We start from the raw sequence: 144,179 nt of genomic DNA on the forward strand, positions 1-144,179 counted from the left end.
AAACTATGCGATTGAGAGCGGCCTTACGTGTGCACCTGAGAAGTCAGAACTGCTCGTTATACGCGTGCGCACGACAACTCGAGTAGTAGACCCCGATATCGATCTACACTGGCTCAATTCTGATACTACGGCCTCCGTGTGGGGCATGAACTTGAGCACGTCTGAAGAGACCGCCATAGCGGTAGCACTCGCTTCTATACACCACATGGCTGCATATGACAAACACCACTCCAGTCCGACATGCACAATAATACAGAATCTCAGGTTGCGTGCCACGCCTACGCGCAGAGTACTTTACCTTTACAGGCTGCACGCGCACTTTCACCAATCAATCCCAATGTATTCCCCACTAAGCGCATCATCTGGACTCCTGGTCACGCCTCCCTTCCCGGCACCGAGAGCACGCACATGCTCGCCCAAGCAGCAACCTTCCGGGCGCTGTCGACAGAAGCGGAAGAGGAAGCAGACACAGAGGGCGCCAGCACGGCTCTGCACACTTACCCCGCATCACAGAATATTACCGTACACAAAGAAGAACAATGCCACCGCTGCACCGAACACTAACCAAGGACGAAGCCATGGCATGGCGTCAACTTCAGACTCAAAAACACTTGTTCTTCCCCACCCACTACTACCCAGACAAACGTTCGAGCTGCCAAAAACACCGACCTAGTATGCTCTTCCGCTCCGTTTGAGCCTGCACACCACCACCAGACGGCGTTCCATCTACAACACTCCCCAACCGTTCATCTTGGGAAGATGCTCTGTCAAGCATGGAGTCGAACGACCAGAACTGGCTCATCACTCGAGTAGATAGCAGTGGTCAATGAGGTTATGGTCAGAGAGCCCTTCTTCTTGAGACTGCTTTGACCAGCACAAATCTGCAAGACCAGAGACAGCTGCTCTGGCAGGCCTGCAGGATCGCGGCAGCACGTGGAGCCCTGCTCAGGAAGACAAGTGTACTATATTTAATAAAACTTTTTCCTCCTTCTGCTCCTCCCTGTGACTAACCAGTAAGTGCACTGCTGTACTTGACTGACCTCTCCTGCAAATTTATTGGGTGTGTCAACCAGCGCAGTCAAAAGCTATGAGTGTTGGTCAGTCATCCGAAAAAAGTGAACTATGGTACAACCATAGCATACTCCTCCCACAAAAGTGGCCACACGCAAACTCACGCAAGTCACACTACTGCTACAACACTCTCTAGAGCGCCTTACAGCCCGAGCCAACTTAAATAGTATTCTTATGAACCAGCAAGTGAGCAGAGAAGTTTGCACTTAAGCCATTCCTGCATCGCTGTACATACAAACCATAAAGAAATTAGCTGCAGTTCAACTACTGCTGAATATGGTTAGAGAGCGAAAGCTGTGGTGTATCGGGTAAGTAGACGTGGCTTGACCTCTAATGTTGAGTGCGTTCCGTACAATGGATGGGCAACGTGCCCACCCTATTATGTGGGGGTTAAATTAATGGTTGATCACGATAGGTTGGTCACCCTATGAATGCTGCGGATTGCTGCTACTGTGTCTGCCACAAAGTTGTCAGCGCTAATGCATGCAGCCCACATCTCTCTCCACACTACCACCTACCTCAAAGCACGATTGATGAGTCCACTGCCCCAAGGAGCCAGTTATACGCCTTCCTTTCCTCAAAATCATCGGAGTCTAGAGCATTGTCAATGCTGGCCCCAATGAACACAAAGAATGCCAACAGTCTATACCTCCAATGCCACATCTCTGCTACAACATTGTGAATGCCAAGTCACTACCCCCACATAGATTAAAGCGCTACTGAGGTCTCCACTGTCCCAGGAGGCCAGCTATGTACCTTTCCTTTAAGAAAATTGAAGATTGTTTTTTAAAATTGGTTTTGAAGAAAGGAAATGGTGCAGTAACTGTCTCCCATATATTGGTGGACACCCGAACTGGTTTTGAGGAAAGGAAATGGTGTAGTTACTGTCTTACATATATCAGTGGGCACACCACATTAAGGGGCTTGACTTCTGGCTCACTCCAAGGTCAAAACTGCAAGCACTGTGAAATCATTGCGAGGTAGCGTAGTGAAGCTTTCCCTTCAAAAATAAATATGCCCCACGACTCCCTCAAAACCTCCCCTACAATCCAACTAAGCTTCCTCCGACTTCTCCGTATTCCAAAAGCAAAGGCCTCACTGGAAATAGAAGAGATTTCAGGCCACTGAAAAATTATGAGAGTGCAATGCCATCCCAAAACAGTGTTCTAACATGTGACAGGAATATTAGCATGCAAGAGCTTCCAAGAACTCTGCTTGGGATCGGAGTCAAGTGTCATACACTTCAATGTTGGCAACACTACAAATTAATGCAACGTGAAAAAGGGACATTCAAAAAATTTTGGTGAAAAAACGACCTTCCATAGTCAAGATGACCCGACATGAGCTACAGCAGCGTTTTGTGTGTACATGGTGCATCTGTTTGTGTATGAAAACAAAAATATAAATGTCCGCTTGTTAAAAACGTCAATGTGCTTTAACTGCGTTTCATGAGTGTGATGTTATGTGATTTCAAGCATCATTTTATTTCACCATGATGCAATCAGCATGGCAGCCATGTCACCGTCTCAACCTTTCCACCGGAACATCACACCATAAACCCTCGGATTCCTGCACATAGAACAGCACATAATGCATGAGAAGAAACAAAATGAGACATAATTTGCACCTAGAGAAATTGATATGGAACCAATTTTTGATATGGAACCAATATGGAAGCCTGAGTCGCTTTGGGACGTTAAGCCCCCATAAACCAAACCAAACCAACCAAACCAATTTTTAGGTCGCTGCTGTAGGAGGACCTTCCCTAGATAAAGTATTTTGCCATGGCCTCACTTGGTTTTGAAAAAATGGCAGAGCAGTGAAAATACAACTTAAAAATCATGAAAAACTAGAAGGACGCAGAGTACATTTAAGACTGCCTTACATTAGATAACAACGGAGTTCACCAAGGCTGCTTCGATGTATGCGAAAAATTGAGTGGCCGGGACCACTGCACATTTACCTGAAAGCACACAGGCTACGATGCCAGCAGAGTCGCGAATGTCAGGTATCCTGTGTGGCCTGGTATCTGCAGCGACGGTATGGCTGTCTGGAAGCAGAAGCCCCGCGTGGAATACAATGGATCGCCACCATCCAACTGGCCACGCCGCTTCTTAGCACCTTGTTCCCTCCCTGTTGGCTTGGATTCCTTTTCGGCATCTCCAGCGGCTCTGGCCACAACCGGAGCTTCTGACGGCTCCTCCTGGTCGTCAGCCATTGGCTCAATTTCTGGAGTCCCCTCAGTCTTCTGTGTGGCTTGCTGTGGTCACAAAATAAAACAAAAACATGAACAGGTTTCTAATGAATGATTCAACAATTCCCTTGCAAAACTAATAAACACGGACAGAAAAAAAAGAACAGCCTGCAGTGCAAATTTAAAAAGTAAGGAACAAGGTTTATTAAAGGGCGGTTGGCAGAAGGCCGCAAGACTTTAAGAGGAGAGAGAGGTTTGTATTGCTAGGCACCGAACGCTAATGCTTCTTTAGTCCTTAAATAAGTAAGCCAAGGTAGGGCACTGTTGGGCGGAACGCCCAGGCACGACCACATTAGGCATCTGGCGTGACATTCTGCCGGCAAGCACAACAGTGCACCGAAGGCGATGCAACACGCAGAGACGCTGCGGTATCGAAAGTAATCCAGCCGGAGTGGGAGTGCCCACCGCCGGCGTGAGGCCTTCGACATGCAGGGAAGCGTAGGCCCATTGGCTATGTCCACGTGTTGCCAACGTTGCCAGCATGCCATGACGTCAGCTATGATGGCGAAGCTGGAACATGCCCAGTTCAAATACACCTGTGCCATTGGGAAGAGGTCTGAAGGCAGGGGGCTCAAGGGTGCCGTCATTTAGAGCTCGAGATGGCGGCAATGTCGGCGGCACTGGTGCTCTTTGAGAAGAATGGGCACTTCCTTGTCGTTGCCAGTGTGGCTCTTGTGTGCACGCCGGCAGATCACAGAGAGATTGTGCGCAATGATGACACAGAAAGCTGCGCACTCTGTAAACACTTTGCAAAATAAAATCGATAAATAACTCATTATACGCAAGCTCTGTTTATGGGCAAACATACTGGAGGCTGGTTGATGCAGACACAACTTTTGTCCATAGAGTTTCGAGACTGATTTATTTTATTTTCTAGAAATGATTCCCCAAAACAAATGTTGGTGCATATGTGTAGCGCCATCTTTTCGGGCTCCTTCGTGACGCTTACGGCAACGAGACATTATCGCGGGCGCGAGTTATCGAGTGAAACAAGAGTTCGTTTCGGGGGAGAACGTCGGTGGAAGACGACACAAGGCACGGGCGCCCTTCAACCTGACGGAATGAAAACAACGTGGCTCGGATCAGGGAAATCGGACAGCAAGACAGCACCATTACAGTCCGCATGCTATCAGATGCACTCAACTTTAGCAAGATAACCAAATTTTGCATGAGAACTTGGAGAAACGAAAGCTGAATGCCAGACTTGTGCCGCACTCCCTCACAAAGAACTAGAAGGAGACGCGGGCATCAGTGAGCACTGATTTGCTCTTTGAGGCAGAGAAGGATGCTGCATTCATCGGCAGCATCATTGCTGAAGACTAAACATGGTGTTTTCAATACGATTCTCAAACAGAGGCAGAGCGCTGAATGGCGGTCCACAAGCTCTCTGGCATCGAGAAAGGTGCGGCAACCGAAGACCAAAACAAAGACGATGCTGATAGTTTTTTTCGATGCCAGAGGTGTCATGTATCACGAGTTGGTCCTGCAAGGGCAGACGATGAATCAGGAGTTTTATATCCGCGTGCTCCAACACATGCGTGATGCACTGCGACGCCGTCGCCCTGACTTATGGGCATCTGGACAATGGAGCCTTCTCCACGATAATGCAAGGGCGTACACTGCTCTCGGCGTGACAGAATTTCTCGCCAAGCACAGCATTACTGTACTTCCCCATCCGCCATACTCGCCTGACCTCTCCCCAAGCGATTTTTTCCTGTTTCCTCGTGTGAAGAGAGCTCTAAAAGGTCACTGGATGGGGAGCATGGAGGCCATTCAAGACACCACGACAAAGGAGCTGACAGCCCTGCCAAAAGAAGCATTTTGCAACTGTTTCCAAGACCTCAAGAAGCGTTGGAAGCTGTGTAGAGACTGCAAGGGAGACTATTCCGAAGGGGTGCTGCACAAATGATTTCAATGTTAAACCCATTTTTTTTTTTAATGGACTCAGTCTCGAAACTTTATGGACAAAAGTTGTACTAACGCTGCCTGCTATAGACTGACACCGTGCTTACAAACATTGGGGGTTCCAGCGGACACTGGAGCCAATGGTGGGTGTAAAGTAGGGTTAGCACCCTCCAAAGGTTTCAGATCACACAAAATACTGCGCGCTCAAGATGAGTGCAGCAAAAACGCTGCTCTCAGCATAACTTTCCTTATGTTATCAAAAGCCATCTGCTAATCATGTAACCATGTCTCTCTTGTTAGATTATCAACACCCGCCATGTTTATCATGTACAGTCTAACACAATTTGAAGGTGACCACTTCAAGACTAGCCTACTTGGATTAAGCTGCTCCAACATGGTTTATTTTTGCGAGGACTGCAGAGAATAGATGAGCTTAGCTAATCGAAGGATTCCTATATCCTGGAGCGTCATGTCTGTTGCGAATTATGTGACCGTTTTGCGAGGAAAATTTGGTGGTCCTTCTTAGCCGCAACTTAAGTGGTAACATTCAAATCACACTAGACAATATAGTAGGTCTCAATACAATCGCGGACAACCGGGCATCCTGGCGCATGTATATTTTGTCGCGAATTTTATCACAATGAAACAAACTTGAACACTGTCTATTAGTTTGTTTGTTAGTCTATTTTCCAACATGAGCATACCTCTACTTTCGCCTCGGAATGTCCTCCTGTCGGTGCCTTGACTGTGTCCTGGATGTCGGCCATGGTGACCTGTTTGACCTCGTAAGGCCGTTCAAGGCACTCCCAAGTGACCACGTCCACGAAGCCACGGGCCCGCAGAGCCAGGCAGGTGCGTTGCACTTGCTCCACGCACGGAGAGAAGGAACAAATGCGACCTCCTGCGGGGGAAGGACGCACAAAAACAAAAACTTTCAACATTGAAATGTGGCATCTCGATTACAAAGGATTTCCCAGATTTTATATTACAGGGAAAAGAGAGCCAAGTAAAAAAATGCCGAAACTCTATAAAGAAAAATTACTAATACGCAGTTATTCCAGGAATAAATATATTAAAACATTTAATATTACGATTCCGACGATCTTCTTGGGTGTTCAGGCATCACAATGTCCCATATACTATACAAAGAATAAATACCACATTCTTGATCAACATTGCATGGCCCGTTTAAAACTCTTTGATCAGAAAGGCATAATATGATAATGGTAGGAGATTTCAATCTTCGAAATGCTGATGAGAATCAATGACTGTTGGCACATACAAGTATAGAATACAGACACCCTGTTTGACATATTAGTGCCTTAAGCTGTAATCAAAGCAGGCAGTTGTCCTCCCCACTTGTATAACTGTAACAACACCTTCAGTCTTGGAGATCTTATCCCCTGCTTGAATGGTAAAGCAAATTTTACTGCTGAAGTACTGTACATATATCTGGCCGCAAGTTAGTTTCCGTTTGTACCCTCTCGTGCAGCTCCCAGCAAATCGTTTCTAGGTATGTAACAGTGAAAAATTTTGCTTTGGCTCATCATTTGTATATTTCTTCCCATTTGGAAGATTCACTACATATTTGATATTCTGGGTAACGTTTAGGTCCTTCTGTCATTTCTGCTAGCTCAACTTTGTTCCGGATAGAAAATGAAGGCAGACAAAACAAATCTATGGATAGCTATGAGAATAATCCATCTTTAGCAGGAACTAAAATGTTGTCACAGACAAAAACACAGACAGACAAAAAGCGCTACTCCACTGTCACAAAGGAGCTCACGACTACCCCTAGATAAAATTTGCATGAATCAAGAGAATCAAAGTAAATTTTAGCAGTGTCTGTCAAATAAGGGCGCTCAACAACTTGACAAAGCGGTTACAGGTGGCTCTACCAGTACAGAAAAAAGCCACTGATAATTTAAATGCTTATTTCCAAAGCATACCCACTAAACCTAACGTGGCATTCAGCTATCAGCATGCGACCAGTCTTGACAGGAACATTACTATTAGCAGAGAAGGGTTCGTACAGCTGCTCCTGCAGTTAGATACCAAGAAATCACCAGGACCAGATAACATTCTCACCGCCTTTGTTCAGATGTACACTGAAATATGGCCAAGTTCTTGGTAACACTAATTAATAAATTCCTTGAATCAAGCATTGTACCAGATGAACGGAACATTTTTCGTGTGATTCCGGTGTTTGAAAACGGCAGTCGAGTAGGGGTTGGTAATTACTGCTCGATCTTCTACTTGCTGCAAGCTATTTTAAAACTTAAATACTTTACTTTTGCAGCATAATACTTTCGCTCTTTATTTTACTTTAATACTTTGTGGTAATACTTCACTTTCACACTTTAGTTGCACACTTTAACAACTTCTTGGAGCACTCAGGAATAGTGACTAACGTTCAATATGGTTTCCGGCAGAGATTTTCAACTGCTAGGCAGTTGGTGGTCAAAATAAATAAGCTTTATAAAGGGCTAGACAGCAGTGGTTCTGCCGACATCATTTCTTTAAACAACTCAAAAGCTCTGAAAGAAGACATCAGGGCACTGGCCCACAACTAAGAACGAGGCACCTCTTTCACCATTCAAGTGAAATAAGATTATTTAACATTAGTAGAGTGCAGCTTGCATTCTGTGTCATGCAAACGAGGAGCAATTTTTGTGCACAGGTATGTAAACTGCCGCAGTCATGCTCATCTGGCCACAGTCACCTAAGAATATCGACGGCGAGGCAACGAGAGAGCCAACAGCAACATCGTTTGTTTGCAAACATTGTGGCACATCCAGCACACGAACATAATGTAGCTTTCAGAACATTGTGATTTTTCTGTTTAAAATTACCTTTAGCAGCGTGATGTTAAGGTGCATCTGGTTATGGCACCTTTCTTTGCCCTTTTCCACTCTTCACTCCTGTCCTGAAGATAGATAAGCAGAGAGTGCAGAAGGCTTTGAAGGCTGATATCATTTAGCTTTCCTTCGAGTGCACCTATGAAAGCCAGTGGCTGTTCATATACTCTCATCTTGAAGCGAGAGCAACTCATTCCACTCAGAATAAGTTGCCGCTGTTTGTTCTCACTGCTGAATTCAAATTTTTCTGTGACTGCTAGCTCCATTAATAAGTAAAAAAATCTTCTCTGCATGGCTTCTCTATTGAAATCCGGCCCGACTCAGAATAAGTTGCCGCTGCTTGTTCTCACTGCTGAATTCAAATTTTTCTGATTGCTAGCTCCATTAATAAGTCAAAAATCTTCTTTGCATGGCTTCTTTATCAAAATCCGGCCCTCGCGGCCATGATTCAATCCCATGACCTTGGGATTAGCAGCCAAGTCCATTTTCAGTAATTTCGTGCCATGTCAGAGAAAAAAAAAAGCCTGATGACAGAAACGTCATCCTCACTGTGAGGCTGACGTTTCCGACGTCGGGCATATACACCATCGCCTGTGATACTTGTGCATGCCTCAACAACCAGTGTTTTAAAACTGCCGCGATGTCCTGGGACAAGAGAACTGTGCCAGGATCCAAAGAGCACGTCAGGAAATACACAAAAATAAAAACAGCCCGATGTCACAAGCATCAGCACCGCCTTGCCACCCCGATGTGGCGCCAGTGTGCTACTCCTTGCACATCGCTGTGCTCCGTCGGCTCAAATAACATGTGAGATCAGTACCACTAAGAAAAACTTGGCGGTGGTTTAGCTCTGGTTAAACTTGGAGTGACGCGATAGCTACAGCTGGCCGAGTGGAACTTGCTCAATTGAATTGCAAAGTCAGTCTTTCGTTCCTTCTTCATCTTCGTCCCACTTGACACGGCGCATGCGCACAGCTGTGGCAGTTCGGTTTCGCCAGCACGCCGCGCCGCCGGCAGCAGCAGCTGCTCCGCACCATGTGGCTGGTCACGTGACCAACCACGTGACAGCGTGGCAGCGTTGCAACGCTGAAGGCTCGAAATGCTACCGTAACGTAGCTATCGCTACAAAACACCGTGTAGCAGCACAAGACTGGCAGTTGAACCGAATGACTCTGGGTTACCGCACCTTCACCGTAATGCGCGGCGTATATACTTGATACCTCAATGGCAAAGTTTGCATAGCGTTTGATATGCACACCTCCTGCTGGTACGAATGTTCTTAGAATATGGTACCGACGTTGAATGATGATGCTCTCATTTTGCGCAACCCGCATAATGAGCAAACCACCATTTATACCTTTGGCAAACACTAATGGGAATCTCACGCGAGTTGCGGGCCAACAAAAGTGGCTATGGTGCAACTCAGCTGAGCCAGGATATAGAGAGCGAAAGCTCTGTTATGCATGGTTAGACACGGTTTAGCTTTTGTTCATCTTTATTGTTTCAAGACTTCAGCGAGAGCGAATTGTTTAAGCGAGAGCGAATCACATGATGCATCACCTGCCACAAGTGCAAGAGCGGGCGCCCAGAGTGGCGGTCAGCGCAGAGGCAGACGTGACTGCCAAGCGCAAATCACGTGACACATAGCATGCCAAAACTGGTGAGTAGGAGCAGCCAAGCAGCAGCCAGTACAGCGGCGGACGTGACTGCCAAGTGCGCAGCTGTGGCGAGGAAGGTAAAGATGATGATCGAGGCACCTGCCACGCGCGATTTTGATCATACGGCGCGCCTCCAGTTAGAGGTCAAACCTAAGAGCCAGATGACCTTCAGGCTCAGCATGGGAGGAGTTGAGTTCACTATGGCATCTCTGCCTTTCCTGTCAATAAACTCTCTTTCAATCTCACCTTCCTCCCTTTCCTCCTGGTTGGGTTGAGGTGTCCACCGAGAAATAAGGCAGTTGCTGGGTTATAGCGCCCTCCATTTCCTCAAAAACCCAATTTCTATTCCTAGAGTATAGCTAGGTGTGTTCTAATGCGCTCGCTCCGCCGCCGCTCCATGGAGAGGGCGCGCATCCTGGCACCCACCTGCCACGTTGCTCAGCGCAGCGCCTTATTTTGTCCTAGCGGCATTCACAGCGTAAGGGGACCGCTCCTTTCGACGGGGAGTGCGCCGCGCTTTCCACACCAACTACTGTCACAATGTGGGAACCACCGTGGCTGCCGTGGCAGGAACACGGCACCGAAAATAAACTTGCTCGACTACCTCTCGTCGACAGGTTCATAAAGCCGAACAAGTTATGCATAAACCTGTTTGTTGCCAAACAGCCTGTTTCCAAATGCAAAAAACGCCACCGAACACTGGCAACAACGTCGACAGCTATGTCGAGACAGCGTTTGGGAACAAAAACAAGCGATCAACTGTGTTGGCCAACGCGTCTTTCCGTGTTCGGCGGCTGAGCGAATTTTATACCATCAACAGATAAAGTTGATGCTTCAAAAAATACATCGCGGTGAAAAATACTTCGCTTCGAAAGTATACCGAAAGTGCAAGTCCTGAAATGATCGCAAAACTGGCATGTTCCGGAAAATCAGCAATCAGCATTTTCGATGTTTAGGCGGCAGGCATGTACTACGTTGTGAGCGACAACTAGCCCTGTATTTTTTTTTTCCAGTCAAGATGCCAGGCTTTTCAATCAGCAAGGAAAAGGATCTTATAGCTATGGTTGCGAAGCGCCGCTACTTGCGGGACACAAAAGATCCCAGGTACAACCGCCGTGACCTGAAAGAGAGGGCGTACGACGAGATCGCGACAGCGCTAGGACCCGATTTTGCAGGTGAGGATATATATATATGCAGTGTGTGCTTCCTTTACATCCATCAGCTCTTTTTTCGCTCTTGCAGCGCGAATGTATAAAATGAAGTGCCTGCTGATAACCGACACTATCGCGCACAAAAGTACCGATACGCGCGGACAGGGAGGCAGGCGCAAAAGAGAGGCTGCTTGCTGTGTGTGACGTGGCAACCTCGAAAATCACTAAATGGTCATCTAAGGCCGGATCCCGTGTGTGCCCTTCACATATCGCGGAAAAGCATTGGATTCAGCGCACTGTCTCAAACGCTGTCTTATTTGGCTTTTGTGCAGCGGCGAACGTCAAGGCCCGATTTTCCAACCTCCGTTCGCAATTCCAACGGGAAGACAGGAAATTGAAGGTCATGCAACAGTCTGGCTTCGGGCTGGACGCCAAATATGTGCCACGTTGGGCATATTACACAGACCTGCTTTTTTTTGCACAGTGGCAGCCCGCAGAATAATAGTCGTTCAAATTTGGTGCCTCCAAATGTAAGTACCCTGATATGAATTACTGCTGAAAGCATAAGGCATGTGGCACTTTAAAATTAACATAAAATGTAGATTTAAAGAAGCAACAGCTTAAGATATTAATAAACTGCTGCAGTTTTCACAATGTGCATCATACAGGAGAGTGGAAAACTCAAGTTTTATGGTTTCGTTTCCTGCAGTTAAAGAATGTCTGAATATGCACGAAGCATTGTACATTTGCAGGTTCAGTCACCAAGCCAAACCAACAACTATGAAAGCACTGGTTACTCGGATGGCACAGGCACTTCACAAGACATGGGAAATGATACCAGCATGCCAACACCAAGCATCGGCCTCCCGGAACTCAATGACCCACAACCTTCTGGCAGTGGTGTCCTAACTACTGCCAGCAACAATACCCAGAGAAGCCTGCCAATGAAGAGAAAGCAGGCAGATACCTGTTTCAGCCCGAAAAAGTTGCTGCTGGAATCAACTGTTCATGTTGTGAACAGGCCATGTAGCAGGCCACACAAGGACCGGGATGAATGTGATGATTTTGGTGTCACTATAGCGAACGCCCTCCGGCAAGTGCCACAAGGCCAACACAGGCAGGTGGCCAGCTTGCTGGTGTACGAGGCTGTTGTAAAATACCATACGGGCCTCAGGATTACAGAAGTGGAAATAGTTCCAGAAGCACGCAACCAATAAGGGTTGCACAGGCCTGCCAAGTGGCACCAATGGGGCCACTATCATTGCTGCATGTAGACAGAAGGACGTTAAAAAAATCAGAAGGTGAGAGAAAGAATAGATGCATGCTGCAGCCACATGTGACAATGACAGCTGTGTCCCTGCTTTACAAGTGAAGACAAATGAGACACTACAGCACAACACATTAGAGTGCATTTAATTTAATATTTTGCTGAAGAGCAAGATACAGTGATAAGACATGGTTGATTTTCCTATGCATACGCAGTTTCACCAACCTTACAGAGACTGCCATCCTTCTGACCAGGAAGCACAGCAAGGGCCTAGGCATTTTGCTAATCCACTTACAACCAACCGGTTCCTGCACACACTATGGCAGCTAGCCACAGTGCCCAAAGATGGCACCTGTGATGTCATGTAAAAATTATTTATGGTATGAAGAATGTGCTGGCACAATAATATCTGCTCCCTGTCTGTCTCATCAGCAATTATGATCACTAGCAGTAGTTTTGCAAAAGCAGTATGTTCTCATGGTTAAAACTTATACAAAAGGCTTCTCAGTTACATGTTTAGGCAACGATGCACCACCGCTAGCTCACTTGTCATTCCCCGAGAAAATACCCTGTTGCACAGGCTGTAAACTGCTTTGGCATGGTCACTGTTAAGTCCCTCTTGTTTTGTTGTGTATAAAAATTTTTTCTCATGTCAAAATAAATTTACTTGAATTAAAATCTCTATACTGCAACGATCGAAGTTTGTGTGTTTTATGAGCAATCTCATGTATTTTTATCTGGAGGGCCTTGATTCTTAATTTAGGTCAATCTCAAGAAGTCAATTTTTTTTTAACTTTGCAAGCAATTATCCTAAAAAGTGCTCTGTTTAACAATTTTAATTTATATTTAGCATAAGCTATAACAATATTATTGCGGCTGAAATGTTAACAACGTTGATTAAAAAATTTGTTAAAATGCCCCATTTCTTACTTTTTTACTGAACCAAGAATACGCCGAAAATTCTTGCACGGCTTCATTAACGAAATCAGATTAAAGAACAATACAAGTGACATATTCTAAAAGAATATTTGTTATTGTATCCTGTTTTACAATTGATTTCAAAATTTTTAACTCCAACCAGCCTTTGCTTCTTTGCTTCTTTTTTCAGAAAAAAATACTTCATTCAAAATGTATTCATCTAATTGTCAACTAGCCCAATTTTTTTCAAGGGAATCGGTGGTGGTCGCTTTTGTAGTCTGGTACATTTCGTGTGCAATGACCCATTAATGATTGATCGCGAGAGGTTGCAACATGGGCCGAACAATCCCTATTGGTAGCCATGATAGAAACAGCCCCCTGCCAGTGCAGAGGCACATCGCTTAACCGCAGAGCCACTACGCTGGTAGTAGTATAAGGACTCTCGGGGATCTATGAATGTTAAGTAGAGAACGACTAATTCTACATATACGGGCATTAACCCAATAAAGCTATAGCGTCATACCCTTAAGGCGGAGCTCAAGTGGCCCCTCCAATCAATGAATGAACACCTGCTTTCACATGTCTACTCGTTTTAACAGCGATAAACTTAAACCATTTTTTCTTGGCAATGAAGGGAAGGCTACAAGAGGCAGAGCATCCATAACTGTGTCACTTTGCCAAATAGTTTCGCCACACAACAGTGCGCCTGGCCGCCTGGTGCACCGCAATCTGCACAATAACTTCACTCTGCTGCTGTAGCTGGCGCCACCTATGGAATGTTATTTTAACAAGAGGTGCCTAGGAATGTTGTTGTAATCAAGAAAACTTTTAACGTGGTAGTGTTAACGGACCCGTTCACCAGAAAACCTGGTGCCGGTGTTTTCAGTGCCAGTATTATGAGCCAATGCATCACATAACCGGTGCACCACTGCACCAGGAAGGGTATGAGGACTCCCAGGGATCTATGAATTAAGGTAGACTGACCTTCTGCATGTATGGAAATTAAACCATTACGTAATAGCGTTACGCCCTTAAAATGTAGCTTAAGTGTACCCTCCAATTTTTTTCCTTGACTTTCCAACATCTAAATGCGTGCTAATGACTGAGTGGTTAGGGCACTCGGCTACTGAGCCAGAGGACCTGGGTTCAATTTTGGCCGTGGCAGTCACATTTCTGTGGAGACAAAACACAAAATGTGCCCATGTGCTGTGCGATGGCAGCGAATGTTAAAGGGCACCTGGTTGTCTACATTAATCCGGAGCTCTCCACTATGTCGTTCCTCATAGCCCATGCATCACTTCAGGACATTAAACCCCTCAGCTTATATTTTTTTCCCTAGAGTTTAAAGTTGCCAGTTGTGTTGGAAATATGCCTTAAATAACAATACTGACAATATACTATGTTTCAAGCAGAAAATAAAAACTGCAAGTGGGGGCTATATCCCACTGCGCAGGAGGAAAGGGCAGGCTTCAGCTCCGTAGCTTCTGCTCCATCACCGGAAAAACTGTTGTGAAGTAGAGTGGACTATAAGGCCCCATGCTAAGCCGTTTACACTGTTTTCTTTTCCGCATGTGTACCATCAGGCGCAATTTATGAAAGGTGGGCTGGGGATGCTGCTGACCTTACAAAATCGTCACTGGGTTAACTGGCCTTTCTATAGGTACCACAGTCCGTAATGCATTTCCAAGATGGTTTATTTGTAGATTATGGAAACAAGAGCTCTCTCTTAGCCTCTTTACATCTAGACCTTTACAGTGCCGCCGGGTACCAACAGGTGATACAATGGGTACAAGCTTTCCCCTGGTCTGGTGCTCCGCTCATTTAGGGTGAAATGCTTGGGAAATGGGTCTTTGACCCCACCTTGAGAAGTCGAAAATACCTTGTGCCATGGTGCTCTTTGGCCACAATGCCCTTGCGCTATAAAAATCCATTATCATATCATCATCAATATCCATCAGATCAAGACAGCACAAATGACGAGGACATTGACCTTGTGTTTCATTCTTCAGACGAAGAAAACAGTGACAACACTCTTGATGACAGCGAGTCCAACGACAAAGAAAGTACCGGTGCGACGGTCATCAGCTCCTATGAATGGTGGCACATAGACCGCGCCATACACAACAAACCAATGCATAACTGCTATTAAAAAAAACTTTCTCTTTTACAGGCTTCCAAGAGTGAACTGGGCAATCTATATTGATACGATTGTAAGTCGACCTATTTTTCAAAATTTGAAAATCTGAAGTGGGGGTGTCGACTTAAAATCAAAACCAAAGCATCATACTATACAGGCGAGACAAACGAAATATCAGGCATGATACAGCGTGGTTGCATTTTTGCTGCGTGGCTCCTTCGCATCGCTCTTGGTGCTGGTCTTGAGTAGCTCCTATGTCAATGCTCAGAACCGGCATCCCCACCTCCCATGAGGCGGCTGATGGTGGCAGTTGATAAGCAACAAACCAGCACCAGCTCACACCCCACACTTGGCCGCAGATTGCGTCTGTTGATAAGCAGCGGCGGCCCGATAACGTATTCGGCTTCTACTTTTAATAGGCGTCGTCCAAGTTTTTTTTTATTACTTTTAACCGCACACTCTGCGCTCAAGGGAGCGTCAGACAGTTGATAGAAGGGCAGCTGTTCCAATCGCGGCGGCACCGCCACTCAGAACCACAGCGGCGCCGGGGAGTGTCGGTAGCCGACGGAAGAGCCGATGCCGCTCACGCGTAGTCTCTCTTTGGCTCTTACCCTTTGACTACTGTCGGCTGCGTTTCACAAGTCTTTAATGTAGTGCTTCGTCATTTGTGCTCCGGGTCTGGTAAGCGACCACCACTTGTTCACGGCTATATTCAAGAAGGCTGTCATTCTTTACGCCGAAGAAGCTCACTGCGCGCCGGGCCGCAAGTTCGACGTTCGCAACGGGTGATACAGGTGTGGCAGCTGCAGCGAGGCAAAATTATCGGCTGTTCCACGCGATGTCGTGATTTGGCTGTTTGCGAAGTGCGGGATTTCGCTGCACGACGATGTTAAAACAACGAGCTGTGAGACCGCAGCAGCGATCATGACGGCAGCGCTAGTGAGGACGAGTAGTCCAGTGACTAATACATTCGTTATGGAATGTGCCCACGGGCGCTCTCGCGCGCATGGTTAAAGAATGCAGCGCGAAAAGTCAAGGACAAATGAAGAAGTGTATAGGACTGGCACTGGCTACCAACACATTTATTCAGAGAAATGAGCAGCTTTTAAAATGCCATCCAAGACCCACGTCACCAGTAGAAACAGCTGCCGTGGGAAAACTAACATAGATACACATCGTTGCACACAACATCAAAGAAATAGCGCATTGAGGCGACGCAACACCACCCTCGAACCCCCCAAAAAAACTAAAGGACCAGGGAGAGCCATAAGAAACCAGGATACAAAAGGATGAGTTATCAATGCTATCAGCTGGCGATAAGCGGAGGCCGCAGGACAGTGTTATCACGTTTTGTTATTAAACGCCAAGCGTAAATGGCCTCCAAGTTTTTCTTTTTTCAGAAATGTGATGCGGGGGGTCGACTTACATTCAAGTCGAGATACATTAAACACACCAGTAGCTAATAAACCAGCATTTTTTACAGCACAAGGTTTCCAGAGATTATTGTGTGTTTTAAACATGTTATTGAAGCATTTATGTCATTAAAAAAATTGGCCATTTCGGTACTATTATCCTTTTTTTTTTTTAAATGAGCCCTTAAGGGGGTTAACATTACCATTGAGCGAAGTGGGAAGGGTGGATGAAACGGGGATAGAAAAAGGAATATAAAATAGAGAGCAGAAGGAAGGGTCAGACTTGTGTCCGTAGCTGCGTTTATATGAGTGTGACAGCAGCACATGAATAATGCGCCAGGAGAGTGCGTCAAGGTGACCCACCATGCAGGGGCAAATAAGGAAGGGCAAGTAGACTTTTACAGTGCATTAAACAGATGGTGCATTGCCAACAAAATTATAGGGAGGAGCACCTCCCTGCCACTTGTGCTGGCCGCAGCAGCCTGGCTGCCAGACAGCAGAAGCAGACAGCAAACTAGATGCAAACGGCCGTCTGTTTCGTTACACTCGTGGTGTCGACTCTGTGTGGTGCCATTTCCCATGAGATCTGATGCAGCACATGAAACGGTGAGGCACTGGCCAATGAGATGCACTAGGAAATGCAATGCGCTACTGTTGCATTTGTACAAACGCAGCTCATGTGTTTAAAGCTCATTGCTAATATCTCTCAGACTAAGAAAAGGGGGCAAAGAAGGGCTGTCACACCCTCGACAACAAGTTGGATCTCCCATTGTACTCCAGGAGGGACTGCAGCACTTTGAAAGGTTTTTAGACAATGATACGCTCTGTTGAAGGGTTCTCACCGAGTCAGGAGACTGAGGCAAGCTCATTGCTAATATCTCTCAGAGCAGGAAACGGATGGAAAGAAGGCGGTCACACCCTGGACACAAGGCTGGATCTCCCAATGTACTCCAGGAGGCACTGCAGCACTTTGAAAGGTTTTTAGACGATGATACGCTCTCTTGAGGAGTTCTCACTGAGCCAGGAGACTGAGGCAAGTGTTCCTAGAGGCCGTAGTGAGGCACTCGAGGATTAGATGCTGAAGTGTCTCATCTCAGGGACAGTCTGAAAATGTCAGGACCTGCACTTTGCCATCATGAAGCACCCAATGTGGACCTCCATCACTAGAGGTGGTCACTAAGCTCTACCTCACTACCTATCCAGGACACGTATAAAAGCCTAGCCAGCCATCACTTGAAAGTATTGAAGTTCTTGAGCAAATTCATGCCAGTTGAGGGCATGCCTCTCAGAAGAACATATTGCAAAGTGCCCAAGGGCTTGTTTATCATGATATTAAATGACATATTTAGGATCAGCACACAAAAATGCACTCTCCCTGAAGACTTCATAGCTGTGACTTCATTATTAAAAATATTTTTTAAAAGGCCAAGGTCCCCTCTTAACAATATTTGTTATTACGTCAGTGGATCGGCCACCTAGGCAAGACAATCCATCTTTAAGGGCAGACTTCAAGGAAAGAATTGGAATGGCCACATTTTCCCAACCAAAAAAGTTCTAAAAATGCACAAAGCAAATTGCATCAAGGTGCTTGTCCATGCCAAAGGCAGAACCAGCTCCTCTCATCTGCAGTGGCTCTTACATTATGTCTCAAGACAAACATTGAAGCCAATACTCATCACCACAAGCGTAAGATGACTGCAATGACTTTGTAGGCAAGAATAAAACCACACAAATAAAGATTGTCATACGATCAAAGAGCTTAATACTTTCATGTTCAGATTTCCTAACCTTACTCTTGCCATGTAGTCCAATTAGGTTAAGTCATAGTCTTCAACATGCACTTCTGAAGCATGCATCATGTGCGAAAAAGGCAGAATGACAAGAAGTCTACAAACGGTCTCATTCTTTTCCATGATTGCACAAAGTCTCTTTACAAGAGATCTTTTCACATCAAAGCAGTGCATGCCCCATTGGTTGAAACCACCTTGAGAGGTGCATTGTCTGCGTTTATCGGGAATGCAAGATACAGAAAGTTAGAGCACTCGTGCCAAACATGCACTTTTTTCAGAAGAAACATTGATATTTCTTTGCACTATTGAGCATTACAAAAGTCTGGGTAGCAGTTTACGTTCAGGAATTCTATGTACTCTGCCACAGAACACCTTGTGATGCCTTTGACGAGCTGCAGGATTAGGCCCCAACTGCCTTCTCCTCACCTCTCAGAACCTTCCAGATGCTGCCCAAGTCCCTGTAGGCACCTATGAATCATTTATATAACATTCTAATCAGTATTCAACTGACCTTCTGTTAAGTTTTTCTTCCAATTAAACCCAAACTTCGGTTCAGTGAGACTCAAGTTTATTGGCCTCACTAAGGGAAGCAAACCTTTTCTGTTCATTCTCACATGTCACCTGAAGCCTACCACAGGTTATGTCACCTGTAGGCTACCACACTACATCCATGCAAGTGTGCTACGCACATGCTCTTTTCCTTTGGCTCCAATATGGATGGCATTTTGAAAATGTTATGACCTGGAATTTCTGAACAGGTGCCCTAAGACATGACCCGTCGCACTAGCTCAATGGTTAGGCCGCTCAGCTACTGAGCCGGAGTTCCTGGGTTCGAACTCGGCCACGGTGATCGCATTTCGATGGAGGTGAAACACAAAAGGTGCCCGTATGCTGTCAGTGCACAATCCAGATCATCAGGCGGTCAAAATTATTCTGGAGCCCCCTCCCCACTACGACAGCTATTTCTCGATTCTTTCACTCTCGCCTTCCTCCCTTCTCTTACGGCATGGTCTGAGTGTCCACTAAGATGTGAGACAATTACTGCGCCATTTCTTTTTCTCGAAAACCAATTTCATAATTTTGTAAGACAGCTGAAGCTACAGTTATTGCTGCATTCTAAGCCAACAGCGTTTTAAAATGTTTCTTTAATTATACTGTGGTCAGCGACATTTTCTTCCTTTCTTTGCACACTTGACGGATTTCCATTGAACCTGACCACACTGAGCACCTATGTTGAGGTGTCACACCTTCAAGTGAACCTTGTGGCATCAGGAGTATGAAAATTCCACAGCAGTGCAAAAAAAGACGAGAACTCTTCTACTCACCAGAACCTGGCTTCAAAGCTGCTGCTGCAGCTTCTACTGCTTTCCAAGGATGCGGCAAGTCCAGAAAAACAGCATCCGCGAGTCCCTCGATACCGAAACCTTCTTGGCAGACGTCACGGTGTGATGCGGTCACAACAGAGCTCAGACCGTGCTCTTGGAACTCTTTTTGAGCCACTTGAGCCCGGTGCTCGTGGAAGTCAAATGTGTACACATGGCCGTTTGGAGCCACAGTCCGGGCAAGGGCATGCGTCATCGAGCCACTGCCAGTACCTGTGAGAAAAATGGTGTGAAATAAGAACTGATGAGAACCTGTAATCCATCCACATTACCCACCATGCATCTCAGTCCCCATAAGTGTCACTTGTGAGCACCTGGATGCATGGAATGTGTCTACAGAATTTTCTCCACAGAGGATAGAAGCAGCCTGATTAAGCTCACATCAACTCATTTATTTACTGTTGTGTTGACTCGTTAAAAGATCTAGAGAGAGAGAGCAGTGCATTTAAATAGAGCAGGCATATGTACAAGACAACAGACCTCTCCCAGCCTAAGTCACGGATGACATTTCAAGGGAGGGACAAAGGGCCTGACTTGGCAAAACATTCCACTGCTGGTGGCATAGTGCAGTGGATCCGATTTCATGTGGTGCAATCAGCTGTGTTTTTCTCAATGCCGTCAAGTTGTTGCACAGTGGAGTGCACTAACGGATCGATGAAGACCAGCAGCATATATTTCTTCCACTTTCGGAATTCAGAAGAGCAGTGAAAAATGGGTTTGGAGCCATGGCAAACAGACATCACGCACTGTGTAACAGACGTCAAGCACTGTCAGGATCTATGACTTGCACTTGATTGCAAGCAGATAATCAGGGTATAGTACTTAATTGTGTGCCCATGTATATTTTGGTCAACAAGCAACCACTTAATTTGCTTTATTGTCCTCCAAACAAATCGCACTGGAATGATGACTGATGTGGATGGCATGTGATCACTGGATGTACTCTAACAACTTCTTGTAAGGTATTTAGTTTATTCCAGTGCAGAAAATCATGTTCAAAATGCTGGCTTCCGTCACAACACAGCTCGCAAGGGCATGTCAGCACACTGAAGTACATCCGCATTCCAACCCGGAATCGTAACATAGTACGTTCAAGCACTGTCGTGTCCACGTTGAAAAGCTGCTTTGCTTGTGCCATGTACGGGAACTTTGGGATATTATTGCGTCTGCATGAATATTATGCAATATTGTACAACACGCGCGTAAATGTCCCGCTCTTTTGCATGTGCGCGCTCCAGCTACGGCCAAATTCCTCCTATATCAGAGCCAAGTATCATTTTCAACACACCAGCGCCGCTTCTCGCCTTACATGCAACGGTTTATAAAGGCACAGACGCGTCATATACAAAATTAGAAGAGTCACATCGTGTGCACCGTCAGCATACAAGCACAACTGTAAACTTCGCACAGGTGATTTTGTCGTGTAGCTTGACCACATCTTTGCACAGATGACGCGACTAAACGGAAAGTAACATGCGCGCTAGCGCCGATCGCTTTCTCCATGTCCGTGCTCAGCATCTTCTACCATGTAGTTCGTCAGCTAGCTCGGGCAAGCATTCAGCACTTCCGACGACCGCCGAATCGGAGCTTGCGGCTTGCTCGGAAGACTTACCAGCTTCGCAAACGACAGACCCGGACTTCAGGTCGAGCTGAAGCGTCACCATACTAATGTCCCGTGTGTACAGGATCTGCGTCCTGTGAGGCAGCGTGATCGTCCACAGCTCCGGCGTGGCGCGAAGTACATACACGTACCCGCGCGAGCACTGAACCTTGGTGCCGTACGTGCGCCCGATCACTTCGTCGTGCTTCAACGCGCCGTACTTGGTCTGGAACACCTCGCCGCGCGCGAGCTTGATCGAGTAGATGCTCGCGAAAGTGCAGTACACCACGCAGGTATCGCCTTCCTGAGCGACATTGTCGTGCGAGAGAAAGTTTGTCATAACTCGGGGGGCGATGCCGAGGGTCACGGCGGCGAAAGTAAAACGTGATAGGCACGGTTTAACTGCCTGGCACTCGCGTGCTTGGCAGTGCTTGCTTGTCTCTAAAGGCCACCTCAACACAAGCAGCACTCAGTGCAAAACCAGCGAAACCGCGACTGGCAAGACGGGCAACACACGTGCAGCGGCAACATGCCCGTCAAAACATCAGAACCCGTGACCGGAACTACAGACCACACCAGAGCTCTCTCTCCTGTCCCCTCACCTCTTTCATTCTCCATTCTGCCTGCTATCCTTTATTTCCGCTGCCTCAGCTCAGGTGCTTCAGTATCGATGGCAGATGCTGGGGCTAACAAAAATCTTTTTCTTCCTTTTTTATTATTATTTTAATAAAACTACTACTACTACTACTACTTCGAGCAGTTTGAGTGACAGATGCTAAAGCAGCATCAAACGAGTTTCGGTTTCATCGTGTCTGTTAATTAAGTAGTCCTCTTGTAAAACCTTAAACCAATAAATTAGCACTGATTGTTAGTGCCAATGGGCACTTCGAAGCTATGAATGTTACATCAATCTTTTAAAAGAAGCTCTGCAGCGTGAGGAAATCTTCCGCACGAAACCGAACACTGAGCCTACTCATACGGCGCCCAGTTCTGCGCTATTCATGGATAATTGATAATTGGTTTTTTGGGGAAATGAAATGGCGCAGTATCTGTCTCATATATCGTTGGACACCCGAACCGCGCCGTAAGGTAAGGGATAAATGAGGGAATGAAAGAAGAAAGGAAGAATGAGGTGCCGTAGTGGAGGGCTCCGGAATAATTTCGACCACCTGGGGATCTTTAACGTGCACTGACATCGCACAGCACACGGGCGCCTTAGCTTTTTTCCTCCATAAAAACGCAGCCGCCGCGGTCGGGTTCGAACCCGGGAACTCCGGATCAGTAGTCGAGCGTCCTAACCGCTATTCATGGAGAAAGGAAAAAAAAAGAGTATAAATGGTTACGTCACATTTTTTGAAGCCGGCTCCCTCTTGTGTCCCCGGTACTTGGCCGCCGTCTCAGCGCGCTGGCGCATGCGCAGCAGGCATTGCAACAGACGATGCCGCTGCGCCCAGCGTTGCCATTGGCTACGTTGGCGGCCAAATACTCCCAGTAGTCCTTGCGAAAGCGCGTGACTTCCGGCACACTTTCTGGCATGCAGCTCGGATGGCGAGGGCCTCTCCTGAGTTTTCCTTCCTCCATGGCGCTATTGTACCACGCCATTCGTATTATTTTGAAGCGAAAAGCTTTACTACGCTAGTCAACACCGCGCTTCGCGCGAGCCGGCGTATGTCGGCGCACAAGTGACGTCACGCGCGGCGCAGGTGGTCGCCGCCGACTCCGTCGCCTTTTCTCTCTCTCTCGCTCCCTAGTCACACCGAGCCACAGGTGTTCCGCCACTGCGCAGCGCCGCGCCTTTCCTCAAAATGCAACTTTCAGTTTTCTCTTTCTTCTTTCCCTCCCTACTTTATCCCTTCCTTTACGGCATAGTTCGGGTGTCCACCGAGATATGTGAGACGGTTCTGTGCCATTTCCCTTCCTCAAAAACCAAACAAAACAAGTGAGCCGCCGGCGTTCATAGAATTTATTTGCGTTGACAACTTTGCAAAGGCTGTTCATTTTCACGAAAGGAAAGGCGCAGAGCCGGCTCCGTGGGTCAGTGCAGACCTCAATCTCGCTTTCATGAACATGGCGTTGGTGTCAAAAGCCTGCTTTGATTGCGTTCCGCACTCTGCATAGGCAGCCCGCCCTCCCTGCCAACCTGGGAGGTCGCATGCAGTTAATGGTTGATCGCGAGAGATTGATAACCAAATGAAAGCTGCGGCCTAGGTAGTGCTGCAGTGCCTCATGTCAGCCACAACTCTGTCAGCGCTAATTCATTCATTCCACATCTCTCTCTCACCACGAATCAAAGCACGAATGAGGCGTCCACATATCCAGGGAGCCAGTTATGCGCCCTTCCTTTGCTCAAAGCCATCGTTGTCTAGAACATTGTCAATGCCAACGCCAATGAACACAGTGAACGCCGATATCTTTCGCTTTGCATATCCTGGATTAGCTGAACTAATCCACATCAATTTTTTCTTCACTGTTTGCTGCTTGAAAAAGTATATGGTCATTGTGAACTGTGCGGTGCCAGATCTGATAGCGACAAAGTAAAAGTGTATATATGCCATGAATGAATTAACTTTATTCTCATTCTCGTCATCATAGGGCCTCACGGTCTGGGCACAGCAATTAGGAGGGGGTGCCTCCCAGCCGGCTCTCAGCCCCAGAGACTGCGGAGAGAGTCCTGTAGTAAGCTGTCTCCGCCTGGCAGATGATGAGTCTTTGTTGATCCGGGTCGTGGCTCCGGACCAGCTTCCCAGGTGGCGAGGTCAGCAGAATATCCTGACACTCCCCAAATTGAGTGATTTTGCGAAGTCATTCTGTGGCAGCTACTGCAGAGCTCAGGCAGGCTCCGCCGTGTCTTCATCGTGTAGTACACAGTTCGGAAAGAATCTGTTGACCTGCAGCCTCCTTCAGGCCCTGTGGTTAGTGACCTATCCGGAAGTGACAGTCCTCTTCCTCTCCTATCCATTCTAGGCGTTTCAGTTATTTTTTTATGTTATGAGAGGGTCTTTATTCCTATTCGGGGCACTTCAACAGCTGGTCGAATGTATAATTCTCGAGCGAGGCTGCGAGCAGCCTCATTACCCGGAATGTCATGAGCAGGAACCCATATGAGGGAGACCGCTCTGCTTGAGGGGTATCTTAGTAATTTGGCGGCTTGACTGGAGGCCACCCGCTTACAAAAGGTGTTAACTTATTGTCAGACAGGATGATCTTGGCTTTGGTATACTGGCGCATGCTAGGCCAATAGCCAGCTCATCTGCCACTAACGCATTCCTATTATTAATCGATGCTACAGTCACTTTCTCCCCATTCCCATCAACAGCGGCAATGACGGAGGCGCCATCAGAACCACAGGCTGCGTCGCAGAAGACCATGTTCTCCAGTGGGTCCCGGGCAAGATTGTTGATTATTATTGTTGTTGTTTGCCTGTTCGAGCTCTATGTCTTCTCCTTTCTTTATCATACTCCGGGTGCATGTTCTTAGGTATACTGGCAATTTTGAGATGCTTCTGTATGTCTAAGGGGATTAGCTCTACAGTATACGGGGGTTTCCTCTCGCTCTCCCTTAGGTCATTTAGGATCTGCCTAAGCCTCCTAAGCTAAGCCTTCAAATTTGCGCCTCTCTTACTGCCCTGGTATACATGTCGCGGTACAACGAAGCAAAGTTTGAATTCGGCGCTGTAGTCATTACATCCGCGGTTGTCACATTTGACCTACGCTTAGTTCCGGTTCCATACAGGGAAAAGCGTCGGATTTTCTCCTTCTTTCAGAAACTTAAACGGCATGGTCTGGTCTACCGAACCACCACCACCACCTCTTTTTTTTTCAGGAGGCCGTATGATTGAACTTGGTAGTGTTCATGTCAGAGTTAGCTGAGTGATATTTAGATTAACTGACGTCCGTCATTTTTTCTGAAAGGAGTTTCTATTTTTAGCTCCCTATTTCTAATAATTTTTTCAATTGGCAAGGTACCTTCTTTTGGGTGTGGCATATGCTGCCCCAACCAGTTTCGCGCGCCAGTAGCGGAGTCGGGTACTTGGGCACGAGCCGTCAAACAGTACACTCACAATTCATGGCGGCACTCTCACAAACCTTTAAATGCTTGCCCGCATTGTCTACTTTTTCTTCTTTCTGTTGATGCAATTTACTCCATTTGCCCGAGTTACTGAGCTGCTATCTTCAGGTCCTTTCCCATCTTGCACGTTATTAAGCTCCTTTCATCTATAATATGCATTCTTTAGTCTAAGGGTATCATCACATAATGAATATATTCTAGCAATGAAAGGAAGCAATGCAGGAGGGGGCATCAATTCTGAAGGGTAGATAATGTTATTTCCTCCCACTTCTAAACCGCAATTGTGCAAAGAAGCTGCGGGCATTTTGCTAGCTCAGTACAAACATGCTTTCCACTGCTTCTCATTGACCCATGGCACTAAAGATCACAGTATACTAAGAGAAATTTGTTGAAGGCTGCCCTTGTCAGGCAGCCAACCACACATGCTAGTACGAATGACAGTGTTGTTGAAAATGATCTTTATTTTCCTATGGTACATAGAAATACCAGTGGTGGTAAGGTATCATATCTATACAGCTTCGGATGCACACTCGTACACACATTCGATAAATAGGTCCTCGCCAACGCGACGACAGACCGCAGAGGGGACGAGTGGCAAAGGCATAACATTATCATACACACAAGTGGGTTTAGTGGGTGTGTGTGTGTCTGTGTGAAAAAACCTTCTGTACACTGCCAAGAAAAGGTTAAAAATAAACAGCGTGCATTCTCTCTCCTCACTACGGTGCACCCAACATCCATCATCATAGACACGCAGCAGCGCAAGGCGCAAAACAAACAAAAGCAAATGCCGTCCTCCTACTTCACCTAAATGCATTGCAGCCGAAATACATTGCTGATAAATAAATGTTCACTTGAAGGAAGGCAGAGCAGTACACATGTCACATTGACAAGATTTAAAAAAAAAAAAAACCTGTATGGGTTCCAAAACTTCTATCCTTCAAGAAATGGGGGGTCCAATAACATGTTCAAGCATTATCTTTTTCTGATATGTTCCTTCCTTATTCTTGACCATGGCCAAGAAAAAGTAGAAAGATCAGATATCCGTGCACAGATTGACTAACACGGTGTTGGTGCAAAAATTTGGCAATTCTGTAGCCAGGAGATGAAATAAATGTAGCACTAGCGCACATGCAAGCATTGCCATCAGGTGCTCAACTCCTGAGGTGATTTCAGGTCTCGCTGTGTCAGGACAATACCCCATGCCCCAAAAAATGACGACGAAGCCACTGTGCAACCCTAATCAAAAGTTTATGAAAGGCAATATTGGCAAATCATTGCAATTTCGCCACCATCTTTTGCATGCAGCTTGGAACAAATACATGCAGCCTAGTTCTGTGAGTGCAAATTAGACAGTGAACCATTAAATCTGAAGCAATGTTCTCTGGATGCAAAGAAATTTCTTCGACAAAGTTGGGTCCCGTACACTTGATGACAGCAGCTGCAGATATTGCAGCCTTCAATAGAAAACGTTACAGAAACTAATGCTTGTCTTCTTGCTTTCAACCATTACAGCCAAAGGCACAACTTCGTCGCTTTCATTAAATCCACAGCATCTTCATTCATGGCACAGTGCGCCACAATGCAGTTCCGAGGTACAGTGTTCTGTAGGCAATTAAAAACACCGGCGAAAGAATAACCTGGTGGTTGGTAATTCAGAAACACAGCTAGGACACTGCCCAATTTCCTTTGTGCCTGTAACAGATCATCAGCGCAGAGGTCACTTCATCGCAGCACAACCCTGGATGTCTTGTGCCATTTTCTTGAAGCCCAAGTCTAAAAAAAGAATCTGCTAAGCTTGATGCATGCTAAAACAATGATCGACATTCCTCACATAATGCGCATAAATGTGAACAGAAACAACAAATTCTATTAGAAACAAACGAGGGATACCATCGAACTGTTACCAAGAACAACTTGCATCTACTGTAAGAAGCCAAGCCCCATCTTTTAAAAACTGCTAAAGTTCTTTGGCAAAACCAAATCGCTTCACAAAGCTTATGGCTGTCCCTACATGAAAAAAGTGCAATCCCAATAAAATGTACATGCAACAAGCGATATAACAACCAGCACACATCTGTCGTCCTTCTTTTTCTGTGTCTTATTTCTCGAGCTGGTTTCAGCCAGTATCCAATCCTATTCCTATACAAGACTTAACAGTGCCCCAAAATTCTTCCCTCGCATGTTACAGACTGCTAATATGACCGATTACTGTCAGTTAGTAACTAATCGGACTGAAGACATCCTCTAGACTTCACTCCACAATGTAGTAACCAAACTGATGCCTAGTGCAAAAGCTCAGCTGATGGCACACAGAAATTGAGGAACTTGTCAAGCACAGCACTAAGAAGTTTCTTGTCGGTAATACGAAGTGTGGCACCTGTGACATCAGAAAAGCACCCAAAAAGAAAATTGCCCCCGAGACAAGCAAGCTAGCTTGTGCTCTTACTAAGGAAAGAAAAACCTAACAAACAAAAAGAACCAGAAATGGTTAAGTACGAAGATATGGCAGGACCATGCATGAACATTCACACCTGGAGTACCACAAGCTGCACTCCCCTTTTACTCAAAAACATGTTCCACGGAGTTATTATGGCCAGATGCTGCACTTAAATATCCCAAAATTGAATAGTCAAGAATAATGATACAGTGTGAACACAAATATGCCTATATTGGAGTAAAAAGGTAGTAAGACATCCTCTAGTGGGAGTGCACTAGAGAACAGCTTACTATTTTTTTTCACTTCTTTCTGTTTGGAGTGTAGCAGTCACCTTCTTAGAGTGGTGCATTTAAATACAGATAGGCTGCATTTTATAAACTGCAGCGCTGAACAAGCCCCGATATCACATGCCTTCTTGAAAACCACGCACAAGTTTCATGCGACAACGAGTAACTACTGGTCACTGTAGTCTCAGCCACTTCAAGCTGTCTCACGTAGTTAAATGCGTTTTGTGCCGTTACTGTTATCTGACTATGCATCACAATGAATCAGAGAAAACTGAACATTTCGTGTGAACTGGCTCACTGCTTCTCTCTGGGCAAGCATGGCATTAGGAAAAGCCCGATTCAGAGACAACTTAGTTGCACACCAGGTGCAAATCAAAACACTGATATATATGTGCGCTCATCCAGGTTGCTGGTGAACAATGGAGCTAACGGCCTTTTATAGCGCCGTAGCATCAAAAAGTAATGAGAGCTTTGGATGGAAAACGCAAGCTGAAATCATGCCTGTCACATTTCATCGCAGTAGTTATCCCAATTTTTGCATACAGCACAAAAAAATATGCCATTCTAACATGGTACTGAAGTGATGAAAATAGCACACAGAAATCTTCCGTAGCCACATGCCAGACACATGTATGCTATTTATAAAAAAAAGACCACAGAGCAACTTCAAATGAACAATGGTTGCAAAAGAAATGCAAATTTCATTGAAACTCGTGCACTGGCTTCCACAAACAAACTGTTCACAATAAAACAAACAGACCTATACAAAACTGGCAGCAGACAAAGGTGAAAGAAAACAGGAGAAGAAACCAGAAAACGCCCACTATAACAAAACTCAATCATGGAATGACTTTTTTCTTTTTTGGAAGGGTTGGGATGATGACACGATTTCGTAGTTCAAGCCCAAGACAACCACCAAAGAGAGGGAGCGCTGTTTCAGAAGCAGGCAGGTTTTGCATTATTAGTAAGGTAAGCAATATAAAAAAAAATGTGTGCACTATCAAATGGCACGCAATGAAGTGAACTTCTCACAACAACGCTGTGCAATGACAATATAAGAAAAAGTAGGCAGAGACCTAAATACACAAAGCAGGCTCGAAACTAAGCATTTTGGTTTCACATACAACTCAAACGGAGCCAGAATTAAATGGCAGAACTGTATATCCATTAAGCAAAAAGATTTATTTTTCCATGCCAGGTAGGAATTTGTAAATGTCATAAGTGTGCGTGACACTATGCGTAAACTATACGCAACACTATCTTTGGCGTGAGAAGCTCCTGGAGGCTGCACCAGAAGAGAGCATAAACAGAAAGTGAGAACAGTCGACAACAAACAAATGTGAACCGAAAAAACCACAAAACACCTCACATACATTGTTGCTTGGTGTGTAGCCCTACTCGTATACAAGTACAAAAAAATTAAAGGAACACCATTGTTTCAGCCTCCTCGATGTCAAATAAAGGTGTTCCCAGTTGAAATGACGGTATTCTAAAAGAACCATCCCGAAAAGAATATAAGAAGGTTGACAGAGCAAAAGCCATAAATAAAGTGCTTTGTGGAAGAAGGCTGTAGACATGGAAATTGCTGAAACAAACCCCCCAAAAAAACAATCCATGCATTCCATAAGACTTTTCATTCCATCTATGAAAACCACCTACCTTACCTGAAGCGTTAAAAGGAAGAATTCTCCCGCAGGCAATGGAAGCTATTCAAGCAGGATGCCCTTCAGAAGCATGTTCATGCAGGTGTACCATACTAAACACTAGAGTTCTGCACTGACTGTATCAAACATCAAAAGATGTATCGAACTACAAGAAAAAAACTCACGCAATAACCCTAATGTTAGAAAGATGCCTGCAGCAAAGTTGACGCAGCGACACTCTGGCAATGCAACATAATTAAATTCCATTGTACAGAGAAATTCACCATGCAAATTAAAATGTTACGAATGAAAAGCAGGCACAGCATCAGAATAAAGGAACGACAGCTAAGGCAGACAGACTGGCAACACCAAAAACCTTCCACACACCTGACAGCTCCAGAAGGCAATGGCCCCAAGCATTCTACGCAAAGCGTTCACAGCGGACATCAAACCGCGCAATGACCTGCAACCGCACAAACTACGTACATGTGCCAACCACTGCATCTTAAAAGCCTAGCTCCTTTGCCAAAAGCAAAAGCACTCATACAAGCGTTCCTGCAGTAGAGAGCACTGCTGCTTGTGTACAAAGCAAATAATTAGATGAAAGAAAAAGCACCAGGTAGCCTGAAGGTTATCATCATCATCAGCCTGACTATGCCCACTGCAGAACAAAGGCCTCTCCCATGTCTTTCCAATTGACTGTCCTCAAGTGCTGACATTTTTTTTTTGTTCAAAATCCAGCAATGCGCTTCCCTCCAGGCTGAACTCATCAGCAAATTTAACCGTGAAGGACTGCTGCCTCCACAGCCTTCATCGAAAGTATGTAGGCCACTTAGCATTTCCTTGTCACGCAAGCAAGGCAAGCTAAGGCTGCCCAAGCTTTGAAAATTCTAGGCAGCTCAGTGGACTCTCTTACATGCCGCTTATGCCTACAGTGCACTAGGAATGTACAAAACGTTCCACTACTTAATCCAGCAAACAACCAAACAAAAAAACACAGTTTGCATTAAACGGCCTGCCTACTTCTGATGAACCCTGTATGCCTCGTAAAGTTTCAGCACATACACTTGCAAGCCACTTGGCCACTTGAAGGCAAACTTGAATATGCGGGAGCCAGACTTTGCAATTTGTCCGTACTCATTTCGCCAGCTACTGTAAGAGATTGGTGTGATATGGTTCACTTGTCAGGCATTACGCAGAGCCACTGAGGGTTGTCCATTGTACTTCGATCACCATTCACTTCGAGCCTGGTGACAGAGGAGACACATCCCCAGCAGGCATCACGATTAATACCTGTCAACCTTTCCTAACATGCGCATATCCCTGAATTAGCATCAAAGGATAAGCAGCTGTGTACGAATTACAGAAATTGAATGAAAATGTGTTCCACAAACGCCCCGAAGCACAAGGGGAGAGCAGAGCTTCTTACTATATGTTGTGCCAGACTGTTTCAAGCAATGGACCAAAGGCACCCTAGCGAGACTTCCAACACACACCCTCAACAGAGATCGTGGCTTCCTTAAAACCCCACCAATGATTGACAGCAAATGAGAAATGCTCTGTGGATGAACAGGTGGATGATGGTTTCTTAAAACACCAAAGAAGCGCCAAGATACAAAGCCTTATGATGTGGAAACGAAGTTAGGAGGCACAGAAAAGCATCGACGCAATATGAAAGGGTAGATCGGAATGTCTTATCACAAATACCTCACAAACGGAAACGCCACGGACGCAAAAAGTAATCTGACACAAGAAAATTGGCACAGCTATGAAACAAATGAAGAAAAAGAAAACATTACAAACGCTCAAACACCAAACTAAAGCGAAGAAAAAGAATTGCCCCTATCTAAAGGTTCCATTCAACGTCATACAAAATGGACGATACATCCATTCTGCAGGTCTCTTAGCTACAGTAGTGTGCACAAGTGGCTAGAAACAGCTGAAACAACCAATAGTTATGAATTCACGACCACACTTTGACAAAGGACCTTGTGTTCAGTGCAATGAACTAAACGCTTTTGGCTGAAAACCCAAGTTGAAAGGTCTTTGCTCTCGGCTTGAAACTTAGAACCAAGCTTTGCCTGCAAACTAAGAGCACAAGGGTCCCTGAACCAGCTTGTCGGCCATGGCTTGGAGACTACCGGGCACTTAAATGATCGTGAAACAAATTTACTCTGAACAAGAAAGAGGACTGGACAAATTAAGCATAAACAATTTGGTGTGTAATAGTGCTATATGGGGCTCAATGTCGGAGGGCTCCAGATTATTTTTGACCGCTTTGGGGTCTTTTAATGTGCCCCGACATAGCATAGAGCACACCAGCCCATCTTTTACACTTTTCTTTTTGTTTTAGCAATTCACCCCTCCCCTAACCTCAGGACTTGCCCAGCACAGTGGAGAATCGGTCCCACAACCTTGGTAATCAGCAGAATAAATGCTTAGCCACATGGCAATTGCACATACTGAATTAATGCACAGTCTTCGATGCACTTGTCCACAGTGAGTCAGCTTTATTTTACAGCTTGAAGCAATATCTTCTCAACCATGTCCTTCTCTGTGTTTCATCTTTCAGTTTTCGTTTAAAAGGCATGCAGAGTCTAGACGTGAAAAGGCACTCGGGTGACAACAGCTGGTAGTATATACCTGTGTGTCTTCTTTTGCGTGTTGTCAGCTAAGCTCCCTTACAAGACAAAAACACGCACCAACTCATTCATCTGTGTTACTATGAAGAATGCGGAGTGGAGGATAAATGGTAACAGCATTGCCCTTTGTATCGGGCAACAGCTTGCACCACCTAGCCTACACTTCCCCCCCTTATCGGTTAATATTTTTTTTCCTTTTCCTTCTATTTCGCTTTTAAAATGTCTGGTTTGACTATCTTTTTCCTCTCCAAATTCACCCCTCCCTTGATTTCCTGCACCAATCTTCTAACCTCCCCCTTTGTCAATGTCAAGCCTTTTCATCCACTCACCCGTCCTCCCCAGCAAATCCCAGCGCTCTATGTCTGTTGCTGTTCACTCGGGAAGGGCTGGGCGAAGTTCTGCGCACCTCAAAACCAAGTGTTTTATGGTCTCAGTTTCCGTTCTACAGGTAGAGCACAAAATATCCACTTCTTAAAATTTGGACGTATACATTTTTGTTCTCATAGCCAATGTCCTAGCTTCAAAGAGCAATGAACTGCCCCGCGAGTGATCTAGTAACCACTCTTTCTTGATGTCCTGTTTTCGTGTCCTATAAATAACTAACACTTCTTTTTTCTGCAGTCTTTTTTTCCACATATTTCTTTGCCTCCTTTACCTCCACTTTCACACCAGTATTTTGCTGAGCCCTATCCCTCACCTGTAGGTACTTTGGTCTTAGCTTTCAGGTTCTCTTCGTCCATTTTGTGTTAATAATTTTCATGTCTAGATACTTGTGCACATTTTTGCCCACTTTGTTTCCTCCATTTGGGTTAGTCTCTGATCATATTTCAGTTTGCCGATTGCCTCTCAAACCTCGAACAACGCCCAGCCCATATCTCCCTGTCCAAGGGTCATGGGCTTCAAGGGTTAGCAGCAAATGTTGCCAACATACCCTGGAGCACGACATTCCAGCACTCTAGACAAGTGTACGGAGCACTGTACAATGTTCTGCTTTTGCCACTTCTCTTGTCCACGCCTGCCAACTAGTGCCTCCAAGAGCGCCACCCTGCCCACTAAGGCAGTAGGCGGCGCTGTTGCATATGGCAAAACTGCTCTTGCCACTACCGTGAGTGGCAGCATGGATAAGTGCCGGAACTGACCTCCCCATAGCCGACTGCTGTATCATGTCATGATGGTGTGATAAAAGAAACGGCAAGAAAGGAGATTTTACTTTCTCACTCCACTTTTGAGCATTACCTGCTGAATACAACTGCACAACTTGGCCCAGATGTTCATGATGGTAACTCGCCAAGATCAAGGAGGGGTTAGGGCCCTTTCAAAGCCTGGTACTAGAAAATTCAAAGCCATGAATAATTTATTTAAGGATCGAACTCTGATGCATCATTAGTAAGGCAATGGGTCCAATTATTTTCAGCTTAAAGAGATTCTCACTTAATCAAATCAAGTGCATCAGAGATGAAGTCAAAAGTTTAAAAACTCAAATGTGCAATGTTCCCTCACAGCTTTCATCCACACCAGCCATCACATGGAACGAGACATGCTAAATGAACATGGAAAGGCAGAAAGCAACAAAATTGTGTTAAACACAAAAAAAGAATACAAGCCACACCATGAAAAATCGACCGCTGACTCCAAAAGTAACACTGAAGTTGGCACAGCTAGAGATTCTGCGTTCCAAAGGCTGCAAGAAACTCCGTGAAGCACACAAACCAAATTCCCTCTCGTTTCAGAAAAGAAAAACTGTACCTATGTCATTCCTGGTAGTGTCAAAGTGTTATTTTTTCGTTTTTATTCATTTTTCTAAAAAAGCAGCAATTTCATAACAACACTGCACTTGCTTGGTCCTTTAGCAAGACGTTTCTAGCAGAGGCCGTCATGGACAAAGAAATGTACAGAGTGGTGCCAGTAATCATCGACCCACTTCACGGCTAGAGCCGGCTTACAGCAAACTGTACGCCGTGTTATTCAGAGGCCAAAGTGAAGCCACAAAAACAAGGACACATATGTCTCAAGTGACATCTTTTTCCACTGCCACAAGTACACTCACTTTATTGAATGTAATGCGAGACATTGCAATGTAATCCTGTCTGCCCCTCAACATTTCATGTAGTGAACAGGGGCAAAACCTCCACAAATGATCACATGTCCTACTCCTAAGTCCAGCCTCAGTTTGGGCCTTTGTGGCATCAGTCAAATCTGATGGAAAAAGGTGACAACATTACCGGTGCAAGCCGGCTGGAGTCCATTTTCAAAACACCGCACTGTCACCTGGAATTATGGCATGAAATATGATGCGACAACATTACAACTAACTTCGTGCCAGCTCTTAATATGGGTTCGAACTGCCACATCTTTAGCGCAAATCACGGCATGATAGAACAAGATAGTCACGCGACAAAAACAGCTCGCCTCCTCTTCATGCATGCAACATTTTGCCAAGTGCAAAACTAGTAGTAGAACCAGGAATGAACATCTGTGGCATACAATTCCAGTCAGAGGAAAATAGAAAGAAAACCCACAGGAACTGGGAGAAGGCGCCACTGATCCCATTTGTGCACCAAATGGAACCATTTGCAATAGGCTGCTTTTACTCCCGATATTACCATTCGAAATCAGCTTTTTTAACCATTCCAGAGGTTTTTCACTTCTTCCATGAACTGGAAGGCTTGGCCCGATGGCAGACCTATTGCCCACCGCGAGTGCTTCCATCGCGTCGTCGTCTTCACTCGGCTGCCACCGGTCACCGAACGGTGGCACACGGTGCCCCCCATTGTGTGCCACAGGTGTCCAGACCCTGGAGAGAGGGGGGAAGGAGCAGACTGGGTGCTTCGGTGGACAGATGCATGCAAGCACACTTTAGCCAAAGTGCAGGGGCATGGTTGAACTGCGTAGTTGACGGCACAGCTTCCGACAAAGCAGCAGCCCTCTTATGGTCACAGCACTCTTGACGACCACAGGCCGTTGAGCCCCTCGAGCTGAGACTGCTCAGCAGGCAGAGAGGAGGTGCATCCTGCAGTTCTTGCAGAACCACGGCCACCACCGACCTCTGCCTGCCGGTCTCCCGTTGGCACTCCAGCTGCCATCTCTCGTGGAACCGAAAGGCGGTCGCAGAGGAGGAGGCGGTCGAAGTGGGAAGCGATCACACCTCCCTTATCCCCCACCGAGCGCCCTGACCTTCACTTCCCCTCTCTCCCGACGCTCAGTGACTGCCGTCGGTAGCAACTGTCTTCCCCACCACCAGTGGCGCCCTTCAGAGGCCGCACAACCCGGCAGAGCCATGGGGGTGTGCGGTCAGTCGATGTGGTCCTGGAAGATGAGGCGCACGTATCCTGGATACCCCTCCAGCTGGGTGGCACAGAAGGGGCACGCAGCCTGCAGGCCGTTGGTGCCGTGCGGGATGGACACTGACGCCCAGTACCTGCAAAGAGGAGGACGAAATGGACCAAATTGTACATCACAATCAAAACACTGAGTAAAAATAAACATTCTGAAAGGGAGTTCATGTCATGTGACATTGAGCTTCAGCATCAGCTGTATGCGCAAGAGACGAGAAAGAAAAGATTAATGTGACCGAGAGGCCACATTAATTGTCTATATGATGTCACATTAATTGCCCATATTATCTATTAACAAGTGAGTCACATAATTAGTAGACAACTAACAGGTTACCTGACCGTGTAAAAGTGGCCAAAGGGTCACATGATCAACCATGTGACAAACTTAAACGAGTCATGCGACTTTACAATGTGATGACACCATGTCGTGTAGACATGGCCTTGACATTGAGGTAAGGAGTATGCTGATAACAATTGACACTGTAAAAGAAAGAAAAACCTTGTCTTTTATCCTTACCTAGGGAAACAAGTGAAGGCGGTAGCTGTATTAACCACTAGAATTTCCCCCCAAATTGCTACTGAATAGAGTCACCGACCTACTTACGGGAATCGGCGGCACCAGAAAAATTGCCTGAACAACCAAACAGTCCAAGAGATCCACAAAATTTTGATGAAATCACTTTGCCGAGAAAAACTGGCTTGAAAAATCACAAATTACGCTATTTCCCATGCTGAGCTTGTAAGCGCCAAATATTAGTGAGAGGCGTGGGTTGAATCCATTTCTCGAACGATGGTCCTGAAGACTAGATAGACAAAACCCGTGGAATGACGTAGAAGCCTCCAACTTCCCCCCTTCCCCAACAACTACCCCCCCCCCCCCACCTCTTGCGCTGGCATCGTCTGAGCACGACTGCTACCTCATTATCAATGCAATCACACCCAATGATTGCACACCTTCTTTTAAACTGCCTTGACAGGAATGAAGTTCATGCAATTAATTCAGCTGGCAACAATGAAGTACAGAAATTGCCATGTTTACCCAAGCCAATCAGTCTAATCAATTACATTCGGATCTTAAATGGTGCCTCCGTTGTCTATGGCAGTGATGTTCGCTCACACCTATGTTAGGTCAAAAAATAGCACTTTCAGATTTTGTATACAAAGTCTTGCTGACATCTATTTTTGTCCGCAATATCTAACGCCACCCACAAAGTTCACAATATTGGTTGTAAATATGTACAACTTCCTATGAGATGCTTGATGGTTCCTCCATAAAATTTGAACTATCGAACAGATCTGAATTATCGCAGTCCGATAACTGGTCGGGTAGTGTATAGCCCGTGGGTGGGACAATGGCCTCTAGGAGAGGTCCTGAACCACCTACTGCTGGACACATTGTTTCTTAGGCCTGACAAACTTTTCCTTTCATCACAACACTGTAGGCACACTGGACCAAGGTAAGAGAGCCAAATCTTGGCAATGTTACCATAGCTTGGATAATAAAGCAGTGCTATTCTGCATCCTACATGGAACTTTTTAAGCAGCTGCGTCTCGAGGAAAGAGGCTAAGTGGGCTTTTACATTTAGTGAACCACAAAAAGCATCATTAAGGAAGAGGTGAGAGAAATGCAAAATAGTGTCAACAAGAGTACCGTAGATACTCAAGTAAGGGCTGCCCTTGTGTAAAGACGGCAATTTGAAAAAAAATAAAAATTCAGCCAAAACAATTGTTTCATGAGTGCATAATTCTGTCCACGCAATATGTTACACTGGGAGCGCCACCCCGCACCAACCGTCGAAAAAGAGCACGCATCACCACGTTACTGTTGCTGGCTCATTCCCCCTCTCGCGGTAACTAAAATAATTGGAAGCCATGAAGAGGCTGGGGGAACTCCAAGGACTTCAAGCCGTGATGAAAACAGAAGGAAACGCTGAATGAACTTGACCAACCCATATGAAGCCAACTTTCACGACAAACCATGTGGGGCCAGCACCAGCTCGGCGTACCGTCGCCGGGTGTTGTCTTCGCCATCAGGCGGCCGTGATTTCAGTGCTGCTAGCAACGAGGTGAGTCTAAATACTCAGCGAAAGTGCTGAAAAGACCAGCTTTGCATTCGCAATCAAGCCATTATACTTATTCAATGGCGAATTATTCTTTGTGACCCGACCAAAATCGTTATCCTGCCACGCTTTCTGGCGTCAGACGCCGCATACTCGCTAAGCCTAGCAGCTCTGAAAATCCAGAAGCAATCTGAAAATATCGCGCGTTTCATCGTTAAATTTTTGTGGTGCGGGCATCTTTAGACAAAGCAAAAGCTTCGTGCGCATTTCATTTGCCGTGAACTCGAGATGCAGTGCAGTGGCAACAACGAATCGGTGACAAAGCGAAAGGTCCCGCTTCGATGGATGCTGCCATATTGCCCGAACGTAGAGCGGCAAGTAGCGGCGGGCGGAAGACGGTCTCCTCGATTTGGCTGCACTTTCTGCACCAGTTCAGGAAGTGCGGCACTCTCGCACTCGATTTGACAGACCTGCACTAAAGCACTTGATTTGGCCTCGTGCTGCACGAGTTTTTCTGCACTACTGCACTAGCCTCCAGGCGAGTTCTCTTCTCGTGCAAGTAGTGCAAGGTGCTTGGCGCGCTTCGTAGCAGACAGCTCCGCGGCCATGCTTGTTTTAGTGAGCGGCATTGAGAGCATGGTTGAGACGGCCGCGTACCCGTGAAAGACGCGGCATCTGCGCCGGGCCCTCACCAAACAGCTGAAATGACAGTGCGCGTACGTGTGTGTACGCGTGCGTGTGTGCGCTTGTCTGTGTACGCGCGTAAGAGGCTGGCTGTCATGGCGCATGTACGTACTGCGTATGGGTTCTCGTCTTTCTGTCCAGCCTCGCACGTTGCTTACACCATTTCTCTTTTGTGTGCAATTATTATTATAGACGCAGCACGATGGAGCACTTCCATAAGAGGCAGATTGTGAGATGTTTTATAATATATGGGTGATCGCAACGCTTGTGACTTGCTGCGACATCAGTACCTCCGCTTACGACAGCGACTGGGCTTGAGGTTCCAGTTAGACTAGGACAGTCACGTCGGCGTCACCGTCCGCCGAAAGTGAACGGAAAGAACGGTCCCACATTCTTTACCACTTTTGGAATTAACAAATTTCATAGCCGCTCAACGAGGTGTGCCACTTTGAGCAAATGCACAGCGTTCAATGCAGCTAGCACAATTTCGCACATATGTGAAAACACGCGACAAACACCAACACATAACCGCAGCAGACGAAAGTTTCTGCCCTTTTGCACTCGATTTGGCCGCAGCACCGACAGCACTAGTGTCGGGCTACACTCGCGCCGCAAGAGCTGGCACTACAATGACACGGCACTTTTGTGAACTAGTGCAGAAAGTGCAGCCAAATCGAGGGGACCTTGAGAGTGAAAGAGAATGTCGAAATTTAGAGCGCGTGGGCCTGGTGTAATTGACTTTTTAACTAGTACAGTTAGGCACCCAGTAGCAATTAGAGATTTGTAGCTGGTCATTAATAAAGGCATATGAGTTCTTAGAATTTAGAAAACTAAGAACACTAGGCATGAACAGTCTTTGGCCTGTACTCTACATAATGCGAGCATTTCAAAAACAGCCCTTTCAGGCACACTTTAATGGCATTAAATTTGCCGATGTCAAATTAAGGTGGCGACACTGCGAGAGCCGAGAGGGGCACTGTTACGTTACTTTCAAGACTCGTCTATGCTGGGCATTCAAGCAGGCCCAAGTCATACCCCTGTCATGTGCACAAGATAAAGTGCACTTACGAAGCATGCCACTTGCTAAAAGTGCACATAACGTAAGTGCATTTGCTAATGTGTACACTCAGGTCAGAGCGCGTTCTCAATAGCAGTGATACTTTGGGCACAAAATGCTATAACAGAATGTGCATACAAGCTTTTGCCTGTTACATATATTTTTATTTGTACAATGGTTTTACGATATCAACAAAGAAAACAGCATATCACTCAAATGCGCTGTAGTCTGCCATATTGTTTGTCGTGATTCTGGATTACCATAGTGCATTTAATGCGGCAGTGATGAAAAATTAAGTTATGTTCATTTCTATGTGCTCTACTGCTCTGAACGAACTAACTCTGCAGGTTACGCTTACAAACTGCCATTTCTAAAAATTTTGTTTTTAGCCAGCAGTCATTTTTGCATCACGGACACACACTGTTAAGGAGGAAAGCGCCAGCTGTTTCCATCCCGGCTGATTTGACGACCCTTCCCACATTTGGTGTGTGGGTAGAGAACGAGAAGATTATGAAAGAACCCTCCCTGGTCTCTCTCCCTCTATCCATTCCAAATTTTAAAGCCACAGAGCCGTTGAACGCTGCGCTGTAACAAGCTGCGCACTACCCTGGACTCTTTCCCGTCCCGCACCGCATAGCATAAAGTGCACTTGGGGGGCTAAGTGCGCTTTATTTTGTGCACTTCACAGGGATATTACACTGAGCTGCGCCACTTCACTGCATGGCCTGGCATCTGCCCCAAGGCATATGACCACCCAACCTCATGCAGCCAATTAACAGCGAGACTCCCTGGCAATTCACAGTGTGTGACGTCATGAGACTGTATCCCATGACTCTAAACAGGAACAAGTTTTTGCCGGTGGTCACGAAGAAAGCTGATGGCACGAGTGATCATAAAGAAGTTGATGGAGGTATTCGCCAGGTTTGGATTCCCAGAGCAGCTGATAACGGAAGTGACTTATTTCACTGCAAAGATGTTCTTGGATTCCTGTGCTGCACTTGGAATTAATAAGAAAAAGAAAGCGACCACTTATCATGCTCAGTCGAACCCCATGGAACGAGTTAACCGCCACATCAAGCACATGCTTGTCATGCTCTCCGATAGTCCCAAAGATTGGGCCACCTATCTGCTGGAGATCACATCTGCTTTGTGTTCGACTGCTAACTGCTAGACTGGGTATGCGCTGTCTTCTCTCAATCTGGGTAGCGAGCTGCGAAGTTCAATGGACGGGGTTCTAATGAACAGCAGGACGGCGCCAGCACGAGCTGAATACTCAATGCAGCTGCACGCTAAGATATGACTGCCTGCATTGTGAACTTCACTATGAAGTGCCAACTAGCAATGCTAGCAAGCAGTATGCGGTGTTGTTGGCGCAGAAAAGGGCCGGGCTGTTTTTGTGTGTAAGAAAAGCTTTCCTCGTTCATTTATAGACAAGCGTCAGGCCGTGATGTCAAAGAGATGCGGCGGCGCTGGCGTCAGCAGTAACTTTCGTTGTGCAGGCAAAAAGCGGGACCTTCCGCATTGGGTGTGCCATGCTTGCGTGTTTTTGGGCACTATTCACTGCGTGCCGACAAATTGTGGTGCGGTTCGTTGAGCCGCAATGCAGAAGAAAGGAAGCGGCATAAGTTTCCACAAGTTTACTGCAGTCATACAGGCGCGAATGCGACGGCGACGGATCGGATTCGCGGCTAATTATTACTGGCGAGTTCGTGGGTTATTACGCCGAGCTCGTTTTGCTTCTTGGGTTATTACATTGTGTTTCTGCATTCAAATCTAATAAGTTGGTTCGTGTCTCTGACTTTGCATCGTTGCTGTTTGGTCGCGTGGTGAACAGTGCAAAAATCAAGCAATGCCTTCAACTCGTTCTCATTCTGTCGTACTCTCAGCATAAGTTTAGGCTCAATATTCCGTGTGCTTGGGATCGCAAGTTGAATGCAGGGGGCCATTTTCAGATGCTTATCACCCAAAAAACGTCCCGAGCATCACTTCGCATGTGAAAAAAAAAAAAAGACAAAAAGCTGCCACCAGTCGCTTCAGTGTTCACACCGTGCCGCGTTCGAAGAAGCACCGTACTCGGGTAGTACAACGCAACACGGTTTTCTTCTTTGCTTTCATTTTCGCAAATTTCAACAAGTGTGTCGTTTCAACACTGGTCCAATGAGTACATAGGATCTGGACAAAGTCGCGCAATGTTATTTCCCAAATTATTTGAATTATCGCATTGTAGGTCGATCAAAACCTGGTGAACACAGCAAATTCCACGCCAAAAATTTTATAGCTTAAGCAGAGTGAGCGTAAATTTCTTCTCAAGCTCTAGGAAAACATCTATGCATGCACTAATGGAGCTTTCGGATCACATTTGCCTTATTCAAAGCAGCTATAGTGTTCATTAATTTGCAAAGTCTCCGGAGTGAAGCAGCTCAGTGAAAATAGGAAGCACATTACAAAGTTCGCCATGTGAGAAAGCTGATTCGCGCCGTGCATCATGTCGTCCTGTCTTGCACTAGCAATCGGATATGCTTTATCGGCCCATAAGTTGAGAACTGTGGACAATTAGTTTCTCCCCATACCTCGCGTTTTCACCTGCCGTAGCGGTGCGCAGTTACTTGTTGCGAACTAGGAGCAAAGAACCACCGATGCAGCGCTCCGCCTTCCAATTCCTTCTGGCGAACAGGCGAACTACTCTCCGGGCATCAACAAAACTGTTTCTAACCACAAGTGACGCGCACACATTGAAATAGTCGCGTACACCAGTTGGTTACGAAGGCAGTGTCGCTTGGCCCAGTGTAAGCGTGCTGCGTTTTCATTTTTCAAGTCAACTCCTCAGGTTTTAAAATGCAAAAAAAAAAGATGGTTTTATAGAAGTAAAACTAGATGGCACAGCTTGTCCATGAGCGTAGTATTATTTTAACGCAGAGTTAATTCACCGGGATTGCGCTTCATCATATGAATGCAATCGCAGCATAAAAAGGGATGTATAACATATAAAAACAAGCATGGGCCGCACCCCGTTTTCCCAAAGGAAATATCTTTAAAAATACTCTGTAAGAGCCACACTCATACTATTCACGACCAACGCGGGGATAGCCTGTGAAATGCATGCGCTGTGGTCTCCACAATCAACTCCGGCGGCGAGCAGTGATGCGCTTGATCGCGGGGGCGGTGCATACGCACAGGAGCTTCCAGGTGCCACCCATGGATGGCACCCATGGCCGTGGGTCATCATCATCTACAACTTTTTCCCCTGCTGCGAGCTCCTGCCATCCGTGTCGGCATCAGTATCACCAGCACCAGCCTTTTGTGGCTGTCAAAGGCACGGAAGCTGTGGTAGCGCGTTAGTTCACCGTAGTTGTGGCTTTCGCGTGCTGCCACCAAGCATTGCAGTTTTAGACAATGAGCAAGCACCTTAATAGCTACATGGCTGGGCGTTTGGTGTCGAACATGGCAAGCGTGCGGCGGGCAGGAAATTCGATGTGGCTGAGAACTGCCTCCGACGATGGTGCAACCAAAAGGATGCATTGAGGAGCATAAGCTGCAAAAAGCGCACTTTCCGAGGCAAGCCGTGCCAGTTTCCCAAACTGGAAGAAGAGCTGCTCTGCTAAGTGATGGAAGCTTGGAACAACAGTTACGCGTTGGCAGCGGACATGCTGCACGACTTCTTGCGGGACGAGCGCGCGCCAGAGCACAGCACCACCTTGGAGACGGAATACTCCGCGAGTGACGGATTGAACATAGAATAAAAGCCGCTCATTCCCTGATTGGTGTGTTCTTACTTTAAAATTTTTTTTTTCTACACATTGCGTATAAGGGTCGCACCCCAAAAATTGGCCTTCAAATCTGAAAAAAAAGTGTGGCCCTTACACGCGTTTATACGGTAATCGAGGCTCAGCTGTAGGCTGAAAAATTTTACGACAAAACACTGTCCCTGTGTCAAAACTGCAAAAAAACAAAGTGAGGGCCTTGCACTAGTATATATTGTATATTAGATATTAGATTTCCTGCAGGCTAAAAATTACTGCCTCTACCAAATGCATGGGACACAGAAAACCCAGCAATGAAATAGAGACATTTAAACTACCTGTGCATAATATGTAGAGTCCAGCTGGATCAGCGTCCACGCAAAAAAATGGGGGTGTCAGTAATGGCTGCAGATGTTTGCGGCACTTCAGCGCTGACTCAATGGACATATCCTAGGCGTATGGGCGGAGCACCTACACCCGTACGCAATGATACGCTGGAACCTGTTCATCATCATCATCATCATCATCTGCCTTACTACACCCACTGCAGGGCAAAGGCCTCTCCCATGTCTCTCCAATTAACCCTATCCTTTGCCAGCTGCATCCACCCTTTGCCTGCAAACTTCTTAATCTCATCCGCCCATCTAACCTTCTGCCGCCCCCTGCTACGCTTACTTTCTCTTGAAACCCACTCCGTTACACTTAAAGACCAGCGGTTATCTTGCCTTCGCATTACATGCCCTGCCCAAGCCCATTTCTTTCTCTTGATTTCAACTAGGATGTCATTAACCCATGTTTGTTCCCTCACCCACTCTGCCCGCTTCCGATCTCTTAACGTTACACCTATCATTTTTCTTTCCATGGCTCGCTGCGTTGTCCTTAACTTAAGCTGAACTCTTTTCGTTAGCCTCCACGTTTCTGCCCCGTAGGTGAGTACCGGTAAGATTATGCCGTTGTACACTTTCCTCTTGAGGGAAATTGGTAAACTGCCACTCATGATCTGCGAGAATTTGCCATATGCGCTCCACCCCATTCTTATCCTTCTAGTTATCTCCCTCTCATGATCCGGATCAGTTGTCACTACCTGCCCTAAGTAGACGTATTCCGGCACAATTTCTAGGCTCTCGCTGCCAATTGTGAACTGTTGCCTTGCTAGACTGTTGAACATTACTTCGGTTTTCTGCATGTTAATTTTTAGACCCATCGTTCTGCTCTTCTTGTCTAACTCATTGATCATGATTTGCAGTTCACCTCCTGAGTGGCTCAGCAAGGCAATGTCATCAGCAAATCTCAAGATTATTTAGGTATTCTCCATTTATTCTTATTCCCAACTGTTCCCAATTCAGGCCTCGAAAAACCTCCTGCAAACATGCGGTGAACAGCATTGGCGAGATCGTGTCTCCTTGCCTGACGCCCTTCCTTATTGGAATTTTATTGCTGACTTTATGGAGGACTATAGTAGCTGTGCAGTTGCTATATATATCTTCCAGTATTTTGACATAAGGCTCTTCTACCCCCTGATTACGCAATGCCTGTATGACTGCTGAGGTTTCCACTGAGTCGAATGCTTTCTCGTAATCAATGAAAGCTATATAAAGAGGTTGGTTATATTCTGCGCATTTCTCTATCACCTGATTGATAGTGTGAATATGATCTATTGTGGAATATCCTTTACGAAAGCCTGCCTGATCATTTGGTTGATTAAAGTCTAACGTTGCCCTGACTCTATTAGCGATTACCTTAGTAAATACTTTGTAGGCAACGGTTAGTAAGCTGATCGGCCTGTAATTTTTCAAGTCCTTGGCTTCTCCCTTCTTATGAATTAAGATAATGTTTGCATTCTTCCAAGCTTCTGGTACAGTCGAGGTCATAAGGCATTGCGTATACAGGGTGGCTAGTTTTTCTAGCACGATGTCCCCTCCATCCTTCAACAGATCTGCTGTTACCTGATCCTCCCCAGCTGCTTTTCCCCTTTTCATTGCTTCTAAGGCTTTCTTTACTTCATCTTTCGTTACTGGCGGGATGACGCATTGCTGTGCACTGCTGTCTTTCTCATTAGCGCTCTGATTACATTGGCTACTGCACAGGTCTGTGTAGAACTCTTCGGCTACGTTAACTATCTTATCCATATTGCTAATGACATTGCCCTGCTTGTCTCTTAATGCATACATCTGGTTTTTACCTATGCCTAGTTTCCTCTTCACTGTTTTTAGGCTACCTCCGTTCTTTATAGCATGCTCGATTCTCTCCATATTAAACTTCCTTATGTCGGCTACCTTGCGCTTATTTATTAACTATGATAGCTCTGTTAGTTCTATTCTATCGGTAGTGTTAGATGCCTTCATGTTTTGGCGCTTCTTAATCAGATCTTTCGTCACCTGAGATAGCTTCCCGGTATCTTTTCGAACTGTCCTACCGCCTACTTCTACTGCGCACTCCGTAATTATTGATGTCAGGTTATCGTGCATTGAACCTGTTCAGGTTACAACAAATTGAGGAGGTTCCCCAAAGTTTTCTTGGAATCATTCCAGCTCCCCGACCATCTTTTGTTCACGGCTTGGCATTCTTTCCATGCTCCAGGAGCATGGAGATGCATGCCCCTTTTCGCCCCCACTGCCTCTGCAAGCAACCGAGTGAGAAGGGGGCTCACTTGACAGTCTTCTCGGAGGCCATGTGCCCGCAGGGGTTGAAGGCGTGGTTCGGTGGGTCGTTGTCCACATAGAAGGCTGGCTCAATGCCCATGCACAGCTTCACCACGGGGCCTTTCTGCAACGCGGCAGAGAAGAGGCGGAGGGAAAAAGAGCGTTCACTCATGGACTCTACTCTCGACTACACAAAAATTCAACAGCAAGCCAATCAAAACCACAAGAAACTATTCACTATCATCCTGGATTTTAAAGCATGGCATTGTCACCTGGCGTTTGCTCTTTGAGCCATGCCGACAGCTTCACACCTTAACGCTACAGCTACAGACCACAGTAGCGTTCGTCTTAAGGTGCTGTTTCCGAGCAATGAAATGCTAACCAACTACAGACCTGCAGAAACTAAGACTCCTGTCAAGCGTGCAAAATGAAGAGTACTTGCAAAGAGTGTCAGAAACTTTAAAAAGTGCACTTTAGCACAGCGAAACTGCGTAACATAAGTGCACTCACTGAAGTGCCAACTCAGGTCAGAGTGTGTTCACAGAACACACCTTGAGGGCAGAGTATGTAGCCTCCACGGCAGACATCTTTTTTTGGACATAAAATGCGCATGCAAGTTGATTTTAACTGTTACATATATTTTTTATCAGTGCGGTGGTTTCAAGATAGCAACCAGCAATACAACACATCACAAAAATGAACTGCAGTCCGCAATGTTGTTTGTTGTCCGGATTCTGGATGTGTTGGGAACTTGTCTTGACTTGCTAGTTATGTTTTTTTTATGCGCTCTGCTGCTCTAAATGAGCATAATTCTGCATGTCACATTTGCAGGTCACCATTTTGAAAAATTTTCTTTTCAGCCAGCCACCATTTCCTTATCTACGAGTGCACTCCTCTCCCATTTAGCACCGCATAGCACAAATTGCACTCAACGGGCTGAAAGTGCAGTTTATTTTGCACGCTTGACAGGTGTATAAGGCATCTGAAGCAGCTGTGCTGTGAAACACAGTGTGCCGAAAAGTCAGCAGGGTACTGATCATGTACAGACATTTCTTTTTAAGCATGAAAATGCAAGCACCTTCAAACATGCTAAATTAAGGCTGACGACATACCTTGAGGCACATGGGGCAGGTGCGCACGTTGGAGGCCCCCTCGGGGAGCCCCCAGTGATGGAGGCCCTGGACGTGTCCGCAGTGCAGGTACACGTAGGGCTGCTTGTCCCCCTGGCTCAGTGTGGCCCGGCTGGCAATGACCAGCGTGTTCAGCCCCACGGGGCACTGGGGGCGCCCCGCGTTCAGCTCCGCCACGCGGGCCTCCAGGTGCTGCTTCGTCGGCGACTTGAGAAGTCCCTCGGCTGACCGAAAGAGGAGTGTGGCTCCGCAGAGGTCAATGAGCGAGCCGTCTCGCAGAACGTTCGTCTCGTCTTCAATCTGGGACACAAGCACACGAGAGGGCTGTAGGGCACAGCGTTAGCCGTGCAACGTCTTTGTCACAAGCTATGCACACTCACGGACTAACCCAATTCAATGTCTGCCAATTCGTGCTTTCACTCCTGCAGAGAAAAAAATAAACAGCACCATTGTACCTTCCCATTTCATACATCACAGGCAATCCAGCGGAGGCAGCGGAAGTAGTGTGTCTGCGAAAACATATTACTCCGCCACATGTCATTTGTCTTTCTCGAAGCTTCGGTGGGCATTTGGATGAAAACAAAGAGTGGCAAAAACGAAGTGGTAGCACTGAAAATCGTGGTCGAAACTGTGAGGTGCTTAGTATTCGGGCTATAATTTTCACCGGGTCTGAAGTGCTATTTAGACGCGGATGGAGTAAGGTCAATACACCTTACCAGCCATGTATCATACTGCGAAATGTCATTCTTACTTCTCGAAGTCTCACCGAGTCAGAGAATGAAAATGTGGCAAGAGGTAAAACGAAGTCCACGAGGTTTCCAGTCATGGTACTTAAGATCTGTTGCAATTAAATATGCCTTTATTTACTCTGGTTGTATGGCGAACTACTTTTTGATTGTGGACTTAGCTTGCGTGAACAGGCACGCTAGCTTTGGCAACGTTGACTGCTTTGAATCAAATATGAAAGCAACACGGCCTCTGAGAATGAAAACATCAGAATATTAATCTCGGAGACCATGTACATGCGGCTAGGTGCTCGGAGTTCTTAAGAGACATGAATCGATTTACCAAACTGGTTACTATTTCATTCAAGTTTGAATGCTGAATGTTTGGGAACCATTATTTATGGATCGCTTATTCCACTTCATTTATTTTCACTGAGTAAGCAATCAGTGCTCACATAATGTAAGTGCACCAGAGTTCCATGTTTGAGGCACAAAGTTAAATAAGGATTCCCTGCAGTTTGCAGAGAATAGGGCTGTCTGCCCTCACAGATGCATGAGTGGCATGCCACCTTTAGGCAAGACATGGAAACTTTCTGCTCGGAACTGCTCTTTAAAAGCTGCAGCTACCCTTACACTACCCTATATACATCGCACGGGCAAATGAAATCAGGGAAGGCAAGGACAAGAATGCTAAAAAGGGACACTGAGGACTGCTTTATCTAATTATTATTCTCCATAAAAACTGATTCTCTTACTCCTTCTCGCTATGTTGACATTTGTCCGGCAGTGCAAGACACATTTGTCACCGAACAAATTGGATTTAATAATCTTCCCGTTAGTTGATTCAAACGTGTGACGCCCTTACCGGAAAGGATGGGTTGCCACTACAGTAGAATCTCAATAAATGGAAGTCGGTTAAGGGGGGACACTGGTTTTAGACCTATTTTTCTTATTTTTAGTCCAATCCTAATGAAACTGTATCACCTTGCTCAGTTTTTGATACTGATTTCAAATATGAAATTGCTTTTTAATAAATTTTTTGGTTCCTAAGATAATTAATTTTAATTAGTCATTTATTAGTACTCCAGTACAAAAAAAATGGCTCAATAAAAAATAATTTTTAACCCATTGCTACATAGTATGGTGAGTAAAGAGTGCAATAATCAAAGCACTTTTTTCATTTTACCCTCATTAGTAATTTTTACAGCACTTAGAATAGCAGCATTCAAAGTGTGAATATCATGCATCGATAAACTTTCCAAAATTACAAATTCTTGAAGCGTGATTGAACAATTGTGCTTCGATTATTGCATACATTGTGCCTTCAGCTTCCCTTAGCAAACAATATGACATGTCTATCTGTCCTAGACATTGAAATATTGACGTACTAAGACAGCCAGGTGTCCAAAATTTTCATGGCGTTAAATCGCCTGCTGCTGCACAAATTGAGCCCACACAGTGATCTAAATTTAATATTATGGCCAAATACCGATTTCCTGCAGGAGGAAACTGCTAGAGTTGAGGAATATTACCTACAGGCTACAAAAATGTCATTTTTAAAAAATTGGTTTTGGGTCATTTTTTGGTCCCAAAGACCAGTGTCCCCCCTTAAATGGAACCAACGCTTAAATGGAAGAAACGCCTCGCAGTTGGTTGGTTTTGTATTAAGGCAATGTAAAAAACAACTCCTTAATCGGAACAAAAATTTTACAACCACCGTATAAACAGAACCGAAAATAGGCTCGAAACCGCAACTTGACGTGCATGCACAGCCCCATCGCAGTACGCATCACTGTCCCCTCCATCCCCTCTTTCCGGTTTCCATCTTTGGACGTTTCCGGTTTTCTCGCACACTGCAACCGCATCGCTTGCTTTCTGTCACGGTGTGCTTGCAGTTGTGTTCAGCTACGCTTAAGCCTTACATCTGCTGCTGAGCGTCGGGACATTTCGTCGCGAAGTCAGCATCTGATGGCAGCACAGAAGCGACCTCACAATGCCCTTACGTTAGAAAGGAAGGTGGAGATAATCAACAACTTCGAGAGTGGTCGCTTCACAAAAACAGCGCTTGCGACGAACTACGCTGTCCTCAGGAGCAGCCTCACAAGGATACTTCAGGACAAGGGTAAGCTGCGGCAGGCTTCCGGGACGTCACGCTTTGGCACTCAAAGAAAACAACTGCGGGTGGCCAATCGTGAAGATCTGGAGACGTGCCTGGGGGTTTGGCTGCTGAGAGCCCGCAGTGAAAACATTCCGATCAGTGGGCCACTCATTCACGCGCAAGCACCAGGAGCAGCCTCACAAGGATACTTCAGGACAAGGGTAAGCTGCGGCAGGCTTCCGGGACGTCACGCTTTGGCACTCAAAGAAAACAACTGCGGGTGGCCAATCATGAAGATCTGGAGAAGTGCCTGGGGGTTTGGCTGCTGAGAGCCCGCAGTGAAAACATTCCGATCAGTGGGCCACTCATTCACGCGCAAGCAGAAGAATTTGTTCTGCAGCTCGGCATCGAAGGTTTCTCGTGCAGTGAAGGATGGTTGACTAGATTTAAAGATCGGAATGGCATAGTGTGTCGTGCCATTTTAGGGGAGGCTGCCGCTGCAGACACACACGACAGCATGCGGGGACTGGCGAGCAAGACGGCTCTCCAAAATTCTGCAGAAGTGAGCAGCCTGTCTAAGTATGGGTCGCGCCATCCAAAGAAAACGGTTGCAAGAGCTAAAATAAGCAAACATAAAGTCCTTTTTTTACAAGCTAATAAATTGCAGTTCCCACTGATTTCCACGGAATAAGTGGACTAGTGACATTTTTTTTTTAAATTTCAGTAGTGCTTTGAAAAAAAAAAAGTTCACTGCTTACTGCTTTTGTGCAATAAAGTTTGTGCCCATAGTGTACCGTTCTCTTTATTATCTAGATTTTTCATTTGAGATCTGCATCCGCGGAGACTGCCAACTGCGCACACACCTGCCTCGTTGGGACCAAGCAGCGCAGAACGGATTGCGAAATCTTGAACCTTCTCTCTCTAAACGAAACTCCTGATAAACGGAACATATTTTCCCAGTCCCTTGAGGCTCCACTTAACGAGAGTCCACTGTATTTTGAAGTGAATTGTAGCGTAGCATATAACCCGGGATCTGTGCCAGAAAACTGGTGTCGATGCACGCATTTTACTTGCAAAATTCCCCGCTCATGACAACAACTCTACTCTAGTTTTTTTGTTATATAAGTTATGTTTTCCCTGATTAAAACATGGTATCCTGTCAATACAGGCCAGCTTCTATCTGTCCTCAGTGTCCCTTAACTAATTAATCGATTCGTTTAGCAAGCCCATATGCAAATAGATAAGAACTAGTCTAAATTTCTGAATTTGTGCACAAGCAAGGCAACACATACTGGTAGTAGATGGTTTTTGCACATTGTGGTAGCGAGAGGAATCCATCAGTTAATGCACTACATGGGCCAGGTCGATTCACACTTCCCGCATGCACTGTCCTCGAAAAAGGTAGCTAAGGGCTGCAAGCCCATTCCAGCTCCCTCTGCACACACCCGATACAAACACCGAGTGCCTTTTCAATACATTTTTAGTGTGAAGCTGCCAGTGGTTCACTTGTGGCGCAGGCAGCGTCGTTATCAGTGCAGCACAGCATGAGACCACCTCACCATCATTTAGTGTCAAGTGACTATCGACATTGCCATCATACAACTGGTCACATGGCATTGCGTGACTGTGATGTCATCGCCATGTGACTGTGAAGTCACATTACCAGCTACGCGACATCACGGGACTGGTGATGTCAATCACAGTGAGGAGCCATTCAAGCATGCTACCCACAGGTGTTGGTCGAGTCTCTGTGTTGCATCGCAAATAGCAAAAGCACAAACTGGAAAACCCAACCAGCTACACTGGTCAAACACAAATAAGAAAAAATAATCGAAGAGGCCTTTCTTTCTCTATGCTTCTTTTGCAAAAGGCCTATATGTTCCTCGGCTCACCTCCTATTGGTTCCTTTTTTCACACGTCCATTTCCCTTAGGACAGCCAGGCAATGTGTCCTCCTCAGTATCAGCTGTCAGCCCCTTTCCTCCCTATTTTCCTTTCTCATCCCCTAACAGTACATCTGGGGGAAATGAGGCACAGCCCAATCGCTACTCCTGGTTCCCTGGAGCACGGAAGAGGGAGTGCGAAACTCACCTTGACACCCTTCTTGGGGGCCGACCGGGACTCGCGGATGGCGTACACGTTGCCGCCGACGGAGACCTCGCGCCAGATGCCCGGCGTGGCCCCGCCACAGAAGGAACCTTGCGGGTGCATGATAAGGACCCCATTGGTTGTCAGGCCGTCTATCTCCCCTTCGTGCTGCCACTTGGTCGCCTTCTCCCCGAGGAAGATGTTGCGGGACGAGTCGAAGCCCGCTGCGAACACATACGACCGGTGCGAGCGGTTACGCTCCACCAGGATGCGGCAGGCGAAGCGGGAGATGGTGCTCTGGGCGACCCTACAGGCACCCGCTTTGTCCCCAGCCACCGTGTCCATCACCACAAAGTCGATAGGGCTTTCCGAGGAGCGGCCAATCTGTGCACACAAGGATGGGCAAACAGGGACAGTAAATATTAAACTATAATCTCCTTTACACTTATATTGTTTTCCCTCCTGCTGCCATTTTGCGACTGCTCTCGACTTTCGCATTAATTTTAAATGCACTGATTTAGAACCAGCGAATTGCACGTACAACTGTACAGTCCACTCACTATGATTCAAACTTAAAGAGGAACGAAAATTTGTTTCATTTCAATATATGTTTGATGCTGACCAGAACAAAGTGTCAGTTCAAATACAGTTGTAGTCAAAATGAAGCAAATTTGAAATAAAGATAGTCCGCTGCCTTAATGTTTTTGATGCGCGACACATCTGCACTACATTCACTTTACGAATAAACACGAAAGTTGAAATTTTGAAGTCTCAGAGTGAACCACTTTATTTCCCCACATCACGTCTTGGGCGTGCCTGTGACCACGTAAAATACCTCAAGAAAATTCGTGTTTGTGCGAACAGGGCCCACCATTTGCAATGCAATGCCTGCCGAGATCATACCCCCCCTAGAGTAAACTCACTGGCTGAGGCAGCCAAGGGACTCATTGCACTTCAGCAGCAATTAAAAAGCACGAGGCTGGGGAGCTCCCCCTCAGTTCAATTCGCCATTATCCCATGACCGAGCGGCGCACGCTCCAAGTCTCCTCCTCTGTCACCCTCTCCTGCACTTCCCTAGTTGAAAATAAGCCGTCATTCCGCCGCAGCACGTCATGGTGCAAAGACAGAAGCCCACCTGGAAGAGGTCCGTTTCCTCGTCGAGCACATACTCCACGATGACCGCTTGCGTCCTCGATAGCGTGAACGAAATGGAGTGCTGCTTGGTGTCCAGCACAGCCTGTCACCAGATCGGGATCCAAAGAGGGAGAACGTGCATCTCAACAACAGGTCGCGGATTTCACAGCTTAAGCCAAGAAAGCACACAGCGGCAAGCTAGCGTGCAGAACACAATTCAGACACAAGACCATTTGGCACAACACAGACACAAAAGAGAGGATATATATACATGTCACAAGCTTGTGCTTAATGCTGTTGTTAGTGTATTGTTCTTTAAGGAGTACAGACAAGTAATTTTGGTGGCATGTTTTCTTCTTTGCAGTGAAGCACGAAACATTACGTTTACCACCACGTGGTATTCGACTAAGAGCGCTTAATAACATATAATCGAACTTTTCTCTCCCGCTGTTTCCGTTTCAACAGCTCTGTGACGTCACAGTTCCGTATAGTTCACATGAGGCATGAACAAAGTGCAATGTAATCATTGCTTCTTCAGTGATTATCCTTCCAGTTCTTGAGGCAGGCTGGCTTTAACGTTGTTTAGCATCAGCACGCTGCAGTGCCGCAGTTTTTTTGTGCCTCGCATGACCTATGCGCAACTTTGGCATCACAGCCATTGTTTGGCTGATGAAATCGAAACTGAAACAGAATGAGAGTGAAATTCAATCACATATAAATTATTTAGTGGTCGTAGGCAAATACTACGTGGTAATATATGTATACTAATGCCATACGCATCATTACAAAGAAAAAAACACGCACCCAAAAAGTAAGTGTCCATACTCCTTTATGAGTAAAACCTAATACAGTGGCTCAACAGTGAACATCTCCACTACTGAACATGCATTCAAATCAGCACCTGCCTGTGCAGCCTTGTACATTGCAATTAGTGTGACACGCAAAAATGTGCTTCTGCACAGATATGCTCCTGTACAAGCCCTAAAACATTCGGCAATTATCCCAGAGTCCTCTTCAACAGCATCCATGAAAACCCTAGGCCTCACTATACGACACAAACACATCAGGCAGCTGATAAAACACAACGCATAACCAACAGGCACAAAAATTAACGTGAGGAACAACCCTTCCCCACTTACTAACAGACTACTTACTTTCCACAAGAACAAGGACAAAAACAGGAGGGGACACTTAAGCTCTACCTTAAGGATATCACGTGATGGCGTTAATGGGTTAATGCCCATATATGCGGCACCAGGGTCATTCTCGATTTTACATTGATAGATCGCTGGGAATCCTCATCCCACTCCTGGCGCAGTGGTGCGGAGCTTAAGCGATGCGCCACCACCCTGCGGAGGCAGGTGCTGCCACCAGTGGGGCTTGTGAGACCCAGTGTGCAGTTCCCGAGCAACCTCTTGCAGCCAATCATTAATTAACTGCCACCTGCCACGGTGGTCAGTTTGCTCACAATCCAGTGGGTAGGTAGTGAGATAACGCCCCGTCATGTGATCTAGGTAACCCACCTAGGTCGCTGGAGCAACCGGTTCCTAGGGCTGCGAGGCTTCAAACGATCGCCTCCGATGCCGGACAATTTTTACCGACATGGGGGTACTAACGTTTTCGCATTAAAAAGAGCTGGAGGACACTTGCCTTAGAAGACTGAGGTGTCTTGACAATGTAGTGCTTGGATTTCTTGATACCATTAGGTAAGGAACGCCTGTACAGGAAGAATTTGCTCCGCCGCCTACCTTTCTCACCATGGGGTAAACACCCATTGTACCTGCACAACAGGGCACACGAGAAAAGAACGACATTGCAGCTGCAGTTTGGACACATTAAAATCGTCAATGGCATGTTGTGAAGCGACATGACAGGGCTGTTTCCCAAGTTCCAAATTGTGCGTCTTTGGCCTGATCCTCTTCAAGACCGGCCCCTCCCCATGCACCCAGTTAAAATGGAATTTCTTATTCTTCTTTCTTATTTTCGACTTTCTTATTTTATGATGAATTTCAAAAATTTGTTCTTGCATGTTTGCACCGCTTTTAAGCTCAGGTAAACAAAATTTCAGCATTATATCAAACTATTTCTGCCACAAATTTTTTCTTTTCTACTCCTGGAAAGCCTGCAGACTTGATAAAATTTGGTAGAAGATTGTTTCAATATTCACTGAATTTCTGAATGCATGCTATGCAATAACAGTGTCAAAATTCTTTTTTTTTCCACAAAGTAATCTTTTGTTTTCATTTTTTACAAAGCACTTGGCACAGACATAACTAAACTGAAAACAAGATGTCACACTAAAAATCTACAACTCACCAAAATGAAAAGCCAAGATTGTCATCCCATATAGTGTACGTCTACGAGTGCAACAAAACGGGCTCATAATGAACAAAACGTGAAAAAAACCCGCAACAGAGAGTCAGAAACCCGCAATAGAGAAAAATGCCGATTTTTGTAGCGTTTCCTCAATACGTAGTGACACAGTGGTTCAGAAAACAAATTTCTTTTTAAATATTTTCCAGCGGATTTCAGCGATAAAATTTTGGGACAACATAGTAAACGAGACATACGAGCATATAGAATTCGCAATCTGAAAGCTATCACCCTTTAATTAAATGCGAAAAAAACGGCTGCATGTCACGAGCACATGAGAGAGCCTTTGTAACGAGCCCATCGACTGAATGGTTGAAAATGTGCCATCTGCAGCATAAATAATGCCCTTCAGATTAACGGCTTCAATACAAAGCGAGCACCTCTGCTGTTTCAAGCAGCACAGTCAGTGCCAGACTGTGCATGGTGTCTTCACTAACTGCTTCCCTCGCTCCACATGTGCTCTCCACATGTGCTCTGGCACGCATGCAAGTGGCGCTCTCACCCTAGTAGCACGAGCTCGCCGAACTTGACGGGAGAGTGGTGGCCGGGTGCGGGGCAGTCGTTGGGGGGTCCGAGCAGCAGGCGGTCACTGATGGGGTCGGCCTCCTCCTGGTGGGGTGACGAGGGGCCAGACGATCCACCGCTGTCACTCGACTGGCCTCCCCCCCGGCTGCTGAGGCAGCTGGCACTGGCGCCGGTGGTAGTACTGCTGTCGGCCCTGCACCATTCACCAAAAATGGGCCGAAACAATTAAGACCACAGGACCACAACATCCAAGTACATCCGGACAGCACAAAGAGCGTGCAGGCGTACCCCATGTGCCTTGAAAAGTAAACTGCCATCAGTGAAGGGCCCAGTGCAGTAGGTAGAACTGTAAAACATCCCTCTCCAGCACATGTATCACATACAAACACCCCAAAAAACTGCTCAAAACCTCCTGCATGCAATAGCCTCGCTGAACGGTTGAAAGGACAAGTGCCTTCATGCGGTTTTCACACATTTAGTGGGTTTAATTAAAACCATGGGACATTTATCTGAATGCCTGCACATGTGCCGACACACACTAACAACGTTCACGTGGCAAAATGCAGCAGCGAATGGTTGTATTTAATATCACCGAGCGCCAGAACTTCATGCATCTCAATTAATGACCACATATGCACCAAAAGGGGCTTTCTCTTGCTTTGTGTTCCTCCTTTAAATGCTTCAAATAATGAACAAAAAAAGAACAAAAGTCTAACCAGTCTATCTCATGGCAGCTTGTTCACTCAAAAACAGAAGGGGCACAAACACAAATCCGACTCAGCAGAGGTGTGCAATCTCGAAGAAATCGGGAGCCACTGCAACCCCACATGCAACTAAATTGAAGCTTATGGCCGCAGGCAGACACACCGCACAATGTAAACTTCAACATCTGAATAATTTGCCTTTGATGGGGCTCTGAAGCACCTTCTCAAGAGTGTACATAAACTCACTCAGTCGCTGCATCCTCTCGTCATGAGCACCCGAGCCAAATAGTGCACTCCTACGTGCAGCCGAGAACCCACAATAGCAAGCGACAGTTAGAGAGTCCTTTCCAGTGACTTTTTCATGCTTCTGCCCTCCTCCTCTACACAGTGTCGTTACAGCAGGTAAGGGAACTCCAACAACCTCCCCCCCCCCCCCCCCCCCCCCAGGAATTTCCACGGGAGAAACACTAACCTTTGAGCGAGCAAAACCTGACGCGAGGAGAAGGGAAGGCGCAAAGATGCTGAAATTCGAAGTTTGACTATAGATAACTCAACTTCTACAATAGGCATAAACATTCTTGCTAGAGAATATTCGTGAAGCAGCGTCCTTTGTCGTCACAGGAATACCTCTCCTTTTCGAGAGCCCTTTACGGAGCCCTTTTGACTAGTCCATTATTCCTGCTTTTCAACAACCTTGCTATTAGCAACGAGGTAAAATATATTTTGACACTACTTAAACGCAAACATCAGATTCCAGTAAATAGCAATGTCCCCTTCAAGCGCCGTGTGTACATTTGTACGTGCCACATGCTATACGAGCCTAAATGCTCACAAATATAGACTCCATAAAAAAAAAAAAACCTGGAATGTGAAGAATCTTCCATAGAACCACTTCAAGCCAGGCACGCAACATCACTGCAAAAGACTGTTTTTACGACATCGTCTCTGCATTTTACAACAGCTCTATTATGGCTTTGGCGGCTGCACATTTTCTTCTGTTCGATTTGCTAGCTTGAGTTAATTAAAATTTGCTGACGACTCCTTACAACAGGAATGAGTCGAAAGAAGTAAACTGAGACCCTGAAACTAGTGTTTGATCACTATGTGGACATATGAGGCATCAACAAAATTGCATAGCTGAGGATCTGGAAGGACAGAAATATATTGCTGTGCTATCATGGCATGCTACTTGGAAAAATCTGGACATTTCTAATAACAGTGCCTGAAAGGAATATAAGATGATCGATATCAATACTCTCTATCAAATGAAATAAATACTGGATGGAGAGTATCAATGCATGTAGTGCTCTAAACATGTCATCCTTAATTAAATGATAGCCTAAATTATGCAGCACATGCCATCTGTGCGCTTATCATTTGTGCAATGTCTAGAAACAACCTGTGACTACTGGAAATCCTAAGTGTTCTGATAACTTCACAACAGACCTTTTTCTTAGAAAAGGAACATATCGTACTACATGAAGAGCAAATGACTACAAGCAAAAATTCCGCAAAGTTAAAGATACTTAAGTGAGCGCTGCATAAAAACGTGGGGCCTGACCATGTGAATGAAGGCTTTGTTTGCTGTAGCAAAGCACAGTCTCTCCGACTACAAACCAAGATGTGAGTGCTTACAATTCCATCCCTGTTCATTAAAAGGCCTGTGGAGCCCTCCTGCTCGTGGATTTTTCTGCCAAGTACCACATGGAAGCAAAACAATATAGGAACGAAAAGCCTTTATCATAAATAAAGAGGCTATGTGGTTTACTTCTAATCAATGTTGGGAGCTCTTGTAGCCTCCCTGAAAGTCCTAACCTTGGTGTGGGGGAGGGGGGGGGGGGGGGGGGGGCATGTAAATAATCTCACCTTCAAAATAGTATGCAAAGCTGGGAATACATAACAAGCCCCACAGCATCGTCCGGAAGCAAAACCCTTGAGTTTTAAACTTTCAACAAAGACTGCACATGTACAGTAAACGGACGCTCTCTGATGTGCAATTATACATATGCTGCACTCAACCTTGGCACTCAGAAGCACAGCTGAGAAATGAGCCACTGGCATTGCTGAAGTGGTTCTCCCACTCCATATCAGCGAGCAAACGCCACGATAACTGCAGGAAGTGCCGAGCTCCAAAGACCAGAAGCATACTCTGAAGGAGCAGGCAAACATGCCGGACAACTGAGTTCATCGCTTAATTTTTTCCAATGAAGGTAGCCCAACAAAAAAATCTAGCACGAAAAAAGCTTCCATCACTGCTCAGACGTGCTTTATGCAAGAGTTAAATGTGGCACTATATCTCTGAAATAAAAGTGGTCCGGTAGGAAACACTACTTCGTCAACTGCCACGAAATGTTAGTTGTCACAGGTTTTCACATATGCACACAACAGTGAAAAGTGGAAAGGATGTACAGGGCAATCACTGCAACATGGAACTAGTCCTTTTCTTTTGCATTATTAGTGGAAACTACTCAGCAAATGCAGACGAGGGAAGGGAAGTAATTCACATGAGAATTTGTCGCTTGCAGTAATACTACCGCACTAAAAATTGGTACACAGTACGTTATAAGAAGTCTACCCAACGGAATAAAAAGGTCTCGTTACGCAGTTCCATACCTCAGCCCCTCATCACCCTCATCACGCTGGGCCCCTTTCATGGCTCAAATCACTTTCATGACACCCATGGAACGAACCAACAAAGATGCTAGACAGTTGCACTCTACCGGACCGACCACCTAGCGAGAAACACCCTGGCAAAGGCGACCTTGCGAATGTTACAACTATACGACGACACCGCGAAACACAATGATGTTCGAAAACGGAAGAGGTAGCAGAATCCGGTAGATAAGAGGCAAGGAAATGGATAGAAACAATGGGATCACAGACAAAAGAGAGGAAGGAATGGTAGAGGTTGCACTTGCGTTCGCGGTCGAAGACCTCCACAGTCGGGCGCCATTCACATATCGCGCTCCGCAGGAGGGGGTTTCAACACGCGTACCACGCTAATTGCGTCACTGTCACCGCTACAATGACTAAACGCAGTCACTTGTGCTAGCAACGAGCAGAACAACGGCCCAGTCGAGATCAGCGAGGCGAATATACATCCACAGACGATGACAGGCGGTAGGTGTATAACATATACATTGCTAGCGAGATTGGCGGTGGGTGCCGGCAAAACGCGTTCACATACGCAGACGAAAACTTTCGCGGACACGCGCGCGCGCGCCGTACCGGACGACACAGAAATGAAAGCGGGTTTTTCGGCGCCGTCTGCTATAGTCTGCGCGGGCCGGTCTTCTAGGTGGGGGAGAATGAAGAAAAAAGAAACAAATACAAGAAATACGGCCTAAACTTAGACGACGACCACCGCAAAGGCGGCTAGACTAGGCTACCCCTCTCTTTCTCTTTGTAAGTATCTACATTTCCTCACTCGCTGCCCCCGGGAAGCCGACGAAACTCTGGCGAAAAGAAACGACAAAAAAAAAGAGCTAAGAGCGTATCGGGTTTTCACAAAGACGGGCAGTGCGCCAACGACGTCGGAGATAAAAAGTAGAGAGAGCGAGAGCGTATACGGTTCTAAAGAAGATTAAAAGAAACAAAAAAAAAAGATGCGGAAGGCGACAGCGGACGGTGCGGAACCGTGCGACCGACCGCGAAAAACGCCCGGAGTTTAGTGCGCTCAGAAAACGCCGCCGGCGACGTCGGTAGCAGACAACTGTGCTTCAGCAGACGCATGCACAAGCGCGTGCGGACGCCGAGAAAGCGACGCGCGCAACAAAAAGAAAATAAAAAATGAACGCTTATTAAAAACCGGACGACGCGTGCCGGAAAGTACAAAGCTACAAAAACTGTCTGCGCTTTACCCGTGCCTGCCACGATGGAGTTGCTGCGCGTAGAAAAAACGTGGAAAGTAAAGATAACGGAACCAATATATACTAGCGCTAGAATTGCTGCGGTACAGCCACACTATAGTTTCCAAAGCACCGCACATACGACGTAGAGCGAAAGAGCTTTTTTCACCGCTCTCTCGCTCTTTTTTTTTCAGGCTTGCTATCCTCCACTCTTCCGCGTTGCCTTTATCCGGGCCGTTAACGATCGGCGGCCAAAACATCGCGCTTTCTAGTCTGCCCCTCTCTCCCTCAGTGGTCTCTCCCTCCACTCAACAACCATAACCCAAGTCCATAGAAAAACCACTGCTCCCTCATTCATTCCCCGTTTATGGCTCCGTGGTCCTCGAACGCCATTCTGTTCCCTCTATTCCACCACCCCGCGATACTGGTAAGATATACCCCCCCCCCCCCCCCCCTACCGACGACCCTGTCCCATCGTAAACAGAGGGGCCCGTCCCGAAAACATAAGCACTCCTCGATACTTGAACACGTCGTCTCGGCAGTAATGTGACCCAGTCCATGGTCACGCTGACGGAAGGTCACGTGACCTTTCCACGTGACTTTTCACGTCAATGACGACCTCGGTGTTCACGTAACGTCACGGGCGCCACTGTGTTGCCTAGCGGGTCGCTTCAGCAGCGCAGGTCCAAGCAAGAGAAGAAGATAAGGCCACTAGACCGCACGGGGGCTTTCGCGTGCTCCAGAAAACTAAATGGCGGCTGCTGTGACCTCAGGCTACGACGTCCGTCAACTGCGGAAATGTAAAAAATAAAGAGCAGCTCGGGGTAGTGATGTTCCATTCGCAGAATAATAATAATAATAATAATAATAATAATAATAATAATAATAATAATAATTGGTTTTTTGGGGAAAGGAAAATGGCGCAGTATCTGTCTCATATATCGTTGGACACCTGAACCGCGCCGTAAGGGAAGGGGGAAAGGTGGGAGTGAAAGAATAAAGGATGAAGAGGTGCCGTAGTGGAGGGCTCCGGAATAATTTCGACCACCTGGGGATCTTTAACGTGCACTGACATCGCACAGCGCACGGGCGCCTTAGCGTTTTTCCTCCATAAAAACGCAGCCGCCGCGGTCGGGTTCGAGCCCGGGAACTCCGGATCAGTAGTCGAGCGCCCTAACCACTGAGCCACCGCGGCGGGGCGCAGAATATGCCCCATCTCCAGGAAATTTGAGGAGTAAAATTTTCCGAAAAGAGAATTTTTACGGAATTTCAGCAACTTAAAGAGAAACTAACTGTCGGACTTCTTCCCATATTTGCGGAGTTTTCAAGTGACTGCATAAAAAAGAAAAGGGCCTGAAATGGGTAAATTTTTTATCCAACTTGGGGGATTTTTCGGTTACGGCACGGAACGATGGAACATCATTGCTCGGGGGAGGGGCGAGATTTTAAGTGAGCCTCCACCGACATCCGTCAGAGTACTCTATAAACTAAATTTCGACAAAAAAAAAAAGAACAGTACTTCGTCTGCACCGCCACCGGCAATCGCCCCTGAAAGGGGTGACGGCACACCCTACACCATCCTCATCGCCATCATCAGCAGTAGCGACACTAATGGTAACCGCCACCACTACCTACCAACCGCGCAGGTCGCCGGCGTGGCGGCATTCTTCAACCCGGCGTCGGCACGCGATTTCTTACCCCCGCCGCAACACAGCAAAGGACCAAAACCCGCCCTCGCGCTGTGCATTCATCGCGCAACGAGTGGCTCTGCCCTGAACGCCCACAAGAAAGCGGCACTTGGCGGCAGAATGCGGCAGGCAAGCGTTTCTATCGAGAGCCTTTTCTGCAGTCCTTTCCTTGAGCGCCAACCGGCCTCTCTTCTATTCCGGGGTGTGTGTGTGTGCGCTACCACTTACCGAACGCCGCCGCCACACCGACCGCGGGAGGCACGACAGAGAAATAAGTTGTTGCCCGGCCGGTTTGCGGCGTTTTTAACGCGCTTCCGCGATCCGTCGTTCGCTTATTGCTTTCCCGAACGCGTGCTCCGAAATACGCGCTTATTACGGACAGGGGGCATAGAAAAGGAACAGCGCCGTGGTCTCTGAACGCATTCCGTTCGGCCCGGCCCGGCCCGGAGGAAACTGAAACACGCGGTAAACAGCCTCTGTGCAACAAACACACCCAGACACAGAGCACCAGCTTCGCTTGACGTACTCAGAACTCTGCCAGAGGTGCGACAGCAACGCCACTGCTTGGCCAAGTAACGAACTAGGCGGCTCGTATATTTCCGACACTTCGTCGGCGCGCTATCCATGCTTTGATATCAGCGGCGCATATAATCAGCCGCAGTCGACTCGCGGCAATTCGAACACGAAGGGGACGAACATTTGTACGAATAATGCGGAGATCAAACAAAGGAAAGACTTTTTATTGCACCTGAAGTTGGTATGGTAGGTATGAAACAGTATGGTATGTATGATAGGTATGAAACAGTATGGTATGATATCCATGATTAGGTACGATAGGTATCTTACGAAGGCAAGATAACCGCTGGTCCTTAAGGATAACGGAGTGGATTCCAAGAGAAGGCAAGCGTAGCAGGGGGCGGCAGAAAGTTAGGTGGGCGGATGAGATTGGGAAGTTTGCAGCCACACGGTGGCCGCAGCTGGCAAAGGATAGGATTAATTGAAGCGACGCGGTAGAGGCCTTTGCCCTTCAGTGGGTGTAGTCAGGCTGATGATGATGATGGGTACGGTATGTATGGTAAGGTATGATTGGTATGGTATGTAAGTTAAGGAACGGTATCGTATGTACTATACGGTAAAGTAAGGTATCTACTGTATGGTAAGGTACGATATGTACGGTATGGTATGTACGGCATGGTATATATGGCAAGGTATGTATTGTACGGTATGTATGGTGGATTTGCGGTTCAGAAGCTGCACACTAAATCCGTTACCGAGCAGTAACAGCGCACAGGCGTCTTCTGTGAAAAACGCGGCGCCGGATGCGAGACCTGGGTCTCACCAGCCGAATGACGCCGTAGCTTCTGGGCAACCGCGACGGATGCACGTCATGTCGACAGGATCGGGACGTCAGCTCGAATGAACAGGAAGTGCGAATCAAGCGAGTTCGAATTAACGAAAGCCCACTGCAACACCACCGAGCCACACTTCGAAGAACGGCGCGTTTCTATTTAAACGGCTGATTTGCGCTCCGGGTTAAGGAAAGTCGAAATCCTCTACCTACAGCGGCGTGCCAAGTCGATTCGTGACCGCCACGCTATCGAAGCCGCAACGACGACGCCCCCGTTTATAGCCGGTTCCTTCACTAACTAGTACTAGTACTGACGGAAGGCGGACTCAAAACCTTCGCCAGCGGCCATCTTCGAACGACTCAAGGACAGCACATTCTGCCACACGCGCCGAGTCACGTGCCAGAGGCCCAGCAACGCATTCGCTCGCCGACAGCGCTGAACACTTTAAAACAGCGCTGCACTTCCCCCTGGCCATGGCCCTCAGGATCTAACCAGTAAAGGTACTCCCAGAAGACAACCGAAAATGAGGGAACTGATAAAAAACCCTCAATTAAGCAGGGTAATAGAGTGGATTCTTAAACTCGAATACGCCTGCACTGGAGTCAAAAGGGGGCGACCCAACCCTCCAGCGCACTCCCTTTTTGACGCGATAGAGTTTCAGGCCCCGTTCCCAAGAAAATTCGGTGTCGGCGTTGTGAGTGAAAGAGAGCAACCTAGAAGGCAGGTGGGCCCCCTAGGTCACGTGACCTTGCGGGGTCACCACAAACTGCTCACAGTGGCAGGTGGCAGTTAAGTTGATGATTGGTCGCTCGGAAAGAGCGACCTGCGCCACACAAGACCCACCGCTGGGAGCACCTGCCATCGCAGGGCAGTGGCGCATCGCTTAACTGCTGCACCACTGCGCCAGGAAGGGGTATGAGGACTCCCGGGGATATATGAATGTGAAGTAGATATTGACCGATTCTGCATATACGGGAATTAAGCCATTACGCTACCGCGCCATGCCATTAAGGCGGAGCCTATAAGTGCCCCCTCCAATTTTTACTCCGTTCTGTTTAATGCGCAGACTCCACGGCAAGGGTACCAAGAGATTGGGGAAGTTTGAGGGAATAAGGTGGCCGCATGCTGGCGCATAAATAGGGTTTATTGGGTTAAGTGGGAGAAAGAACGTAACTGTAACCACGATGACGGCGATCAAAGTTCAAAAAAAGCCCAGAAGCTGGCGTGGCGAGCGCATTCACCGCCAGCTTCGAGGAGGCGGTACCCAAGCTCTCTGTTATGAGAAGAAATTATTTACTGGGTATGAGCCCAAACAAAGCCATACTATATGCGATGCGAAGGTTGCCAAATGCACCCGAGACACCGAAACGGCTGCTGGGTGCAGCACGCTCTCACAAAAGGTTGAGTTGGCTAAGTGCGTCAATTTCTCGAAGTTCTTTATAGCGCTACAAAAAACAAGGACACAGGAAGAAGTACACAGGACGGGAACTTCGAGAAACTATGCTTCATCAACTAGCCCCACAACGTGTTTTGCTAAGTGCATCAACCGGGTTAGATTCTATAGGCCCACTTGAACAATCATGTCGGGTGCTTCACCTGAAATGTTCTGCAAATTTATGAAAATAGACTTTTCGAGTTAGAAGAGCGCTTTTTTCGGCATAACATTGTCAGCGGTGTAGCAGTGTATTAGAATACAGCTAAGACGTGCTATTATACAGCATGACGGTTGACCAGTACTGAGTAGACACCTTTTCAATCGTTACCGTTAGCCTCCTTATTTATTGAGAGGCGCATAGCCCACCGCAAGTAATAACCGTATCAGGTTTTAGAATTTCGAAAACGCAATTACCCTCGGCGCTGCTGTCCAACAAATTTTGTCCGCTTAGACGAGTTGAGCGCACTGGAGGGGTTGCTTTGCCTGCAAGCTTCTCGAAGGCGCGTGTATTTCGGAGCGATGTAGAAGAAATTTGTTGGGCCGCAGTGCCGCGGGTAACTGCGTCTCCGGAATTCTAAAATCTCATATGGAAATTACATACGCTGGGCTACACGCCTCTCAATAAATACGGAGACTAACAACAATGATTAAAAAGTTAACTACCCAACATTAGTCAAGCAGCTAACTATACAACATTAGTCAATCAGCACGTCTTATCTGATTTCCGATCCGCTACATCACTTACAATGCTATGCCGAGAAAAGCGCTCTTCTAAGTAAAAAAAAAAAGAACCTGTTTTCAAAAACTGCCGAAAATCTTAGGTGAAACACCCGGTATAAGCAGCAGGTAGGTGTAGGAGTTAGCTGCTATACGATATAATACAACGCCCAGCTGTTAGTTTACCCAGGGCAAGATCACCCACATAATTACAACTGCAAATACATACGCGCGTTTAAGCCGCGCCAGCGCACGTACCACCTTTTGCGTCACCATCCCATCCGGGCTTGGGCTTCGGGCCGGCGATAATTAACGGCGCAGTCACGAGCTGAGCTTCCCGTTTCGCCACCGTCTAACGACTCCGGTGTCGCTTTAAAGCGCCGCCCGCTTGGCACATCACACGACCACAGGCTCCTTCCGCAGTTGCACAAGCACAGTACATACACCACTCATTCCGTCGAGGCGAGGCTTGGTGCGATCGTTAGCACCTCGGTGTAGTATCCTAATTCCGACTTACAAAGCGCTCCCAACCGGGAAGCTCAATTTAACCTACGGCTTATTGCGGCAAGCGCGAGCAGGCAGGTACGAGAGGTCAAGGCGTCGAAGCATGAGGATTACACAGACACTTCTTTCGCCTTGTTTGGACCACGTCTTCTGCGAAAGACTATGGTGATTCTACACTTGGCCCGTAAGCCTGTACGACCGTGGGCAAAGCTATAATATATCTCTCCACTCGTCGTCCTATCCCTGCGCACTTTCCTGGTTCTGCCGCTGCAGAAATCGCGCCACTAAGGCCGATTTTCCCAGCTTGAGGAAGCAAGAAAACTGAACCAAAAAAGTGGTAGCGTTCTAACGTAGTTAAACCGAGTAGACGTGGGAAAGCGCGTGTTTAATTAGCCTGGCTGGCTCATAGTTTTGCTTTGCTGGGTCGTCGGCACGTCTGGCGACGATGTTAGACTCGGGTTAAGCTCTGATGGCGGTTAAGCTGATCTCATCTGTTCGCGCCGCGGACGGAAGTTGACGAAGACGCCCGATTGCACACCGCGGGAGTGCGTTGCCGTTCAACACGAGGCGTGAACATTTGTGGCGATAGCATACAGTGCCCCCGTGCAGTGGCCGGCGAAGCTGATCTGTTCGAGCCACCGCGGGTTCGAAACCCACTCGCGGCAATATTTACCTCATTTCTGCATGGGCTCTTATCACTAGCCATGGATTTTCACGTGTCGAAGCTCGACCAATCACGAAGTGACTAATGCTTTCGCCATCATCATCATGTTCCAACCTCACGAGCATGAATCCAGTGGCGGGGAAAAAAACGCTGGGGTTCAACCGGGCTGAACCTAGTTATGCTGAGCGAAAGCAGCGGCGAGGCGACCGGCGAGTCACGTGGTACAGCTGACGATAATAACCGCGGCGGCTGCGTTTTTATGGAGGAAAAACGATAAGGCGCCCGTGTGCTGTGCGATGTCAGTGCACGTTAAAGATCCCCAGGTGGCCGAAATTATTCCGGAGCCCTCCACTACGGCACCTCTCTCTTCCTTTCTTCTTTCACTCCCTCCCTTATCCCTTCCCATACGGTGCGGTTCAGGTGTCCAACGATATATGAGACAGATACTGCGCCATTTCGTTTCCCCAAAAAACCAATTATTATCATATATCGTTGGACACCTGTACCGCGCCGTATGGGAAGGGATAAGGGAGGGAGTGAAAGAAGAAATGAAGAGAGAGGTGCCGTAGTGGAGGGCTCCGCTGGCGAGGCGAGCGGCCGACGCAGCTGCGGTGAGTCACGTGGTATGACGTCAAAGAGCCACGCCCCCGGCGAGCCCCCAGTTTAGAGGTCAAATCTCGGAATCATTTGACCTTCAGGTTAGGCGCGGGAGAAGTAGAGCTTCCGCTCTAAACACCGCCTCATTTCCAACTCCTAATTTCACGCCTAAAATCGGGTCTTTCACAGTCCTGCCGCAAAGTTTAACTCCATTAAAAGCACAAATTGAGCGAAGCACGATGAAAAAAGAACGTCAACAGTGCCAGAGAAAGCCAAGCAATCGAATTTCACTACGAAGAAAAACTGCGCGCAGTTGCCCTGGGCGTCTCTTTAACGAGGAAAAAAAAGATGGCTTCTGCATTAAAAAGCCGACTGCACGCACACCCAGCTCCTTCCGCCCTGCTTCGTACGCTCGCTTCCCAACCCGTGCGACACAGCGGAAGAGAGCAGAGACGACGTCAGCGAATGACGTCGCCAGCGGCGGGCGCCCACTTCCTGTTCCCACCGCGGGCAAGGTCCTCCGGGAAAGGAAGAAGGCGCGTTGCGCAACCCGACCGCCCCGGCGCCACCGACGAAAGGTCGCGGAAAACGAAAGCGCCTTCATTTATTTCTCTTTTTTTCCCCCACTCTGGAATTCCAACAGCGCGCAGGACCGGTCGCGTTGCGGCCTTTTTTTCTGAACGACGCTCGGCAGACGGCGATACTTTAAAAGAAAATAATGAAAATAAAATGCACACGAACTTTGTGGGAAAAGTGGAACGCTTTCTCTCCTAAGCAGCGGAGTGCAGAGGCCGCGAAACGATGCTTGCAGGTCGAGCAGAAAAGAAGAACAAACGAAAGGAAAGCCAGGATTGCGCAGCGAAAGCGAATTCACTCGCAAGCGAGGAAGTAAGAGGACAGGATGGATAGAGGCGCGATGACGTCGGCGTGCTCCGGAGATAGACCTGTCACGACACGCCAACCCAATGGCGTCTCCAGCCCCAAGCAAAAAAACAAGCGATATACACTTAACGTGACACAGTGGTCGCAGGCTGTCTGCTAAGACTGAAAGAAGCAGCAGACGGCACACGCCGCGACGCAACGATATGTCGTCTGCTGAAAACAAAAAAATGAAAGAGCGGGAAACTAAATAAAAAGCACCGCGAAATTGTGTCGCGTGACGGTGGCCTATTGAAGCGAGCGTTCTGGGCAGTTCGGTCTCCGATTTCGCGTTTCACCCCCCCCCCCCCAAAAAAAAAAAAAATGAAACCGCCGCGACCGATACCAGAGAAAAAAATAGAGAGATCGAAGTGCTAGTGTACAAAAGGAAGAAAAATGCCAAATTCTATTCAAGTCCAACTCTCGAGGATCCCTCCAACTGCAGTCGAGGCGGGTATACGAGATGTGGCAGACGGACGAAATTCCCGCAGCTGTCTGTCACGCCACAACAATCCATTTCTTCTCGAAAAAAACAAGAACAAAACGAACGCAGCAGGAAAAAGTGCTCAGAAACACTAAGACGGGGGCGCAGCAGGCCATCTTGCGAAGTTGAGCAGACGAACGCTCGAGTTTCGCTCTATTTCCGGCGCAGACAGTAGTAGTGACAGCCGGGTGAGGACGCACGACGTGAAAATATCGAAAATTCGAAGTCGCTTAGTTTCGAAATGCCCGTTTATTCGAACTGACCATTAATCACGCACACGCTGCTTAGGCAGGCTTTGCCGCGCATTTTTGTTTTCTTTAAGTGGCACAATTGAACATTATCGAGCCCGAGTATGTGGCGACGATCGTTGATTGATCCTTTTCTGGTGGGTAAACGAAGACGAAAGAAACCAGTACTGACAATTCTCTCTCTCATATATATATATATATATATTATATATATATATATATATATATATATATATATATATATATATATATATATATATATATATATATATATATATATATATATATATACGGACAAGGGTGGCGCTGGCGAACACACTAAGGGTTAGGCGACACGCCGCATAAATACCCCCGAAAGCAGAGATTCTACATCCGCCACCGCCGAAGGTCGTGGGTTCGGATACCACCGGCGGCGTGTGGTTTTTCCCCTCTGCTTCCTAATTAGCTAAAATAATCTCCCTAATATTATTCCACTGAGTAAGCCTACAAATCAAACAAGAGAAAACATTCCTATATACTAACACACACACACACTGTACAGATAAGATGAAGGTCGCACGACGATAAATAATATGTACAAACGAAGACGAAGGTCGCACACAGTGCTTACAATGTACACATAATAAGAAGCCAGTTATACCGCGGCCGTATGAATTGCCAGCAAGATAGTACGCGTTCGCTCGTTGGAGTCTATTACGTCAATTCCCGTCTTCACCTGCCTAAACAACGTCCTCTAACTCCTAATCCTTTTTTTTTAACCATTTCACACTTCCCGAAAGCTCCACTCCACCCTGCACTTCTTCAAATTATAAAAGCGCCAAACTCGCGCCACCCAAAGAGTCGGGTTCGACGACACCGTAGGACAGCAGAGACGCGCATCGTCTGCGTCCGCAGCACACCCACCACACATACGCCATGCTGCTGCGACTTGCGCCCGAAGGAATCTCGCACGCTCCACACGAAAAACAACCGGAGAAAAACAAAAAGGTGGCGCTGCCGTGGGCGGGATTTTAAAAATTGTTGTCAGCTCGCACAGGGGATCGAAGAACGTGTCACAGGGGGCGAACACACTCCGGTCGTCGCGCACGACCGGGCAAAAAAGTAGACGGCACAGCACGAAGCGAAGCCAATTTTCGGTGTTCCGGGAGAACCCGGATGGAAGATCATATTACAGTGCATACACGCAACACACACGTGTGGCACGCGTGCCGAAGTGTGATCGGATCAGCGGACCTTAAAGGAACCGAAGCCCACATGCACACGAAAAGCGTGAAAACTCGGAAGCAAACGAAAAATAAAAAAATAAAGAAGGAGGAACAGCTCGAGATTCCGCGCCTGACGCTTTCGAATGGCAGCGAATAAGGGCGTCTGCTCTTCCTGTATACGCATTCAGGATGCGTTTAAAAACACCGCGTGTCGTGTGTTTTGAACCGCGTCGTCCTTTCGTCGCTGCGTCCCCTCTCTCTCGCTCGCTTACAGCCGGGGCCTTTCTCTGTTCCCTTTTGCCTCTGTCACGCCTTTAAAGGCAATGCCCACGCCGAGCGATGCGGGTATTTCAATCAACCAATCAATGCCAATGCCTCGTGGTTTATGGGAGTCTAACGTCCCAAAGCTACTACGGCTATGACGGACGCCGTAGTGAAGGGCTCCGGAAATTTCGACCACCTGGGGTTCTTTAGTGGTTTATGGGGGTCTAACGTCCCAAAGCTACTCCGGCTATGACGGACGCCGTAGTGAAGGGCTCCGGAAATTTCAACCACCTAGGGTTCTTTAGTGGTTTATGGGTGTCTAACTTCCCAAAGCTACTCCGGCTATGACGGACGCCGTAGTGAAGGGCTCCGGAATTTTCGACCACCTGGGGTTCTTTAGTGGTTTATGGGGGTCTAACGTCCCAAAGCTACTCCGGCTATGAAGGACGCCGTAGTGAAGGGCTCCGGAAATTTCGACCACCTGGGGTTCTTTAGTGGTTTATGGGGGTCTAACGTCCCAAAGCTACTCCGGCTATGAAGGACGCCGTAGTGAAGCGCTCCTGAAATTTCGACCACCTGGGGTTCTTTAGTGGTTTATGGGGGTCTAACGTCCCAAAGTTACTCCGGCTATGACGGACGCCGTAGTGAAGGGCTCCGGAAACTTCGACCACCTGGGCTTCTTTAACGTGCGCTGACATCGCACAGCACACGAGCCTCTAGAATTTCGCCTCCAACGAAAGGAGACCGCCGCTACCGGGATCGAACCCGCGTCTTTCGGGTCAGCAGCTGAGCGCAACTACTAGGCCACCGTGGCGGCTTGCCAAGCAATGCATTTCAATCAATCAATCAATCAATTAATCAATCAATCGTATCAGTCAGTTCGTCAATCAGTCAGTCAATGTATCTATTAATTCACCACCGAAGCTAAAGAGAAGGTCCCAGAAACAGGAACCTCTACGATGCAAAGATGATGGACATTCAACCATGCAGGAGGTGTCAAGCAAACCCTCGCCCTAAATGCGGTCATTCACCGACCATTAGGCAAAAAGCCAAGCAAATAGAAAACACGGAAAAGAAACACCTGTCGAGTTGGAATCAAAACAACAACAACGGTAAGGGGCGAGGGGCAGGGCCAAAACTTTGGCTTTGTTGTCCTGACATTAACATTCCACAAAAACGCCGCCAGGAAAACGCACGAGCGTGAGCAGTCGCAGTTTGAGCTGGAACGCACGACTCCACGAAAGAAACCGTACCACGTGCTTCACAAGGTTTGTAAACAAGTGCTCCCAGCGCTATCTGTGCGAAGTATAGACAGAGAGTGAGAAGAAAAAAACCGAAAAAAAAGGACATATCTCGGAATGTCGCTTTCGCACGCTGTTAAGAAAAACTGCGCGCATGGCAAGCAGCCTGACAACGACGCTTCATTTCACTATTCTTTTCGGGCACACGATCCTCCAGTTAATGTAACTTGAAACGCTTTTTTCGCCCACTACTTCGCCGACTACGGCGCCAATTTATTTCCACACGCCCACACTTGCCACAACGCAAAAATCCATCGAGAAACACTAGTTTACAGGGTGGAGCCTTCTCAGCTCTTGAGCTCTATGGCTGCATATTCACTCTCCGCAGAATTAAGCGTACACTCCGTCATAGCAATCACGCATGTAAGTGCAAACGAGAGCTGTAGCGAACGGGCGATACGACCCCAGAGAGCGCCCGTATAGAGCAGTACTTGGAATGCGCAAAATGCCTGGAGGCGCCGTCTTCAGGCAGTACAGCTTGAGAAATTTAGCATAGCGCGATTCGCTTCCGCGGGAGACTCAGCTGCGCCTGAGCAGTGGCAGGCGCGCGCCCACAGGCCGTTTGCGCATGCACACTGCAGCTCGGCGCCCCGAGGAACCTGGTCGCCTTAGCGGATCGCGCTGCGCTAAATCTCTCTATCGTTTCGGAAGGCGCGTGCGGGAAACGAGTTTTTTCCCAAACGAAAACTTCTTTAGACAGTCTATAGACTGTCCATAGACTTCTGTCTATAGTCTATAGACAAACCCGAGAAAAGTCTATAGGCAAAACAAATCCTGCAGATAGTCTATAGGCGGCTGCGTTTTTATGGAGGAAAAACGCTAAGGCGCCCGTGTGCTGTGCGATGTCAGTGCACGTTAAAGATCCCCAGGTGGTCGAAATTATTCCGGAGCCCTCCACTACGGCACCTATTCTTCCTTTCTTCTTTCACTCCCTCCTTTATCCCTCCCCTTACGGCGCGGTTCAGGTGTCCAAAGATATATGAGACAGATACTGCGCCATTTCCTTTCCCCAAAAAACCAATTATTATTATTATTATTATAGTCTATAGACCATGCACAGATTTATGGCCATACACTTTTAGTAGTCTTTTGTCTATGACAGTCTATAAACTATAAACAGACAAAAAGAAGTATCTATAAAAAGGCAATATAGTCTAGTCTATAAGAAGTCTATAGACTGTCTGTAGACATTTTTGTACCAGCTATTCCCTACCGCTCTCTACACCAGTCAGTCGGCGCCATTGGAAGCAAAAAAAGCCGGTAAAAACCAAGGGTATATACGCACATTTAGGACGGCCTTAGGCTGATGAAGTCACGAAGAGCCAAACACGCGCACAGACAGCCCCAGCACAGTCGCAGACCAAAATGTGCAAGTCGCGCGGACGTCGCAAGTCAGCCGTGAGCTTTTTTGCGAGGGCTAGCGTTGGTCCGCGGAACAGACGTGACACGAGGCGTGGCAAATAGGGCCATCAAAGAGCCCGTCACCCTTGCTCGGAGGGAGCATCACGCGCTAACCGCAAGGCCGTATTCGTATACACGCGCACACAACCACACGGATAAGAGAGGCGCGCATATCTTATCCGGACAGCAGAGGCTTCCATCTGAGCAGCCTCTGTCTGTTTTTTTTTTTTTTTTGCTTTCAAGTTTTTTTTTCTTCCTCGCGTTGTTTCTTCCGGACTGCCGACGGGCGGCTGTTCACACGGGCGTCCAGGGAATTTCCGGAGGCAGGGGAGGGAGCGCGCGACTCGTCTCGGAACCAGAGACGCAATGTCCTGGCTTACTACGCGCTTCGTTTTTACGCGACACAAAGGGACGCCGATACAGCGGAAAATAGGGGATATTTCCCGCTTCCGACATTCTCTTGAGAACTGCAAGAAAAAAAAATACCACGCCTTCACAAGGGCCAAGAAAGTAATGGATACAGTCGCGACCACCCTCCCCATACCCTCCACTCTTCGTGAAAGCATCTATATCAAGGCACGTGTGAGTAACCAACGATCGAGTTGGCGGGAAATTGAGCGCAGAGTTCCGCAAATAAATCTATCAGGACCGAATGCTGGGCGAACTGGCAGTGGCTGACATGCACACTGGAAGTGCGCAAACTGGACAGCGTCGACCGTAATCCGTAAGTGGCGGTCACGTGACCGGACGCTGAATGAGTAGGCTACGCATCCGCTGAGGGCCGGTGGGGGGGGTCCGTTGTTCTGCAGCTGTCGCTTTAGGACAAGCGAAAATAAACAACATCGAGGCACAGTGTAAGAATATGGGTTTTTAACTTTTTTTTTCTTTTTTTACAGCGAGAGCTGTTAGGCGCCCCTCCATGGCTTTATCGTCGCCGTCGGCGTAACCGGTCAACCTGGGTCGCATAAGCCTACGGGTGGCTCTGTGTGGAACAGCCGCCTGCCAGTGCAGGGGTGCATCACGCGACTAAACCGCCTAAACAGCTATCGCTGAATCTCGCGTTACATAGTCGTAACTGTCCTGCGAGTTTTCTTTCACTGCAAATCAGGCGGCTTCAGGAAGCGCCGTCTATACAACTATGAGCGTGCCTTTGCGGATACAGCGGCGACAGCCGGGGAGAAGCGCACACCACATCGGCGCCGAACGGCGGATCTGCCTCGCAAAACCCGAACGGACCCCGCGGCCTTCGCGAGTTTTCCTCGAACCCTTCGCGAAGGCGCTCGAAAAAAGTCTTTTGTTTGCACCCGTAATTCGGTTTGGACGCCCTGGCGCGAGAAAGAGAACGCAACGCGATCCCAGAAAACCTGGCCCGGGGCCCAGTCGACCGAGACAGGCGAACGCCGCCGGCGAAAAAATGGCGCCGAGTTCTTCGGCCCCCCGAGTTATGTTACACCACTGCTGGGGTTCTCCGACCTGCCCCGACATCGCGCAGCGCTCGCGGGTGTCTTTTTTGCGTTTCGCCTTCGCCGAAATGTGGCCACTGCGGCTGACGTGAGATCCCGCGACCTCGGACTCGACAGCCGAACACCGTAACCACTGAGCTACCGCGGCGAGCGTCGCTATAACAACAACAAAAACGTCGGACTCCTGTGCTGCGCTTACGAGTTGACGCGATGGCGTACGGCGTTTGGTGCGTCGTCTGACGCTGACGCGACTCTTTACAATTTACTGTACAAGATTCATTCACACATTGGCGACATACATCGATACTCAGCATCAGCAAACATTGGCTTTCCATTCTGAGCAGTTCGACACCTTTGAAAGCATTCTTCATTTTTTTTTCAATTGACTCAATTAATTGATCAATTGCGCACTCTAAAATTTCTTAATTAGCATCGTCAAGCACTGGCTTTTCATCCTGAGCATTTCGACACCTTCGAACCCCCTTTTTCCAATTTTTTTCACTTCTTTTATTAAAAAAATCAACTACAATGATTTAATTAACTCCTCATCGCCTATCGCGCACCAATGAATTCTCAATTACTAGAATCACAAATGCCCAATATGAGATTTTTTTTTCATGCAGCCCCCGATTATTCCCGACAAGCGGTGCCGACTACGCCAACGGCTTTTCGACCGAATGAGCTGCAAACGCTGTCGCGTAATATGCGACTCTTTTTGCCGCATAAATTCCTCCTCCTTTCGTCACCAACAACAAGAACAACAACAAAAATCGCGAGTGACTTGGATGCCGTAACAGAAAAACTTTCTCCCCCAACTATAGCCGGATAATATTGCGAGGACACATTTTACTTAAACATCTGCGCAGGGGAGCGTCTGCAGGGTGAACGGGGTCCACATCGGCGTGGTACGCCGTGACGGTAAACTCGTGTTCATCTCCTCGCCAATAAGAACCCCGTGCGAGCGCACCGGCAAACTGCCTCCTCCGAGAAAGCACCGCCCAGCGATTGGGCCTCCGTCCGGCTGACACTGCGTATTTTAAACTTTATCGGAACAAACACTTTTCTGTCCGCTTCAGTGTCGCCAATGTGGGTGCGTGCGAGTGAACCTTCAATATCGGCGGAAGGCCGGAGGCACGACCACAGAAATGGAACCCAGTGGACGCCCTGCGATCAACGCGTCACTAAGAACCACCCCCGAAGGCCAGCGTATGCACGATGGGAGAACGGGCCGTCGATCGACGCATATTATATTCGGGCCGGCTTATACTGTAAACACGCTATACATGCAAGGACAGCGCGAACGCTCGGAGCGCTAACAAGATTACGCGCCTTTCTGTTTGCATAAACAATCTCTCCGGTCTCGTGCTGCGGGCTGCGCGCGGGGTAAAAAAAAAAAACGCTGTTATTTCCACATACCGAAAAACTAGGTCGAAGTCGATGCCGCTGCAAACGAGAAAAAAGAATAAAAAAAATGGCTCAATGGCAGTGCATCAAGTCAAAATACTGAGCCGCTTACTGCGTTCCTCCGACTCGTAGGTTCAGAAGAATTGCGACTCATGCCACTGCGTCATCGGTAAGGGCCACAATCACGGAAGGGTATATATACCTACTATACACGCGACGTTCTTTCGGTGATGCAACAACGCATGAAGTGTACACAGAGGTAAAAAACAAGCAATAAAAAAAAAGCCTGGCAGCGCACGCAGACACGAACGGTAACACGTCCAAACACGCGTAAAAAAAGCGAAGAACACAGTGACATCTAATCCCATTATGCGTGGGTAATTCGATAGCCTTTGAAGCTGTTGATGCATTTGCCGGAAGTGACGTACTGAGGGGACTTGTCCTAGTTTGCCCTTCTCGTACACCACCCTCCACGGCTGGCGGGTGGAGGCTTGAAGTGACGTCACCTGGTCTGGTGACCCTCCATCCAATGGGCATTCTCCGGTCTGGTAGCGTCACTGCCCACCAGCCAACCAGGATTTATTTCCGGACGACGTCGGGTTTCCGCACCGATTAGGGTTCCGTGCTGTCTCATAAAACGAAGTCAGGTCTTGTCTTTGGCATTTCCGAGCAACCTACACGGCCGACGCCTCTCGTCCTCGTTCTGCCAGGTGGACGATTCCGTCGATCCCAGAATGTTTCGCGGATACGCGGCAACACAGAGACGATAGGATGCTAGCGACCATAAGCAACCGGTGGCTACAGAGCGGTTATGCTACTCAGCCCACAATGAAACTCCTAGGTGATCCTCGGTAGAGCGTTCGAACCCCTGAGGAGCCAAAAGTTCGTTATATCCAGGGCTGACACAAAAAAGTTCGTTATATCCGAAATGGCATTATATTCGAGTTAACACACGAAAGGTCGCTGTAACCGAGGCGGCAAACTAAGCTTAACACACCAATATCCGCGGTGGCACCCTAAAGGTCATTATACCCGAGGCAGTATACTTAGTTCGCAGCCTGCAGGTGGACAGTTTTCCATCTGCCAGTAACCAACTCTTGGGTGGACACCGCAACCGCAACGATTTTAAAGTTACTGCTGATCATATAGCGCTACATCGAATTCGTAAACACAGAGAACGTAATTTTACGCTCCAAACATCTATACAGCTGCCGATGGCATCGGTTCTTCAAGCGTGCTATCGAAATGAAATTCTCTGCACACTCCGTGTTCACGCACCACAAATCTTATGCACCATTTATCCCATTTTTAAGGAACACCAACGATAGCACAAAATACGCTCGACTCGGTTAGTCTTCCAAGCAACCAAGGAGGACGCGTCGGCAGCCATTTTCGGTGGCGTCCACAACTGCTACCCTTTCCCTAATCGGATTAAATACGTCAACCGTGCATCTGACGCTTATCACTGCCACGTGCGGTTCGAGCTATGCGGAGCGCGCGCCTTCATGCGACTCCGGAGTCAGCCGCTGTGTGTCATTCAGAGAATGCATCACCGCCTTTTTATTAAGTTTGTTTCGGGGCCGCGCAACGCAAAGCCGATCTCTGAACGGCCCCTTTACGTTTCCCGCAGTCGCGAAACCTCGGCCATTAGCCCACTTTCGAAACCCGCAGTTCTTTTTTTCGATTTTCTTCCAGTCCATGTCTCTCTTGAGCGGAGGCCGTTCGGAAGACCACTTCGCTACAGCCGCGATCCAGCGCGCCGTGGATCACCGCGCGCGCCTCACGTTTGCCCGGGCTTTCCATTTTTTTTTCATCGCTTTGTTTCACATTACGGACCATCGTTTCCCATCTTTTATTAACGATACACAGAAGGCAAAAGGAAGTTGACCCAGATTAATCGATCACGACTTCCCCCGTCACAAAGACGCTACTTTCACACACACACACAAAAAAGGAGCTTTCATAAACTACAGAAGAGCGAAAAATGACGAATATAGCTACGTGTCGCCACCCTACAGCTTTTCAACCAGCACGTTGCCATGACGTCAGATCAGTTTTTTTTTTCTATATTTTTCATGGCAGAGCATAAAATGGGGCACCACACCGTCGATTTCAAGGTGACTCCTGCATCGCCACTGCTAGTGCAACTTTGTCGCGGAAAGTTACAAGGACAGCAAGAACTAAGGGCGGAAAATTAAAAAAGAATCAGCGGACGCACGAAACTCAGCGCCACCACCCGCACTCTAAACAGGCACACGCCTATGTGGGGGTAAAAAAAGGGAGTAAGGTGTCGTCTAGCGCACTCCCCTTTACTCCTTTCTTTTTTTAAGAGTGCAGGCCACGTGTGCGAATGGGAATGGCGGGCGAAAACATCCCGAATACCAGCACGCTCCTATTTTCTCGGGTATTTCAGCGCTTGTCCAGCAGTCTATGTTCCTTCGCTACCGTCCGCGTTTATTTCGCGGTTTCATCTGGCACGGTTTCGTTAATACCAAGCGGCTACTCAGCCCTAGCTAGGTCGCGAGATCCAATCCCGGCCTTCACTTCGACGGAGCGAAACTTCCAAGGCGGCCGTGTGCTGCGCGCGCACCGGTTCCCGTCGAAGAATCCCGAGATGCTCGAAACTAACCCGGATCAGCCCTCCATCGCGGCGTGCCACCATGGGTCACGTGTCTTAGGGACTTCAAACCCACCATACCATACGGTACACTCGTCTATTTGGGGGTGAAAAAAGGGAGTTCTGTAGAGGACAGCTTTCACTCTCTTTTTATTCCTTTCTGTTTGTTCACGGTGCATGTGGATGACGCACAAGGCGGATCACAGACGACCAGGTGTAAAGCTCCCGTATCAAGCAGCAGAAAAGGGATAGATTTGGCCTCGGTGCCCCACTAATTAACGCCCCCTGAAATGCACCACAGATAACCAAGCGCTCAAGCTTTAACGAGCCGCCGCTCTCCTTCGAACCACACTGCCCGTGACGAAACAAACACGAGTCGAGAAGCGTCAGCGCCGACGCACTCAATCGCGCACGTGCGCTAGAAAGCAAAAAAAAAAATAGAAAGAAAGCGCCGTCGTCACGAGCACGGGCGCGCTGCTGGAAGCGGTGGCTCCAATGAGAACAGGGCGTGACGGTAATACACCCCCGGGGGGCAGTCACAGCTGGACGCCGTGAACTGCACCGCACCACGCCCACCACCCTCCTCATCCACCTCGCGGACTAGCTCGTTTATTGCGAGGCGGTACAACGCTCCAACGACGGGTCAGCCAAACAGGCACGCGATGTGCTGGCAAGAAGCGAAATACGCGCACGTGAACGCGTGGAATGAACCAAGAGCGTGAGTGCGGAGCTGGGAGGTCGTAGATGGGATGTGCAACCTTCCCCCCTTCCTCCTTTACTCAAAGCCCCACGTGCACGCCATGTGCGGAGCGGCGAAGACGCGCGGAAGCGGAAGGAAGTGACGCGGCAGGATGCAAGCACATACCGCATTCACTCGCCTATAGGGAGGCCTCCCTTCAGAACAACTGCAAAACGTGACGGGAAGTGGGTGACGCGCTGCACAGTCGGCTAGATTTTTCGAAGTGAAGAATGCGCACACACGCGCGCGAGGAACGGGCCACGCTAGCTTAGAAATCGCTTCATCAAATAAACGCTGAAACCTGGACAGCGTCCGCGGCCACAGATCCGACACTATATGGTGCAGTGGCACTGATGATCGAGAAAGATGAGCACGTTAAGTGATTTCCTCGCGCTCCTATCTCCGCGTGTCAGAGACAAGTGGATTCTTTTGTTGTTGTTTTTTCGCGCCATTACATTTGGAATGCAGATATGAGTTTATGGCTTCCATACGTATCACCCTTGTGTATAAGCTCTGCCGAGCTCACGAAACAGGTACGAATAGTCCAAGCCCTAAAGTTGACTTCGCAAACAGTAAATGTACCCGCTGCGGTGGCTCAGTGGTTAGGGCGCTCGACTACTGAGCCGGAGTTCCCGGGTTCGAACCTGACCGCGGCGGCTGCGTTTTTATGGAGGCAAAACGCTTAGGCGCCCGTGTGCTGTGCGATGTCAGTGCACGTTAAAGATCCCCGGGTGATCGAAATTATTCCGGAGCCCTCCACTACGGGCCCCTCTTCCTTTCCTCTTTCACTCCCTCCCTTATCCCTTCCCATACGGCGCGGTTCAGGTGTCCAACGATACATAAGACGGATACTGCGCCATTTCCTTTCCCCAAAAACCAATTATTATTATTATTATTAAACAGTAAATGTCACCCGTGAGTTTATAACTATGCACTGTTATAGACTGCGTACGTAGTTAGGGTATAGGCTAACCGCATTTCCCGTGAGAGCTTGGGAAAACAGAACGATAAGCAAGGCGAAGAGAAAGATGCCTTGAATAAAACACTTGGCGTTCCGTACAAGCAATCGATCCGAATGCGTTCCTGCAGCAGCTGCACCCAAGCTGCATATCGCCCGCGTATCTAAAAAAAAAAAATTCATGTCACGAAACGGCGAGTGTCACATAATGCTTGCTTGTGTCACTTATCTTTTGCCACGATACGGGTAGAGGAGAACTCAAATTTCCGTTTCGCACCTTTTTTTAAATCCTCGATTCCACCACAAAACTGTACATTTAATCGAATTCATTCGTTGATCTTCGTGCCGACCCGTACTAGGGGTCAATGCGGTGCTCTCGGCTTACCGCGCAGAAACAGCGCGTACACTCCGTACGCGGCGTACAGCACGCAACCGCGCACGTGCGCAGTACCGCGTCGTCGATCGCCACGCCAAGCCACCCGCAACGCTCCCCCCTCCCCCCCTGAGGCCTCGCCCGCAATAACAAGCGGCTGCACAGCGCGTGGTGCACGCTGCAATGCACGCCAGCGCCAACTGAGCGCCCAACGGCACGGCCAGTAATTAACGCGGTATGGAAGCAGCGACGTGGCTACCCGAATGGGGACAGACAGACCCTCGGCTGGCCAATTTCCGGTGCAGCACCCCCACCGCGATCCCGCGCTCGACATGGATTTAGCGATTGAATTTCCAGCTCTCCGTCTCCCAGTCGCCGGACGAGGAAATCTGACCTTCCGTTCCCACCTCGGCCACGTGGACGGAAGCACCGCGACCAAGTCGCTAGCGCAGAGAAAACATTTTTTTTTTCTTGTTTGACGCAGATGTATTTGTGAGGAAAGGAAAGGTGCCGTGATTGGCCCAGTTTGGGAAACGGGTCTTTGAAGGCGCCTTGAGAAGACGAGAAATGCCTTGTGCCATGGCGCTCTTTGGCCCTAGATACCCTTGCGCCATAAAAAAAATTCAGTCTTCGAACAACATCAGCTACCGGCCTCCCTGGCCATCAGTACGACAAGCATCATGCATGCTGGCGCTCAACAGGTCAGGTGCACGAACAATTAGTCATTCACAATAACCGTGTTTCCAAGGCGATCATCACAGGTGGCTTGCCCGAACAAAACAGAATCTGGAGCAGACATAATAAGCAGGAGCAAGTCGAACTGAAAGTTTTTCTTTGTTTGTTTGTTTCACGACGATATGTATGTACGACGGTCTCCCTCGCAGGTGACAGACGCCGCCCACGGCGCACTATAAGCTGTCACGTTCGGGACCTGGGGACTGAGTGGTTGATGAGAGATCTCTAATGGAGAGATAAAAGGGAAGGGTAGAGGAGAGTAGTGCTTCTACCGTGCCTACATCCTGTTCCGTTCTTTTTAGAACCGGGCAACAACAACAAAAAAAGGACGCTCTGAGCAGAGCGCCTTGCTCTTCGATACTCCTCGACCGACGACGCTTTCAGTTTCAGCCTATGTCATCAAGAAACGACTGGTCATTAGCCCTTGTTTGCCGAAATCAAGAGGAAATCAATTAAAAGAACCATCACCTTCACGTCATGCCAGCTAACGTGCCCACGTTAAAAAGCAAGCATCAAAGTTTTGTTAGCACTGCTGAAATATTGTCGCCAGTTAGCGACAATCAGCACCGGGTTGATCTTGTGCAGCTATAGTCCCGAGTCGCATGAAAGACAAATGCGGAGGCCTCGAACCAGCTCCAAGGCCCAAGGAAAGCACACGATGCTTTCTTTTTTTTTTCATTATCAGCCAAAGCGTTTGAAGCTGTCCCTTTGGGAGATAGAAAAAAAAATGCCTACAGTCCTTGCATGGAGCTGGTTCGAGGTCTTCTGATCCCCTGGCATCGGCCTCGAGTTGTTTTTCTTTCTTTTTAGAACTAATAGTGTTTTTCCTCCTCTCAATCCACCAAATGTATTCGTATTTCCCCCGCAACAGTTGTAGGAAAAAGATAGACAAGGAATCGGGCACTAGCGGGCGGTCGAAACACTCGCTCCCCCATTTTTCTTCAAACAGCTTGCTCGCAGTAACTACCAGAAAATTTTCTGGCCGGAAAAGCGCTGGCCTACGGTGAGAGAAGCTGACATCGAACGCGTGGATGCATCTAGTTAGTTGTGCAAAGTTTTAATCGCTGCATTTTTGGCCCCCGTGCAGAAAGACGCAGACGACACATGAGATTATTGTTAGTCAACTGTTTAGAGACAGTCACTGTTCCCACTTCAAGTTATTGATCAATTCGCTCTCGCCCTACGATAAGCTTGCCGTCCCGGTTAGCTCAATTGGTAGAGCGACTGCTCCGGTGAAGCGGTGGTCCGGGGTTCGAAACCTGCACCAGAACGAATTTTCTTAAACTGCGAAGTTTCTGAGAAAGCTGTATAGCTTTCCTTTGTAGCCGTATGGCTGCGCTTGGGTGGATACCTATGAGTAATTACTCCCTTATTATAAGACTATTGCGTTCCTCCTATGTCTCTCTTCTGTGTCTACAGAGTCTTTTGTCGCCGGAGCAAAAAAAAAAAAAGGCTAAGGCTTACAGAAGTGGGGGAATAGTTGCAGCAAACCTCTTTACACTTAGAAACGCTTGACACGTCACAAAACATCGTTCTTTTCAGGGATCCTGCGACGGCGGAGGATAGGCAGCATGCAGTGCCAATTTTATTTATTTTTTTATTTTCCCCTCGACAGCCTCCTGCGATGCTCACCTCGTCAGGTGTTTCCCCCTGCACTGCTGCTCGGGCGCTGTTGCTACGCGCTGTCAGCAACTTCCACGCATTGCTCATCGCGCAGCTGCCGCTCAAAAGAGCCACCCGCGTCGCTTCGAGCCTTCGCAGCGAATAGATGCGGTGACACCTTTTATTTATTTTTTTCTTCCGGGTTTCTAAACCGGCAGCTTCGCCAATTACGGGCGACGTCCAACGTTACGGCCACGGGGGGAAACCGCGGTGTCACTGCTACTTTCCGCCGAGAGTCGGCGACAGCCCTCGTTGCGACTCACCGCCGACGTCGCACACGTGCGACCGTCCCTGCGCGATGACGTCACGCGCAGAGCAGCCCGGTGCATGCATGCATCACGGTCACGCGAAAGGGGTTTTTTTCTTCTTTTCCGGGTGCGCGTCACACGTGCGGCAGCAGTTACGTGAGATACTTTTCGCCAAGGATGGGGTGCGCTGGGCATAGTGGTGGCTGGAAGGTCGGCTCGGGCTGCGAGGGGCTGCAGTATCGCCTGACTACAGCGCAACGAACGAGACGTAGAAGAAGGACACAGGCAGGGTGTTGTGCCATGTCTCGTTCGTTGCGCTGTAGCCATGCAATATCGAAACCAACTGGCCCAACAACTTACCTTGGCTAGAGTATCACGCGACTGCCAATGATCGCTATGCCTGTGATCGAAGAAATGCGCCGTCGTCACATACTATACCGTAGCATACCGTCGTCGGAGTCACTACTGCCGCCACTGCATCGAACACAAACTTGTCCCGACTTCCCCGCGTATCATAATCAACACCCTTTTGAAAGGGGCCCCGAGCAGTCCACCATCAGAGCACCCGTTTGCATGTCGAGTCGACCGCAGAGCTTTCGCTCTCGCCTGGGAACCCGCCGAAATGATTCGCTGACTCTGGCGCTTGGCAGCGCTGCCCCTCAAGCCCAAGGTCGCGAGATCGAGTCCCGGCCGCGGGACCCGCATTCAGACGGAGGTCAAGAGCAAGAAATCCCCCGAGTGTTGTGCGTGCAATGTCAGTGCATGTCAAAGAAGCCCGGTCGGTGGAAACCGATACGGTGCCCCTCGTAGCCACATGTGCACCCCGGGGACGTAACACAAACTCAGAAGGGTCTTTCTCAGCGAAACGCGGCGACTGGAGCAAAGCGGAGAACAGTAGCGCTGTGCCGTTCTCTGCTCTGTGTCCTCCCGTTTGCGTAAGGAGATATTCTTGCCCTAGATCAAAAAGAGGGAGAAACCCTTTAATGAAAGAAACAGATAAAAGCCGCTGGCATGCTACTCTGCGGGGGGGGGGGGGGAGGGGGGGGGAATTGGGAAAGGTATCGTAAAATTAAAAGGGGGAGAAGATAAAATGCGGCCATTAAATGCTTAATAAGGTGCATCGGCGAGTAATGGCGTAACGTATAAAATGATGAAGTGCATAGACCAATAAACAGGCTCAGAAAGTTTACTGCGTGAAGACTGCATGAGGGCAATATGAAGGGTGAAATTAGAGCTCGTCGAGATGTCTAAAATGTCATTTATATAAGGAAACAAAATGTTAATTGCCTGCCTCTGTTGCCTAAGGCAGGCTAAGGGACATAAAGATTATATGAACCAACAACCCCATAGCTTGAAGTTTTCCAATCAGCTTCGACGGATTACTACATCCCCGCCGTCTGCGAGCGAAGCGACAGCTCAGAAGAGCGGGCCAGAATAAGCACCTGCGCTTACCGGACAAGCACGCGAGTTGCATCCAAGAGGCACCTATCCATCCCATCGAGCTGAGAGCGGTCTCGGAAGCGGCGACAATGGGCTAGCTGGCCAAAGGACATGCTGCGAAACGTATCGCTACGCTGATCACCGAACAAACTGCATTGACGGTGACGTACACGAGGCAGAGAGGCACGCAGCGGTAAATCAAAACCCATGCGGAAGCGCCGATGCGACGAAAAAAAATTAAAACAGCGCCAACAAAAAGAAACAGTCGCGCGTGCCCGCCGCTGCACGTGCGGTGCACCGCGAACTGCGTCAGCTGTCCTTGCATAACTCCACATACCGTCGCGGTCGAGGCCGTATTGTACAGGGGGCCAGCAAAACAAAGGGGTTAAGGGGGGAGGGGGAGAGAGAATTGGTGCGCGCTCAAGAACTGGGGGGTACATCCACGAAATGGTTTCGCTTCGGAGCCGGCTCGGGTTCTCCGCGGTTCGCAGCGCGCGATTGGCCGCGATTGGACGTCAACCGACCTGACGACGTCACGCGGCGAAGCGGCCAATCACGAGTGGCGAACCGCGGAGAACCCGAGCCGGCTCCGAAGCGAAACCATTTCGTGGATGTACTTCCCGAATTCATTTTCTACTTCTGTACTCCGTTTCACACATCAGGTGCAACGCTGTCAAAGATAGCGCTCTTGTTTGCGCAGCCTGCATCCGCGACCAAAAAGTAGTGCGTTCCTTGTGGCGAGCGAAACTTGGTAAATGCTTTGTCTGTAGGCTTACTGTTTGACACATTGGTCATGATCTTGATTAAATGCACTGTTATTGCTGAGAACACGCTGTCGCTTCCTCGTGCCTTAGACCCCTCGGCCACGGAACAAGCGCGGAGTAACGCGCCTCCCGTTATTTTTCCGTACGGACTACTTCCGTACCTTTCAGAGCCTTGCACCTGATGTATGAAACGGAGTAGAGAGCTTAAAACCGCTGCAAGTATCATCCGACCACGAAAATTAAAAAAAAATTAAAAAAAACGGGAACACGAGTTACCTCTCTCACTACCATACACGGGGAGCCCGACCGTTGTATGCGCAGTTGTGGAAAAAAAAAGCTTGCGGTACCCAAATTCACAAGAAAAAAAAAGTTATTTCTGGTTGCTCCGCTAGTCACTCAGCTGGTATTCCTCGGTGGATGGAGCACGCATGTCCACTCGTGTTTCAATGCTTTTCATTGAACTTCCTTGCCCGACCATATATATATATATATATATATATATATATATATATATATATATATATATATATATATATATATATATATATATATATATATATATATATTCTATCGAATTCGCACCCCTAAGACTCTTGTCCCTTGTCCACAACTGTACAGCCAAGAGCCTAAATAAAAGGCGACATCCCCCCCCCCCTCCGTCTCTCTCTCTCCACTGTAGTTACGGACCGCACTTTCTTCCCAAAAGGAGAACTCTGTTATTGACAACTGCTGCTAGGCATCCCTTTGGACTGAAATTTAACCGCACGCACACACACAATCGTCGGATGAACCGCTGCCGAAGGTCCAACCGGGTCGGAGCGGGGACCCCTTATAATTCAGCGCACGGGGGGCGTGTTCTGTGTGTGCGTGCACGCAACAGCTGCTATCGATTAAGCCGTGTTTGCTCAACGTGCCCTGTCCATGCGCCAGCACTTTCGCCGCAATATTCCCCCCGAGGGGAGGGAGGGGGGCATTCTTCGAGGCGACACGGGAGGGAGGGGAGGGGGGCTGCACTGCTCCTGTCACAGCGGCGGCCAATGCGAGGCTTATTAGCGTGATTACAGGCGCGACCACGCGAGCAAGCACGCACCCCGCGACACACACTACACTCGCTGCACGGCGAGGAACCAAGTGATCCCGCGGCCGACACCGATACACACGACAGGGGCTGAAGGCTGGTGAGGAGGGGGCGTTGGACACGTCCCAACCTCGCAGGGGGCTTGCGCAACCGTACGCGTGTGCATAACTACTTGAGCGTGCGTGACCCTGATTCTGCTTGAGGGGAGGGAGCGCTGCTTTCCCTCCTTACAACGCGCTCTTGCTCTCGCTGTTGCTGCACCGAATGAGCACTCTTGCCTGCTCCAGGCGCGGTGTGGCGTGGCCGTTTTTGCTGGCTCAGCTGCTGCCACCTTTCGGTGCGACTCCGTGTGCGCTTTTGTAAGGTACTCCGATGATCACCAGTTCGAACACGTGATCGCGGTGCCGCCCGGGGGACCGCGCCAACGCGTTTCTCGCGCTTTTTCCCCCATTCTTTGGGCCTTTATGTGCAGGTGGGTTAGGTAGTTTCCTCGCTATTGAAGGTAAAAAGGCTTTTGAGAACGCGTCGCAAGAGAAACCGCAGTAGGGCAGAGCGTTTCGGATACAGACACGCACACGCATATACTACACACAGTGGACACGCAGTATACGCCAGTGCAGGACAGGTAGGAGGTCGAGCTACGGAAAGGTATACGCAGGTATGATGAGACCGGAAGAGAGCAGAGCGGGTCAGAGAACAACCGCGGTTAAATGACATCCTAGTAAAAAGCAACAAGAAGAAATGGGCTTGGGCTAAGCACGTAATGCGAAGGCAAGACAACCGCCGGTCGTTAAGGGTAACGGAGTGGATTCCAAGAGAAAGCAAGCGTAGCAGGGGGCGGCACAAAGTTAGGTGGCCGGATGAGATTAGGTTTGGTTTATGGGAGTTAACGTGCCAAAAGCAACCCAGACTATGAAAGACGCCGCAGTGGAGGTCTCCGGAAATTTAGACCACCTGCGGTTCTTAGCGTGCACTGACATCGCACAGTACACGGACCTATAGAATGTCGCCTCCATCGAAATCCGACCACCGCGGCCGGGATCGAACCCGCGTCTTTCGGGCCAGCTAGCAGAAAAGCGCCATAACCACTGAGCCACCGCGGCTGCACGGATGAGATTAGGAAGACTGCGGTAATAAGGTGGCGGCAGCTGGCACAGGACCGGGTTAATTGATTAGATATGGGAGAGGCCTTAAGTCCTGCTGTGGGCGCCGGCTGATGATGATGAGGTGGTACGTAAGGTTTGGTTTGCGCGATTTAACGGCCGGACGCTGAACATTGGCTAATAAGAGGCGCCGCAGTGGAGAGCTCCGGAACCTGGGTTTCTTTAACATTCATATCCAGCGTAAGGCGAAACGAGGCCGCCATGGCCGGGATTCGACCCCGCGTCCTGGAGCTGAGCAGCCGGACACCACAGCCACTGGGCCACCGAGGCGGCTACGCGAGACTGGCAGAGTGGAAACGGAGGTTGATGCGGTCGGAAGGGTGCGGCCGGACGGAGTGATGACGATGACCCGGTGGAGACTGCCACAGTCAGCGCTTTCAGTACGGTCAAGGCACGCTTAAAATCGGTGAACGTTACTGCCGTGTGAACAGATCGGCATGCAATTGATTGACCATGACCACCACTGTGTGCGTGCCCTCGACCAAGAAAAACCTCATAAGAGCAACACGCTACGCCGTCTAGTTCAAACGACTACCTTGGCGGCCCTCTTTCTCAACTCGCGCTCCGCTCGAAGACGTTGCGTCGCTTGACCCGTCGCAAGGAAAAGTAATTTGCGGGCTTCCGGCTCCACAAATATTCTGAGGTTTTAATTCCTTAAAGACGAAATACGCGAACCTTCAACGGGAGGCGCCGAAATAAACCGCACTGACAGCGACAGCGCGCTATCTTCTTTCCACACCACTCGCCGACGCCCTCTCGTCCAGCTATAGAGAAACGCTGAGTACCCGACAGAACAAGCACCAGGATACTACAGATGCGTCGAGGTTGTATATCCCCGCCGCCGGGATAAACACCTCGACGACGGACGTGCGACGGCGAAACCCGGTCAAATAAACTACTTTCCCCAATCAGGTCACCGACAGACGGCACAGGCCTGAAGCCAATGGCCGACGTGTCCCACCTTACGCGACGATCTAAGCGATCTAATGAACCCGGCTTGTTCGGGCTGGACTATACAGGAGCCCGATAAACGAGGTGAGTATAGCTAGGTCAGGGTAGCCCGCGCGCCGCCGGCGCCTTACCGGCTCCTTGTAGACTGGCGGCGGGTCCTTGTACGTAGGCCGGAGGGAACCGCGGCGCACGACGCGACTGCCGTCGCCGACGCCTTCCAGGGCGTCTTCGGGGTAGTCCCCCGCAGGAAGGTCGCCCAGGCCCACCTCCTCGCCCAGGTCGGACGACGCCGCGAGCTGCTTCGGCGTCGGCGAAGACCCCGCGCTTCCGCCACTACCGGTGTCTTCGGAGTTGACGAAGGGACCCGCGCTGCCGCCGCCGGAGGACCGGACCTTCTCCGCGGCGGTCGAGGACGCCGCCGCCTTCGAGCCGCAGACTGATGAGTCACCAGCGGGTCCCTGGGCGGGGCGGCGCCTCCTCTGGACGACGTGCCTCCAGAAGATCTGCACCAGGGCGCCCAGGAAGATGAAGACGCTGGCGACCAGCGCGACGAGCTCCTCCCACATGGGCAAGGCGGCGGCGCGCAGTTCCGCGGCCGCTGACGGCTCGGCCGGCGCTTGGCGATCCAGAGCGGCCTGCAGGGTGCGGTCGCGGGACTGCCGCCCGCCTCTGGCGCCGCCGCCGCCCGTTGAATTCGGCGACGTGCTCGGGTTCCAGCACGGCCTGCAACGGCGCTGGTGGTGGTGGTGCCGGTCCGACCTGGAAGACGGGGCGGAGATGCTGGGGCTGCGGTCCGAGGTCTTCCGGACAGGCTGCGACGTGGCGGCGGCCGTCTCCTCTCGTGGCGCCCACAGTTTGACGCGTCCCGGTGGTTCACTTCCAGCGCTGAACGACAGCTGCCAGAAGCACGGAAGGTTGGTCCCGACTGTCCGGAACGTTCCCGATTCTCCAAACACGAGAGATGTCAGGTGGCGGCTATTGAGGCAATGGAATGCGAACGACGCCCGGAAACGCTAATCAATCCTCCGGCATCGGCAGGCTCAGCACATCTGTTTTGGGGTAATGTAGCTGCGAAATCTCGCCGTCTGTCTGTCCGACGTAGTCCGGCGAAGACTTGATGGACTGGCTGGTATAGCTATGACAGGCGAATAAATCGGTGCATTCAGGCGTCCAGCAACGTCCAACGACAAGCACCGAGAGGGCGTCAGTTTATTTTCCACTGGTATGCTGCTCCAACCGAAAGCTAAGCGATCGCTGAAGTAAAACGCTGGTTAGGTAGACGTACTGGAGCTGCCAGTGATCCTTTACTGGTGACAACGGTCAGTGTGGAAGCAGCAGATGGAATGCACTATCCGAATGGCACGGACGCCTATGCAGCAGCCTGGCACATGAGGCTTTCAAGGCGTTCTTTCTCCCAGGAATTCGGAGGTCTCGCTGTCTTGAGAGTAATCCTTCACATCATCAAAAAAAAACCTCCAGATGTCGACCTTTGCCCGTGGCACGAAGAACTGGTAAACCAACGCGCTGCTGTCTGTCTCCTGCGGTGTTGCGCTCAGAGCCCGGACCACTCTTCTCTAGGAACGCTGGCTTCGATTAAGGCGGCCCGCCAGCTAGCCAATCAGTACTGCCAGACCACCGATAAAGAAGACCTGCCACCTTATTAGCACAGGAAAGTCTGAATTAAGGAACCGCAATCCTCGCAACCCTAAGAGAACGTCAGCGCATATGTCCGTTTGAGGAGACGTCGAAGACAGCAGGGCAAGCCCGTAAACTTGCAAGAGGCTACGTGATAAGCACAGTCCAACGATCAGCGCCAGCTTCCTTTCCTTCGGTATCCTCCCAAAAAAACGCAGAACCTCTCCAACGGCCGGATGTTACTCTGTCCTGGACAGCTTCAACCTGCCGCACCACTTCCGCGTCAGCACCGTCACGCGTCGGCTGTCCAGCCGCCGTACAGTAACGAGATCCCTTCGGCAAGTGGAGCTCGTCGATCAAGCCACTTCGCCGAAGACCCGCCGCTCACGCCTAATGTCCCGGGACACCAGAACACGATCACAGCCGAGCTTCCTGCCCACGTCGCCAGCCGAGACAAACAAAAGAACCGCGCCGCCTCGGAGCTAATCCGCGCTTTATAAACACGGCACAGTGTTAAAGGAAAGGAGGTACAGAGAGAGAGAGGAGACTTCGAAGAGCGATGAGAAAACACGAGGCGTTCGTGGCCCGACAAAATCCAGCGAAGCCAGCGGGCTTGTACGCCAAGAAAGAACCCCGTAACCAAACGGACCCACACGAGCGGCTCTGCTAGTTTTTTTTCTTTCGGCGTAGTTCACGCGCGAGCAATATCTTGCTCACGCTTTTGGGCGCGGCGAGTTTTTATAAGCCCGCTCACACGCAAAGCGATTCACGCTCGTCCGCCGAAGCCGCGTAGAAGGAGGCAAGGTAGTAGACGTGCGCCCATCTGAGCGCACCCCCGATTCTCCATGCGACGGGGGATGGGCGCGGTTCGGCAACGCCACGAGTTAAAGCGCGCTCACGCCGTGGGTCTTCGTCTCAGCCTCGTGACCAGGTACACGCAGAGAGCGCGCACACACGATCTTCTTCGCGTTGCATAAACACCGAAAGGCTTTGTATATGCCACCCCGCAGTAGACACACACCGAAGGGGGAACCGTATAGGTATATACGCGACGCCAGAGAACAAACGGCGCGTGCGAAGCGGGGAGCGCAGTGCAACGGGTAAGCGACGGAGCGGCTGGAATCGACGCTAGACTACACCTGTACACCTTAGGGTCACTGGAAAACTTAGTCCAGTGACTCTGCTACAAATACCTTCGCACGAAGCGCCCTCTGCGCGTCGCCACATTGCACCGGGACTCTAGCGTGCACGTGGTGGCGAGCACGAAGGAATTGTGCAAGTGCTATGTGGCAATGGTCGCAACAGTCCAAGAGCATGAGCTCAAGAGTCGCTTACGAGACGCAGAACTATGCCGTTAACGGTTCCCTGAATGCTACAGCACTGAACACTCGACAGCGAGCTGGTCCTGGGTCCCATACCCGGAACAAGAAGATTCCTTGAATTTCCTTCCACTACGAATACTTGAGAAAGCTGCAGTCAGGTTCAGACAGTTCAGCAGTCAGGTTCAGACTCGAATCCGGAGCGCCAACTAAGCGAGATCCGGGCCCGTACTCCGGAAGTGAATCTGTTCACTCCGTTCTCCACCGATTGGCTGGATCTCGAACTCCAAAGCGGCGGCTTCGTCGCGATATATCTGACCAGTCTTTTCCGTTACGCCAACTTGGCTGCATCTGCTCCACCTTGGGGGATTCCCCTAAGCTATCTGCGCATGCCCAGCTGGCACATGGAGGAACCCGTTCGAGGATCGCGCTATGCTAAAGCTCTCCAATGCGATCCACGGCGGCACCGACAGCGCTTACAGTTTTTCGGTGCGAGTAAACGCGCCCAATTTCAGTCACGCCCATATGGACATAAATCCGCTTACACTTCCTAAAAACGGGCCCCGCTGGCCGTTGCTAGCGGATGCAAATACTCGCCAAAGTGCGCCCACCAGTCTTAAAAACGAAGAAAAAAAACATCAGGCGCGTAGCCAGGCGAGACAGGAAAACGCGTGGTTCTCGCGTCCTTCCGCAACGCCCGGGCGTCCAAATTCGCGTGTGCCACGGCGCATCACGCACCCCACGCTGAGACGACCGGAGGCGGGGACGCGCAGTATGTTCCGGAGGCGACAAATCCGCGCGAACGAGAAGCGAAAGAGTTTACTCGGGATGTGTTGGCGCAACGGAAGAGCTTAACACGCCGCGCTGCAGCCCACGGTTTATCCCTGAGCGAATCGCGAAAATAGCGCTGACCCCCGGCCAAGAGCGGAGACACCCCGAGGGAAGAAACTTTCGCTCGCGCCACCGTCTACCACGGCCGGTCTCGAGCGCTCCCCTCGAGACCGGGCGTGCGTCTACAGACGGACGTACGGACGGACGATAGACGTCTTCCGCTTCGCAGAGACCGTATACGTTCGCACAGGCCAAAGGCGTGCACATGTATGCGTCCATAGTCTTTTGTTGTTCTCTGAATAGCACTTCCACAGCGACAGTGGCACACTGTTCTATTCCCGAGAACATTTCCGCGCGGCAGAGCATACGGGAAATAATGGAGTAATTATTCATCAGCATGCACACAAGCGCAGCCATAAGGCCACAAGGGAAAGCTATACAGCCTTCACAGAAACTTCGTAGCTGAAGAAAAATTCGTCCTTGTCCGCGTTCGAACCCAGGACCACCGCCACACCGGGGCAGTCGCTCTACCAATTGAGCTAACCAGGACGGCTAGTATAAGGTACGGCGAGAGTGAACTGACCAACATTTCTAAGTGGGCACGCTGTTGCTCCAATGTTTAGGGGAATCCCCCAAGGTGGAGTAGATTATATGGTAGGGCGAGACCGAATTGATCAACAGGTCGAAGTGGGTACGGTGCTAGTCCAATGTTTAGGGAAATCCCCCAAGGTGTAGTGGATTATGCGGTACGGCGATACCGAATTCATCAACAACTGGAAGTGGGCACGGTGCTGGTCCAATGTTTAGGGAAATCCCCCAAGGTGTAGTAGATTATACGGTAGGGCGAGACCAAATTGATCAACAGGTGGAAGTGGGTATGGTGCTGGTCCAATGTTTAGGGAAATCCCCCAAGGTGTAGTAGATTATACGGTACGGCGATACCGAATTCATCAACAACTGGAAGTGGGTATGGTGCTGGTCCAATGTTTAGGGAAATCCCCCAAGGTGTAGTAGATTATACGGTACGGCGATACTGAATTCATCAACAACTGGAAGTGGGCACGGTGCTGGTCCAATGTTTAGGGAAATCCCCCAAGGTGTAGTAGATTATACGGCACGGCGCTACCGAATTCATCAACTGGAAGTGGCCACGGTGCTGGTCCAATGTTTAGGGAAATCGTCAAAGGTGGATAGTCCCCTCCAAGGTGGAGGGGACTATCTCCTTTCATCTGGCACTCCCTGCATTGTCATGCTAGCAGGGTCATGCGAATCGGCCGACGCCATTAGCTGGAAGGGGGTCCTTTATTGGGGTCCTTTATTGGGGAAAAGCCGCTTTGTTCTTGAGTTGTATCAGACTATAGATACCATTCGAGCAAAAATTTCAGTCTAGGAGTCCCCAATTTTCGCCATTAGCTTCGAACTTAACTTCACCGTGGTACCGAAACGGTGCTCATCCGAGTTGGGCGAGAACAGAAGCTAGAAACAATACAGGTTTAAAAACTTCTTCGTGGTCTCTAATGCGTTCGAACACGGGAGACGCCGCCTCAATGGACCAGTGGCTGGCTGTGTCGCTGTGCGCTAAGCAGAACGTTCTTGCGTTACATTCCCTACATGTCTCTATCGCGATGCACAAGTTCATTCCTTTCCTCGTTCAGTCGCCGCGGAAGATGCACATACCGAAACATCCGTGCCAGGAAATTGGCTTCCATCGAGACCGCGGACGGCGCCTTTTACGAAAGTAATATAGCGAGCAGAACGAGCGAATAAACCGACCCGGCATTCCCAGGCACCCTCGCTCTCTCAGTTTTAAACGCTTCCTTTTCAAATCGACTCTCGCAGAGCAGCGCCCTCTCATTACAAGTGGCCGGAAGAGAGTCGGGGGGAGGTCACATTTTCTCCGAACTTTCTCAGCCAGACGTCCGTTTCCCACCGGCGTCAAGCCCCACCGTCATCACCATCACCTCCTCCCTCCTCGTGAGTCGCTGGTTGCGGTGATCACTGCTTGGCACGCGCACGCCACGAAGGCAGCGGGACGCCGCGAGTCATCACGCGGCCACGACGACGCCGTGCAGTGCCGGAGCCATTTACACGGGAGAGCAAAAAGCAAACAAAAGAATCCGGCACTGCTCGGCGATAGAGAACTGCAAGGGGACGCAAGCAAAATATGCCTCGGTAAAAAAGAAATCGCTCAAGGTTAAGCCACGCACGCTCAAAGTAAGCAGCCGAGATGAGGGGTCATCGAGTCAGCGTCGACGGCATTCCGCCGCTGTATAGAGTACACTTACATATAACGACCACTTTCGCGAGGAATAAGAATAAACTGGCGCAAAAACCGGAGAGTACGTATACTGAAAACGCGGATTGGGGGCTGGGGGAGGGGGGGGGGAATGCACGGGAATTTTCCAGGACGCCTTCAGTTGAGCGGGTTGCCTCGCATCAGTTGGAAGTATCGAATTCTAGAGGCGCGCGTGCTGTGCGATGTCAGTGCACGTTAAAGAACCCCAGGTGGTCGACATTTCCGGAGCCCTCCACTACGGCGTCCCTAACAACCTGAGTCGCTTTGGTACGTTAAACCCCATAAACCAAAACAAAAACACTTCACGCGCGAGCTCCGCTAGCTCATACTAAAGCATGCACTATACAAGGCAGATAAATATTTATTCTCTAATAAGCGTTCGTTCACAGAAGAAAACAATGATTTCGAGCGTTGCAATAAGGCGATGTTTACGTGACCGATACGCTCCCCACTTTTTCTTTGACAAAGAGAGAGAGAGAGAGAGAACAAACCCGGCGTCGTCACCCTCCGCTTAAACGTTTATACGAAACCGCGCACCGCTAGGGAGCCCACCACAGCGCTTCTGTCAAGACGATGTGTGCACGCGAGACCGCACGCCCGCGTCGCGCTTGCTCGGAGATGAATGACGACTCGCAAAAGGGACACGAGTCCGCGACCACACACACGACTCGGAAGGCTGCCTTGCAACAGTCCGGCAACGCGGGGACAGTCGACCGCCGCAATCTTCCGTTGCGCCCACAGCCGAGACACGGGCCATGGAGGGCACAACAACGGGACCTTCCTCTTTCTTTTTTTCTACCAGGGGTCCGCACACTGCAGCGCCGTTTGAGGCCCCTTTTCCTCTCTCAAACGCGAGCACCGACAAACACCGCAGCTGCTCGCGACACGGCGTCGTCGCTCAACGGACAGAGGGACGCCAACAATGCGAGGACGGCGTCACGCTAAGCCCGCAGAGAAGTCGGTCAAGCGAGCCCCCCTTTCTCTGTACACCTCCCCGACACCTGTCGACGTATACGCGCATCCTGAAGCGGGGACTCCCGGCGCCAAAGTCGCTGACCTGCAGGCTCTCCTAAGCAGCGAGTACAAGGCGGCCACAGCACCCTGTTCTTGGCCCTCGAAATGCCCAGTTTATACCTGCCGAACGCTAGGAAGCTAAAAAAAAAGAAATTAAAAAAGAAACCCCCAGAAACACCCGCGGAACGGAGGGTGCGACTGGACCAAAAATGCAGCACCGCCGATTAAGCGTGCAAGCTGTATTTCCTCTACATTTAGCGCTTTTACTGAAGCTCTCGTATAGAAGTCCATGCATCCTATCGACGCCCTTTTACAGCGACAGCTGTTAAAGGCAGGAATGCCAGTTCTAAGGCGATGGTGTCGTCGGTGTAGCATACCAGGAGCGATGCATCAGGCTGATCGGCCATAATGGAGTGACGTCAGGCATAATTTCATGAAACGCGGAACGCTTATTGGCCAAAACAGAGACACGCATAGCTTTTTGACAGCGAGGGACGCTGACTGGTCAGAATGGTGACGTCACGCATGATTTAATGAAACGCGGCAGGCTTGTGGGCCAGGATAGTGACCCACCACGCATAACCTAATGACAGCGCGGAAGACTTAGTCATAATATCGACGTCACGCATGACGTCTTGACATCAAGGTTAGAAAATGCCAATCAGTGATTGGTCACAACACAATGACGCCATTAGTCACGTCACCGTGTTCCACATGAAAGGATGGATATGCGGCCGTGCGTGTTCAGCAACCAGGGCTACTAAACACACCGACCGGCATAGGCATTTCGCACCAGGGCAGCCGCTGCCGAAATTCGCTTCACCGCAACGCCGAACATCCGGGTCAATTCTGCGGCGAGAGCTGTTAACGGGAGCCCATCCTGGATCGACGTGTAACTGAAGCCTGTTGTAGTTGAGGCATCGCTCGGCTTCCCTTGGCGCGCGAGCGGAAAGGCGCGAAGCCGGATCATGCAAAGCCAACAGCCAAGCTAACCAGAGAGATAAGACAAAGATGGCAAGGAAGGGGGGGGGGGGAGGAGAAAGGAGGAAAGCTGGCTTGGAGACAGAAAAGGATTACTTAAAACACGGCGGCTCTCGCCGAACGTTTCAACTAAGCCGCAGCCTAGTTAAGCAAGTTTTATTTTCCCTCTCCCCTCTTCTCCCAAGCCCATCTATGTAATATAGATAACCTGGCCTTCCAACTACACGCGGCCACAAAAGCTGCAGTGTAGGCTTATGACGACAAGGAAGATCTTTGCTGATGTTACGGCACTTAAAGAAGCCTGCTTCGAGAGCTAGAACGACAACAAACGACGTATCAGCAGTTATATTGCCGTTTTTTTCGTGCCTCACGTCACCTAATGTTCAACTAGACGTCAGTCATCGCTCGGCTGATGAAACCGAAACAGCGTCAAGAAGAAATTAAACTATAAATTCAGTTGTCGTAGGTGAATACCACGGGGTGCTCAACGTATACCGATGTCTAACGCATTGTTTGAAAAATAAAACACGCAAGCAAAAACTTGACGTCTATAAAGTCCTTAGAGGCTGCCGTTCAGCAGAAAAATCCGGCATCGTCGTCGGCGTAGTGAGAAAAAAATCGACCGGGATAGCGTGGCCGAAGTGGCCACACGGCCAACCTGGGGCATGCTTTGCCTCGCGCGACCTGCCATGGTAGAAAGATGGACCGGTCACGTGACCTCGTGGAGTCATTACAACCTGCCCACCGTGGCATGCAGTTCAGTTAATGACTAGCCGCGGGAGGTTGCTCCGGATTAAACCGAGCAGAACTGCGAAAGCATGTGTTCAGCCTGGTTGGCTCATGGTTTTGCTTTGTGCTTAGCTTATTCTTAGTTCAACACGAGGCATGACCGACTGCGGCACTAGCACAGCGCTCTCGTGCAGCGGCCAGCCAAGATGATCTGTTCACGCCGCCGCAGGTTTGAAGCCCAGCCGCGGCAATATTTGTCTCATTTCTCCAGGATGGCCAAGGTCACACTCAAGGCCAAGCTGCACACAAGATTTTTGCTTGGAACCGCGTTTAGTGCTTTCGTGATAAAAAGACCGACCCTAAGTTCGTCCGCAATGAAAAAGCGCGCTCTGTTGTCGAACAAACGCCAATTCAGGGACAAAAAAAAGAAAAGGCCCAGCTATCCGCTGTTAGTGTGTTACTATAGTCGGATAAAACTTAAGAACGTAGCGGCTTTTCCCTGTCAAAGAAGGATCCCCTTCCAGCCAAGGGCGTCGGTCGATTCACATGAACATGCTGACAAAGCAAGGTGTGGTCGACGAAAAGAGACAATCCCTTCCCTCCGTGGTGGGAGATAGACCGTTCTCTCCATCGCGGAGCCGCTCCCTGCATTGTCACGCTGGCGCAGACACGAGAATCGGCCGACGCCATTGGCTGGAAGGGGCTCTTTGACGGGGAAAAGCCGCTGCATTATTAAGTTGCGTCGGACAATAACGAAGTCCGCGATGCAGTTGGCTCCGACAGCTCTCACACGATGCGTCTAAACCGTGACAGTACCAACGTGTCCTCCACAATGGCCGAAAGCGTTGCCATTGAGGCAGCTCTAAAGAAGCTACGGTGTTGTACGCCTCAACCTACTGTCATAATTACGGATTCAAAATCTGCCCTTCAAAGGTTAGAGTACGGGTTCCCCACTGATGCCTTGAGTCTTAGATCCCTACGTTTGGTGCAGAATCTACATAGCAAAGGCTTCTCTATACGTTTTCAATGGGTGCCCTCGCACATAGGTGTCTTAGGCAACGAGATAGCAGACAACCTAGCCCATACAGCTCTCTCCGGGATTCCAGTACATGGAGTCCCTCATGAAGTCAAGCAAATGTTCAGAGATGTGGTGTTGTGCCACTTCAGTTCTTTGTGGAGCTCTCCTCATCAGCCATTTGTGACCAAGGGTCTCAAAAGGTACCAAGCCACTTTGCTGCACCGCGTTCGCACGGATTCTGCTCGTGCGCCGGCGTGGATGTATAAGACTGGCCTAGCGTTGTCACCATTGTGTTCAACGTGTGGTGTGTGTGGTGACATAGAACATTACCTCTTGTGCTGTACTTTGTACAACGGGGAACGGGCTGTGTTATTCGGATCCCTCAAGAAGGCAGGAGTTCCTCACAGTTCTCTTCAGGACATTGCTTTCCCGCGCGGGAGCCAGTCGAGTAGAAGGGATGCTTCTCGCCTTCTTCTACTTTACCTGCAGGACACGGATTTGGCCTCCACATGGTGACCTCAGGAGTGTCTATTTGGGTTTTTGCGGACAGTGTTTCTGTGATTTCTATTTAAGTGTCGCTACGGTGGAGCAATTGCCGGCAGCAACTGCAAGGCTAATCCCACCGGTGGCTTACAACCACTCAACTCAACTCAACTCAGTACCAACGTGCGCGAACGAACCATTGGTTGTACGCAGGATCAACCGCGTACAACGCATTCCGTCTCGCGTAGTGGTGTGCAGCGTCGCACAACAGAGAACGCCGGCGAGCGCGCACGCGAAACGCCTCCCGTCCACGCGTCGCGCACTTTCGCTCTCCTTGGCCCAGATTCGCCTTCGCGGGCCCACCGCGATGCCCGGTAGGTACTGCCGCTTGCGAGAGCGCTGACGGGGCTAAAAACTATCCAGGTTACGCGGCGCAGTGTCCCATTACAAACACCAAGTGCCTGCAGCACAGTGATCCTCGTAGGCCGTACAACAACCCCCCCCCCCCCACCCCTGCTTCCCACTTATAAATGCGTAAGCATTTTATGGCTATGTAGGCGGTTTCGGCGTGGACTAGATTATCACGGTCCTATAACGGAGGAACGAGTTGGTATATCGGAAAAAGAATGGCATCGTCGTATACAGCATCCAAAGATGTGCAAGTGACAAAATGGTTAAGGTGGGCTAATTAGGGAATTAATTAGAGCCAGAAATGTTGAAAAAGCGGATGGGGCCGGAGTAAATGTGGCGCCAAATCTGAAAACACCGGAAGTGGGCGGAGCTAAAGCCCTGCGCCAAATTTGAAAAAAAAAAAAACCGGAAGTGTGGACGGAGCGAGGCGTGGCGCCAAATATGAAAACGAAGCGCGACACCAAGTTTGTAAACTCAGAATGGGCAATGATCGAACTTGATTAATTTAGGCTAAGAGGGGCGAGGAGGCGTCAATGCTTACGCATTCCTGCAATGCGGGTGCTGCAGTGATCTAATTTTTTTTTAATACGCTAGCATTAGAAGGGCCACTGCAAACGCAACTGGCGAGAGCCCTCCGTCAGTGGCAGGTGGAAACCTGCCCACCGGGCTGTGTACAAACATAGCAAAAAAAAAATTCACTGTGCACCGTTAGTTATCGTGCGATTTCAGCCGGTCATATCCGCACAAGAACTGTTTTCGTTGCCGAAAAAGGTAGTTGAGAGTCGGCGCTTCTCTTCGTCTGTGTTTTTGCGCTGTTTGTTGTTACGGAACACTACCAACTCGCTCTACTTCTATAGCATACTACTTAGTACACTACCTCCAATATAACGAACTTCGTTGCGTTAACCTCAGATATAGCGAACCTCCGTTCGCTACCTCCGACATTACAGACTTTCGTATCTGGATGTCGGATGTAACGAACTTAGTTTGTTGACATCGGATATCACGAACGCATTCAAACGATTCGCCAACAATAACCAGAGTTCTTTTTTTTTTTTTCGCCTTAGCCCAACCTGCCGAAGGAAATGCCTCAGGAGCCCGTTGTGCCGTAGGCGGTGCGGGCAGGGCGCACGTCAGGGTTAATTGGAAGCCAGTGGGGGAGGTCTCTGTGCTAGCAGTCGATCTAGTTTAGAATGGTGATGATACTTTAAAAATAGTGCCTGTGGCGCGGGCAGGGAATACTACATTCTCATTTCTTTTATTTAAGGTTATCCTAAAGAATGTTAATACCTATGGGCCGCTGAGAATAATAATATTAAAGCAGTGATTAAACAACCCACAAGGCATCCCTGTTTATTTCTGAAACCCTGTAGCTCAGTTGGACACAAGAATGTAGAAGCAGCAGCAGCAATGCTTCGTTACAGCTGCTTTGCGAAGTTACATTTTCCAGTTTTCTGTCGCGCACTGTTTACGGCATTACAACGACAGCCTGGAGTTTTAGTACAGCCGGAAACCGTTCGCCATTACCAGCCACGCCCACTACCTTCCGCACCAGGTATCGGAGCTGCCTCACTGACCCTGTATAGCCCGCACAAAATATCTGAATAAGGTAAAGTCATCTCGCCCCCAACCAAACAGGGCACACAAGGCCCCGGACCATGACGCACTCACAGCAGCCACGACGGCGTCAACTCAGTGACATCACTCGTGGCAATGCTCTCAAAGACGGCGGGGACGGAGGTCCACGGGGGTTGAGGGGCCGGCGTTCTCCTTAAGACACGCCCGCAGGTACACCGACCACCAGGCACACGCAAGGCAAGGACAGCGGGGACTTGCGCGTGTCCCCGCCCGAGCCTGTCCTCGAGTTGCGCGCGTAACGCGAATCGTCTGGTCTCCTCCATTCCACACACACCCTGTCCTCTCCATTTTTTTTTTCTCGGGCCAGCAAATGCTGACGGCAACTACATCCTTACAAAGATCGTCGATAGACTGTCTATAGGCTTCTTATAGACTCTACTGCTTTCCTATAGATATCTCCTCTTGTCTATTCACAGTCTAAGACTGTCATAGAAAAGTATACTAAAAGTGCTTAGCCATAAATCTATAATTTTTTTAAAGGATTTGGATTGCCTATACACTAGTCTATGCAACTTGTCTATATAAAGTATACAGACTTTATAAACAAGTCCATGTTCAGTCTATAGACTGTCTAAAGAAAGTTTTGTAAGGGCAGCGTGCAAGCTGATAAACAAGAAAAAAGCTGAGTCGTCTCTCGGCAAACTATCATCATAATGCACACCTGTGACCGACTCATCGCTGCTCGCCATGTGTGTCGCAGAGCAGGTGCTCATTCGCTTTATAGATAGCATGTTGGGAAGGCTGTTAACGCCCATCGGGGTAAGACAATGTCAACACGAGCTGAAAGCAGTGCACTGTGATCTTGTTTGAATTTTCTACACTTTATTTGTTTTTTCAACCACTTCATGTAGCAACGACGGCGTGTTTGATTTCATTTGGATCAGTAAAACTTCATAGATTCGTGCTAAAAAAGGTTTTTTTTTTTAATTGTACCTCTGACATCCACTCATATGAAGCCACACAAGTGTTTCATCACGAAAACGCAAGATTACGAGTGCACGTCAGCTCTCAAAAAAAGAAAAACATTCTACTGGAATGAAATGGGTGCACTGTTCGCAACAATGAATCCACAAAGTCGTAGCATAGCCCAATAGCTAACGTCAAAGGTTGCATGTAAAGCCTCACAAAAGCTCAACAAAAAGAACTGCGGAGGAAATCACTGTTAATCGTGGGGCAAAGCAAAATCCACTCTAGGATGAATGATAAAATCATTGCTCAGCTAGGCGTGTTCATTGGTTGCTACCACACTACCAATTATGAGACAGAACATCCATCTATGCTGGATAATTAGCACAAAATACTCGAAAGCTAAGCCTGATCTGAGCTCAAGAAAAGCCCTCCAAGAATCTCGCATAATCTTGCAGAGCATGACAGCTATTTCCCGACACCCACCAAAAGAATGTCCGTCACCCGGTGCAGCATAACAAGCAAAGAAAAGCAAGCACCGCTAGTTTAGCAAAGAACCGAACTATCGCCCTGTTTATTTTAAGAACAGCAAAACTAATGACTCAACTGTAAGCCTATACTTTTGTTGCTTTCACATGCCTGCTTGGAGTCTAGCTGACTCATATGTCATGAGCAACAGGTTAGTGCCAGTGTTCTGTTCCCTGCAACGAGCACTAAGATGGTTCAAATTTCAGGTCCTCCTTCTAACAATGAATTTAAGATGCTATCAATGTTTTCTGATCCCACACGCATCCTGCACATCATTTTACAAAATAAGCATACGCTGATTGGGTGTTGACACGACACTGGCTCTGTGCAGAGAAACTACACCAAACAATGCTGCACAATCTAAATTTAATATCACGATATGGAACATCAAGATCAGTACACAAGTGATGAACCCCAAGGAAGTTAATTCATAACCCTTTGTCAACAGTTCTTATGCACCTAAATAAACAAAGGATGAGGAGGGCAGTGGCAAAATTATTGGAATTCATAAGTGAGCCCAGCGTAGTTTCAGTTTTTACACAGAAGTCAGGCATTCCTAAAGCAGCATAAAGAACTTCTCCTCTGACCATGTTTCAACAGGCAGAGTTCATCTGTGCATTGCTGTGCCGATGTGTGCACTATCAAGCATTTCACAACTTTCTTGCTATGCTAGCTATGTTTATCATGCAATTTGCACGGGGAGGTACGTCATGCGCCTATGTGGCTGCATAGCAGTCTATGTGCGTGACAGCTGAATGCCTTTGTTTTTCTCAGACAGTGCTATCACGCTGTTTTCCTGTTTCTTCACTCACATGTGCCCGATACACAGTCAAATATCTTGTCTGGAGTGGTTACAGCATTGAATTCCTTGGGGTAGGATATTTGCTTAAATGACATGGCTCATAAAGCATTGAATCAACAATGTATTCCCAGTGCCACTCTATAGCAGAGGACGTGCTCCAGCATGCTAAAATTGTGTGAAAACAGGTAAGTGTTCAAGCGTTTATCTTCAAGCTGTGAGTCCGTCAACACAGGCATGCATTTGAAAAACCTCATTGACTACACAGAAACCATGGGGCATGACAAAGATGGGTGGATGCTACCAGATAAGGTACTCTGCAGACTACAGCGAAGATAATGACAAGAAAAAACATGCAATGAGCATGCAATCATTCCGTACTTGTGGCCATGCTTCTTGCTAAAAAGACAAGTGGAACCTTTTTTTTTTTTCCAATAAAAACAAATTCACAATCTTCGTATGATGCATGCAGTGTTCTTCCGAATAATCTATGATGCAGTTGGGGCACCTTTTCCTTTTTTTGGCATTCTAACCACACAACAGGCACTGCAACCTAAGCCTCATAGCTTGCAGACATGCCATGCACTCAAGGAAGAACATAAACAAGTATGAAAAACAGAGAAATAATAAAAACTAGAGAAATGACGCATATTTAAACTAGCAGCTTCCCCATCCACTCAAAAACCCCAGGTGGTCGAAATTTCCGGAGCCCTCCACAACGGTGTCCCTCATAGCCTGAGTCGCTTTGGGACTTTAAACCCCCATAAACCAAACCAAACCATCTGCTCAATCGAGGATGACATCGCAGAATGCCAAGAATTCTCGGTTAAAAGCTTTACTCATGAGTTTTTCATATTGCTAAGCACCAATGCAAAGCACACGCCACTGTTTCGTTTAGTTTATTACCTTAAGGCCACATGTAGTGGTAGCACATAAGAGGTAGAATTACAGACATAAGGTTTTAGCATGAAAAATGGAAAGTTAGAGCTTTCAGGAAAAGTGATTGGTAAGTGACAGCACTGTGTGAGACTGATCTGGATCAGCAATGCCATTAAAAGGCAGTACGATTCAAGAGCCAACTACTCACAGCTGCATTTTTCACAATTTTGTTGTCACATACAACATGTGTGCACACCTTATCTCAACTCAAGGCAAGAAAGCACTAACGATTTCTACATGCAAGAGAGGCACTCAAAATTAGTCGGAGACTTAATACGTGGAAAACAAAATAGGTAGCCTTAACATAAAAGTTAAAGGCATGCAATAAAAAACATGCACTGATTTAACACCCCTACAAACATCTAACAAAATATTATGTGATCATTTCTTAGAATGTGCAGTTCCCTTTCAAGCTGACACCTAACACAAAAACAAATTTCACGAAGATGGGCTCAACAAAAAAGCCAGGCTTGATTGACAATAGCATCCATTTTGTTCCCATAATTAAACCCAAAAAAATGAACAGCCGGTGAGGCAGCAATCGAATATACTCAATCGAATATAGAGTGTTAGCATACCTAAAATAAGTCGCCGGTTCGAATCCCTGCCGCGAGCTAGACTAACTTAACTAGCAAGTTTATGCTGCACGAAACGCGAAATCGTATGCCACCACCCCGAACATTCTGCGGCGAATGGTTGGCCCACAAATTTTTCACGAATCTCGGGACTAAGTGGCCCGACTTTGACGCCTGCCAGACACAGATATTTATGCGGATCGACATAGTCTAGTTTCTAGTTGTGGTGCTAGGACATCATGCTGCTGCCTGTTCTTATTTTATTCCATTATGTAACCACCTCGGTTACCACGCCGACCACTAGGATATGATTTGCAACGCATAATGCTGAGACCTGAAACGCGAGAAGTAGAGCTTAACGCTCTAGTACAATGTCATTGCTATGGAGGCTGCCATCTTGGATTCTATCCCTGGAATCAGTGTAACTCGGAGGCTCAAAACGCGATCAGTAGAGCTATTGCTCTAAATCTCAGTAATGATAAGCAGCACAATATGAGCTCTTCATGGAGTTCCCATCTTGCAGGCTTTCATCGCCAATCATGACACCACAGACACGCGACCACTAGGATATGATTTGCAACGCATAATGCTGAGACCTGAAACGCGAGAAGTAGAGCTTAACGCTCTAGTACAATGTCATTGCTATGGAGGCTGCCATCTTGGATTCTATCCGTGGAATCAGTGTAACTCGGAGGCTCAAAAAGTGATCAGTAGAGCTATTGCTCTAAATCTCAGTAATGATAAGCAGCACAATATGAGCTCTTCATGGAGTTCCCATCTTGCAGGCTTTCATCGCCAATCATGACACCACAGACAAAAAAATCCATATGAGAGTCTGGGCCACAATACTTTTTTATATATATTTAAACCACACTGCTCATGTCAAAATATCACCACATCTATTATAAAGCCAACTGTTCCCCAGAGAGTGCTAGACAGGCGAACATCACTTGCAAGATCAGTGCGGGCCCACCCATGCAGACCAAACTAAGCACACAGACCATCAATCAATCCCCACTTGACAAGGCAGGAAAGCATGCTATAGCAGCGAAGAAAAAAAGTTAGAGGTGATCAATTGAAGAAAACGCAATGTTTTCACTCACCAATTCCAAATCATACATTATACAAATTGTGTAATCTCCTCATCTCCAATTCTGTCATGTCGGGTTGTTTGTTAAGTCTGCTTGTGGTAGCTACTCACAGCTCAGGGATTGATAGATCACAGAGAATCCTTGTACCACAACTGGCACAGCGGTGAGTGGTTACGCAATGCGATACTTTAACCCGTCCCCCCCACTTCCCGTGGAAAATTTTACATAGGAAAACTGTGCTAAACCCAGTTTTTTGAAGAACAAGACATGCATGGTTCAAATAGGACCGCCCCCACAACCGCCACCTACAACAGTGAGCCATAAATCGACTCCTAGAAACAATGCCTTTTTTTCGTCTTCTATGATGACGGCAACACGTGATACAATGCACACCTTTGTTGTGAGCCGAAGAATGTGAAAACTTAAAAACATGGATAAGCACTTGTCCAGCTCATCAGCACAATACTGCAATGAATCTCGGATGTGTTGTCATGTAGCTTAACAATATAGAACCTGAAATTGCCGACAGCTAAAGTGTGTGTTCACTGACCAGCATGCCCCTTCATCAAAGCAAGCCCACACATAAGATTGTGTGAACGCTATCATGCATGGCCTGCGGACGTCTGCCTAGGGGCCTTTGACGACGTGCTGCTACTCATGCATGCCTTCGTCACCAGATTCAACTAATGACAGAAGGCAAGCGCAGCAGGGTTGGCAGTAAGTGTTGTGGGCAAAGATCAGGGAATCTGCATGGATAAGGCGGCCACAGCAGGCACAGTTACCAGGGTTAACTAAGGGACATTGGGGAGGCATTTGCCCTGCAGTGGGCATAAGTAGGTAAGTAGGCTAAAAATGATGATGAGAAATAATGAGCGAGAGACAGAGATTGAGCATGTATTTGTACTCGGAACAGTAACCCTAGTACCACAAAGGCTCCAGTCATGAAACATGAACAATCTGTGCAACACACACAAAGTGGCTGAACGCAATGTGCAGAGCAACCCGGCAATAGTTAACGGAGGATGTTTGTTCAGCAATTGTGCATGGCTCAAAGAAATGGTTGACAAAATTGTCATGCAAGCTGTGGATGTGGACATTGCCAAATTTATCATCAGAGTAAAAGGACACAATGTCGAGGCACCGGCCACAACAGTGCTTATGTTCTTGCCAAATGGTTTGGGTATTCATGTCGCAAGCTGGTGACAATGAGCAACCCTTGAAGGCAAACTGAACACCTAGAGACACAGACGAGGAGGTGGCAGCAGCAAAGAAGGTGGTGGTAAAGGCAGAACTCGTCCACAACCAGAAGGAAGAGACTGGGCTTCCCAAAATGGGTTCCAAGAAGCCAGATATTGAAACTGGCCTCTGAAAGAAGCCCAGGTCCAATGTCTTCCACCTTAATGACAAGTTAATTGGTAGATTTCAGTCACCGGACATGAGCGGTGGCATCACTTATCAGTGTATTTCTGTGTACTGTTCTGCAATGTTCAGGGTTCACAAGGGACACAAAATGGCCAGAATTTGGTCTGCCAGTGACACAAGCTCATGTTCGAAGCAAGTCAGGCTATGAACATTTCTTTTCACATCTCATTCCAAGATGTATGAAGGAAAGCAAACGAGGTCCAAGTCAACCCTTTCATTGTAAGAGTGTACCAAGATTAACTTACGCCACAAGACAGCGCAAACCACAAGAGCCATCGAAGCAGCTTATGGAACAGCCATAACAACATGCAACTTGCATGCCTTTCCGGCACTGTACTCATGCACTCATCAATTACACCTTTGTACCGCCATGCTTGCACTAAAGCTTGGAGTGAAAATCTCCGTCTCCAAATTCGCACTAATAATAAAATATCCACAACCTGTGAAAATCCCGTCTGCAAAATTTGCACTAATAATAAAATATCCACAACCTACAGCCCTCACTGGCGATGCCTTGTACATATACTCAATCTGTTCTGCAACAGCGACTTTCTGAAAAACCTCCACCAAATAGAAATGTTGAAATTCAGGCGCCCTATGTACCAATGTTTCCTTTCTGCTCAAGCAAAAATGGCCCAGCAAAGCTGCACGTACCCATTCTCGCCAAATACTGCACTGCAACTGATCAAGGTTCTACACAAAATTACAACATCAACAAAAATCTATCAACGCTGCAAATGCATCGCAGAAAACCGACAAGGAGATGAAAATCCAGTAAATCTGCTCAAAGAACAACAAACCAACCAAAATGGTAGTAAGTGGCCTTTGAAATCTCTCACAACACAACCCTTCATGCAGGTAACCCAAATGAGTGCTGCCCAAGTGACAACAGTAGCGTAAATGCTATCACCAGCATATGAGCAGACATCACATGGTCCCTTAGTGTACATAACTTATGGCCTGAAGCCAACAGATTGTTTGAGCACACTAACGCAGACCTGATAAGGGCACCAAAGAAGCCCTGCCATTTGTACTGGGCACCACAGCAACAACATGACAAGACATGCCTGAGTCGATCCAAGACTTTTCCTTAAGGCTAAGGCTTTTTGCTTTACCCTTGAGCTGCAGTATACTGCGAACAAATATTCTGTGCACACGTCACATAGATCGCGAACAGCATAATTTTATCTTGTGTTGCATTAGGATTCCACCTGTGGTAGTTATCCACCTGTGGATAAAGATTGCCTACACTTATTTGTCACTGCAGTGCCACCTGCTAAGTGCCACTGTGTCATTATTACGTCACCAAAAGCAAAGCAATGGCCACGGTGAAGGCCCACCTCTACATTGACATCACCAGCAGCTGCATTTGAAGCAAAGTAACGTTGCCTGTGGCTGCAAAAACAACCGATGCAAAGTCAACATTTAGCTGGCTGTTCATAGCTCACAAATGCAACTGGCAAAAGTTCAAGAATGCAGCGAGAAAGGTCTTGTGACCTATTCACATATGTGCGTATCTTCCTGCTGCAAGCATGACAGTCTGCAGACAGTAAAGAAAAGAGGTCCTTTTGTCGTTTGTTTTTTTCTTCTCACAACACAAACGCACCCAGCTAGAGGCATGTTAGATGCGTCAGTTAAGCCAAGAAATGTGATTCAAAAGCCAATTTCTCATTTTTTGTTTTGTAGCATACAAGCGCACCTTTGGCGACGCGCTAAAAGAAGCATGGACGAATCGTCTCTTTTCCGTTTTGTTAACAACCGGACAGTTTAATCGCATAAAGAGTGAATAAGCTGGAAGAAGGCGGTTTTGCCAGTATCGACTCTGTTCACACTGATTACTAATACTTCCTCCCACTATACACTTTCACGTATCTCGGTTCAAAAGACCAGGTCGTTCAGCACCGCTGGCTACAACCTGATATCATGTACAGTCATGTCGCGACGCGTAGGTACCGCGAACCCTTGCGATAACCCTCGGAAATCCCCTCAAAGGAAACGAGGCAGAAAACAAAGACAATAACAACACCAAGATTTCCAGGGGCGCATCTACGCGCGTCCCACGTGAAAGCAGGAACGCCCGCGCCTAAAAAAAAAAGAGTAAAACTCAAGATACACAGGCGACAGCGCCGTCGTTATTCCGAGGCCGTTACTTTTCCCGTCACGACTGGAGGGCGGCCCTACACATGCAAGGCCGACGTTTCGGCGTCGAGCCAAGTTCGATGACCAAAACACACGCCCCAAACCAGCAGCGGCAGCGACGCCGAACAAGACCCGCAGCAAGACGCATGCAATCTGAGCTCCCAGATCCCGAACACGCCAGCGACGGGCAGGGACTTTGGAACTATGCCGCTCGTGGGAAAACACACACAACAGCGCGCCGACAACACGAAAACAACATTCGAGAGAAAGACATCTCGCTTCGCGAGAAAGGTGCTCAGTTGGCAACTCCGCGACTTCGCGTGGTGTGCTAAAACACGCCTCGGAGTAGTGACCGTGTTTTTGTTCTCACAGCGAGCTCGGAACGGCGAATAATAAATGAACAAAAAAGCGAGCTGGTCAGAACAGCCTTGACTGATTTTTTCGGAGCAGCAGCCACAAGCCCAAACCTGTCGTTGACTGCGAACAGCGCGGCGGCGGCGTACGAGCTCCTGCCTGCAGTCGCCAGACTATTATACAAACCTGTTCAACGCGCCGCGCGACCCGCCAACCGACGTCTTCCACACGCCAGTTTTTTTAGGGGACCCCGACAAAAAGCGTGGGTCGCTCTATAAGATGAGAAGACTAGAGCTTCGATATCAGAGCGCGAAAAAAAAAATCTCTGGCTCAAGCGCAGTCGCGGAATGAAATACAACGCCGAGAAACCGAGCTGTGCGCGCGTCGAAACAACCGTGCCAAATGATGTGCCACGGAGGGGGTGAGAATGTTTTTGTTTGTTGTCGCACGAGAGCTCGGAAAAAAAAAAAAAAGACCTGGGAATGCGTCGCCCACTTCGTGAAATCAAATTCGAGAATCAGAACCACATCCACGTGATGGGAAATACGGCGGCGTCTCCAGCGGAAACGACACCAGAAAAGGTGAATAACGCAGCGAGGAGCGGTTTATTATCAAACGACCGTGCCGCCGCGGCTGCTGCTAGCAGCCCAAGCAGAGTGTCGTTGTTGGCGTGCAAAGCCGTTGCTACGGCGCCGGTCCCGCGGGGATTCGCTGTGTCGCCCATCGCAATGGGTGCTCGGACGTTTTCGCGAGCCCACGGTGGCAAAATGCATGCGATTCGAAGCGGGTGAAAAACGCACGAGGCGTTAACTTACAGTTTCTGGTGGTCAGGCATCATCCATTATCAACACAAATGTCTGCGTCCGCCGTTACAAGTGCCGCCACCTATGTTTTGTAACAGCTGCCAGAGAGCGCGCCTGACGGACGCTTGGTGGCGCGTCGCGATCGCGTTGCGCCACATTTTTGAAAAATCACCACTGATGAAAACTCAGTGAAATATCCACGTATTCGAGGCGCTATTTTGAGCGAAACGAAACGCAGAACCTCAAGGCAACAATCATTTAAAATGTGTCAGTTCCTCCACACCGTTATTTTTTGAAGAATGCGACAGCTCTTCGAACTGCCGCATTTCTAAAAGAGGCGTTCGCAAAACTTCTACAATTAATGAACTTCGTCAGAGCGATGATTCAAAGTTCCGTCGACAAAACCCAAACTTAAAATAACTTCTCGACAAAAGTGTTCTAATTTGACCAATTTTGATCTCAAAATGCACTTTCTGCATTCGTTGTCTGGAATGGCGGGAAATTCAAACCGTCTACATGGCGATACTTTTCTGACCCGCCAGGAGGAGGGATAAACGGTTGTTTAATTCAAAGGTTTTCGTCCCTGTCGGTGCCCTAAGTTCAGGACTGACTGCGCCCACTACAGTGCAAAGGTGCCTCCCATGTTTAGTTATTTCAGTGTAGTGTAGTTTAGTTTAGTGTAGTTTAGTGCAATTTAGTTTACTTGAGTGTAGAGTAGTTTAATGTTTTTTGAATTTAGTGTAGTGTAGTTTAATTTAGTGTAGTATATTTTGTAGTTTATGGGGGTTTAACATCCCAAAGAGAGCTCAGGCTATGAGGGACGCCGTAGTGGAGGTTTCCGGAAACTTCGACCACCTGGGGTTCCTTAACGTCCGCTGACATCGCTCAGTACACGGGCCTCTAGAATTTCGCCTCCATCGAAATTCGACCGCCGTGGCCGGGATCGAACCCTCGTCTTTTGGGTCAGCAGCCGAGTGCCATAACCACTCAACCACCGCGGCAGGTATGGCGTGAAACGAAATGAGATACGAAGCAGAGCCTGAACCAAATGGACTTCAGTAGAGAAGACTGGAAATGAAATAATAAGAAACCTTCAACGAAACCTTATCAACCCAGATCCACGTGAGATTATGTCACATGGATACCCATCAAGCTACAGCTACAAGAATTGGGCTTGCGGCAAGAGCAACACCACAAGACTCAGACTTCATTACACGACTCGACGAAACGCAGAACATAAGAACCTGGGGGACACTTGACGCGCCTTTTAAGAGGGCATTAGAGGTCTCTATTGTTGCTATTATGGTGTCTCTGCGTAATTATATATGGGGTAACTGTCTCCCTGCAAGGTGGACACTATGCTTCATCTCGAAACAAGTTTGCAGTATAGTGTGGAACATAGAGTTATATCGTCCAATCACGGCTGCAGGAGTACAGCAAATAGTCCCTGAATATCTGCGCAGTGTCGAACTATTTTCGAAGTAATTGAATAAGTAGTTCAGGCTGGCGTGCTTTGGATGCAGCGAGCTTTTCAATCGCTGGTTAAATTAACAGAGAAAACCCGCACGGACACAGCTCTGCGGAGGCCTGCTGTGAAGTAGTGCGCAGCCATTCGCAAACGTGACATACTTACGGAGAGTCGGGCCGTGCTGCGCAGTCAGCCTCGAAAGTCCTTAAATTGCTTCACTGAATCACTTCCAAATGGAATAAACTGAAAATACGCCAAGGATCGAGCCCTGGGAGCGGAGGCATGGTTTCCCGATGTAAAATTTCTATAGCCAGGAAGGCGGGGGGGGGGGGGGGGGGGGGGGGGAGACCCTCCCCCACTCTCCTTAAAATCCGCCTCTACATAAGAGAACTAAAAAGAACGGCGCCAAACAAAACATCCACGTTAGTGCAGCGCTGTTTCATTATACTGTGGATATACCATATCGACACTTGCATGTTCTCGGAGGAGAATTCAGTACCGGCAAGAAACACAACAAACCTGAGCTTTTAGCTGAAACAGCTTAAGTTAAGTAAGCAAACACAGACGCAATCAGTTAAAAAAAAGAAGAAAAAAAACGCATAAGTACCAGCACACATATACACAAGGGCATGAAGAAAGAGGCAGTCAGTAAACCATATACCCGTGGACGTCAAAGGGCACGAGTAAGGCTGCGCAAACAGAACATGTTTCCATTGAAAGATTCTATTCCCAATGAAATAAAACAAAAACAGGGGCGAAAGAAGTAGCGAACATGTCGGAACGAGCGAAACAAAGCGAAAAAAAAGGAAAGTAAAAATGCGCATTCGATAGTCTGTGAAGGCCACTCAGTTAAAGCATCGCAAAGTTCATAAAATCTAGCGCTAGTAATAAAGGTCCGATACACAGCGCTTCGTTTTAAACGCAGGATAGCGCGGATTCGGACGCAATAACGTGAACAATACAACAGCAACGCAAGAGAAGCACAAAAACATAGAACTGAAATTGAACTGTCTCTCTACAAAGAGTGTCTCTTGAGGGCTGCGGGAGACCACGGTTGTCCCCCGTCAACTGTGCTGCCCGCTCCTGATCCGAAAGCCAGCACCGTCTTCATCATCCATTGTTGTTGGTGGCCTTAAATAGAAGGCGCACCAAAGTCCCCATATATACCCATATAGGGATCGCCGTTCCCTTGCACTCGGGAATAGGCGCTCCCTAGCGCCACTACACTTGGCACTTGCCCTGCACGTAGTCCTCCCGCACGTCGCAGCTGTGCACGTCGGCAAACGGGGCAAACATGTGCAGCGGCAGGAGACAGTGCTCGCGAGGAGAGAGCAGTCCCATAGCTGCACCGGTGCTGCACCAGAGCATGCAGGAACGCGCGAAGAATGTGCGCTGAGCAGAGTGCCAGTACCCCTCCTGCGCGGACGAAGAAGAGGAAGATGGGAAAAAGAGGGGGGATTAAATAAGTAAAGTGCTGATCGGGGTCCCATAGTGAAAACTATAGTATGAATAAAGGAGTCTATAGTCGCATACAACATCAGTCTGCAGATGTGAAGAAGGAAACCTCAGGAGAGGCCCTCGCCATCCGAGCTGCACGCCAAAATATGTGCCGAAAGTCACACGCTTTCGAAAGGACTACTGGGAGTATTTGGCCGAAGGCGCACAACGTTAGGCGCAGCGGCGTCGTCGTCTGCTGCAATGCCTGCTACGCATGCGCAAGCGGCTGTGACGGCGGCCAAGTAGAGCACGAAGGAGCTGGCTTCAATAAATGTGACGTGACCGCCTCTTCTGAGTTCTTTCTTTCCTCCATGGTCTGCAGTGAAGCTCTACCCATAGAGTTTCTTACTTTTAACTAGAGGGAAAGCTGGCGCACCACCTATGGGTGTTTGCATGGAGCTTGAGACCACCTCAGCCACCATGGGCGCTCTAAGCTGCATGAGGCGGAGAGCTGCCGACTGCAGAACCACAGCTTTTAGCCAAAAAATAAGGAAAAAACAAACGTTGTTCGATAATCAAGAATGTCCGAACATTCAGTACCCTGTCTATAAATTGCAACAAACGAGCAGAAAAGCAAGTAAATGTAAAATATGCCCAAAATAACCTATGGCTTGCTCTTCCATTGGCCAAGTATTGCAGACCAGAAAAGAAATATGTTTTAAAAAAAAATGTCACTTAAGCACTTTTAGAGGTTTTTATGGCACTTCGGAAAGCAAACATTTTATTGGAGTCGTATGCTGTTGTGTTTTCGCTACTGCAGCCTTGTTTACATGACCCGACAGCGGCGGGTCGAGTGAGCCGCGCCAGATGTCAGGCTGTCCACCGGACGCGACCGCGTTTATATGAACCGGTTTTCTGTCGGGCAGTGATAGCCGCTACCCCTAGCGTCGAGCAAGCAAACCACGCGAGGATGCTAGAAGATAAGGAGCGCCAAGGCTTGCGCATCGCCGCCAGGCCAAAGAGGAGGCGATAAGCTGACGCGGCAGCGTATGCATGCTCATTCCAACCGGGCCAGGCCGAGTCAACCCACCCTCTGCAGTCGGGCTGGCCCAGCTCGACTCAATGGTCACTTAGCTCGACGTCTAGCGTATACATGAGCCCGACAGCCTTCTCGACCACACTTTTGTCGGACTCATGTAAACGCCCTGTATGGCTTTTGCACACTACGTTTGCACCAAAGTCGCCTGCGCGCCGTGGTCGGATTGGAACATCTCAACACTACTCTGTGTTCCTGAAAAAAAACCGACTGTCCCGCACCAAGTAGCTCATCGCCCCATGGTGCTTTGAGTGCCCATTGTGGCTGAGGTGCAGCGCCGCCAGCTTTCCCTCTAGTCACATTCATGACAGCCACACAGAATTCCTCCACGACAAAAAAAGTAATGCGTTGTTAAAACTTTTCTTGACACCTAAACCACACGCGAATCACAAGAAAAAAATATAAGCTCTAGAATTTTGATACCTGGCTTGTTTATTTAATAAAGTCAAACATTAGAAGGTTGGTCTAGTTTATGTAGTGATTGGTCATCGAAGTAACACAGGACGCCGCTATAGTGTTCTAGAACACTATAACGCCGCGGACCGTGGACCAGTGTTATAAACTTGTTTTTTTTTTAAGTTGTATCCTACTATTTGTACCAAACTTTTGCTTTCATACTCTCTTCTTTCAAATGATGCGCCAGGCGTTAGTATGCGTACATAGATCACCCCGTGGTATTCGCGTATACGACCGATAAGTAATTTATATTTGAAATTATTTTGATGTTCTTTCGGTTTTCGTTTCATCAGCCGAACGATGACTGTGACGCGTAGTTGCGTTCAGATCACGTGAGCCATGAAAAAAAAAACTGCTATATGAATGCCGGTATGTCGTTTTTTTGTCCTTTTGAAGCAGGCTGGCTTAAGTGTTGTAGTGAATTAAAACTACGTATCAGTTATTAAATTTTTAGAGCCTCACGTGACCTAAACACCCAGTACACTTCACAGCCACCGTTCGCTTGATGAAGTTGAAACAGCATTAGAGAAGAAATTCAATCATAAATTATTTAGCGGTCGTATACAATATCACGTGAGAAACCGTGTACTCTAATCTCTAACGCATAACTTGAAATAAGAAAACATGAATCTAGAATAAGATGTCTATGGTTCTTTAAGGAATTCTGTGTGAAATACGGGAATATGTGCACTCCCTATGATATTTATTTATTTATCCTAAGGGCCTTTTAGGGCATTAAACAAGGGACAGTGATTACAGAAAATTGATTACTACAAGCACATTTTAAAAGATACGCGAAAATCCACATGTTTTTCGAATAGTTTTCAGGTTGCTTTCTTGTTCGTCCAGTATAGTTTACCACGTGATTTCCATCTCGTGTGCATGAGGTCATGAGGACTCCGTATGAACTTCGACTTTCAGTTCATATAACGCGTTACACTACGCATACGTTCCCTGCGGTTTCCACATGAGGCATGCGGCAAAAATTTGTAATTACGGCAATCGTCATACGGAAGGTTTCACCAAGGGGGATCCTGCTCAGCACCACTGCTGCACCATTACTCCACGGCTAAGCATGCTTGCGCAAAGGATTATTCCACCCTTATAAGATCCCTAGCCTTCAATTCGTCCCGACTTCCACGTCTTTTAGAATGATCTTCCCGAAATAATTGCATACATCTCCCGACACCAAGCATTCCGGGATCCGCTACATCATTTTTTTTTGCCTTCAAAACTTAAAATACGGGTTCTTAAATACACAGAATCGTACGTGCTGCTTCGAATTCTTACTTAACACAGAAGACGGACACAAACATTTTATTACGGTAACATTAGCGTTCACACTGGGCGCGAAATATTCTCCACCTGATCCCAAGCAGCACAAGTAATTGGCCCAGCATTGGAACTGTATTGGCAAAGCTGGCCTTACAAAGGACCAGGATGGGACCATCCTGTTGCAATATTTGGCGGATGACCTGTGCTGCTTGGGATGTCACGAAATTCGCTGATTGGCAGAGGGAGGTCCCTGACCCGTGGCGTCATAACAACCAGCCCTGATGGGCCACCCTGATTGGTCGAGAGAGGTCACGCGTCCTGATGACGCCATCATAATCACCCCACCGTGACACGTCACAACCAGGCCACCCGATTGTGAGCAAACTGCCTACTGTGGCACGTGGAAGCACACAATGAAGCAGACGCCGCCGCAGCGCTAAACGTTACTAGACGTTTTTAGCATACCGGAGACGTATACCAGTTTACCGGACCCCTCTTGTGCATACGCAGTGGCTCCATTTCACCCAAAAAATGCCACTGCGCATGTGCGAGCGGAGTCCTGTAAACTGGTATACGTCTCCGGTAGTACGTCTCCGGTATGCTAAAAGCGTCTACTATTGGCTGCGCTGCGCCATTGGCCAAAGACTCCCAGTAGCCCTTGCAAAAACATGTGACTTCCGGTCAATTTTTTTTGTCTCGCAGCTCAAATAGCGGGGGCCTCTCCTTAGCTTTCCTTCCTCTATGGTCAAACTAAAATTAGCCCTCGATGGCGGGCGACGCACCTCAGCGCCGGGAATCTCCTCGAATCGCTTGTGCAGGGCGTGGTAAGCGAGCTCCAGGCCCGAGGCCCAAGAGAACAGCGTGTCGTCCTCGCCGCGCGCGCTCAACGACTCCTCCTCGGATGACGTCGACTCGAAGCCCAGGCGTTGCTGCAGTTCCTTCATGCAGGATAGCGTGCGGTTGCGCCTCTCGAGCATCTCGGCCGTCCACCAGGACGTCGTCGTCGTCACCGGACTCGACGTAGACGTCCCTGCTTCATCGCTGTCCGCGGCGGTACGGTCTGGTTCCTTGAGGATGGCCTGCAATCGCCACAGGTGGCCTTGCGCTGGCACAACTGTCGGCTCTGCGGGCTCGCAAAATAATCAGATTGCCTAGGCTACCATAAAAAATAATGGGAATACCAGCACTACATAGGATGCAGCTCAAGAGCTCCTTGAAGGTATATGAATCCACCCTTAATGCAACCTAATTTCCTTAATCCAGCTTAATCCCACACAATTCCTTAGAATCCACTCTTGATTCACCGCAATCGACTCTAATCCAACTCAGTTCAAAGTAATCTATTCCTGACTCATCGCAATTCGCCTGAATCCACCCATCACCAATCAGTGAATGCTTCTGAAGCGAAGATTGCATCGCAGCCCATCGTCACTCCGCCATTGCTGCCTCTGGTTTGTGTCGAACTGTAAAGTATTTGAATATCTTTTTCAAAAGTGGCTTTCAATTAAAAATATAACTTACTCTAATATCCATCTCATTTTATTCTGCTTCAATTCTATGTTCACTCAATGTTGCTACGCCTAGCGCCATCTGTCCGATCGCATGCCCACTATTCGGTCATTGAAGTTCGTCGTGTGGCAGCGGTGCATCTGGGTGGCCATCGAAAGCTCCGATGGCCATTGACTACAGTGATCCATAACTACAGCGCAAACGACAGGACAGAGATGAAGAAGGGACACCACACAGCGCTGACTCACAACTAAAGATTTATTGGATGCCAGCAGGTATAAATACCTCCCTGGCGGCCAGAAAGAATGCAGTCCACACTTACATGCGTGACTGACATACTGGTGTGCCAGTCATGTGCCTCCAAGCAAACCACATGCGCGAGAATACAATATAATCAGTGAGCAAGCACTTGTCAATATTCGCAATCAAGGTATCGTCTTTCTTTTTCTGACAACGCGATAGATGAAGCACTGATGCATTCTTCCGGGAGCCTACCTATTAAGTGAGCTTCAATGATCTCCCTTGCTAACGAGTCACGGTTCTTTTCTAACACTGCACTTTCATGATAGTTTGGCGCGCAGACGTAGGTATCATCGTCATTTTCATTGCCTTTGCAGTGCCTGCAATGTTTCGCCACGTGGCCAGAGATAGCGACACAGGAGACATTATACTCATGCTCTTTGAGTCTTTCGTTTAAACATCGGCCGGTTTGGCCGATGTATCGCTTACCACAAGACAGTGGCAGCGAATATACCACCCCTTCCTGGCAAGGCACAAACTGTTTTGCGTGCTTTATCGGGCACTTGCGTGATTCTTTATTCTCTGAATTTACTTTCTTAATCAGGCTGGACAGTCGTTTGGGCGCCGAAAAGACGACATCAACGCCTGCATGTTTTCCGATTCTTTTTAGATTGTGCGACACTTTGTGAAGATATGGCAGCACAACAATCTTCCTTTTCTTCGTCTCTTTCGTACATTCGCTATTTCCTTTTGATTTTAACTTTTCCTGTAGTTTTCCTGCCACGGAAACTAATAATTCGGACGGGTAGCCTGCCTTTGCCAGGTGGTCTACTTGGTTGCTGAAGCTATGCTCCAACCAGTGTTCACAGGATTTGTTCACTGAGTTGCTAAAAACGGTATGTATAATTGCCCTTTTCACCAGCTTGGAGTGAGCTGATGAAAACGGCAAGATGGGCTTAACATCACGGGGCTCATAAGCCCAACAAACATGAGATGGAGTGAAATGAAGCGAAATATCTAAAAACCTAATAAAATCATTCAATGGTACTTCGTGTGTTAACACCAATGGTGTGAGGCATTCTGAGAACACCGAAAGGACGTCAGGGAATTGCTGCTCGAAACCAAGGTTGTCACAATCTAAAAACACAAAGTAGTCATCAACGAATCTAAAAATGCTACAAACTCTGGAACCTTCAAATCGCTCTTTCATCCTTCTGTCTCGTGCTGCTAGGAACACGTCACTAAGGAAAGGCGCTAGACATGAACCAATACAGATCCCCTCTTTCTGAATAAAAACTTCGCCATTCCATTCTGCAAAAGTTGAGCCAAGATAGAGTGACAACAAATCAAGGAACCCAGTAGTGGAAATTCCGCTCTCATTCTGAAATGCAACAGCACCATATACATCAATCAGGTCTTTGACAGAAGACAAAATTTCTGCTTGAGGAATGGTGTAATAAAGATTAATTCAGAGAATAAAGAATCACGCAAGTGCCCGATAAAGCACGCAAAACAGTTTGTGCCTTGCCAGGAAGGGGTGGTATATTCGCTGCCACTGTCTTGTGGTAAGCGATACATCGGCCAAACCGGCCGATGTTTAAACGAAAGACTCAAAGAGCATGAGTATAATGTCTCCTGTGTCGCTATCTCTGGCCACGTGGCGAAACATTGCAGGCACTGCAAAGGCAATGAAAATGACGATGATACCTACGTCTGCGCGCCAAACTATCATGAAAGTGCAGTGTTAGAAAAGAACCGTGACTCGTTAGCAAGGGAGATCATTGAAGCTCACTTAATAGGTAGGCTCCCGGAAGAATGCATCAGTGCTTCATCTATCGCGTTTTCAGAAAAAGAAAGACGATACCTTGATTGCGAATATTGACAAGTGCTTGCTCACTGATTATATTGTATTCTCGCGCATGTGGTTTGCTTGGAGGCACATGACTGGCACACCAGTATGTCAGTCACGCATGTAAGTGTGGACTGCATTCTTTCTGGCCGCCAGGGAGGTATTTATACCTGCTGGCATCCAATAAATCTTTAGTTGTGAGTCAGCGCTGTGTGGTGTCCCTTCTTCATCTCTGTCCTGTCGTTTGCGCTGTAGTTATGGATCATCGTAAACACCAACTCGCCCAACAAATGCTTTTGTCGGACTACAGTGAACTAGAATGCAGGTCCAGTGGCGCGAACGGGAGGGCGCGGGCGTACTCTTTGGCGCAGAAGCCACCAGATGGCGCCAGTGCAACTTTTTCTGGCAGCGCCGTCGCTGCTGCTTCAGGAGCTTGTGTATGTTTCTCCGCATCGTCCTAACGATGGGGTGCTTAATACGCTCCTAGTTAAGAAACTTGCATGCCATTGGCATCACCTAATTTCAACGTAACCTCCTAGGCACCCTTTTTTCCTCATTTAGGCGATGATGAAAAATCGCGTCGCTCTATGTCGTCTGCTATCGACAAAGGGCAATGCGAAATGCTCACAGTCTTGTTGGTGGATGTAATTTGTTTAGGTGCATATCTCTTGCTGGGCTGATTTTGTTTACATGCGACTATAGAGCTACCCTAGTGATTCATCTGTGAGTGATCTAAATATCTCTCTTAAACAATAACTCCTAAACAAATAACTCTCCTAAATAAATAATCTCCTAAATAACTTTTTGTTGTGTGCGCGCGAAACCAAGCACGCGTGTTATCGCGTACTGCCTGCGCATGCTCACTGCCCGGCTATCTTTTATCGGGTAGCCCGTGCTGGCTTTAAAAGACCGCTCGCACGGGCCCACCGCGCTCAGTATGTAACCTGTTGGCTTCCTGCCAAGTAGCAGGAATAAACGTTCTTTCGATGCTACGTCTACGCCGCCCAGTTCTTGGATGCCAGACATGACATATTGGCGACCAGGATGGGATGACTGCCGTACGGAATTCGCAGTGTAAAGAACCTGGCCTCTGTGTAAAAAAGCTTCCCGCCACGAAGATTTCCCTGCGGTGAAATTCCTGAAACTGGCATCACGGCAGCCGAAACTTCCAAGTGAGTCATGGGTCACATCGGCTACATTGAACCTTTCGACGAGACCACGAGCGACTGGCGCTCGTACGAGGAAAGGTTGAAGGCCTACCTTTCGGTCAACGATGTTCCAGTAGCAAAGAAGGTTCCTGCTTTCCTAAGTCTCATCGGCGCGAAGACCTACGCGCTGCTCAAGTCGCTGACGGCACCGGACGCACCGTCGTCACGAGAGTTTGACAGTCTTCTGAAACTCCTGAGCGATCACCTGGCGCCGCAGTCGTCCGTCATCGCAGAGCGTGCGAAATTTTACAAGCGGTCACAGCGAAGCGGTGAGTCCATTGCCGAATTTGTCGCGGAACTTCGAAGGCTGGTGCAGAGTTGCGAATTTGGAAGTTTCTTGGATGAAGCGCTCCGGGACTGTTTCGTTTGCGGCCTGCTCCGCGAGGACATTCAGCGTGTGTTGTTCACGGAAGACAAAAAGCTAACCTTCCAGAAGGCCGTAGATAGAGCTCTTGCCATGGAAACTGCAACGAAAAGCGCGGCGTTCACGCATAACAGCGTTTCCCCGGCGTACGAAGTGAATAAGGTTCGAGGCGAAAAGCAGTCTGTGATGTCGCCAAGCTGTTTCCGTTGCGGGTCACCCAATCACTCTAGTGAAGCGTGCCCTCATATCGGCGATACATGTTATATAATTGTAACCGGAAAGGGCATATTCAACGCGCCTGCACGAAAGGAAAGAAAGCTAGGGAGGCAAAGCCTCGGAAAAGTGTGAAGATGCTCACGTCCGTCCGAAACGAGTCGTCTGTCCCACTTCAGTCAGTCAACGCAGACCCGTTTACTGTACCCGTGAACGTTGACGGTGTCCTACTGACGATGGAGCTTGACACCGGCGCAGCCGTATCCGTCATATCATGGCGCGAATTCCAGAGGCTGTTTCCACGTGAGCGACTTCAGCCAGCTACGTTAAAGCTGCGCACGTATACTGGGGCCATAGTAACACCGAAGGGTATGGCGAAAGTCGTCGTGCACCACAACGGCCAGAGCGTGGAGCTTCCCCTGTACGTCGTGCACACTACAGGACCGGCACTCCTCGGCAGAGAATGGTTGCAAGATATTCGTCTGGGTTGGAAGAACCTAGTTTTTTTGAAGCACCTTGGTCCCTCTCGAGAAATGTCAAAACACTGGCAAGAAAAGCTGGAAGCCATTCTAGACAGCCATTCCGAACTTTTCAAGGATGAGCTAGGTACCATCACGGAAGAGCAGGCCGAGCTTGTCCTTCGCGAAGGGTCACAGCCGAAGTTTGTAAAGGCAAGAAGCGTTCCCTTTGCTCTGCAAGGTGCAGTAGAAGCTGAACTTGCGAAAATGGAGAAGCTTGGCATCATAACGCCTGTTGCTACAAGCGAATACGCGACGCCCTTGGTACCGGTAGTGACGAGGGATGGAAGCCTCCGACTGTGTGGCGATTATAAAACCACCGTCAATCCCTGTCTGGAAGTAGACCGCTACCCGCTACCTCGGATAGATGACCTTCTAGCAGCGCTTGCAGGAGGAGAGGAATTTTCGAAGATCGACCTGAGTAGGGCCTACCAGCAGGTAGTTATAGCGGAAAGCTCCCGGAAACTACTGACGATAAACACACATAAGGGCTTGTATACTATGAACCGTCTGGCTTTGGGCATTTCGTCCGCCCCAAGCATATTTCAAAGAATTATGGACAACATGCTGAAAGGGTTGGAAGGAGTCAGTTGCTACCTTGACGACATCCTGGTCACAGGCAAGACCAACTAAGAGCATTTCCATAACGTGGAAGCCGTCTTCTCAAGATTGCAGGAACGCGGTGTGCGCATCCGGCGCGATAAGTGCTCGTTCTTTCAACGAGACCTCCGTTATCTGGGCCACGTCATCAACGCCGAGGGTGTTTGCGCATCGCCTGAAAAGGTATTGGCACTGCTAAATGCGCCTGCTCCAAAAGACAAGCAGCAACTGCAGTCATTCCTTGGGATGGTCAATTATTACGGCAAGTTTGTTCAGCGTCTCTCGACTTTGGCACAGCCGTTGTACAGGCTGCTAAAGCAAACAAAGGAGTGGACGTGGGATGCGTCATGCCAGCTTGCTTTCACGGAGATAAAAGCAGCTATGGCTTCCCCTCCAGTTCTCGCCCACTATGATCCGAAGCGACCGCTTCAACTTGCCTGCGACGCATCTCAGTACGGCATAGGCGCAGTTCTTTCGCAGAAAATGACAAATGGATCAGTTCGACCGGTTGCCTACGCATCCCGCACATTGTCAAGTGCCGAAAAGAACTACAGTCAGATCGAGAAAGAAGCCCTTGCCCTCGTATTCGGCGTAAAAAAGTTTCACTTCTACGTCTACGGAAGGTTCTTCACACTTGTGACTGACCATAAACCACTGCAAACAATTTTCGGCCCGAAAACAGGCATTCCCGCGATGGCAGCTGCCCGCATGCAGCGTTGGGCGCTGACGCTGTCAGCCTACAACTATGCTCTTGAATTCAAGAAATCTACTGATAATGCGGAAGCAGACTGTCTATCGCGCTTGCCGCTCGACAGCAGCGAAAAGAAATCGGCAGAAGAAAGCGAAACTTTTTATTCGCTTCGTTTTGAAACGTTGCCTGTCACAGGCCAAGACATCGCTCGTGAAACGAGGCGTGATCCTTTCTAAGCAAGGTACTGAACTTCACAAGTGCTGGCTGGCCGTCGCATGTCGCTGAAAAGGAGTTGAAACTTTTCTTCGACAAGCGTTTGGAGCTAACAGTTCATCAAGGGTGTTTAATGTATGGCATGAGAGTAGTCGTGCCTCCAAAACACCAAGCCTTCTTGCTTGAGGAACTTCATCAGGGTCATCCCGGTATCGTAAGATGCAAAGAACTCTCGAGGAGCTACGTCTGGTGGCCTGGTATCGACGCGGACCTAGAGCAACACGTGAAGAAATGTGCAGAGTGTCAGCAGCAACGGAACGAACCAGCACCGGCTCCGCTTCATCCATGGTCATGGCCGACTTCGCCGTGGCAAAGAGTTCACTTGGACTTTGCTGGACCCATGAAAGACAAAATGTTCCTTGTTGCTGTGGACGCACACTCAAAATGGCCGGAAGTTTATGTCATGCAGAAGACTACGGCGTACCACACAATTCAGTGTCTCCAAGACCTGTTCTCTCGTTTTGGCGTACCCGAGACCATAGTGACCGACAACGGACCACAGTTCGTTTCCGAAGAATTCAAGAGCTTCGTCAAAGGCTTCGGTGGTCGTCATATCGTGAGTGCAGCGTACCATCCAAGCACGAATGGCCTTGCGGAGAGATTTGTACAGGCAATGAAATCTGCGTTGCGGAAAGGACGACCCCAAGACTCCTTGCACGCAACCTCACAGACGTTCCTGATGACGTACCGCAACACGCCGCATGCGACTACAAGAGAAACTCCAGCAAACCTTTTCATAGGTAGACGACTGCGCACGAGACTCGACGCAGTCAAGCCTTCTGTAGGGGAAAGAGTGGCTCAGCAACAGCTCTCCGATGTGTTGCGACGCAAGGCACGTGAGCGACTTTTCAACATCAACGATGAGGTCCTCGTGAGGAATTACAGAGGTCCTGAGAAATGGGTCCCTGGCACTATCATTCAGCAGTCTGGCCCCGTTTCATTCAAGGTTCGAGTTAGGACGAATCGTGGGGTGCTCATTTGGCGTCGTCATCAAGACCAGCTACTGCTCAGCATCGACAGCTCAAAGCAGAGCATCATGGAAGATTTTATTCCAGGGATCCTGGGAGCGACACCGAGCCACTTCCAGCTGCGGCCCCTGCGGCAACGAACGACCCTCCAGGGGAGCGACGCTATCCACAGAGGGACCGGCGACCTCCTGATCGATATCAGCCATAGCATTAGTTGCATTGTATAATGTAGCAAAAGGACTTTGCGCTCATTAGGAGGAAGGAGATGTTGTGTGCGCGCGAAACCAAGCCCGCGTGTTATCGGGTACTGGCTGCGCATGCTCACTGCCCGGCTATCTCTTATCGGGTAGCCCGTGCTGGCTTTAAAAGACCGCTCGCACGGGCACACCGCGCTCAGTATGTAACCTGTTGGCTTCCTGCCAAGTAGCAGGAATAAACGTTCTTTCGATGCTACGTCTACGCCGCCCAGTTCTTGGATGCCAGACATGACACTTTTCGTGAAACGGTTCAGCGGCCTCAGAAACGCAGTTTATTCACAAAAATTTACCCACGATTAAAAACATTTTCACCGCAATTTTAGGCAAGGCTTGCCTTGTAAGTGCAAATATTTGTAATATAAATATTATAGCAAATCTTGTCTTCCTGGCACGCACATTCTTAGAGCAACCAGCCGAAATTATGTGCAATGGAATTTCACCCTGACAGGTCCTTTCCAAGTCTAAGCGCATCGATTAATTTTCTCCTACTCAGAATATCTTTACTTCCGGTCGTTCAGAAATGGAATGCGGTTTTGTTATGTAAAAAGTAGTGACAGCTAGGCACTACAGCAGTGAGCTCGGCTGCCTAATTTTCACAGTGGCCAGAGAGCCAGATCTCTGTTTTTGCCTTAAACACCTGTACTATATGAAGGGTACTGTCTGCATGTAGCTTTATAGGAGGCTAAAGCATGCCATGTAAGTATTTTGCAGGTCAGCTACTTTTGTAGAGGGGGCCCTGCAGAGGGATGAAAGTCACCCTTGTCGTTCATGCGAGTGAACTCGGCTGGCTTGAGTTCGCTGTCGCTTCTTTGGTCATTAGAAGCAAATTCAGACAGCCTTCACAGCCTGTCTTCAAGATGCCATCTTTTTTTTTTTTTTGCTACATCAGCGGGCAGCTAACAATACGACACAGTGCTAACAATACGATCGAGTGCACATAGACGAGACGTACACATGAGCGCTAGTGTGTACTATCGATCGCGATGGAAAGAAACGCGAACAACCCGGCGCCTACGCGCTCTGCTGTTGGAATTTCTTTTGATCGCGCTTTTACCTCGGTGGTAAGAAAGAGACGTTAAAGTCATCCTAGAAAACATTACGGGCGACTCTGGCGTCCTTTAGCTATAACCACCGAAGTAAAAGCGCGATCAAAATAAATGCGAACAGCGGAGCGCCTATAGGCTCCGCTCTATTCGCGTTTCTTTCGATCGCCTCTTAACTATTGGCTCTGCGCCCTCGAATTGTTACCACTGTGTTTTAAGAATTATCCGCCACCAACACGCCCATGCTTCTCCATTAGAATATTAGCCGCCTGTCACTTGATGCTACAGTGCAAGTGGAATGGTACGGCGGTATTTTCAGAATTAGGTGCTCCGTCTGCTGCATCTGCATATTGCCTGCATCTAGAATTTATCATCGAGCTCCTGCGTGCCACTGGAACAGCTTTGTTGGCCAGCATCTGCGTACAAAATGTCAATGAGGATGCCAGGCTCGAGGTTTCCCGAAGAAACTGAGTGGGAAAAGTTGTTAAATGCAAGGCAGATTTCAGTATAACCAGGAACGTCTGCTCAGGCGCTGGGCATGGGTATTGCAGCCAGAACTAAGACTGGCGCACAATTCTGTTAAGATGCCCGGCTGGATCCTGGCTCACTAGCTCTCAACCAGAGACGATTGGTTTCGTGTTAAGGACGTTGCGGAGCTGTACGCAACTGACGGATTCTGAGACGGTAGTGTCAACATTTGCCGTCTTTTGCAGCAAGAGAACATAAACATGTCCGCATGGTGGACCCTTCCGAATACGGGTGGTGGCTATCCGCCTTTTTCACAAGGCCGCTTTGCGCATGCGCACTTCTGCTCCAGCTCCCCTGGTTGAAAATGAAACACTGACCCGCCGCGCTGGCTCAGTGGTTAGAGCGCTCGGCTACTGATCCGGAGTTCCCGGGCTCGAACCCGACCGCGGCGGCTGCGTTTCTATGGAGGCAAAACGCAAAGGCGCCCGTGTGCTGTGCGATGTCAATGCACGTTAAAGATCCCCAGGTGGTCGAAATTAATCCGGAGCCCTCCACTAGGCACCTCCTCCTCCTTCTCTCAGTCACCCCTTCCATTACGGCGCGGTTCAGGTATCTGCCGATATATGAGACAGATAATGTGCCATTTCCTTTCCCCAAAAACCAATATTCAATTTTCCTGCTCCTACTGCGAAAGCGCAGTTATTTTAGTGGCAGGCGCATGCGACAGATGGCAGCAGCTGTCAAGCATGCATTGGGGCGGCTAGCTCCTCCTGGAACCAGATCGAGCCCACCGTGATCGAGCCTATTGCCTCCCACATGCGTTTTTTTTTTTCAGTCAGCAGCAGACGAATTTTCGCCACTCCTTAGAGGGCGCCACTTCTTGTGATAAGGGCGGATTCCTGCCTTGTTTGCGCAGCAGAAGTAGTCTGCTTCCCTTCAGCGCATACCTCGGCAAAATCACGAGTGCTCACTCAAGCTCACTCACAAAAGTTTGGCGAACCTACGAGATCACTCAAACTCACACTCACAGAGGCCTGGGCTCACTCGAACTCATGAACTCAAACTCATTTATGATCAAAACTCACTTGGGCTCACTTAGGCTCACCACTCATCCGGGGCGAACCACTCATAACGACTCGCGTCTCACTCAGACTCACGACTCATATAGGCTCACTCACTCATTTCAGCTCACGACTCATTTGGACTCACTCATTTCGACTCACGACTCAACTGGACTCACGACACATCTGGGCTCACTCATTTCGACTCACGACTCATGTGGACTCACTCATTTCGACTCACGACTCAACTGGACTCACGACACATCTGGGCTCACTCATTTCGACTCACGACTCATGTGGACTCCCTCATTTCGACTCACGGCTCATCTGGGCGCATTCATTTTGTCTCACGAGTCACAACTAATCTTAACTCACGACTCATCTGTGCTCACTCATTCGGGCTCACTCGCCCATTTCAACTCATGGCTCAGCCAGTCTCTCCTTGACTTACGACTCCTATAAGCTCACCCATAGGACAGATAAATCTCCTTTACGCCGAACGGCCCATGTTACGCGCCTGAAAGAACATTTACATGTGTCCACATGATACCTGTACTTGTACGTTTTTGTGGTTTTGTGCTCTAGAATTCACTAACGATTATGGCAACCTTTAGGACATAGATAAACGCTGCTTTTGGAATTTTAATAATTTTGCTTTTATTGTTATCGTTGTTTCTATGCTGTACGTGCGACCTTTTCTCCAGAGTTAATCCTATTGTCAAGCCTTTAAATCTGGCTGTTTCTGTGTTTGAACCATATATTGCGCCCCTCTCAAGAGCAGCGAGAACTGATACGTTACAGTTATTTACGTTACTCCTACATACAGTTGTTAAAAACTAATTTTCCTATTATACAGCTTTTCTCCTCTGCGACCCTTCTCCCTTATTATCCCTTAACGGATCCCATTTGGAGTATATTCTTTAGCCACATTGTCAGGGTTGCATAATCTGCCGTTTTCTTTCTTATCCGCACTTTTGGACGGGAGCAAAAATTGTGCCTTCTAGGGTGTCATCAGCCCACCAAACACATTGGGTCCAAGCTTCACCGATTCACCACGGACACAAAAACGCTTGAGTAGCGGTGCGGCTCGCACACATCTACAGCTAAGAGAGAGGCGAAGCTCGCTTCCGAAAACAGGCTCCCTAGTTCACAATTCTTATGATGCGTAAATGAGAAAGCACTGCTTGTCTAATACCCTCCGCGGTAGCTCAGTGGTTAGGGCGCTCTGCTACTGATCCGGAGCGCCCGTGTGATGTGCGATGTCAGTACGCGTTAAAGATCCCCAGGTGGTCGAAATTATTCCGGAGCCCTCCACTGCGGGCACCTCTTTGTTCTTTCACTCCCTCCTTTATCCCTTCTCTTACGGCGCGGTTCAGGTGTCCAACGATATATGAGACAAATACTGCGCCATTTCCTTTCCCCGAAAACTAATTATTATTATTATTATTATTATTATTATTATTATTATTATTATTATTATTATTATTATTATTATTATTATTATTATTATTGCCTAAGTTTTGTCGGGGACTTGGGAGGTGAACGTTGTTTCGCTGCAGCAGCTCACTTCGCACGTTTCGCTGCGTTGGTCGCGTACTTAAATCGGCAATGAACTGCTGCCTCCGGCCACGCTTTGCTGTCCCGCCTGATGGTGTAGACGCGAGCGATTCAACTGAAGGCCAAATCACCGTGGCGGCGAGTACTTTCCCTTTTGTGTAATCTCTAGCCATGTTTACATGATTACGACAGAGACGCATCGTATTTCCTAGTGTCTGTCGAGGAGACGACACGCCACTGTTTACATGTACATCAAGTCATGCGGGACAGTGTCATCTCGCCAATGCGGCGGAGGGGGTCAGCCGCTCCCATCTTGAGAACTTTTCTTGAGCTTGGTCTGCTTTGTTATCTGAGTGAGGGATGTTGTGATCGGAGGCCCCGACAGCGGGAACAGACGAGCCCGGCAGGCGCCATCGAACTATGTTTGACCAAAGGTGCTGTCGTCCTGAGAAGAGGATTAGGAACGGCTCCTGGCGACGGTGAGCTGTGACGAAAGGCCTCTCATCCCTTCGTCCGGAGTATGGAATGCGGCATTTCTCCCGAACTGCGCCCTCACGTGGACCGGCAGAAAGACCCGAACAAAGGCGCCGGACCCGCCTCGCTCGCTTGCACTTGCGCGGCCAGACAAAGCGGGGGCGGGCACGGCTGATTCATCTTACCCTCTGGAATGCCCGGGGCCGTCAGGACGCATCTTTCCACGGAGGGGATCACCGCCTACAAAGCCAACGACCTTATGCACATGGTCAACCCATCGGAAACCACATTCCAGGACGCCTCTTTCCCACGGAGGGGATCACCGCCTGCTAAGCCAACGACCTTATGCACCTGGTCGAGCGGTCGGAAACAGCATTCCAGGACCTCAAGGCGCCAGGATTCCTTATCGCCTGTGCACGTGTTTGTGAGGGCGGAGCGGTCACGGGGTTAGGGAAGAGACTATGAAGAGTGTGTCTGCCCATTGGACGCTTGATCAGCCACCGGTTTCCCTAGCTAGGTGCCTAGGGAATATCCACTGTATTTAAGCCGCGATTTGGCTGGTTTCACAGCATTTCATCTCTGACTTTTGGTCTCCCTGCTTCTCTTGTAAATATGTAAATAAACCTTCAAGTTCACCAACCCTCCTGAAGGCTTCCCTCCGTCGTCTGCAGAGTTCATCGTCATGCGGCGAAGACCTCGGTCCCGATACCCAAGCACATCAACTGGTTGGCAGTGGTGGGATGGTCTGCGCCTGGTCCAGACTCTGGTATGGTAAGTGCGCGGTCTTTCTCTTGGAGTATGCCAGGTTTTACAACTTTGGAAATTTGTTAGCCTAGGTAATCGAAGGTTGATATAAGAGGCAGCCGGGGCTCCTCTGACCACGTGAGTAGAGACTTGCCGTTGCTTAAATAGTCATGGACTGGAAGAAGCTGCGCAAACCAGACCTAGTTCTCGTATGCGGGGAATTCGGCATTGATTGTGGGTCGATCCGTAGAAAACTTGAATTGATTAGGGCAATTGAGGATTTCGGTGCGGACGAGGAGGAGATAGTAGAATGTTGGGAGCTAATTAAGGAGGAGTTGGAGAAGGAAAGGGAACAAAAGAAGCGAGAGGATGAACAAAAAAGCGCGAAGAGCAGGAAAGAGAGCATGAAAGAGAGATCGAGAAAAAACGGCTCGATCTACAGATAGCTCAAGCTGCACAGGCAGAACGCACTAGGCTAGAGGTGCCGAACACAGTGGCAAGCCAGGCAGCATCAAAAATAAAAATAAAGGACCTCTTAAAACCGTGCAAACTTGGAGAGGACATAGGGCTCTTTCTCGTGAACTTTGAGCGGGCATGTGAAAGTTGCGAGTTCCCGACCGAGTCTTGGCCGCAGAAACTTCTGACCATTCTTCCATGTGAGGCGGCCCAAGTACTCGCTCGTCTGTCAAAAGAAGAGGCGGCAGACTATACTAAAGTAAAGGCAGCACTCCTAAAAAAGTATCGCCTGTCCGCAGAGGCCTTTCGGCGCCGCTTCAGGGAAGCCAGAAAACAGCCTAACCAGTCATTTCCGGATTTTGCGTATAACCTTAAGGCAGACCTGAAGGAATGAATGGCTAAAGGGAGAACAGGCTTACGGAACTCACGATAAAGTAATAGAGGTGATCTGCCTGGAGCAGTTTTTTGGCTCTTTGAGGGAAGAAATGCGCGTGTGGGTGCAGGACAGGCCGGGAAATAAAACCCTAGAAAGTGCAGCAGAGCTGGCCGAAGAGTTCCATGCCAAGCGCGTAGCAGAGGGTGCGCGTGCCCCCGTAAGCCCCAAAGTAGAAAAAAAATTTCCACGGATCCAGACAGGAGGGGCAGCAAGCCGCAACTGGGAGCGGAACGAGGGCCACAAAGCAGAATCAAGCAACCCCACAAAGGAGGCGACCGAAAAAGAGAGGGATAAGGCTTTTGAAGCCAGAAAGAAACCAGTGTGTTTCCGTTGTCACGAGCCCGGTCACTTCGCCCGCGCTTGCAGGAAGCAGGAAATCGTTCTCTCCTTGGTGGAGGCGGGCGATGAGAACATGCGCCTGCTAGAGCCATACCTGAAAGACATGCAGGTTAATGGAAAACAATGCCGGGGTCTGAGGGACTCCGCGGCCACCATGGACGTAATCCACCCCACGTACGTGAACGCAGCTGATTTTACTGGGGAATGTGCAGGGATTAGGCAGGTGGCCGAAGAGAATAGCGCATGCTTGCCGATCGCACGAGTTAGAATAGAGGGCCCGTTTGGCGTTCTGGAAACGGAGGCAGCGGTATCACCGAATCTGCCGGAAAAATTTCCGTACCTCTGTGACGTTCCTGGTGTGTGCTACGAGGTTCCGCGTTCGACGGCGCGGCGTAGACGGAGACCCAGATGACAGCGGCATCATCAATTACCCAGCCATGCTCTTTGAGAGTGACGACCAGAACGAAGGGGTTTAAGCCCAACCGGACCCAAGCGGACCCGCCGCCGCCGCCGCGGGGAAACGGGCTTTATCCTCCCCAATTGCCGTGTCGGTTCCAGGGGAGGCCTCCCGAGCACATCCCAGGACAAGGGACCACTTTCCCGGCCGATGACCCGCGGGAACTGTCAGCGGGCCAGAGCGCGCCTTACCTTGAGGAGCGAGTGTCAGTTGATTGATGGAGAATGGAGGCCGGTGACCCGCGGGAACTGTCAGCGGGCCAGAGCGCGCCTTACCACAGCCGACGCTATGCGCTACCTCGAAGACAACCTTCTTTCCCTCGGACTCAACACGTGAGGGGGGCGAGACCATAAGTGCGGTGGTATGTTTGTGCGCCCAAGCGAAAGCCCTAGCCCCCCTCCTTCCCCTCCGGCGTGGGCGTCCTCACCCTAGGGAGTGTGGAGAAGAGGATATAAAAATCGACAAGCAGTACGGAAGCAGAACGCTCAGGACGACATCGTTCGCCAAGAGGGCCTTCAGCGCCGAAGCCCGACGGCGTGCAGCTTCTGCCAGCAACCGCTCGAGCCCAACTCCGGAGCCACTCCATCGCCCCCATGAAGTCGTCGGCACGTAAGCTCGGACGCCCCAGCCTCTGAATCTTAATCATGTATAATGATTGAATATATCTGTTTGTTTAAACTGAGCCATACGGTGTCTCTTTGCCTCTCCGTCCCGTGTGGACCTGCGCATTATGGGGGTCATCACACTGGTGTCAGAAGTGGGGTCTCAAAAGCAAATGTCCTCTGAATGCTGTGACATTCATGACTTCAAAATTGTAATCAAAAGGGAATCACGGGACTGATTGTGGGACTTTTACCCCCATTTGAGAGGCTTGAGGCACTGGAGGGCTTGAGAAAAAAAAATGTCTGTATCTGAGGGAGCTCCCACTCCACAGCCGTCGCTCGGAGCAAGCATGCTGGCATTAGGAAGCGTCATTCCGACGTTTACGGGAGATAAGACAGGGGTTCCAATCTGCGATTTCTTTTCCATGCTAGAAGAGATTGGGAAAATGGGGGGATGGTCCGATGCTCAAATGCTGGGAATGGCGAGGTGTAAGATGGCAGGAGCTGCTCATGATTTTGCATGGCGAGACGAAAAAGTAAAATCCACAAAATCATTTGCGGAATTTAAGAAGCTCGCGTTTGAGCATTTCGACACTGAACCACGTCACGTGCGGGTACAGAGGTTCCGTGACGCCGGACAGATGGTAGGGGAGGACGTGCGAACATTTGCGTCGCGGCTTCAGCGCCTAGCGCACGATACGTTAAGCAGGGAGGAGGAAGGAGACCAGCTTAAGAAGAAATACGCGGAGGATATACTTAAAGAGGAAATGACCGCTTTGTTCGTGGCTGGTCTGCAAGACCCCGTGCGCCGGTTCGTGCTCTCGCGCAAGTCGAGCAATTTCGACCAAGCCGTGGAGGCCGCATTGGATGAGGAACAAAATGAGGCGTTAACGACAGCCGCAGCGAGAGTACGCGTCATAGAGAGAGCGGTGCTCAGCCCTGAGGTTGCTCTCTTGACAGAGCGGTTAGATCGCTTAGAACAGCTGCTATCTCAGCAGGTAGAACGCCAGGTTGAAGCGCGCGCTCAACAGCGCCCATTCGCTGGAAACCGGAGACCGCCACAAAGCTACAGGCGCGGTATGCGAGAGTTTGAAGAAATCGTATGCTTCGCTTGCCAGGGTCGCGGACACATCGCCAGGTTCTGCAAAAACGTGCGCCGTGGGGAGCCACAAAGAGAAGCAGGCGAGACACGCCCTAAGCAAGCCTACAGCGGGGCTCCAGATACCGAGACAAAAAACTAGGTAGTCCTCCCCAGCCTGAGGAGCGTGGGGAGGGAACAGTGGATGATGAGGTGGTGGTAGTTTGTGTGGCCGACGAGGCATGCCCTGTTGTGCGTTGCAAGTTAAATGGTTGTTGCATGGAATTGTTGATAGATACGGGGTCAAAGGTGACATTGCTTAAGGAGAGCAGTTTTAACACGCTTCGAAGGAAGGGGGACCGCGAGTTGTTGGAAGCGTCTGGTGGTATGGCAACCAAATTTGTAGGCATAACGGGGGATCCTCTTGGCATAAGTGGACTCTACCGGTTACACTTCTCTCTCGGCGTAATTGCATTGGAGCACCCCTGCTACGTATGCCCGGACACGGTGTCTCTGCCAAACGGAGTGTCAGGTATTAGGGCAGGATTTTTTGAGAAAAGGGAAGGTAGTAGTCTCATTCTCTGAGGAAGAGGTTAATGCCGGCGGCTCAAAAGTTCCGTTTTTGAACAGGAGAGGGGCTGAGATTCGCATTACCGATATTGACACCCGTCAAACAGTGGGATCATTGGAGAAGGTATATTCGCGGGTTGCCGTCAGGCTGGTCGAGGAGGCGGTCGTCCTTCCTTGGTCGGAGCACATTTTGTACGCGTTTGTGCCTTCAGATGTAGAGAGCGGCGCCGTGGGAGTGCTTGAGTCGGTCAACTCTCTCAGCAATGGCCTGAAGGCAGCCGCGTGCCTCGTGACAGTTAATGACGCCCACAGAGTGCCCCTACGGGTGGTTAACTGTAGCCAGCAGCCACTGAGCCTTCCCAAGAACAAAAAATTGGCTTTCTTCACCTCTGCGATAGAGAAACGTGAGCCCACCGACACGGTACTCGCAACTGTAGAGCATGCTAGTCCTTCGGCTGCTCCAAAGGTGTCGTTCGATCTTTCTCACGTAAAATCCAGAGAGAGGGAGGCTCTGGCTGGTTTGCTGAACGACTACTCGGAGGTATTCGCCGCGTCCAACCTGGATTTGGGCTGCTGTGGCGTTATAAAGCACAGGACAGAAACCGGCATTTCATCGCCCGTTTACCAGCGTGCGTACAGGATTCCTTACTCCCAACGTGAGGAGATGGAGCGGCAGGTGCAGGACCTGATTGATCGCGGCATTGTCGAACACTCAAAGTCACCCTGGGGAGCACCAGCACTATTGGTGGAAAAGCCAGATGGCTCGTATCGATTGGTAGTGGACTACCGCAAACTAAATGACGTAACTCGCATCGATCCATACCCCATCCCCAATATACAGGAGACGCTTTCTCAGCTGGGCTCTGCCAGGTACTTCACGGTAGTGGACATGGCGGCGGGATTCTGGCAGATAGCAATGGATCCGGCAGATGCCGAGAAAACGGCATTCAACACGCCCTCAGGGCACTATGAATGGAAAAGAATGCCGATGGGTCTGGCCAACAGCCCTGCTGTCTGGCAGAGAACCGCTGATGTTATCCTGGCAGGTCTTCTGGGGAGGCTGTGCTTCGTGTATATGGATGACATAATCATATACAGCGACAGTTTTGAGAACCATTTGCGCGATATTGAGCAGGTTTTGGTGCGACTAAGAGGAGCGGGTCTCAAGCTGAAGCCCTCTAAGTGCCAATTCCTCAAAAACGAGGTGAAATACCTCGGGCACGTTGTTTCAGCTGACGGTGTGCGACCGGACCCTGAGAAACTAAGGTGTGTCTCGGATTTTCCATCCCCGACTAGCGTCCGCCAGGTCCGGCAGTTTCTCGGCCTGATCGGTTACTACCGAAGGCACATAGAGGAGTTCGCCAAGCTCGCTAAGCCGCTCACCGCCTTAACAGCCAAAAATGTCGCCTTTCGCTGGGACGAAAACGCGGAGGATGCTTTTGGGGCCCTGAAAAGGAAGCTAATGAGCGCACCGCTGTTGCGCCACCCGGATTTTAATTTGCCCTTCGTTATGGCCACAGATGCGTCAAAGTTCGCAGTTGGTGCCGTGCTATCTCAGGTTATCGAGGGCAAAGAACATCCCGTTGCTTTTGCTAGCCGACAGCTGAGCCCCACAGAGCAAAAGTACGGAGCTACGGAAAGGGAGTGCCTCGCCGTTGTCTGGGCAGTAAAGCACTTCAGATGCTACCTTTACGGCCGCAAATTCAAGCTAGTCACAGACTGCCATCCACTGAAATGGGTGATGAGTGTCAGGGACCCTAGCTCGCGACTCGCTAGATGGAATCTACACCTGCAGGAATACTGCTTTGAAGTTGAGCACAAGTCAGGAAAGACACATCTGAATGCTGATGCACTCAGCCGCACAGCTGCCGTGGCAGCTATAGATGAGTTTGTCCCCGTAGTCGACCCCGCCGAATTACGCACAGAGCAGTGCAAAGATCCTGACCTGAAGCGAATAATCGAAAGCTTAGATGGCGCACCGTCTCACCCCGAACAGCTAGGTTATTTCATTGGCAAAGACGGCACCCTGTGTCGGCGCACGAGGCCAACCAGGAAAGGGAGACCAGAGAAAACCGCTTGGGAGAGAGTCGTCATACCTCGGTCGTGGACAGAAAGGGTTCTTCGCGCGTTTCACGATGCGCCATGCGCCGGTCATTTTGGCGTAGCGAAGACACGCAGGCGTGTGGAGCGTTTGTACTTTTGGAGTGGCATGCGACAGGATGTTAGAGACTACTGTGCGAAGTGTCATTCCTGTCTCGAAAGAAAAACACCCAAGGGACGAAGACCAGCTCCAATTCAGCCGTTCTCTGAGGTTTCGGCTCCCTTCGAGCGGACAGGTATGGACATAATGGGCCCATTGCCCACGACCACTTCCGGAAACAAGTACATTTTAGTATTTGTCGATCACCTTTCAAAATACGCGGAAGCGGTAGCACTCCCAGATCAGAAGGCAGACACGGTTGCAAGAGCATTTGTCGAGCAGATCGTGCTCCGACATTTACCCCCGAGGCAACTCTTGACAGATCGGGGAACGAACTTCGTGTCGCAGCTAATGAGGAGAGTTTGCGAGCTGCTTAAGATCGCTAAGAAGCAGACAACACCGTACCATCCGGCTTGCAACGGCGCGGTGGAGCGACTGAACCAAACCGTGGCCGGGTTCCTGTCGCATTTTGTTTCGCGCGACCAGCGGGACTGGGACTTGTGGCTCCCGTATGCAATGTTTGCCTACAATTCCGCAGCACACGAGAGCACGGGCGAATCGCCATTCTTTCTTCTCTACGGCCGAGACCCGGACCAGCCTAGTGAAGTGCCAGAGGGCCCCCGTCGTGTCCCATACGCTTCACTGGACGACTATAAGGTTGAGCTAGAATCGCGCTTGCAAGTGGCGAGGGACATTGCAAAGGAGGCCTTAAAGAAAGCGGCGAAGCGCAGGAAGGAGGTGCACGATCGCAGTGCTAGAGACGCGCCGTTTAATGTGGGGGACAGCGTGTACATTGAAAACTGCCAAAGGCAGATTGGGCTAGCTCGTAAGTTCCAGACGAAGTGGAGAGGACCGTGCGAGGTTGTCGAGAAGCTTTCTCCGGTAAACTTCAGAGTCCGAGACGTGAACCGGCGCTTGATAAGGATACACGCAAATCGCCTCAAGTCGGCACCGGTTCAGTATTCACGAAAGGAGGAAAGGGAAAGCGCGGATTTTGATGGGGACAGAAGTGAAGCGGAGCGCGCAGATAGTTCGCAAGAAACGCCCTCTCCTGCATTTGTTCGGCAGGCGCCAGAGGTGACGGCCAGAATGCCACCGGATTTACTTCATGCATTGCTAGAACAAGAAGCGCGCGAGGTTGCCGCGCTGATAACGCCAGGAGAGGCTCCTGCCACGAGCCCTCGCGAGTCCCAAAGAAGACAAAGGGTCACAGAATTACTTAGTATGACTCATGAAGGCCGATATCCGCTGCGAAATCGGAAAGCTAAGTCGGACTAATGGCGTAAACAGAGCGGATTTGTGAACTGGTTAGAATTGTGTAATGCCGCAGCTCATAACATTGCTATGTGCTTATGTGTTAAGTTATCGGAGTTGGTAGTTAAACCTTTCTGTCATTAAGTAACACCTTCACAGGAGAGCATGCGGAGCGCATGCAGAACCTGCCCTACTTCCTTTCGTTATCTATATTTTTGTCTGTGCCGTGATCGTGCTAGAAGTGGGAGCTCCTTTGTAACTGTGGTAAATTTATTACGTCCAGTTTGGACTAGAAAGGAGAGGCTTGGGTGCTGAGTTTCATGTTTATCTGTAAAAGAAGATCAGTGCTGCCCCTGGAGACGCCAGTTATGACAGCGGAGGCATATGGTGTTGTGCAGTGGTGTTGAGTGCAGCGAAAAGTGTTTTGTCGGACGCACTGTGCGAGGCGATTCAGAAAGACAAGGGGAGCTGCAGGGACTCAAATGTTCGGAGAACATTCTTCTGGAGGGTGAGCGAGTGTGACGTTCCTGTTGTGTGCTACGAGGTTCCGCGTTCGACGGCGCGGCGTAGACGGAGACCCAGATGACAGCGGCATCATCAATTACCCAGCCATGCTCTTTGAGAGTGACGACCAGAACGAAAGGGTTTAAGCCCAACCGGACCCAACCGGACCCGCCGCCGCCGCCGCGGGGAAACGGGCTTTATCCTCCCCAATTGCCGTGTCGGTTCCAGGGGAGGCCTCCCGAGCACATCCCAGGACAAGGGACCACTTTCCCGGCCGATGACCCGCGGGAACTGTCAGCGGGCCAGAGCGCGCCTTACCTTGAGGAGCGAGTGTCAGTTGATTGATGGAGAATGGAGGCCGGTGACCCGCGGGAACTGTCAGCGGGCCAGAGCGCGCCTTACCACAGCCGACGCTATGCGCTACCTCGAAGACAACCTTCTTTCCCTCGGACTCAACACGTGAGGGGGGCGAGACCATAAGTGCGGTGGTATGTTTGTGCGCCCAAGCGAAAGCCCTAGCCCCCCCTCCTTCCCCTCCGGCGTGGGCGTCCTCACCCTAAGGAGTGTGGAGAAGAGGATATAAAAATCGACAAGCAGTACGGAAGCAGAACGCTCAGGACGACATCGTTCGCCAAGAGGGCCTTCAGCGCCGAAGCCCGACGGCGTGCAGCTTCTGCCAGCAACCGCTCGAGCCCAACTCCGGAGCCACTCCATCGCCCCCATGAAGTCGTCGGCACGTAAGCTCGGACGCCCCAGCCTCTGAATCTTAATCATGTATAATGATTGAATATATCTGTTTGTTTAAACTGAGCCATACGGTGTCTCTTTGCCTCTCCGTCCCGTGTGGACCTGCGCATTATGGGGGTCATCACACCTCTTTTCAAATCGGTCGGAGCAGATGCTCCAGTAAGAGGGTCGTAGTTTCGGCGATCGAACCGTCCAGGCGCTCACTCGTGCGAAGGCTCGCGAGATTGCAGCTAAAGTAAATCGTAGGAAGAACGAAGGCTCTCCCACGACGGGTCAGGCAGGGGCAAAAACAGGAGGCGATGCGACGCCGAGTACAAGGACTCAAAGGGGGTCCAGTTTGATCGGCTCGTGGTGCCGCAGAAATACCGCGCAGACATCCTTAAATTGTGCCATGGTGGGGGTTGGTCTTGCCACCTTGGAGTGAAGAAAACTAAAGCTAGGCTTCTACAGGAGTTTTATTGGCCTGGCTGCTTCAGGGATGTCGAGCAGTTTGTAAAGTCCTGCGACACCTGTCAGCGTGTCGGAAAGCCAGGGGATTTAACGAGGGCTCCGAGGAAGCTAGTGCCCGTGATTAGCGAACCCTTCCGTCGTTTGGTGGTGGACGTAGTCGGTCCTCTACCAGTGACTCAGTCGGGCTACCGCTACCGAAAAGGGCGGGAAAACGGGAAGGCCGACGGTCTCAGTCGTAGCTTTCCTGCATAATCTGGCGTAAAATGCCCTAATGCTCGAGAAAAGCTACCGTATCGTTTTTTGTTTTTGTTTTGTTTTTTTCTTGCTTCTCCGTACCTACCTCATTGCTGAACAAGAAGTTTCTTACCAAATTTCAGACGCATGTCTTTTGCGAAAAAAGGAAAACAAAAATAGGAACTAGTTTTGGTTCAGCAGACTTCCGGGCGTGAGCTGTTGGCGAGGGTTAAGTCATCCAAAATTTGCAGCCATATTGCTCCGTATTAAAGACCTGGCATGCTGCCTAGCCGGAGGTAGGGGCTGAGCTCAGATCTGATCGCTAATGCTCCGTTGAGGACCCTTGCCAGCTGTGCAGGTCAAGTGGACTGACTACTACGAGGCCGACTGGGACTCTGACGCCCATTCGTGGTGCACCGACCAGCTGCAACCACTTCGTGGCGTCTTCTTGGCGGCGGACGGATTGTTGTGATCGGAGGCCCCGACAGCGGGAACAGACGAGCCCGGCAGGCGCCATCGAACTATGTTTGACCAAAGGTGCTGTCGTCGTGAGAAGAGGATTAGGAACGGCTCCTGGCGACGGTGAGCTGTGACGAAAGGCCTCTCATCCCTTTGTCCGGAGTATGGAATGCGGTATTTCTCCCGAACTGCGCCCTCACGTGGACCGGCAGAAAGACCCGAACAAAGGCGCCGGACCCGCCTCGCTCGCTTGCACTTGCGCGGCCAGACAAAGCGGGGGCGGGCACGGCTGATTCATCTTACCCTCTGGATTGCCGGGGCCGTCAGGACGCATCTTTCCACGGAGGGGATCACCGCCTACAAAGCCAATTACCTTATGCACATGGTCAGCCCATCGGAAACCACATTCCAGGACGCCTCTTTCCCACGGAGGGGATCACCGCCTGCTAAGCCAACGACCTTATGCACCTGGTCGACCGGTCGGAAACAGCATTCCAGGACCTCAAGGCGCCAGGATTCCTTATCGCCTGTGCACGTTATTGTGAGGGCGGAGCGGTCACGCGGTTAGGGAAGAGACTACGAAGAGTGTGTCTGCCCATTGGACGCTTGATCAGCCACCGGTTTCCCTAGCTAGGTGCCTAGGGAATATCCACTGTATTTAAGCCGCGATTTGGCTGGTTTCACAGCACTTCATCTCTGACTTTTGGTCTCCCTGCTTCTCTTGTAAATATGTAAATAAACCTTCAAGTTCACCAACCCTCCTGAAGGCTTCCCTCCGTCGTCTGCAGAGTTCATCGTCGTGCGGTGAAGACCTCGGTCCCGATTCCCAAGCATATCAGGGGGTATTGTACCCCAGGCAGGAGGAGGGACGCCTCCTGACCTGTTTCCATTCATCGCGGAATTCGTCTTACCCTTCTCGGAAGGAGAAAGTCGCAATAATGGTGATGACGTCACTCGCGTGCGGCGTCTCTGCCGCGAATTTATGCCACGGCTTTCTGGCTACGGCCCGGTTTTCGCACAAGCCAAGTAATGCTCTAGCCTCAAAATACACGTTTATTTCAGTCTTCCTCTAGCGAAACTGTCAATCACCCTGTTCCGGGGACGCGTAGCAAGCAAGGCGTCACGGCGCGCTCAGGGTGACATGTAAAGCGACGCCGCCAGCACGCCGATGCGGTAGGAGGGCTCCACGCGACAATGCTGGGATCTCTCGCAAGGCGCGGTGTGTTGTGTGTTGAATGCCACTGGACTCCGTAAAGTGATATTCACTGGAAAGCTTTCTGGGCTTCTATCCTGTGTACTTTCAACAACTTCCCTTTCATTCAGCTAAGGAGGCACCTCCCCACTTTCTTTTCGAACAAGACTGTGAACATTTCACCTTTGAACGAGGGTTTTCATTTGGAGCGCGCTCAATATTCTGCAACTTGTCCATGCGCCAACACAAAAACGACTTTCGCGACTTCACAAGTGAGCACAGTCGGAGAGCCGAACATTCCGAGGACTCATACCATAGAGTCAACTCTGACGAAAGCATCATCCTCGGGACCGTAGCAAATTACAAAAAAAAAGGCTCTTACTCGAATCTTGACATATTCAAACTATTCCTAACCAGAATTTAAAAAAAAACCTGCCATGGACCGTCTCACACCTTTCACATCATCGCTTTCCTTCTTTCTGCCGCTTCGCGCCCTACCATGGAAATTTAAAGATATGCCAGTCAGTGAGGAACAGGAGAAGTGAGCGAATGAATGGTTTGCAAGAAGTATTTTCCCGTGCTTGTCTTCATGTCGTCTTTCTCCGTTTGGTGCAGCGTTTGGTCGGTTTCGTGCCGCGCTGTAAATGTAAGGACAATTTTCGCGTTTCCATTACTACGGTATGGCGCGGAATAATTGAACAAAAAGAAATACGCATTTAGTTTCGACATTCGCATGTATGAATTCCTTTCTTCCAGATAAGGTCTAGCCTTCTGACCGTGCGTCCAGTATGTTTTGGGACATTGTATGCACAAAAAAGAAACAATTAAAGGTAAAAAAATATGGTGCAATGGGTAACAAGACTGGGTAAAGTTCAGACCTAATGACATATAAGTAAAAATGCAAAAAAAATGCTAACACTGCGATGCGATGAGCTCTTAACTGCAGCTAGCCTGTAGGGAGGCCTGCCTGAGAGGCCTAGAGGCCTGTAGCTGCCCCTCAGGGGACGCAAAGATCTGAGGCAGCTGCTTGCGTTTTGCAACTAATTAAGAAACAGCAAAAGAAGAACGCCCCGCCGCGGTGGCTCAGTGGTTAGGGCGCTTGACTACTGATCCGGAGTTCCCGGGTTCGAACCCGACCGCGGCGGCTGCGTTTTTATGGAGGAAAAACGCTAAGGCGCCCGTGTGCTGTGCGATGTCAGTGCACGCTAAAGATCCCCAGGTGGTCGAAATTATTCCGGAGCCCTCCACTACGGACCTATTTGTTCCTCTCTTCTTTCACTCCCTCCTTTATCCCTTCCCTTACGGCGCGGTTCAGGTGTCCAACGATATATGAGACAGATACTGCGCCATTTTCTTTACCCCCAAAAACCAATTATTATTTATTATTATTAAAAGAAGAACCACAGCAAGCGCGTTACAGCCAGACACAGGTGATATCCACCGAGGCCAAGCGTGGCGGCCAATAAACTTTTCTCGTGTTTTAATGACCTAGAGTGCAACAGCCACAGAAATTACATATCAGGAAACAATAAAATTGCTTTGCATCATCAACTGGATTAGAAGCTTAATAAGTATTACGAGTGCACAGGAAACTCAACCGGACTGACCACGACGGATAATGATCTGAATGTGACCCCGGACTCACCAAGACTCAGATCATGATCTTAATGTGAGCCCGGACTCACGACTCAGATCATGATCTGAATGTGAAACCGGACTCACGACTCAAATCATGATCTGAACGTGAGTCCGGGCTCACTCACGACTCAGATCATAATCTGAAAGTTAGTCAGGACTCACTCACGACTCGGATCATGATCTGAACGTGAGTCCGGGCTCACTCACGACTCAGATCATAATCTGAAAGTTAGTCAGGACTCACTCACGACTCGGATCATGATCTGAACGTGAGTCCGGGCTCACTCACGACTCAGATCATAATCTGAACGTTAGTCAGGACTCACTCACGACTCGGATCATGATCTTAACGTGAGTCCGGGCTCACTCACGACTCAGATCATAATCTGAAAGTTAGTCAGGACTCACTCACGACTCGGATCATGATCTGAACGTGAGTCCGGGCTCACTCACGACTCAGATCATAATCTGAAAGTTAGTCAGGACTCACTCACGACTCGGATCATGATCTGAACGTGAGTCCGGGCTCACTCACGACTCAGATCATAATCTGAACGTTAGTCAGGACTCACTCACGACTCGGATCATGATCTTAACGTGAGTCCGGGCTCACTCATGACTCGGATCATGACCTGAACGTGAGTCCGGGCTCACTCATGACTCGGATCATGATCTGAACGTTTGTCAGGGCTCACTCACGACTCAGATCATATATGAAATGAGCGTGAGTGAGGCCGGGTGAGTCCACTCATGAGTGAGTTCGCCTACCTATGCTTCAGCGCGCGTATTGTCACCCGCGTTGTTTCGCTTGAGAACGCTCACCTGAGTGATGGCCGTGGCAAGCATGACGCCCATTGTCCCGTAGTTGTAGTACAAGGGTACGCTGTT

General features: G+C 48.8%; 2 protein-coding genes across 5 annotated transcripts; both read right to left on the minus strand.

Annotated features, from left to right (window-relative positions):
- Positions 1-2,519: 2,519 nt before the first annotated feature.
- Trmt61 (tRNA methyltransferase 61) lies at positions 2,520-21,949 on the minus strand. Its single transcript, XM_077665480.1, has 5 exons — positions 21,416-21,949; positions 19,747-20,016; positions 5,935-6,131; positions 3,035-3,331; positions 2,520-2,640 (listed from the first exon to the last, which is right to left on the minus strand). The coding sequence occupies exons 1-4, from the start codon at positions 21,741-21,743 to the stop codon at positions 3,050-3,052; spliced, it is 1,077 nt and encodes a 358-aa protein (XP_077521606.1). The 5' UTR covers positions 21,744-21,949; the 3' UTR covers positions 2,520-2,640; positions 3,035-3,049.
- A 3,963-nt stretch (positions 21,950-25,912) lies between these two features.
- Positions 25,913-111,000, minus strand: Pli (E3 ubiquitin-protein ligase pellino). Of its 4 annotated transcripts, none has more exons than XM_077665483.1 (8): positions 110,919-111,000; positions 56,051-56,266; positions 54,826-54,955; positions 53,177-53,278; positions 52,045-52,425; positions 47,114-47,431; positions 46,010-46,125; positions 25,913-35,901 (listed from the first exon to the last, which is right to left on the minus strand). In XM_077665483.1, the coding sequence occupies exons 1-8, from the start codon at positions 110,939-110,941 to the stop codon at positions 35,775-35,777; spliced, it is 1,413 nt and encodes a 470-aa protein (XP_077521609.1). In that variant the 5' UTR covers positions 110,942-111,000; the 3' UTR covers positions 25,913-35,774. The 4 variants fall into 4 exon arrangements, with proteins under 4 accessions (XP_077521609.1, XP_077521607.1, XP_077521610.1 ...); XM_077665481.1 differs by lacking the exon at positions 110,919-111,000 and adding an exon at positions 85,052-85,167 and having other exon boundaries at positions 32,841-35,901; XM_077665484.1 differs by lacking the exon at positions 110,919-111,000 and adding an exon at positions 73,285-73,515 and having other exon boundaries at positions 32,841-35,901.
- Positions 111,001-144,179: the final 33,179 nt, after the last annotated feature.

Source organism: Amblyomma americanum, chromosome 5, assembly GCF_052857255.1.
Source record: "Amblyomma americanum isolate KBUSLIRL-KWMA chromosome 5, ASM5285725v1, whole genome shotgun sequence".
NCBI lineage: Eukaryota > Metazoa > Arthropoda > Arachnida > Ixodida > Ixodidae > Amblyomma > Amblyomma americanum.

Bases quoted from the DNA above. Each gene is read 5' to 3' on its own strand.
- Trmt61 (XM_077665480.1), bottom strand. From the start codon at position 21,743: ATGACAAACTTTCTCTCGCACGACAATGTCGCTCAGGAAGGCGATACC. The intron at 20,017-21,415 runs GTAAGTCTTCCG...TTTTTCTCACAG, and splicing joins GTCTGTCGTTTGCGAAGCTG to GTACTGGCAGTGGCTCGATG. The intron at 6,132-19,746 runs GTGAGTAGAAGA...CTTCCCCCGCAG, and splicing joins AGCTTTGAAGCCAGGTTCTG to GAGGTCGCATTTGTTCCTTC.
- Pli (XM_077665481.1), bottom strand. From the start codon at position 85,152: ATGTCCTTTGGCCAGCTAGCCCATTGTCGCCGCTTCCGAGACCGCTCT. The intron at 53,279-54,825 runs GCAAGTGTCCTC...ATCTGGTGACAG, and splicing joins AGACACCTCAGTCTTCTAAG to GCTGTGCTGGACACCAAGCA. The intron at 46,126-47,113 runs GTATGTCGTCAG...GCCGCGTTGCAG, and splicing joins CCTGCCCCATGTGCCTCAAG to AAAGGCCCCGTGGTGAAGCT.